The 144,179-nt window shown below is 38.5% G+C and overlaps 1 protein-coding gene and 1 long non-coding RNA gene across 5 annotated transcripts; one reads left to right on the top strand and one right to left on the bottom strand.

Moving 5' to 3' along the window:
* Positions 1 to 51,365: 51,365 nt before the first annotated feature.
* MCHR2 (melanin concentrating hormone receptor 2) lies at positions 51,366 to 97,597 on the top strand. Of its 4 annotated transcripts, XM_070556730.1 has the most exons (7): positions 52,077 to 52,137; positions 72,351 to 72,422; positions 77,563 to 77,770; positions 85,850 to 86,059; positions 90,304 to 90,498; positions 92,677 to 92,796; positions 95,137 to 97,597. In XM_070556730.1, exons 3-7 carry the CDS (start codon positions 77,589 to 77,591, stop codon positions 95,450 to 95,452), a joined length of 1,023 nt encoding a protein of 340 aa, XP_070412831.1. In that variant the 5' UTR covers positions 52,077 to 52,137; positions 72,351 to 72,422; positions 77,563 to 77,588; the 3' UTR covers positions 95,453 to 97,597. The 4 variants fall into 4 exon arrangements, with proteins under 4 accessions (XP_008514839.2, XP_070412829.1, XP_070412830.1 ...); XM_008516617.2 differs by lacking the exons at positions 52,077 to 52,137; positions 72,351 to 72,422 and adding an exon at positions 51,366 to 51,513; XM_070556728.1 differs by lacking the exon at positions 72,351 to 72,422 and having other exon boundaries at positions 51,505 to 52,137.
* Positions 89,411 to 92,585, bottom strand: LOC139073355 (uncharacterized). The gene is made up of 2 exons (XR_011521998.1): positions 92,447 to 92,585; positions 89,411 to 89,638 (listed from the first exon to the last, which is right to left on the bottom strand). It is a non-coding gene; the product is annotated as an uncharacterized lncRNA (long non-coding RNA).
* Positions 97,598 to 144,179: the final 46,582 nt, after the last annotated feature.

The following is a 144,179-nucleotide window of genomic DNA, read 5'->3' as shown; positions in this document are numbered from 1 at the left end:
GAAGGAAGCCTCTAGCCTGAATTTATATTCAGAAATTAAGCACAAAAGCCTTTCTATCAGTATGCAACATGTTACACTCCATCCTTTGTGCATGGCATCGTGCCGTATGACACTTGAAGTTATCATTTCAGCACCTGTGGTGTGGAAGAAGCAGATAAGAATTTTTCCTTTCATTAATCTTATGTTAAAATGCCTAATTCAAGTAAGAAACACTTGCATCTACATGTCAGGATCTGAACATATTAAGAAATTAATTAATCTTTAAATATTGTGATCCTGGACACAAATGGCTATTAAGTAGTGATAAAAAATGCAATTAAAGACTCATAAATCTAGAAGTTTATCATAAAACTCCTGAAGGACTTGAAGTTCTTTGCCCTCTTACACTTCTAAGGGTTAGATATAACACAACTCTTCTTTGCTGTCCATTCACTGACTTTTTGTTATTTCCAATCCAAATCTTCCCTACATTAATCCCATTTCCTTTTATTTGGTCCATTGTAAATACAGCTCATTTTCCATCTCAGAAAATCTCCTCAAATGTTTCGCTAAGGCCCAAATGATAACTTTTCCTCATGATACCTGAGTGTTACTGAGTGAAGCTGGTACAATCTTATCATTATCTACAGTTCCTTTGAATGATAACACCGAATAGATACTTTCATTCTTGTAAGAGATTCTTTAACTGGATGCAAGGCCCAGTTGTGTTGAATATTTCCATCCTCATGCCTCATATAATGGTTAAGAGTCTTTCTTCTGACAGGGAAAAAAAAGGAAGGAATAAACATATTGGGTACATATTGCATGTTAGACTTGTGCTAGGTGTTTTCACAAGTCTTCCTATTTAATTCTCCCAACAAACTACTGAAGTGGATATTATTTTCTTGATTTTGTAAGTGAGGAAACAAAGACTTGGGAAGTTATGTAAGTTGTTGAATATTATACAGCCAGTAAAAGGCAAAGCCTGGATTTTAGGCCTGTATGGCTCCATAACACCAGTGAAATCCAACTCTGGAAATATGAAATTCCAGATGTGGCTAATACTCATTGCAAAATTAGTACCTCCCAAACACCTGTTCAATCTCCCTTGGACTTTCTACATTACGTACCTCTCTACCCTCAGATGACCCTAACCCCTCCCCAGATTAGAAGAAAATTGATCTCACCAAACAGGAATATTGGGAGAAAGATCATCTATAATTGGATTAGTAAAAATATTCAAAGAAAAACAATACTGAATCACAACATAGAAGTGATTGATTCAAATATTTTGCTGCATACTATATCCACAATTTAGAGGATATTTTTAGACAATGAACGCAAGTTGCACGAGATTTCACTGGTAGAGCTAATATTCAAGTGTGAACAATAGAACTGACAGAAAAGACTTTCAGAAAAGATCATTTATTGTAGAAAGAGTAACAAGTGCAGGTGTTTGATCCTAACCTAAACACTTCATGGCTTTAGCAGGGACTTTTGCATAAATAACCCTGATTCCAACATTGTTGGGTTGCACAAAATAATAAACGCTTCCTCCAACCTGGGTTGTGGCTAACTAAAAGGTTTTCTGGGGGAAAAGTATAGATTTAGGATAATAGAGAGTAGCAAAGATGACGTTGGCATAGGGTTGACAAAGGGAAATACTAAGGCTATAGATGAGGATGACCAACTCATGTTAGTGGTTCTCTGAATTATTTGAGGAATAAAGCAAAGAATAAATGAAGGACTTAATTCACTTTTGAAGCCTATATATATATATATAGCATTTACCAGGGGAAAGTAAACATGTGAATTTAGCCTTTCAAGACCTTGATAATGAAAAGAATAGTGAGAATGAAGAGAGAACATATTTGGGGTGAAATCTTTAAACATAGGCTAGTCTATCGCTCTGGGAAAAGTCAATTTCTATCAGTTTTCTCTTAAGTTCCTGAATAGAGGATGGAATTTCACAAGTATTATGAGAATTAATAATAGCTACATGTTTAAAGAATTAATATTAGCAATATTTTTGAATTTCCGATATTTAAAGGTAATAACCAAATGTTGTTGCAAGAGTTTTTTGTTTGAAAAGTAATGTATATTTATTGTAAGAAATTTAAGCAATATGAAAATATATAATGCAAAAAAGTGAAAACATTCTCTGTTCTGCCTCTTAGGACCCACACGCTTAGCCTCAAGAGATAACCACTGTCAGTTCTTTGATAAGTATCTCTCAATACCATGAAATTATAGTTCTGCAAATAGCTATTTTTTCTACTTGAATTTTTTCCTTCCATCTGAATACACATAAATTCTCCTTCTTTTTAACAGTTATATAATATTCTGTAATATGTCCCATAAGTGGATTATAGTATGTACATACCAATCATGTACTCAATATTTTTTAACCTCTTGACCAACTTTTAGATTATCTCTAATTTGGAGTATTTTAAATCTTGCTGTGATAAATCATCATGTGTATACATGGAATTTTGAATTATATCACTAAAAGAAAAGCAAGTTATAAAGTATATTGATGAAAATGATCAATAACCAATCTATGGATAAGAAAGATAGAGTGATATTTATTGATGAGCCAATGCTGAGGACCGGCCCAGAAGTGCTCTCTTCCCCATGCAAGAAAGCATGCTAGGGAAATGTAGTTTACAGCATGGTTATACGCCATCTCAGAACAAGGAAAGTACATCAAGCACCACAGGAATACAACTTTTTCCCCCCAAAGTCACAAGGAGATGTTTTGCTGCAGTTTAGCACATACACAGCAGGTCAACTTGAAGAAAAGCTTATCTTCAAAGAAGCAGTGGTACTGGCATCTGAGAATGGGAGACCTTCATCCCCATCTTCAAAGAGTGCATTCTCTGCTTCGGGAGAATGTTTGAAGCAGATGTGCAGTGCATGTTGGGTGGGCATAAGTCAGGCTGCTCTGGGAAAAACAAGTTTTAGGCTGAAACAGATTTAAACCTTAATATGAGAAAACTTCTTTTTATTCTTATTATTTTTATCAGGTATAATTTGGCAAGTTTTCTTTGGTGCTGTTATTAGGGCTAAGTTCTTTTGTTTTAGCTCCACTTAATAACCTTAATGGTTTAGTAAACTTAATTAACTGTAGGACAGACATTTAGAAAATGTGATTAAGTGTCAACCAAGGGAGACTTTCAACATATGTGCATCTAAATATGAAAATAATTTTCCACATGGGAAACACTGAGAATGAACCAGGTAGAGCTGTGGCTATAGACTAAGGGCCGTTATTGACAGTCGTGTTATACATATCAAAGTCTTCGGCCAAAATTACTTAGGGGTAGCTGAAGAACCGATTGGTGCTGTTTCTTTCATGTCTTGAGTGCAGGGGAAGGTAGAGAGAGATTTTGGTGCTTCTCTCCTACTGACCCAAAATTTATTTTTTAGAATTATGTGTTTCCTAAAAAAAGCACATTAAGGTAATAATGTTTTAGGCTCATTCTCTGAGACACTCAGTTTTTTAGTAGAATGGAATTAATGTTCTTTTTAAAATGAAAGAGCATGAACAAATTTGCTTATGTACATAGATGTCTGTAAAGTGCCTTCTAAGAATCCTTGTACATTAGAACTGGAAGAAACTCTGCAGGTCATTTAGTCCATCTATGACCGGGGAAATGAGGTCCAGAAATGCTAAGTGGCTTGCTCAAGGTTACATAGCCAGTGAGTAGCAGAGATAAGATCAGAATCCAGGCACATATACCCAATCCAATGTCTTAATTAACTGTAGAATCAATAAAAATAAATCAATTAAGCATTGTTAGTTTCTTTGCACCCATAGAGTTAGATGTGTAGGGGAAGTTGGTAAATCTTTGGCTTGTGTGATTAATGATGAGACTCAGGCCCTGGTGTGGGGCCTGATTATCCTGATTTGTAGCTGACTGAAGAGGTGATGTACAAGCCTTGCATTCTGCGTGGACACCCCAGCCCAGGCCAAACGCAGCTGGAAAATGCCAATGCCTTGTAACCATTGGCTGGGTCAGGCAGAATCAGCAGTTGTCCAAACAATAATTAACTATTATTAACAAGCAGGCTGTATGGACGATGACTTGAAGAGAAATAAAGCTTGAGCCATCTATGACCCTTCTCATTGTTGAGGGCGCCTCTGCTCCACTAGATGTTCTGTTTTTAAAGTAAGATTTGGTAGTAAAGAGGAATCCATAGTAACTTTACTTTAATGCAGTGAAAACAGATTATTTAACTATGCCAATAATCCTATAGGCCACCATGATGTCTCCGGGATCCCTTGTTTAATTCCTGGGTCTTTCTTCTCAACCTGAGGTAACAGATTTTCACATTTTTGCAGTGTCCATGCTCATACACAAATGACAGTTGAAGGCAGACCCCAGGGTACTCAGAGTAGTGATTCTTGACTGACATCAGACTCCATTCTCTACTCTCTAATGTCTACTATAAGTCCTGGAAATGAGCAGAGGAGAGAGAAAGGGAGGGACAAAGTACATAAAATCTTCTTCCTGGGAAATGACAGTAAAATTTCTACTTAGCTGGAAAAATCTTATTCATCCTTCAAAGTAGAATTCAGCTGTCACCTCCTCAGTGACAATTCTTTGACTCCCCAGGGGTTATCAATCACCTTTAAAAGTATCATTGTGGGGCTGGCCTGGTGGCGTAGTGGTAAGTTCACACGCTCTGCTTCTGGGGCCTGGGGTTTTCTGATTTGAATCCCGGGCATGGACCTAGCACCACTTATCAAGCCATGCTGTGGCAGGCGTCCCACATATCAAATGGAGGAAGATGGGTACAGATGTTAGCTCAGGGCCAATCTTCCTCAAAAAAAAAAGTATGATTGCCATTGTATGTGGATGTGTTATTACGTTTTTAAAATAACCATATGAATCAATATCTCCTATACATGTGAATTTATTGAGGAGACAAAATTTTATTCATCATTGCTTGCCTCGAGCCTATCACACAGCAGGAAATCAGCTAACATAAGTTAAATTTCTACAATGACCTTTGTGTCATCTGATTTGGTCAGAAAGTACAGTCAACTATTCTGATTAAAAGGAAAAACCATATCTACTATAAATAAATGGCCAATTTTAATAAAAGAGTAAACAACAAAATGCACTTAATACCTGAATTGCATTAACATGATTTCATTTTTCTTTGATAATTCACACAGCATTTGCCAAGCCTTAGGGCCATCATTACAAATGTCAATTGCAGCTGTGTAGAATATGATCAGGCACGCCAGTTAATGCAACTCCCTGGTTGATAGAGTACCAGATAAACCAGCTGTCCCTTTATTTGTCCTGCCCTCTACAAGGCATAACTTAAGTATCCACTTTGACACCTGTTAGGGGTACCCACGAGTTATTTATCTGTGTGCTACTTCAATCTGTCTTTCTAAGAAGCGAGACTGGATGCCTGCAGGATATTCTTATTTCCCTTTCTCACTCTCTATGCAGTCCCTCCAGTAGACACACACCCCCACACTCACACTTACGCACATTCTTCATCACATTATAATATCCATATTCAGATTTGTAGTCACTCATCACGTAGAAATGAAAGTAAAATGAGCCAAGCAAGAGTCTCCCAATAGCACTCAGCTTATGTTGTTTAAAAAATCTAATGTTTTATTCAAGCGCTGGCTCTCTGGTAATTCTCCTCCGAAAATGCTAATGTATACACAATTACTAAGGCCACCTATGCATACAGCAGAGCAACAATCTGATTTTAGGCTCAATAAAGTACAGCAATCATACAAGATTCAAAATTTCAGGTTTCTGTCGTTCTCGATCTAACTTGAAAAAGGAGAAGAGTTAGTAATAATAATACAAAATTATAATTAAAAAATTAGGAACTAGAGGTCTTCTGACTTAAAAAAAAAAAATCTGAACCCTATTTTTCCAGGTATTTAGTAACTACTGAGGATAATTTCTATAATTAAATAAACTCAGATTCTTCAGAAAAAAAGATGATCTGTTTTTGACATCCTATAATTACAGAATATTTGGGCCCCGAAGCACTAAGAATCAACGTTATAAATTCATAAATTGCGACAGTCATCAACTTTTAATATTATTAATTGTTGGTTTAGTAACAGTCTACAAATCTGGAAATACTATTCCTCTTAAAAGACATACGTGTGGTAAATAAGAATATCTTTACAAAGAAATATAAATTAGGATTGCTGAATTTGGAAAATAAAAATACAGAACACGTAGTTAAATTTCAAATAAACAACAAATAATTTCTAGTATAATTATGTTCCATGCAATACTTGGGTGGCCCGTACTTTATCTGGTAACCCTAATATAAATCTACTATAGAAGCAATTTATCCAGCCGGTTTTGTGGCAGAGAAGGTAAAAAAAAAACAAAACCCAAATTTGGCTTTACTCAAATCTATCACTTGTTCCCAAAAATATGGATGGAAATAAAATGGAAGCAAATCTATTCAGAAGTTTTTACTTTTTAAGGTCTTGAGAAGTTCAACCATTTAGTAACATGACTACTTTCCTCAGTCATGGCATTACAAGACTTAATATGACTCCTAAAGAGCCACTGTGGTCATTTTATAACCAAAAGATCTCCAATGACTGAATCTCCTCTTGAAATAGTCGCATAGACTCTTGCTCATTCTTCTCATGAAAAGTCCCGGAAATGAATTTTTAATCCGCCTGGAATTCAGTTCTGGAGTAACTCATGAAAGTTGGCTTGCTTTGGAATTAGGCTGTTTCCTGCTGCAATTTATGCAGATCTCTAGAAAGTATACTGAACTGCCAACTTAGAACTAAAGAGACGCCAGTGGAGAATTGCTCTCCAGGTAAGGAACCTCTTCCTCATCCCCAGGATGAACCTATGCCCATGGACACAGCTGCAGTGTCCTCTGGTGTAAGGGTCAAGTGCTCTACCACCTTCCTCATCCTCTCTCAAAGGTGGGAGCACAAAAAGCACCAAATCCAGCCCCAAGGCCCCCTCATGGACACCTGTTGGATTGCTTGTTTGCTGTCCTAAGCATCAGTGCTCACTGGATACAGGTTATGAATGAACTGATATGTATGTGAAATATCTTGTGAACAATAAATTGACACTTGGTGATGAATGCTCTCCCTTATGAAGTAAGTTTATAATTCATTGATAGCTTCTTTCAGGGTGGGCACTGACCAGCACGTGACTTTTTCTTCCTCCACAAGAGGTGTTCAAATGCTCAGCCTCTCCCAAGCACACCTGAATGGCTCATCCACTAACCAAGACCTGCTGGTATGCTGACAAGTCATTTTCCCATTTTGTTCTCATGACACACAATATCGGGGAAGAGCTGTTCTCTTCCAAAGGATGCCTCAGCAGTGCCCACCTCATGATGTCAGTTATGGGGACTTTGCAGCTGCAAGACCTCCATGGCCTCCACCTATGGCATCACGCGGGACATGGACAACTTGAGACAGTGATCCACCATCTGTCACTGAACTCAATATGCTGTCAATCGTAAGACACACCAATACTTTATGTTCCACTGGGAAAGAAAAATCTAGCTATTAAACTACGACACAATGCTTCCTTGGGATTTAGAATTTTAAACTTACTATAGGAGTTATTATGTGCTTCTCCAGACATAGATTTCTATAATTAGTCATTGTTCTTATGCATACACAAGAAAAAAATAAACAAAATAATTGGATTAAGGTACTCCTAAAATATTTTCATATTCAGAGTTCAACTCATCTGAACAGACCCATCTCTAACATTGGTAGGGCCCAGGAAAATGGAGGCCCACACGCCATATTTCTAGTTAGAAGTTGTAAATTAAACCACACTCACAACCCAGGCCCTGTTCCCGCCTGTGCTCCTGAGAGATGGCTCTCATTATCCAGAGGCTGAAGGAGCACTCCCTGTCCAGACCAGGGTTGCCTCCTGCAAACCAGAGGATTTGCTAAGCTAGGGCTGGGCAAAAACCGGGCCCAGACTTCTGGGTGGTGACTGGATCCATCAGAATCAGGTCACGTCCCCAGAAACTGGGAAGAATAAGGTCCCCTTCCCCAGTTTTACTTTTCTGACTTAAAATTCGAGGTGATCTACACACGGTCCAAAACCATACCGTGCAGTAGAGGGAAGAAGGGCACACATTCTGGGACGCTTCTCTGTCATGGTGCGGAGGGGCCAGCGTGAACCAAAGCAGCCACTCTTTCTCTGTTTTCCCAGAGCAGAGTCCATAATCCTCTCCAACAACACCAGACCCATTTCCTCTGGGAAGTTTGGGGGTACCAGCCATAATCCCCAAATGCTCAATCAGTTGCCATCATTCCAAAAAAAATTCTTACCAAATGTCAAAGAAATAAGACATGGTTGTGGTACAATGTGTGCAAACTATGAAGCCCTCTAAAGGCAGGATGTAGAGCAGGGCCCCTCTGCCTGGGAGGAAAGGCAGTCTTGCTTCTGACCCACCTTTCTACCCAGAGTCGAAGATGTGCTGTTTTCCACCAAATGTCATCTGTGCTCTGAAAATGCTCTGATGATGAGCATTTCTTTAAAAGTGCTCTGCTATTTTCACCAAGGTTTTTCCTAAGCTACTAATCACTAAGAAATGTTTTCAGATGATTGAGCAAAAGATAAAATATTGGCACATTATTTTTAGCATGTTTGCCCATTTTCAAACTGGTAGGTAAATATACCATGTGATTAAATCTTAATATTTGTTTGTATCCATGAAATAAGTGTATAGAAAATTTCTACAAGAAAAATATATTTCTTAATGGTTAAAAAATTCTAGTTATGTATTTTTCATTCTCATATATTCTTCAACTTCCAAAAGTTTTGAGAAATCAAGGAAAATGTATTCACCATATAGTATACTCATCCTCACGTGTACGTTTTTATGCTTTTGAATAACAACTACTAAGAGCAAAAACAAAAAAAACAAGCTCTTTTAGAGAGTGTAAATTGTCTTTATCCAGCAATATAAGAAGTTAGTTTTAAGAATAGCTTACTGTTTGTCCTTGGTTGTGTTTGCTGGGTGGTAAAGATTGCCCAGATTCACTTTTCAAAGTCTCCTCATTCTTTTTCTTCTACCTCCCATAGGTATGAGGAACAGGGCAAACCATCCTTTCAAAACACAAATAGCTTTGCTTAAACTGTCATTTTTGTTTTTAGCACCAAATTATTGGTAGAGATATAGTTATCCATTAAGATAACGAGATTCAAATGAGTTTCCTTGCTATACAATCCATAAAGCCACAATTATTTTCTAGACAGCAAAGAAAGGTAACGAAAGCCACAAAAGATGCTGGGAGGCTGAGGCCAGGTAATGGTAAGATACTCGCCTCTATTTGAAAAGCAAATATCAGGAAATTTGGAAAGTTACGCAAGTAACTGCAGTAAATGCTTCCCTAATCTGCACCAAAAACATCATAGAAGGGCTATTATGTCACTAGAAAATCCTACATGTATATAGGATTGATATTCTCTTATGAAAAATGAGAAGATTAGCAACTAACTCATTTATTCATAGAGCTGCCAGGTTTAGGGGAAAAAAAAGATAGGATACCCAGTTAAATGTTAATTACAATGAATTTTTTTCGTACAAGTATATCTCAAACATTTCATGGGATATACCTATACTAAAAAATTATTCATTCTTTATCTGAAAACCAAATTTAACTGACACCTTGTATTTTATCTGGGAACCCTCTTCACTCATCATCACAACCCTGTGAGGTTGGTTTTTCGTCCCCAATTACATGTTAGGAAGTTGGGTCTCAGAGAATTTAAGCAGATCAAGATCACACAGCAAGGGGTAACAGAATCCAGAGTATAATCTGAAGTCCATGTTTCAGTCCTACATTCTGTGTGTGTACTAACTGGAATTACATTTCACATATTTAACAAACATATGGGCAGAGTTGCACGTTTCATAAAAATTAGCTCAGTTAGTTCTCATTACAAACCTATGAGGTAGGAACTATTATTATTCCTTTTTTATAGATGAGAGATCTGAGGCACAGAGAGGTTAAGCAATTTGCCCAGGTCACATAACTAGGAAGCGGTACAGCCAGGTTTGAAACCCAGGTGGTCAGACTTCAGACACTGTATACTGTCACCTTTAATCACATAGCCTCATTTCTAACTTCTGAGTTGACTAACTTTTCAGAACATGTACAAAAATGGACACTGAAGCCTTAGAACGCGGTTTTCAATTACAATTAGAGAAACTTAGTTATCAGAAAAGTATGCTGCTCCAGGTGCTATGAGACACCAGTGACATGAGTAGAATAGAAGTATTAGGAATTTGAATTTTAAATTTAAAATATTAAGTAATATGAAGCAATTATATCTAGTTATTTAATTAATTAAATTTAAAGACATTGAGCTTCTTTAGAAGTTTTTGAATCTAATCTAATTTAGAAGATGATTGAGTTTCACGTAATTTCTAAGCAAAACTTACTTTAAGGAAAATGTTTTCCATAAGGTAGTGTTTCCTCACCGGCGATAGTGTGAAGTGAGTGAACTAACCTGCAAGACCCAGCCCTTTCCTATTTTTGCTCCAGACACAGTGTCAGCTGCCTTGGGTACCATCATTATTCCTGCCAACCATCTCCGTCACTCTCCGAGTTCTACTCTGAGGCTCTCATAAAGCAAAGCTTACTTAGTTCATCCCTTATGGAACATAAGTATCTTAATAAAAGCATCTAGGAATAATGCTTTAACCCCCAGAAGAACTTAATTTAATGTTGAGAATTTTAGGCATAAGGGTAAGTTGTTAGAGAAGAAAGTTTCGGAATTGTCCACCTTTCTAACCAGTCAAATCATAGCCCTTATGTGATATATCAATTAAAGTTAGATTCAACTGCGTATAACAGAAAGAAAAAATAACAGTAGCTTAGCCAAGAGGGAAATTTATTTCATTTTCATTTAAATGAAGTTCAGAGATAGAAAGTTCAAGGCTGGTTTAGCAGCTCCACTACATCATTGGAAGCCCAGGCTCCAATCTTTATACTCCATTATCTTCTGTGCATGGCTTCCATATTCAAGGGCATCTCCAGGACCAAGACGGTTGATAGAGCTCCAGCCTTTCTTTCTATATGCCAGGCCAATACCTACACTTTCAACCATCATTCCCAAAAGTTCTACATTCTTCCACTTATATCTCCTTGCCTGGAATTTAATCACATAGCCATGTGAGGCTGAAAGAAAATTTGGGAAATGTAGCCTTTTAGCTGGCCACATTCTTCAAGGTTGTGTTACAAATGAAAAGGGAGAAAATGGATATTAGGAGGCAATTACTGGTCCCTGCAGACTAAAACCAGTTATTTCACTTCTCAGTCAAGGTGGCTTTGCTGTAAGAATCAGAAATCTAAGATCAACTGGATGTTTCATGCGACCCTTCAAACCCAGATAGTTTCTAGACTTTCAAGTCCTTAAATCTCCAATGCTGCAAGGTGGTCACTGAACTAAAACATATCCCTTTAGATTCTGTTTTGGGAATATGTGCATGTGTTTGTGTATGTAATAGAAGGTGATCTTATGCTATCCACAGAAGCATTACTTGACAACAACAATAGTTAAACATCAAATGGAATTTCTCAGAGAATTGCTAAGCGACCATTCTTGAGAGATGGTTAAACATAGCACAGACATTCATCATGAAGGAAAAGATTGTGAAGGAAGTATTGGACTAAGTGGGAGAGAGACATGACTTAGCAAAGTTCTTCTTAGTTTTATGATTTTGTATGTAGATTCCAAGTAAATGATTGACATATTTTTAAAAAATAAGCTCTTATTGGAAAGCCTATGTTCCGAATATGACACGAAGACATTTACTATAACTAATTATGGTATTTAAAAACCCAGGCTCTTTGGCTTAGATCTGTTACAACTTGGAGACTTCTGCTCTGACTTATATTGAAAGTCTAGAATTGCAATATAAATCTGTATGCTTAATATGTTTCATGTAAAATGAGCATGGGTTGTCCTTATTTTAAAGGTTTTAAATAATTGTATTTCAACCTTGGTTTTAGTTCCCTATCAACTGTTCCTTCCTCCAACCATACTCTGATGGTGATTGACATCTCAAAGTTCTAGGCCACCTGTGATCAGAGTTTTAAATATCACCTTCTTGAATTAATTATGCATAAAGCTCAAAATAGGTTTGGAAGGCACCCACTGAAGCAGAATTAAATCAGAAGGGAATGTGGTGCCCACAAAAACTGTTTATCTCTTGTATAACAGACAATTATCATTATTTTTGTAACCAACAATAAATTGAAATAAGCACAATTAAAATCACACATTTTGTGCTAAACATATCAGTTCATGAAATGTTAATGTATAAATGTCAAGTCAACTGAATGTATAAAAATGACACTTTTATACTCATGAAGAGCATTATTAGGCAATCTTTCTTTTTTTTTTTTCCTGCCAACACATTATTCTAGTTGATCTTAACTTAGTCCCTCTGAGAAAATGCAAATTAAACAAAATTAAAGTCTTTGACTTCAGGGGATCTGCAACGCTGATGTAGAAACCATAAACATTAAAAAAAAAAACACACACAAACATACAAACCATAAGCTTAATTAATTTAGATCCAGCTCATTCATGGTTTAAGGAACTCCAGATACAATATAATAAAATTTTTGAAAGAATGTGTTCATTTGGATTCATATTTTTGTATGTTATTTTTCATGTCATTGTGAACTTACTTGATATTGAATTTTATTAGTTATAACTTATACTTTTATTATTTTTAAATCAGTCTGCTTTTAAATAGTTTATAACTATAATTTCCACAATTTTAGACAGAATCTTATTTTCTCCAGGTATTCATATTCATTAAACGTACATTTTTTTGAGGTTACTGTGTTCAAGGCACAAAACCTAATTAAAATTAATTAGGTTTTATTTTAAGTCCTGCCCCATATGCAGGGACATATCCAATTGCTGAATCATCAACCATCTTCAAATACTGAGAAATCTTTGTCATTCATTTTCTCACTTCTTTCCGTTCCTCATTCTTTCCTATGGCTTTATATTTTGCCTCTAAGAAAATGACCTCTGATTCTCTTCTTCATTCCTAAGTCCTACCTGAATTTAATTCTCCTATTACCAGAAGCATACAAAAGACTTCCATTTAGATACTCTCCTCTAAGCTGATCCTTCCAGAAAATCCTTGACAGCCTATGGATCCATCCTTGACTCATCACTTTGCCTCTGCCCTCAGGGAAAGCCTTTCCACCAGATTTTATGCACTACTCAATAGGAACACTCTAGTCTACTAAGACAGCATTTGCTCTGTACAGCTTACAAGCCATGTAATAGCTAACATTTATGGAATGTGTGGCTATGTGCCAGGCATTGTGCTAATCATTTTGAATTCAATCCAACAAATATTTATCTAGTACCTCGACTAATATTCCAGAATATTCTAGGTGCTTCAGATATAATAGTGAACAAAACATATTCTATTGGAGAGAGAGACACTAAACAATGGGCAAAACAAATTAGCAATTTATATGTCAGAAGGTGACCACCAGGGGACAAAAAAGAGTAGAACAAGATAAGCTGGAACAGGAGCCTTGGCAATTTTAAATATAATGATCAGGGTAATGCTTATCGAAAAGGTAACATTTAAGCAAGGACATCAAGATGATGAGGAAATTAACTTCATTGATATCTGGAGAAGAGTGTATAAGGAAGAGGGAACAGCCCATAAACGTATACTAAGAAGACAGCATGCCTGTCACAAACTAGAACAGCACGGAAGCTGAAGTGTCTGCTGTAGAGTGAGCAAATGTGGAGAGAGCAGATGAGGTCATAGGGTAAGGGGAGCCTTTTAGGCCAGTGTGAGGATTTTGACTTTGACTCTAAGTGAAATAGGCAACCTTGGAAGGTTTTCAACAAAACTAGGATCTGTCTTAAGATTTAAAAAGATCACTCCTGCTGCAGTGTTGGGAATAGATCATGAGGGGACAAGGATAGAAGGAGACGGATCAGTGAGGAACCTATGGCAAAACTCCAGGAAGAGACAATGACGTGGCAGCAATGTACAGCAGGGGAGGTTTCACAGGATGAAGAAACGGAGTCTTAGAAAGCAGAAGTGACTTGTCTTCCAGGCTGCCTCTGGAAGCTGAGCTCTTAACCATTGCGTCTGATGCCTCTCACCGAGAACCCCTTAAGTTCAAAAAGTATCTAATGAAGTCAGTATGAACTGTGTCTTAAAAACGGTAGATCATTTCATGAAGTGAAGCTTCAAATTCTTAGAGGGAAAACTGCCTTTATAGCCAAATTTCAAGTCCTGCCCATCTTCCAAAGTCTGTATCAAGTTCCAAAACAACTGTGGCTCTTACTTGAAATCCTATTACATTATATTTGATGTTGCATGGTTTCTCTTAAACCTCTGTGCAGGTTTTTATGACTCTTCAATTTTATTGTGAATCCTTGAGAGCAGAAAGCAGAATCATGTCTGTATCCCTAACATTGCCTGGAATAAAAGAGAGGTATCGATATTTTTAAAATTTGATTGATTGATTGATTTTCATTGACATTCCACTTTGAAAGTGGTCTACAAATAATGCAAATGTAAAGTTATTTTAGAATTCTGATACGGAATGGAAAGAAGATAAAAAGCCTATGTTATTTATGTAAACTTTGACAATAATAATAAGTGATACTTAGATCAGAAATTTATTATGAAAGCAAAATTCCTCATGTTTATTACATATATACAGCACATAAACAGCACATTCCTTTCACTCAAACAATTTAATCTGATCATTATAGCGCCCATGATTTTACTCTCATGTTGATACATTTTGAAAAGACCAAAATTATCAAATAATGTTTGATGAAAGATGTGTAATGTATCGGGGGGAAATCAATCCAAAGGTAAATTTAAATTCTGTACACTGCACCTTTAGGATTTCTATTTTCTAAGAACTAGTGAAAAGCGTAAAAAATATTTGAGTACATTTTGCTGACCTCAAAGTAGTGTTAGTTCTATAGTAAATATTCCTACTTTCCTCAAATATATTCCATGCACAGATTCACTCACAGTCCTTCTCACAGGTGAATTAAGCACATCCTTAAAGCTGACCTCTCTGCCTTCTTTCAACACTTCGTCATTTGATGTGGGTTTTAAATGTCATCTACTGGTGTATCCTTTTTTTCTAAACCACACAAAGACCATGAATCATGCTCATCTATATGCAACATTGCACAGAGTCATATTAGCTCCTATTCACGCCTGTAGCTCCCATCACTCTAAGACAGAATTACTAAATCTAGGTTCTCAACCCTTCTTCAGATTTTCACCATGCATTCCTTCCAGGGAACTCTAAATACCTTAATAGAGCTCCCTCTCTATTATCTGTACTAATGGCACACCAGGGTAAGTGAGAGCCACAGAAAACTTGTAACCTCAATTTAGCCTTTGATCCTCCCCTTTACTGCCCTTTACATGAGTTGCTAATGAGCAGTGAAGTTGACAGATTGAAATGTCACCTCTTTCTGCCCTCTGATGTAAGTGTTAATGGAAATGAATATGACAAGGGGCTGACAGGACATTAGGAAAAGAAAAGTAAGGGCCTGCCTGACCTATATGACAGTCAACTCTTCTTCGTAATTGAGTTGATTTTAGTTATTTCTTTTACAAATTATCCCATGAGTTGGGCTTGAATATTGTACTCTTTTTATTTCTGATTTTGTGACCAAGTAAGTCATTGAGTACTTCTGAATCACAGATTCTCCATCTATTCAGATAGGTCAATTAAAATATTCATGGAAATTTTATAACTCAAAACTGTGGGACATAGTTTTACATTTCAGATTTGGTCTCTTTCAATTTCTCACTAATAAACCCATAAAAATGCAGGAAAGGATTGCAAGTCATAACAGAAAATCATGACTGAATGCCATCTTGTTGCCAGGAAATGAGAGAATTTTCTACTATTGGCATGCTCAGTGGTGCTGACTTCAGAATCTCATGTAGTGGCTCATGTATATTTTACTGCCATAAATGGAACACACCTACCAGAATGAAAACAAATAGACGGAAAGTTTATACCCTCATAACTTCCTAAATGCCTCACAGAGACCTAGAGGCCATAGCAACAGGAAACTCAGCAGCTAGCCTTCAGCATAGGATACTTTTGGAAACGACCTCCTCCCCAATGATTATTTTTCTACTTCTCTTCAGAGACTGTAACTTCTGGAAACCAATACAACAGGAAACGAGAAGTGAAGAGAGCCATACATTTTACTTGTTAGAGTCGTAACAACAACAACAGCAAACAGAGAGAGCCTGGCAATGGCATATACTGAGATGGAAAGTTATAGTGCCCCTCTCAGGGAAAAATACCACTAACTCCAAAGAGCCACCCTTAAAAGATGCCCGTTAGAGGGCAGGAACGTGAAGAGATTCTCTAAAACATCAACTTGACTTCCTGTTGAAGATCAGAGAAGGGAATTTTACCAATGCCCAAGTAGTCAGGGAGCCAGGAGAAGCAGAAACCAATTATCCTTCCTATTGGCAAATATGAGGATGAGAGAGAACTCATACCATTCCAGAGTGGGTAAATGAAAAGAAAATAACATGGAATCTTGAAAATTGGAAGCGGCAGGAGAAATGGAAGATCATCTTGAAAGCTTAGAGAAAAAGCATGCTTTTCAAAATAATTAACTATAGTAATCAGAGATTTTTAAAAAGAGAATCAATTATCAATAAGGTATAAGATTTTATGATTTCTCTGAAACAGGAAGAAAGTCATGAAGAAAGAATATGTAGATAAAATGACAGCACAATGTTATAAAAACAATATGCTGAGATGAAAGGGGATCTGAGTGAGATAAAGAAGGATTAAAAGGAATTAAACATGCAAAACGAGAAAGAAGATGATGCTAAGAAAAGTGGACAACAGACCAGTCCCCATGTGATAAATATTTCTAAGGAAGAATTTAGGGTGGCTGCAAACAACATAGCAATAAAAGATATAATTGAAAAAAGAATCCCTAAAACTGAAAAAATATCTAAATGTGTCATTTGAAATGATTCATTTTATCCTTTGAAAAATTATTGAGAATAGATCCATATTTAGATCTATGCATTTCTTTATTTTTAAATAAAACATTTCAAATATAGAGAAAAAACTGAGCTAGTTGCATGTTTTCTTCATTTTCCACTTTTTAGGTGATATAAAATATTTATTTGTATTTTTCAAATTTTACCTGAAGGCCACTTACATCTTTAAATGACAGCTTTCTTTGAAAATTACGTATTCTAACAATAAGTCCATTGACCATGCATAGGAATCCATGTGGTCTTGTCTGCACAAAGGTACATTCATACTCAATAATGGCAATAGCTAAACTGTGTGGCATATTAGATAATGGAAATTGAGTTATTAGGGCATCCTAATTGGGAAAAGTGAAGAAATTCATGGAATAAAAAGACTGATGTAAAGGGAGACAGAATTGAGGGCCCAGGGAGACAGATTCCCAGGATCTCTAAGAATAGGGGTGTTTTTGTTTTCCCCCCAAAATGAGTACATATGTTTATCACAAAGCACAAGCAAGAATGTGTATAGTGCTTTATCCATAATAGCCCAAACTGGAAAATACCCATATACCCATCAGCAATAGAGTAGAGAAATAAAATGTGTTATATTCACGTGATGGAATGCTATACAAAAATGATAAGGAGTAAACTATAACTCCAAGCGACAATATGGATGAATGTTACAAGTATAATTTTGAGCAAAAGAAGCCAGATACAAGAGAATGTGTACTGGATGACAACATAAAGAGATGGAAAGACATTCCATGTACGTGGATTGGAAGAATAAATATAGTTAAAATGTCCACACTACCTAAAGCAATCTACAGATTCAGTGCAATCCCAATCAGAATCCCAATGACATTCTTCATGGAATTAGAACAAAGAATCCTAAAATTCATATGGGACAACAAAAGACCCCGAATAAATAAACTAATCTTAAGAAACAAGAACAAAGCTGGAGGCATCACAATCCCTGACTTCAAAATATACTACAAAGCTACAGTAATCAAAACAGCATGATACTGATACAGAAACAGACACACAGATCAATGGGACTGAATTGAAAGCCTAGAAATAAAACCACACGTCTACAGACACCTAATCTTCAAAAAGGAGTTAAGAACATTCAATGGAGAAAGGAAAGTCTCTTCAGTAAATGGTCTTGGGAAAACTAGACAGTCACATGCAAAAGAATGAAAGTAGACCATTATCTTCCACTATACACAAAAATTAACTCAAAATGGATCAAAGACTTGAAGGTAAGACCTGAAACAACAAAATTCCTAGAAGAAAATATAGGAAGTACACTCTTTGACATCGGTCTTAGAAGGATCTTCTTGAATACCATGTCAGTTGGACAAAGGAAACAAAAGAAAAAATAAACATGTGGGACTTCATCAGACTAAAGAGTTTCTGCAATGCAAAGGAAACCAGAAACAAAACAAAAAGACAACTCACCAACTGGGAGAAAATATTTAAAAATCATATATCCTACAAGGGGTTAATCTCCAAAATATATAAAGAACTCACACAACTGAAGAACAGAAAAACAAACAACTTGATCAAAAAACGGGCAGAGGATATAAACAGACATTTTTCCAAAGAAGATATACAGATGGCCAACAGGCACCTGAAAAGATGTTCGACATCACTAATCATCAGGAAAATGCAAATCAAAACTGTACTGAGATATTACCTTACACCCATTGGAATGGCTATAATCCCCAAGCCAAAAAATAGCAAATGTTAGAGAGAATGTGGAGAAAAGGGAACCCTCACACACTGCCAGAGGGAATGCAAACTGGTGTAGCCAATATGGAAAAAAGTATGGAGATTTCTCAAAAAATTAAAAATAGAACTACCATATGACCCAGATATCCCACTACTGGGTATTTATCTAAAGAATTTGAAATCAACAATTCAAAGAGACTTATGCACCACTGTGTTCACTGCAGTATTATTCACAATAGCCAAGTCATGGAAGCAACCCAAGTGCCCATTGACTGATGAGTGGCTAAAGACGATGTGAGAGATATATATAGAGATAGATAGATAGATACATATATATATACATATACATACATATATGTCTACATGTCTATATGTATGTATATATACATACATATATACATACATACACAATGGAATACTACTCAACCATAAAAAAGACAAATTCGTCCCATTCACAACAACATGGATGGAACTTGAGGGTACTATGTTGAGCAAAATAAGCCCAACAGAGAAAGACAAACACTGTATGATTTCACTCATGTGGAAGACAAACAAACTCAAGGACAAAGAGAACAGTTTAGTGGTTACCAGAGGGGAAGGGGGTTGGGCGGTGGGCACAAGGGGTGAAGGGGCACATTTGCATGGTGACTGACAAATAATAATATAAAACTGAAATTTCACAACGTTATAAACTATTATGACCTCAATAAAAAAAATTGTAAAACTAATTTTGGTGTCAGAAGTCAGGAGAGTGATTATCCTTGGGAGGATTTTGACTAGAAGGGGACATGGGAAGGGAACTCCAGGATGCTGGTAACGTGCTATGTCCTAACCTGGGTGTCAGTCACAACTATAATCAGTGTGTGAAAATTTGTTGTGTTTACAATTACGATTTATGCATTTTTTCCGGGATACGTGTTATACAATAAAAAAGGAAATATAATAGGGATTTTGTGCTGTGGGGAATCCTTTTGTCACCTCAAGAACTTCAGTAAAATTCTACTCCACCTGACCACCTTATGTGAACCACACTGGGAGGAAATCCATTTTTAAAATGGATTTAAAATCAATTTTTAGTCTTCCTTCACTTACTATCTAATTTGTTCTTAAATCCAATTTGGTTTTTGTGAAATATGTTTCTAAAAGAATGCAGTAACTCAATGCTCAGTCTCCAGATTACTGCAGTAAATTGGTTTCTCCTTCTAATCTCTTTCCAGCTTCCAGGACACCATGCATACCATGCCTTGGAGAACTTCCCAAGACCCTGCTTTCATGGTCAGACCCTGATGCCTACCTAAGCTGGTGTCCAGGCCCTGATTCCAGGTAGAAAGCAGTGTCCTGGACTAAAGACACCATCAAAGAGGTTGGGTGGGACAAGAAAATGCAAATATTGCACAAGAAGATGGAAATCTGGGCATCAAATGAAAGCAAGTGACTATTATAGTTTCTTGATTCTTTATTTTAATACATTTATTAAGTTAAAGGCTAACCAAATTCAACATCTAAGGAAGTTTTTAGAATATGCAAATTTGTATGTCCAAAGGGATATGTTTAATGGAAACACTAATAATCTGTTCTTTTATGTTTTTGAGTTTTGGCTTTTATAAAACAGAAACAGGAAACCATTTTCCACGTCAGAAACTTTAAGGATGTCACAAAATTCACCCACAGAAAAGATCAGTCACAAGACAGCGTCAGGAGTAAGCATTGACAGTTCCTGGACAGGAGCAGCCCATGAGGGGAACAGGCTCTAAAATGAGGCAGCATCTTGGAAGAGCAATTACTGAGGAAATGGATGTTCCTGTCATTGCAAGAAAGAAGGAAAATGCTTGTTGCTTCCTCTGAACTAATGTTTACTTTCCAACATGCCTACTTAGCATAATTGGTTTTATCATATCCTATATTTAAAAGAATTTTTTAGGAAGATCATGTGTATTTCAGAAAGTAAAAATCAGCATAAAGTAGATAGAAAGTCTTCTAATTCCTTATTTAATAAAATTTATGGCACATAATTTTTTAAACTGTTTTTAAAAAACCCAAATACATTGCTGGATATTTTATGTAATTCATGATGGCCTTTTATTATCCATGAGCTAATTGTTTTTTCGCTTTTTCTTTTTTGGTGAGGAAGATTGTCCCTGAGCTAACATCTGTGTCAGTTTTCCCTATTTTGTATGTGGGATGCCACCACAGCATGGCTTGATGAGTGGTATGGGTCCACGCCCAGGATCAGAACCTCTAAATGCCAGGCTGCCAAGAGGAGCATGTGTACTTAACCACCATGCCACCAGGCCAGCCCTGATAATTGATTTTATTTTTTGAGGAATATTAGCCCTGAGCTAACATTTGCTGCCATTCCTCCTCTTTTTTCTCAGGAAGCTTGGTCCTGCGCTAACATCTGTGCCCAGCCTCCTCCCCTCACATGTGGAGCACCTGCCACAGCATGGTTCCGCCAGTGGTGCACAGGTCCACATCCAGGCTCTGAACTGGTGAACCCCAGGCCGCCGAAGCAGAATGTGTGAACTTAACTGCTGCACCACCAGGCCGGCCCCGATAATTGATATTTTTAAAAGAAATACTGAAATTCCATGCATTTTGAGGTGCTTTAGGTTTGTTGCTGCACTTATCAGATTTGCTTTCCTGGTATTGACCAATTCTGAATTATTGCCTATAAAAATGCATAGCCCTCACGAGTAAACTGTGCTTAGTTTTATTTTGTATTGTGGTAAAATATACATAACATAAAATACACTGTTTTAACCATTTTTAAGTGTACGGTTTAGTGGAATTAAGTACATTCACTTTGTTCTGCAACCATTACCACCTCCAGCACTTTTTCATCTTCCCCAACTGAAACTCTGTACCCACTAAATGTTAACTGCCCATTCCTCCTCCCGCTAGCACCTGGCAAACACAATTCTGCTTCCTGTCTTTACGAATTTGACTACCCTACATAACTCATATAAGTGGAATCATAGAGTATTTGTTTTTTGTGACTGGCTTATTCACTTAGCATTATGTCTCCCAGGTTCATCCATGTTGTAGCATACATGAGAATTTCTTTCCTTTTTAAGGCTAAATAATATTCCATTGAATGGATATACCACATTTTGTTTATCTATTCATATATTGATGGACATTTGGATTATTTTCACCTTTTGGCTATTGTGAATAACGCTTCTATGAACATGGTTGTACAAATATCTGCTCAAGTTCTTGCTTTCACTCCTTTTGGGTATATATCCAGCAGTGGGATTGCTGGATCATATGGTAATCCTATGTTGTTTGTTCTTTAAGGAATAACTATATTGTTTTCCATAGTTGCTACACCATTTTACCAATTCATAAGGATTCCAATTTCTCTGTGTTCTTGCCAAGACTTAATCTTATGGTTTGTTTTTAATAATCATCTTAATAGGTGTGAAGTGGTTAGTCTTATATTTTAAACAACATTAATTGTCATAAACATGTCTATTCAATGGGTTTGCCTGTTAACCAAATTTCTCACAAGATGGCTGACAAGTTTTTTAATTGATGGAATTTTATAATTAACTTTAATTGAAATTGTCCCACATTTATCTCACCGCAGTTGCTATTCCAGATTTACCAATGAGTTTGCTGAGCCTGAGTAGCCAAAAAAAACATTCTTATGGCTGTCAGATACCAATATCTCTGGGGAATCAGTGCCAAAATTCTCACCTTGTTAACTTGATTCATAGTCAATATATACTTAGGGTAAAATTAAGCCAATAAAATTTAAATGTCTCCCTTTTGTGACAGGAGAGAATTTCCAATGCAATCCTTCTGGTTGCATCTATGATTAGGACGTTTCTCCACTTGCTATCATCATTCATTTTTTATTCCCTTCCTAAACTCTTTCCAAAGACATAGTCTCAAATTTTGCCACACTTTGCCTTGTTTCCAAGTTGAACTCAAATTGCTTTGAACTAGAGGAAGAACACTGTGCCAGAGTTGGATTAAGGGATGGTCTTTAAGGGAAACTAAAACATGACTGTGGTACCAAAAGAAGGTACCACATAACAGTTTTTTCATGCACTTACTTATACAAAACAGACAAATTGTAAATTGGTAAAACTTTTCTACCAAAGTGTATGGCAATGGCACCTGGAGTTAAGGGAGCAGGGAGGTTGGTGGCATTAAACTGTCTCTGCTGAAATTGGGCATGTCACAGGATGCAATCACAAGCTATGACATCAGTGTTAAGACTCTCAATACTCAGCTTGACATTGGCTGAAGTTGACAGCTACAGTTAATTGAATTCTGAAACCAAATAATATGTTACATAAAGCTGTTTACTAGTAATTTATTGTGACTAATTTGTTGTATAAACTAAATTTTAAAATCCTTACTGCTCCTCCTTAGAAGTCGTCTGATTTTCACAAAAGAAACTGAATAGATCAAGAGCTACAGAAATGTAGAAAATGTTTTGCACACATGGACGCCAGAGAAAACAAATTTTAGACGTGAGTGTGATTTGAAAACAACTTCATAACTAAGGTCATGAAACACTATGTCAGTTACAGTCCATCAGGAAAGAGTCGGCACACTTAAACTGGTACAATTTAATAGAGGGACTATCTACACAGGGGTGAGCAGAGTTTCGGGAGGCCAACAAGCTGTTCAGTAAACCCTCACCTCCTCTAGACCTACAGGGGCAATGGAAGAGATTGGTTTCCAGAACCTGGTGGAAGGATAAAGCCCATCTGCAGCAATCCAGCAGGGGGCGACCAAGGGGAAGATACACCCCAATCATTCCCTCTGGCCTCCCATCATCTGCTGATGCTTCCAATGGTCTAAATTCAATTGCAAGCCAGAGGACAAGGGAGCCCGTGGATGCAGCCCGAACAGCCTCCTGTAGCAAAGAGCAAGGTGAAGAGAGTAGCGAGTTGATATGGAGGAGCAAAGGCAGAACACCCACAGAGTTGCCTCCACCTTTAGTGACTGTGTGTGATTAACTATCCAGTTACGAGTAATACTGAGAAGAAAGACTATTCTAATATATATATTATAAAATATGTTTCAAAATATATATATAATATATAAAATATATATTTTATATTCAGTGACTATAATAAATCTTGAATTTTCAACATAAATCTGTAACTTTTATTAACTGAAAATCAGTTTTTCCTCACACCAGTAAACCAGTGTGAAACCAATTTCTAAGAATATCAGTTAGAAGGGGTGCCAGTTATCATTCTGCCTGGGGCTCATGTCTGCCAAGACCCACTTTTGGTTGGGATGATGTAAAAATAATTGGACGGACTACCCAGGATGCACTGTTTTGACCCCTTTGATGGGGTGAAGTGAACATTTCTTATAAATGTTTGTGATCGGTAATTCCATTTTGACTGATAGGCCAGCAACAATATTTTTACATTCTTAGCCTACAGTACATTTTCATTTTAGACACTATAGTTTTCAACTCTAGATGTTTGATTTGGTTCTTTTTTATATCCTCTACGTCTCTACTTAACTTTTAAATACAGGAAATACAAATATAATACTTGGGTTTTTTTGAGGTCATATTGGCTTATAACATTGTATAAATTTCAGATGTACATTATTATATCTGTTTCTATATAGACTTCATCATGTCCACCACTAATAGTCTAGTTTTTATCTGTCACCATACCTATGTGCCCCTCTACCCCTTTGTCCTCCCCAGACCCCTTTCTCCTTTGGTGATCACTAATCTGTTCTCCTCATCTATGTGTTTGTTTGTTTATCTTCCACATATGAGTGAAATCATATGGTATTTGTCTTTGTCTATTTGACTTATTTTGGTTAGCATAATACCCTCAAGGTCCATCCATGTTGTTGCAAATGAGATGATTTTGTCTTTCTTTTATAGCTGAGTAGTATTCCATTGTGTGTGTGTGTATATATATATATACACACACACCACATCTCCTTTATCCATTCATCTGTTGATGGGCACTTGAGTTGCTTCCACATCTTGGCTATTATGAATAATGCTACGATGAACATACGTGAGCATAAATCTTTTTGAATTATTGATTTCATCTTCTTTAGGTAAATACTGAGCAGTGGAATAGCTGGATTATATAGTATTTCTATTTTTAATTTTTTGAGAAATCTCCATATTTGTTTTCCAATTTACATTCCCAGCAGAGTAAGAGGCTTATTGGCTAATTAGAACATCTGTGTCAAGTCTGGTTTGGTTTCAAATTGATCAATTATTCTTCTCAATACGTGTCATTTCTATTTCTATAAATGTCCCTTAGCTTTGTTCTGGGATGTGACTCATTTACTTGGAAAGAGTTTGATCCTTTCAGATCTTGCTTTTCAGTTTTGTTAGGCGGGACCAGAGCAGCCTTTAATTTAGCTCTAATTCTGCCCAACTAGTGAGGAAAAACCATTCTGAGTACTTTACACAATATCCTCTGATTTATGAGCTGTTGCACTCTGGTTGCTGGAAAAGGAATTATTCCTGGCACTGTGTAATCTCCGAGGATTATTCCCCTGATTCCTTTCAGATGGTTCTCTTTCCGGCCTTGAGTGGTTTCCTCACAAGCATGTGCTGATTGGTGCTCAGCTCAAGATTTAAAAAGGACCTTCTGCAGGTCTCCAGAGCTCTCTATCTGTGCCGCGCTCTCCTCTCCAGTACCCTACAAATGCTAGCCACCTTGGCCTCCCCGGCCCCCATCTCCTTGACTCAGCTCCATCTCCCTGACTCAGGGATACAGCCAGACTCCACCTGGTTTCCCCTCTTTTCACCATGGCCTGGAAACTCCCTCCTGGAAGTAATCTGGGGCAACCACGCCTCGTTTGTTCCCTGTCTCTTTGTGATTGATGTTCTTCATTATCTGACATCCAGCATCTTGAAAACTACTGCTTCATATTTTGCCCAGTTTTTTAGTTGTTTCAGGTGTGAAGTTATAGTTCCTGTTACTACATCTTAGTCAGAGGTGGAAGTCCTTGCTAACTGTTAAAAACTCCATTTAAAGCAGTTTTAATCTTAGTTAAAAAGGTTTTTGTTGTTGATTTTGCTGAGGAAGATTAGCCCTGAGTTAACATGTTACCAGTCTTCCCCTTTTTTCTCTTTTTCTCCCCAAATCCCCAGTACATAGTTGTATATCCTAGTTGTAGGTCATTCTAGGTCTTCTATATGGGGCACCACCACAGCATGGCTTGATGAGCAGTGTGTATGTCCGTGCCCAGGATCTGAACCCACGAACCCTGGGCTGCCAAAGCAGAGTACACGAACTTAACCATTCGCCCCGGGGTCAGCTCGCTTCCTCCACTTTATACGTGGGTTGCCAGTACAGCATGGCTTGACTAGTGGTGTAGGTCTGTGTCTGGGATCTGAACCCACAAACCTGGGCCACCAAAGCAGAGCTTGCCAAACCCAACCATTACACCACAGAGCCGACCCCAAAAAGGTTTTTATAAAAATAATTACCAATATTTTTTCCAATTTAATACCTTTAAAATATAATACTATCACCTTTCCCATTTGTATTAAAAATACAGAAAATATGTACCAGTAGTCATTATTTAATTTCAAATTGTTTTTATATAAATGTAATCCAAGGACATTAACTTTCATTCTGATGAGTACAGGAAAATTATGCTTATTTCACACCCAATATTTTAAAATATTCCATTCACATAGTATTTCCAAATCCAATGGAGATAATCAGGGGGTAGTGTCAGAATTTTGAAACAGATGTCTCCAATCCTTGTATCTCGACCACAGCCTTCACCATAGCAATATCACTTTCATTTATCTTGAAGATGTAATTTGGTTCTGGATGCGTGTCCACCACAAGCAAAAATTAGAGCTCTCATGGTATTTTTGAAGGCTGTTAGATTGAACTAGCTATAGCTGTAGGCAAAGGACAGCTTCAAAGTAATGCCAACTGATAACATCATGAATTTGCCAGCAAGTCACACATCCCGTGTATCTCCTCTTCCCTAAGATTCCATGTGTGCTGGACATAGAAAGCCCATATGTGTTCTGTCCCTGGAAATGCCAGATGTGTTTAATAGTAATATGATATTCAAGAACAAAAAATCCTTAACGCAAACACTGGTGCTTAAGGATGCTTGACTACCTGCTCTTTTCAATAAACACAGGATGTGCTGCATGAATATCAGAACTGTGTCCATACCAAAATTCTTCAGTTGTGTCTGTCATGATCTTAAGGACATTACATCTTACTTGAGATGTAGTAGTTCAGAAGTAGTCAGGAATTTCGTAGGAAAATCCATGAATAGTATTAGGGTTAAACTATTGAAGATGCATAAAAATAGAACAGTATAGATTATATATATCTTTTATTCTCATTCTACTAAATTTCTGCTTTCTATATTGGTGGAATCATAGACATTGAAAGAATATTCAGTTTTGCAATAAACACCAGCTACTGAGTGGCTGGGTCTCTTCCTCGGTAACTTTTGAAAGAATGAACAACAAAATTCAAGTTGTCTGATTCCTTAAAACGGAGTCTGCTGAATTTCCTTATCTGCTTACACTCTAACTTAATTCTGTGCATATAATAAAATCTGTATTTTACCTTTGAGTGGAGTAGGTTACTAGCTCACAAAATAAGAAACAAAGAGGCAAGATGAAAATTAATAATGTGTGTTTTGAATTCAAATAAGTGATGTTTGCTGAATGCTTTTACCTAAAGCATATGTAGAAATGAATCATTTTTCCTATAAAAAATAATGGTATTCGAATCTATTAACCAGGGCCTCATCTCTAGTAAATTTCTTCCAGAGCTTCCTCCCCACTGGAGCGCACGAGGCCCTCCTGATACATGATGTGTTCTGCCCCACACTCCCTGTCTCTCTCTGCTCTGTGTCTCCCCAGGAGCTTCCTAGTCTTAAGAGGTCTGAGCTGACCATTCCCACCCCTCCTCGGGGCTGAATGGGTTAGTGCCCATAGATTGTCTTCTCACCCTCCCTCTTCCCTCTCTTCAACACTGTAGTCAAATACAGGATTTTCAAAGTCCTAGCCCAGCACCTCACTGCCTAAACCCTCCACAAGTACATCGACCACTACTGGAGTCAGTTACTGCCTATAAGTAGTTAATCCCTCCACAAGATTTTTCATTGTTCAGTTTCCCATGATAGATGCAGATTTTCCCTTCAGAAAGGATTCTCACCCAAATCCCACCACCACAGTTGGAATAAATTGAGAAGCATACAAGTGAGACCAGAACTCAAGTGTTGGTTAGGCACTGGTTTATGCAACTCATGGTTCATCAGACTGCAGGCCTCTTGAGGATGCAAGTCGGTGCTCAACGTTATCTGCTGAATTATGCAATTAAAGCCAGTAATTTAATGTTTTACTTCCATGTGGTCATTGGTGTCATGTAGACACTGAATCAGATTGATGTAATGAAGATATTTTATAAAATTCTAGTTGAAATTTAGCACCTAAAATAGCCTAAACTAATTAAAGCTTGGTAAGTTTCAAAGTCTCCAAAGACACCTATGCATTGTAGGAAATGACTAGAACAATCGTTTATGGTTAAGTCTGTAATTAGGCCAAAGATTAATTTGTAGTTATTAAATATGGCTTTTTTCGGGTAACATGGAGAGTATATTTTTTGAAGAAATTAATCTTTTCTACCTGAACTCCTTGGCTTTTTAATTACCTGCCATTTCCAGGTTCTAGTGACCATATTCAACAGATTATTAGTTACACTCTGTGAGTATCATATATTCATTTTGTTTCTCACACTAGTATATTTTTTGCAGTCATCAGAATTAATATTCTGCTCCTTTAATCTAACCAAGACAACAATTCTAATTTTAACTTGATCCTATTGGCTTTTATATACTATGGTAGCCATTAATTTCCCACTAAACTTTTCATAAAAGTTGCAATAACACCTTGGCATAGCATATACCTCACTCCAGCCTGATTTGCCTCCCAGGTTATAAATGGTTCATAAATGGAGCTAAGATTGTTTTAGCTCAGCCTAGACTCAGAGTTTCTCTCCCTACATGCTCCCTCTGTTGTGGATACACTGCCTTGTGTTTTCTATATGTTCAATTAATATCCACTGACTGAACTGAAAGGAGATACAAAGGTTTCTCTCATAAAGCAATATGCAGAGCTAGGCAATATGCAGAAATTTATCAAATTAATATGTAAGAATGTGTAATATGTACAATGTGCTTATTTATTAGGATACTAGAAAATACTGCCTTAATATTTAAGGAAGAGGAATGAGTAGCCTTGAGAATATAATTTCTATTATAATGATATTTAAATTCAAGACACTTTCTAGAAAAAAAAAATGGAAATGCAAGTTTATCAATATTGAGCTTTTTACTATATGTTTTCCTGAAACACACAGTGACTCATCTATAAACCATTATTCCGTGTACATAAAATTTTATGCTCTTTGCATATATGAAGGGTTTTCAAATGTACCCAACTTGCTCAAATGGCTTATATACTATTTTTATATACACCTCATTCTGCCTAAATGCTTTCCATGTTATAAATGTTTCAGATCTCAAAAAGTCATTAGTGAAAATAACTTGTTGACATTGTGATTGATATAATAGTCTCTGCCATAAATAATTAACTTATATTGTTAAAGTTAAAACCACAGATCTGATTATTGTGGGTTATACTGGTAAAACTGCCCGCACTACCTAGAGAATAGGTGGCCTGTAACCTCGGCACAGCCCCACACAGGCAGGCAGCGTGACTAGCAGAGCGGTTGGGGCCTTGGGGACACCCCTCCAATCTCCACCATTGACATTTGCAATTCTTTCTCTTCCTCTGGGCCTTTATCCTTCTGCTGGGGTCGTCCTTTCACTCCTGTTCATCTCCTTAGCGCCTCTCTTCCCACAGTGGGTCTTTCTCTGTCACCAGCCACTGATGTTACTGGGATACCTTTCCTAGGCGTAAGGTATATTGGAGTCAACATCCATGTTTCTAATACAAATAGATTTTAAGAAACACTTATTGGGGCTGGCCTGGTGGTGTAGTGGTTAAGTTCACATGCTCTTCTTCGCAGCTCAGGTCCATGGGTTTGGATCCCGGGCATGGACCTACACTCTACTCATTAAGTCATGCTATGGCATCATTGCACATAGAGGAAGATTGGCACAGACGTTAGCTCAGCAACAATCTTCCTCACCAAAAAAAAAAGAGAAAGAAACACTTATTAACACAATAAATTCAGATTATCTAGAGCAGCGACACTCCCTCTGGGGACACTGTCTTCCCAGTTCATATTTCAGCTCAGCACAGAAGAACTCCTTTCCACAGCCCAGCAGAGCTGAGGGAAGTCGCTCTCCTTCATCCCACTCCCTTACCTCGGGTCTCAACTGCTCTTCCTCCTTCTTCACTTGCCTCATATTTTCCCAGAGAAATCACTATTCATTGTACCCCAGACCTGAGTTATGACATCATCAATGGAAAATTTTCAAATTTATTTGCCATCATATAAAATAGTGTGATCACTCCTTGATGTTTTCACACGTTGCTGAATGCCATCTTGGGTTTCTACTCTTTATTCAAAGGTGCCTCCTAACAGAATAATAGGTGAGTAGACCAGAAAGACCTTTGAGATTCCATTAGAACACATCCAGCCCTAAGAAAGCCTTGTGACCTCTTTGCTTGGCTGAAAAATAATTGTGGATTTTTAAAACTTCTCCTAAATTTCAGAATCCTCATTAGAAGGGTGAATATTTCACAAATTCTCTTGGTTGAATATTCTTTTGTTGTAAAAATAAGTACCAAGAATATTTTTAATCACCTTTTTAATGATGTATTATTAACTTTCCCCCCCACACCAATGTGAGGTGAGTATCTATTCTTCCTGAAGACTAATTAAAATGTTAAAAGGATGATATTGTCATCATAATAAAAATCCTATCAGCAAGCCCTCAGACATCCCCACATTATTTTATGCTATCTAGGTCCAATTGAGATATATTTGTGCAACATGAACCTGAGACAAGGTTGAACTGGAACCAGATATTTATGAACAGATTAAAGTCTCAAAGGTCATTTCTACATCTTTTTGTTTAAAAGTGTGCAAGCATCCACTGACTCCACCTGTTGGGCAGAGCTGACAGACTCCTGCTCCGGCAGGCAACTTTCTTCATATTGTGAAAGTTCATAAATTAGAAACTTGTGGGTTTAGGAGACTTCTTATTAAAGAGAAAGCACTTTATCTTGCCTCCTGCCATCACCAAACCCTGAGTTCATCAGAGAAACCCAATCAGCAGTATTCTAAGGACTAATCTGACTTTTAAAACTCCAGTAGTGACTCAGCATGTCACTAAATGTCCAGATTAAATATCCATTCACATTTGACATTTTTAGTAGAGTAGAAGCATTAACACTACCATCTTTTTTCTGAGTTTACTCCCAAAAAGAGCTCCGAATAAAGTTGGAATTATAGAAACAGTTGAGTGTTCTGAGCCATCTTTTGTTTCATAGATGTGTAAACTGAGGCTCAGGGAAACAAGGCTTTGGTGCCAGAGTCACTCAGGAAGCAGGTGGTAAGATTCCCAGCCCAGGCCTCCTACAAGTGGTGATGTCCTTTTCCAATCACGTAAGAGTAATGAGGAGAGTCAGGAAATTTAAGATGATAGTACTTTTTGCTAGCTTCTTGCCCAAACCTTTGATTAATCTACATCATAGTGCTGAAGTCTTGCATGTAAAGGATTTCACTTCTGTTATTTTACAAATCAAAATAAATGGCAGGGATATTTAAAAGGAAAATCCAGACTAAAAGACATTTCTTAGTTCTTTTATCCAAGGAAAGATCTGAGTGTTTGAAATTCTAGATTACAAGTCAATCCACTTTCTCTTGCACAGTGTTACCCCTTTTGCTAAATGATATTTCATCTGATGATTGTAAGCTCTCCTCCCCCAGATTTCTCAGTTACACATTACAGTATAAATTCTCTGAGGTATAACAAACAGCACATTCTGAATTGAGGGCTTCTGTACCACACCTGCTCCCATTAATCTCTGGTCTGCCTCAATTCTATGTGTGAGCAACAATAAAAAGAAAGGCAGGCCTAGGGGCTGAAAGGGAGTACAGCTGAATACTTATGCTGTCTTTCCTTCATGTCCCCGGTAAGAAGAAAATGTAGCGAGGCCACCTCTTGGATTTGCCCCTTTTCACAACTGAAGTGTTCCTTTACTCCATAATCCACTTTCCTAGACTGACTAGTTCTTTATTTTTCTGTCCTCTTTGATGACAACACATCCCAGAGGAGAATGGTCAAGAGCGCTCCAGAATAAAATAGTCAAGAATTCCTCAGAGTTGAAGTGGGAGCAGCTACAAGCCATTCTGACTCCTCCACAACAGAACAGAGGAAAAGAGAAACTACCCAAAAAGATGGAAGCAGCAGGGAGTTTAAGAAGCTCTTGTGTATATTTGGTGTGGTGGGCTGAACGGGAGGCACATTCTGACTTTCTGTAGGCAGATGACAGAGTCCAAGGTGTGCCCATTTAGTGGGTTGAGCAAAGCAGCAAGTCAGTGGCTGTGCTAAGGACAAGCTGGTAGCAGCCTTACAACTTATGATGGTCCAGTGATTTAGCAGTTTGGGTCCATATCCCAGCCGGTGGCTAGGGTGAAGAAGACATTTCCAGCCCAGGAGTGAGAACCAACCAAGTAGTAGGCAGGATCAGACTTGGGTCTGGGCCTTGAAAAACTCCAGGGACACCATTCGAATTCTAGTCTATGCAATTGGGCTCTCAACAGCCAAACTGAGGTTGAACCTAATGAAGAAGGAAAGACCAAGGAACTGGACAGCATCAAAGGGCGTGACTTGGTCTGATTTGCGTTTGAAAAGACCATTCTGTCTATAGTGTGGGGAATGTAGCCATTAGGAAACTTTGTAAGAGACTCAAAAGCGGCTTAGTGGGGATGGATTAGTTCATGTTACTGAAATGTTCAGAGGAAGATGGGTTTTAGGTATGGTTTGACTGGAATTTTTACTCCAATTCTCTGAGATTCCACTGGCTCTGCCTCCTCCTGTGGCATGGCTGTGCACAGTTCTCAAACTGGCTGGGTGAGAGGGCCACCAGTTTGCATACCACCTCATGCTTTCTCCTTCACACCCAGGAGGAGAGAACAGGATGACTTCATCCACCACTTGGCAAATTCCCTAAGCTTTGCACTAACTGGACTACCTTGAACCAGTCCTTTGGCCAGATGGATGTCTGGGGCTGATTGGGTTAGTCCTGGGTTGTCCGATCAATTACTGTTACAATAGAGCTTGGAATTTTCTGATAGGCTTCAAATCATCAGGGCTTGCCCTGGAGAAAGGGGTGAGGCCAATCCCACACAAACCACAGCTACAGCTGCCACAGTAGAGAGATGTGAGCGGATGTTATCAAGACAATCACTATATCTACTTCCGGGGAGGAAAAGACAAAAGAGCAGAACCACATAGAATACTTTCGACACTGTCCTGTTAAGAGATGAGTGGCTTGGCCTAGGATAGGGCAGGGGAGGTGGAAAGCAGTGAATAGAATCAATGTATTTTGGAGGTAGAGTCAAAGGACTTATAGCTTGATTGGGACTGGGGCGTATTTAATTTTTTTTTTTTTTTTTTTGAGGAAGATTAGCCCTGAGCTAACTACTGCCAATCCTCCTCTTTTTGCTGAGGAAGACTGGCCCTGAGCTAACGTCCATGCCCATCTTCCTCTACTTTATACATGGGACACCTACCACAGCATGGTTTTTGCCAAGTGGTGTCATGTCCGCACTGGGATCCGAAATGGCGAAACCCAGGCTGTCGAGAAGCGGAACGTCCGAACTTAACCACTGTGCCATGGGGCTGGCTCCCTATGTTAAATTTTTTAAGTATGAAAAACTGGTTAGAAAACACTGGGTTTCTCCCACTTCTACTCCCAGTTCTCCTCCAGGTGAAAAAGATCAGGAAAGCATTCCGAGTGGCAGGCTCAGCTTCCAGCCAACTTACACAAGAGAACAGGACCCTCTGCTTTTCAATGCAAGTCCCTTCTAAGCAGCAATGTCAACAGGCAAGTCAGACATGAAAATACTTAATGATTGGCACTTGATATTTTTAAACCAAGGGAGAAACCAAATATAGGTGTTGTACCTAGGTGTTATTGATCATGCAGCCTCAATTTAACCCTCTTCCATACAACTCAGATTATTCTCCTCATGAGCTGGGCCTCTGTCTGAGGCACAAACCCCTCCTATTTTCCTCTTAACCCTTCTTACTGTATTACCATCCCAAGGTTGGAGTCTCAATGAATTAATTATCGTCCATGTGCTGGGGCTTACATATATAGCCTCACTAGTTTGAATAGCACCTCTGTAAGATAAACATAATCTGTATTCTAAAAGTGAAGATATTCAGGTTGTGTGGGAAGCAAACTGTACAATTTCTGAAAGCCTGCTGTGTGCTGTTTCACACCTTCTGTGTTACACAACTGTTACAACAATGCTAAGATTGTCACACGGATAAGAATAAGATTCCGGTATTGTGTACGAGGTCACACACTCACTTAGGGGAAGTCAGGATTCCAGCCCTGTTTCTTGTTTTCTGATTCTCAGTCTTTCCACCATACCATAATGTCTTTCTGGGCAGGGATGCCCACCTCAGACTCCAAGGAGGAAGTGCTGAGCTGGGCTTGGATGGATAGAGAGTAAGGAAGCGCCTCTAGGAAGCCATCAGCACAGTCTCCTTTCCTGACTGTAAACAAGGATCCCAGGCCTTTCTTGGGAGCTTTCCGACCCCAGTGAATAAACCTTCATCACCCCCACCAGTCTGTTCTGCTTACCCCAACTCTCCACAGCAGTCTCTGCTTGAACGTGATGCTCTTGAGGACCATACTCCCTCCATGTGTGTAGGTCATATACATATGGGGGTGGGGGTGGGGACACAGTAATAATAATACATGTCGTAGCACTTTCATACACATTCATTCTCTCATCTGATCTTTTAGCAACCCTGAGAGATAAACAGAGTAGATATTTTTATTCCCTTTCTACTTATGAAGAAACTAATCTCAGAGAGGTGGAGGGGCTGATCTAATACTGTTTGGTGCCAGAGGGACGCATTTTATCTAAATGTAAATGTACGCTGCTGGGTGAGACTTCCATGTAAACAAAGAAATTGGATAATTTTAATTTTTTGCATCCTCTAACAACAGCATAATGGGTTAGGTAGTTACTTCATGAGCAATGTTGAAGAGAAGAATGAGCATATAAGTGGCATTATAATTATCATAAAAACCCTCTAAAGATCCCCAGATTTCCCATCTGCAGATGACACCGGAGGAGGCAGCTCTTTGACGTGGGTGGCTCTGAATGCTAATGGAGTTATTGTTTTCTCCCGTGTACATCCTGGGACCCAATGCCCCGTGCGGAGGTGCTGGGGAGGCTGTGTGAGCTGCACACTCCCGCCGTCTTTCAAGGGCAGCTTTAAGGTCACGTTATTCTCCACAAGTCTGGCACCGCTTCTCTTCTCACCCTGCAGGGTCCCACACTGTCATCTGTCAAGAGCTTCCTCCAAATTTCAATGCAGATGAAATTCACCCAGACCATGTGTGACTGCAATTTGAAAATAGCAATATGCACGGAGCAAATTTGAGTTCATTTGTGCAAAAGGGGTTTATTGAGGGCCTACCATCTTCTGCACAAGATGCTGAAAGATGGTTGATTTAAGGCCATGGATAAGCAAGCATTTAAAATAAAATTTAATATCCCAAAAGTTTATACATGTATATAATATATATACATATTATTATTATTATACATATTACGTATTATTATTATACATAATATTATGTATGTGTGTGTATCTACACACACACACACACACACTACAAAAAGTGGAAAGTGGAAAAACATCAGTGTGTTTCTCTTATTTATACTATTAAAAAATAATATCTTCCAAAGCAGGAACCATGCCTGCTATATTCTCTTTATCTTTTCTCATCACCTAATGCAGTAAAACCAAATAAATGCTATTCACTGATTCAATACAACAAGTCAGTCTGTTTAAATGGGAGGAGAATTGATTTGGATTGATGCCTATGCTTGGTTTATTCCTTGCCAAAAAGAAAAAGAATGCACTTAATTCCCTACCAAGAGTAACAAAAAAAATGATATTGTCTAGGAAAATGGAATAAAATTAAAATACCTCTTTATCATCCTATTTGGCTATCTATTAGCATAAATTATAATTAGCACGTGGTGACAGGGCATTTTATTCCAAATGTGCTCACATGTAATGTTTGTTGAAAAAGTAAAACCAACATGCTTTAAATGTATAAAATATTTGTTTTCAGATCTAGTTATTGTGCTTCTGAAATTACTGAATGAGAATTTTACTTAATATTTTTGAAAAGAAGAAATTATCAAAAATTCTGGATGATTACTTCTTCATTGAAATACAGTCATGAATCACTTGATGAAGAGGCTATGTTCTGAGAAATGTTTCGTTAGACGATTTCATCCTTGCATGAACATCATATCATGTACTTACACAAACCTAGATGGTATAGCCTACTACACACCTAGGCTATATGGTACTAATCTTATGGGATCGCCATAGTATGCAGCCCATCCTTGATAGAAACATTGTTATGCGGTGCACGGCTGTAACTATTTTTTTTTTCCTGGACTTTCTGGAAAGGAGACTCTCTTTCCTGTATGTTACATGAAAACTTTCCAATTATGACTGGCATTTATACCTAAAAAGCCCAGTTCCCTAAAACATCTTGTCTAATGAAAGGAATCTTAGCCACATGTTCTTAATCTACTTTATAATATTTTAAAAACTGAAGAGGAGATGAATCCAGAATGTAGAACATTCTGTAAGACTCTTCAAAAAAGTCGGTTATGTGAAAAATGAACAAAAGATGGTGGTGGACTGTTCTAGATTAAAAGAGGTAAAAGCGACACCCACAAATAAAGTGCATGAAGCTCCGTGAGATACAGGATTGGAAAACAAAGGCTATACAATAAGACATTTTAGGAACAATAGCGAAAATTTCAGTGCCTTTTTGATGATACAAAATTATTATTAATTTTCCTAGATGAAAGAAATATGGCATTAATTATAATATTCTTTCAACTTTTTCTGTAGATTTAAAAAACTTCAAAATAACAAATTGGGGAGACAGGAACCCAAGAAGGAGGGAGGAAGTGTGAGAGCGGAGGCGGTCCACCCCGTGCCTGGTTCTCCTCTGTGAGCCGCACGCGTCAAATGTCCAGATACTGCAAACAGGAAAAGCACAGACGTCTAGCTTTGCTACTGCTTACCTTTTCTTAGCGGCAACACCACTGAACATTCCACAGTCCAAAAATGTACATTCCTTCATTTATCTCTTCACCAAACATGTACTAAGTATCCTCATGCTAGAAGCTGGAGATGCAACAATGAACAAGGACCTGGTGCCTGCCTGCAGCCTGCTCAGGGAGCTCTATAATGCTGAGTGACTATAGACTTGATCCACACAAGTGTGTTTGAGAGTGAAAAGGAGTATGCTAACAATAGTTAAAATTTTACCATCTTAAAAATACTTGAGGAACAAATTTTTTGCTATATTAGTAGTTCTACTTTGTTACATTAGCAGTTCTATTCAAAACTGTTTTTTAAAACAAAATTACCTCTAAAAATTAAAAATAACATACATCACTGTACTTTAAAGGACTTCTTTAAAAGATTTTGTTACACTGACTTTACGAATGCTTTAAAAGTAAAATGGAACAGTTGTTTGGAGTACATATTCATGTGTTTCTATCAGTTGCTTAGTTGCATCTGTCTTAAAATGTCACTAGTATTTTCTTGAAGAATGTATTTTTTCAATATGATATTATTTTTAATTTATTTATCAACTGTAATCTTCAAAATTTTACTTTGGTTGTTAATACACTTGAAATTGCTGACACCTGAAATTCACACTTCTCTATACTTTTATCTGATAAAATGCTGTCTCCACTGGTGCTGAGGTACCTGGTAAACTCAGAGCCAATTATTGAGAACATTCTCAATTCCAATCTTTTCTATTTGAAATGTGTAAATATTTCACCCCAAATACTGTCACGGTACTGCTTTTGGCCTCTATTTAGAGTACATCCCTTTGACAAATGATTTTCGCAAGGAAAAAAAAACTTTTGAAAAAAAAGTAGCCTCTATTTATTATTCTTTTGAATATTTTGCCAGATATCTAAGTACTGTGACCTTAAGATTTCTCAGTATCTTTCAGTTCCAGTTGACAATGTAAATTATCCAATTAAAAATAGGAGCTCCAGGCCAATATTGCTAATGAATATAGATGAAAAATCCTCAACAAAATATTGGCAAATCAAACACAGCAATACATTAAAATCATCGTACACCATGATCAAGTGGGATTCATACCAGGGACACAGGGAGGGTTCAACATGCACAAATCAGGCAATGTGATGCACAATATTAACAAAAGGAGGAACAAAAACCAGATGATCATCTCCATAGATGCAGAAAAAGCATTTGTCAAGATCTAACATGTGTTGATGATAAAAACTCTCAATAAAATGGGTATAGAAGGAAAATACCTCAACATAATAAAGGCCAGATATGACAAACCCACTGCCAACATCATACTCAATGGGGAAAAACTGAAAGCCATCCTGCTGAGAACAGGAACAAGACAAGGGTGCCCATTCTCACCACTCATTCAACATAGTACTGGGGGTTTGGGCCAGAGCAATTACGCAAGAAAAAGAAATAAAAAGAGTCCAAATAGACACTGAAGAAGTGAAACTCTTGCTCTTTGCAGACGACATGATTTTATATATAGAAAACCTTAAAGAATCCATCAGAAAACTGTTAGAAATAATGAACAATTACAGCAAAGTTGCAAGGTACAAAGTCAATGTATGAAAATCACTGGCATTTCTATACTCTAACAACCAACTAACAGAAGAGGAACTCAAAAACACAACCCCATTTACAACCACAACAAAAAGAATAAAATATCTAGGAATAAACTTAACCAGGGAGGTGAAGGACCTATACAAGGAAAACTATAAGACGTTACTGAAAGAAATTGATAATGACATAAAGAAATGGAAAGATATTCCATGTACACGGATTGAAAGAATAAACATGGTTAAAATGTCCATACTACCTAAAGCAATCTACAGATTCAATGCAATCCCAATCAGAATCCCAATGACATTCCTCACAGAAACAGAACAAAGAATCTTAAAATTCATATGGGGCAATAAAAGACCCCGAAGAGCCAAAGCAATCCTGAGAAACAAGAACAAAGCTGGTGGCATCACAATCCCTGACTTCAAAACATATTACAAAGCTATAGTAATCAAAACAGCATGGTACTGGTACAAAAACAGGCACACAGATCAATGGAACAGAATTGAAAGCCCAGAAATGAAACCACACGTCTTCAGATAGATAATCTTCAACAAAGGAGCCAAGAACGTACAATGGAGAAAGGAAAGCCTCTTCAATAAATAGTGCTGGGAAAACTGGACAGCCCCATGCAAAAGAATGAAAGTAGATCATTATCTTTCTCCATACACAAAGATAGACTCAAAATGTATCAAAGACTTGAAGGCAACACCTGAAAACATAAAACTTCTGGAAGAAAATATAGGCAGTACAGTCTTTGACATCAGCCTTAAAAGGATCTTTACACATATGATGTCCACTCAGACAAGGGAAACAAAAGAAAAAATAAACAAGTGTGACTTTATCAGACTAAAGAGCTTTTGGAAGGCAAAGGAAACCAAGATCAAAATGAAAAAACAACCTAGAAAATGGCAGAAAATTTTTGAAAATCATGTATCTGATAAGGAGTTAATCTCTGTAATATATAAAAAGCTTACACAACTGAACTACAAAAAAATAAACAACCTAATCACAAAGGGGGTAGAGGATATGAACAGACATTTTTCCAAAAAAGATATACAGATGGCCAATAGGTACATGAAAATATGCTCAACATCACTAGCCATCAGGGAGATGCAAATCAAAACTCCACTTGGATATCATCTTATGCCCATTAGAATGGCTATAATCACCGAGACAAAAAATAATAAATGTTGGAGAGGTTGTGGAGAAAAGAGAACCCTCATCCACTGCTGATGAGAATGCAAACTGGTGCAGCCACTTTGGAAAACAGTATGGAGATTTCTCAAAAAATTAAAAATAGAATTACCATATGACCCAGCTATTCCACTACTGGCTCTTTATCCAAAGAACTTGAAATCAACAACAGAAAGAGACTTATGCACTCCTATGTTCATTGGAGCATTATCTGCCATAGCCAAGATGTGGAAGCAACCCAAGTCCCCAATGATTGATGATTGGATAAAGAAGATGTGGTATATATATACAAAAGAATACTACTCAGTCCTAAAAAAAGACATAATCGTCCCATTTGCAACCACATGGACGGACCTTGAGAGCATCATGTTAAGTGAAATAAGCCAGACAGAGAAAGACAAACACCATATGATTTCATTCATATGTGGAATATGAACAAACTTACGGATAAAGTGAACAATTTAGTGGTTACCAGGAGGAAGGGGTGGGGAGGGTGGGCACAAGGGGTCCAGGGGCACATTTATATTGTGTTTGACAAATATTAATGTGCAACTGGAATTTCACAATGTTATAAACTATTTAGACAATAAAAAATTGTAAAACAATAGGAGCACCATCAAAATATTCTTTCCACAAGTCAAGATTTTCAAAAGTTCAACTACAAATTTCAAAATACACCTGTATATACTATTTGGTTCTCCACAGTTTCTTTAGTTCCTGTGTTTTTATAGGAATGAATTTCAATGTCTTCCATGTTACAGAATCTTTTTTATTTTTATTTATTTATTTATGTTTTACTTATTTATTTTTTTGTGAGGAAGATTTGCCCTGAGATAACATCAGTTGCTACTCCTCCTCTTTTTTTGCTTGAGGAAGATTAGCCCTGAGCTCACATCTGTGCCAATCTTCCACTACTTTGTATGCGGGATGCTCCACAGCATGGCTGATGAGTTGAGTAGGTCCGCATGCAGGATCTGAACCCACAAACCTGGGCCACCGAAGTGGAGTGCACCGAATTTTAACCACTTGGCCACGGGGCCAGCCCCCGGAATCTTTTTTAAATAAACTTTCTCTTTGAGAATAATTTTAGATTACAGAAAATTGCAAAGGTAGTACAGAAGGTTCCTATATACCTTTCATTCAGTTTCCTCTGTTGTTAACATCAGGCATAGCCACGGTATATTTGTCACAACTAAGAAGCTGACATTGGTACATTACTGCCTTAGTCACTTTGGGCTATTATAACAAATGACCATAGACTGGGTAACTTAAACATCAAAACCATTTACTTTTCACAGTTCTGGAGGCTGGAAGTCCAAGATCAGAGTGTCAGCATGGTTGAGTGCTGGTGAGATCCCTCTTCTGGGTTGCAAAGGGCCGACTTCTTATATCCTCACGTGACAGAAAGAGAGCTAGCTAGCTCTCTGTCCTCTTCTAATAAGAGCACTAATCCCAGTCATGAGGGCTCTACTCTCATGACCTAATTACCTCCCAAAGCCCCCAATTCCAAATACCATATCATTGGCATTAGGGTTTCAACATACTAATTTGGGGGGGGACACAAACATTTAGTCCATAACAATTGCTATAAACTCCATCCTTTATTCAGATTTCACTGGTTTTTTCCCTAATGTCCTTTTTCTGTTCCAGGGTCTCATCTAGATTAGCACATTGCATTTTGTTATCGGGTCTCCTTAGTTGTCTCCAGTATATGAGTTTCTCAGTCTGTCATTGTTTTTGATGACCTTGACAGTTTTGAGGAGTACTAGTAAGATGTCTTATAAAATGTCCCTCAATTTGGGTTCTCCTGATGTTTCTCTTATGATTACACTGGGGTTATGGGTTTTAGGGAAGAATATCATAGATGTGAAGTGCCTTTCTCATCACATAGTACAGAGAGCATGTGATAGTAACACAACATCACTAGTGATGTTAATACTGATCACTTGCTTAAGGTAGTGTTTGCCAGATTGCTGTACTGGTTACCAGTTTTTTTTCCTTTCCATACTTTATTCTTTGGAAGAGAGTCACTAAGTCCAGCCCACACTCAAGGAGGAGGGAATTAAGCTCCAATTCCTATGGAAGGGGCCTGGTATTTACGCACATGATTTGGAACTCCTCTGTAAGGAAGATTTTGTCTCTTCTCCTCCATTTGTTTATTTTTAACATATATATTGATAAATTGACACAATTTATATATCTGTATGTCTTTGTGTATAAAATCAGCTGTAAACCTACCGTCAAACTATTTTTTAATGTAGTGCCAAAAAAGTCAGCTTTGGAAGCACTTATTGAGTTGCAATTATTCAAAAGAAAGCCTTCACCCAGCTCCCAGATTTGGCTTTCTAAATAATATTCTCCAAAAAATCAGTATATATAGAAAATATACACAGCCAGTGTAGACAAGACTTTTCAGGAGTGTGACTATGAAAGGAAGAAGATAGGGCATTGATTTGATGGGACCAAAGCAAAGTTTTGTTTTCGGATAGGAGATGGGAAATAGGTATACTTAAATTTTGATTGGAAAGAGTCAACATGGAGGGAGTATTTGATGGTGCAGGAAAGCCAGAGGAAAACTGATGGAGTCAAGTCCCCATGGGGGTAGAAGAGAAGAGGCCCAGGAGATGTAGAAGGATGAGGTTAGGGAAGGGAAGAGAGGCAACTCCATTAGGATAAGAGGTAAAAATGTTAGGACAGCAGCAAGGAATTACATTGATTGGGGCAGGAAGTTGAAGGAGTTACTTCCTGATCTTTCCTATTTTCTTTGTAAAATAGGAGATGGTTTTAGGAAAGAGTTGAAAAATCTACCAGTGAGAATAGGAGAGTCAACTAAGGATGTGAGAAAAGGCCACCAGGCAGTGTGAGGGCCCAACTGGATGGGAAAGCCAGTGTTTGTATGTAACGGAAAGAATCAGTGTATGCTGCTTCTCTCAGGAAGCGCTCAAACTGTAAATATGGAGGAGAAGGTAGAGAGCTGGGTTGGTCTAGGCATGGGGTTTCTCCAGGTGAGCCCTGTATGGTTAGGGTAAAATTTAAGCAGCTGTGACAAAAAGACCCCAACTCACAGTGGCTTCCATAAACTAGAAGTTTATTTCTCTCTCATATACAAGATAAAAAGTCCAGGTTGGTCAGGAGATGTGGACTCATGAGTTTAGTCAGAGACCTAGGTTCCTTCCATCCTGTCCTCATTTGTGCAAAGTTGGTTAGCTGGTTCATCTGTGTTCTAGCCAATGGGGAAGAGAGAAGAGGAAGTCTAGAGCAAGGAATTTTCTTTTTAAAAAGAAAAGTGGAATTTGAAGACATCCCTTCCACTCATATTTGTTGGTAAGAACTTAGTCCTAGAGCCACCTCTAGCTCAGGGATGCTAGGAAACGTAGAAGAGGATCTTACAGGTGCATCTGAGAAGGACAAAGAGGTTAACGGAGGCAGGGGTTACAGGATGGAGTCTGGACTGAATCAAAGAGTAAAGAGAACTCAACAGACGGGTCTTTGAGAGAACACAACCTTTGCAGTTACAGTGAAATTGGGACAGTAGGTGTTTACAGTCAGAGAGCAGAGTTGCAGATTTCAGAGATGGATAAGTTCAAGGTGATAACTAGCTCTGGGATATAGTCCAGAAAGTGTGTGACTGATGTGGAACGGAGTTAAAGATTATTAAAAGACATTGCAGAAATTTTCATTATTCACCTTGCCAGGTGTCAGCTAACTATGGGCCTGTCCTAATGTCATAAACTAGAGTAAGAAATTTACTAAAAACTTTACTATAGCCTCTTTTTTAACTAGAAAAGTTGATCCTAACCCCTGGGATTGACCAAACACCTCTTGCAGGTCCTAAAATTTGAATGGATAAGGAGAAATTAGGGATCACACATCTGTGTGGACCCTGACCTCTTGAGTTGGGACTTAGTTGGTAATGCCACCAAGTGGCCAGTGCTGAGAACTGCATTTGGTGCTAGACTCAAATTTTCAATGAGCCACTTGCCTCTCTTTTCAAGACCCAACTTTCAAGCTGTGCAGGTCTACCAACTCTTTAGCATAATATTTATGTGACAGCTTCCCAGTGAAATGTGCAATATGTCAATCCATTAAGTGAGAAATTACATGAAAGGTGTAGCCTGATAGGTGATCTACTCTAATACACTCATAATTTTCTCTTTGGCAACTTGGGAAAAGGTTGTTTTCAGAAGAACTGTACACTCATGAAAAAGAGAAACTCCAAAACATTGAAAAACAGAAAAAGGAAGAATTTTTGGTGATGCCATCTTTATAGTTAGACTCGAGTCTTCAGATCCTCACAAACTTCTCGATGTGGATGGACATTGCAACATAGTGGATGGTATGGATATACACAAGGGCAGTGTCATGAACATAGCCTGCTCATATACCTTTCACATTTTTCCTGTATAAAGGAAACATTTTTACTCAATACATAAGGACACAGTGTACCTTTAGAAGTATGCATTTGGAAGACAAAGAGATGAAACTGGTTAGAATTGAGAAGCACGTAGTAACCCAGTGGGGCCTCTCTAGTCTTTCCTTGACATTATTGTGACTTTTCCACTAAAATTAGGGGGAAAGTAAAGATTGGAAGCTGAATAGCCACCTTCATTTATTCAAAAACTTCAGCAATTATTTATCGAGCACTTACTAGGGGCCAAGTAAATGCTTACCATGTTCTGAGTGATGGAGATACAGTAACGAACAAGAGGCCAAAATTCATGTCCTCAGAGAGCTCACATTCCAGTGGACTGAGGCAGGTATTATCACCCCTTTGTGATAGATAAAGACACTGAAGCTCAGAAATACAGAAAATAATTGACACAATGAGATTTTAGGCACAGGTCTTACAACAAAACCTGTGCTTGTTGTTTGTATACTACAAGCAGGGAAGTATTTATTTGTATATGTCATTTGTATATTTTACAAATGTATATTTGTACATATACATTTACAAATGTAACCTCTGTCCCATTTGTAAATCCTGAAAATTCTGCCATAATCATCTTTGTGACACACACAATATCCTTAGCACCTAAAATATCCCTTAAAACTTACCTGATGAGAGTCAGACTTAGCTAAGTGCCTCCACATTCCTCTATGACTGTTTCTTTTTTATTATGCTATTTACTGCATTATATTGAAACTAACCTATGTATGTGTCTGTCCACTTTAGTGGATTGTGAGCTCCTCAGGGAAGGAACTGTCTTACTTATCTTTATGCCCAACAAGATGCTCAGGTATGGCAAGTGCAGGGGCCAGTGGTGTAGAATCTACAAAGACTGCTATCTTTGAAGTGCCCATTGACTAGCACCCTCTGCCCCCTTATCCCCACTGCGATATCCTGACAGATTCTCCATATGTTCTTGTTCACCTGAACTTGTTTGACTTTAGTCTGCAAAGAGAGACTGGAGTCAGCAAAAGAAAGAGACAGAAAAAGAAACCCAGCGTTGCAGGTGGATATATGTTATTTCTTCCGTGAGTATACCTCAAAACAGGCTGAAGGTCCAAGCCCCCTACCACCACTTGATAACATACGTTCCTGTATTTAATCACACTCGTTTACCTTGTAAAGTGAGCAGGGCAACTTTCACTTCCTCATTTTGTCCATGATGAAGTTGAGACTCAGAAACATTAACTGACTTTCCACAAAGCATGCAACTTATAAAAGGGGTCCTTGGACTTGATTCTAATTCGTACCTAGACTCATACCTTGATCTATCTTCTTAACATGCTGCTCCCCTAAATTTTTTAAAGATTATATCTATTAAGACTGATTTTAGATGAGCCTCTAAATTTTAATCTCAGTTCTGCTATAAACATGTTTTGAAATTTGGAATATGTCAAATACCGTATGCCTTTTTTACTGTATAGTAATTTTTGCTCAATACACAAGGACATGTGCACCTTTAAAATGAAAAGAGATGAAATTCACCAGGATTGAGAGGCAAATAGCAAAGCAGTGAGATCTCTTCAATCTCCCCCTTGGCTTTATGGTGACTCTTTACTAAAACTTGGATAAATTAAATCATTTGCTGAGTATCTGTGTCAATAAAATGAATGGCTTTTAAAAATTACTAAAACAATACTATGAAAATATAAATGCTGTAAATATAAAAACGTGAGCTTTTAACCATTTCATAATTTCTCTTAAAAATGAGTCATATAGGTTACTACAATATAATTGACAATTGGACCTTTCTAAGAGTAGAATCATGAAAAACCTAAGACTGGAGAGGTATTACTCAATGGAGCACATTCATTCTCCTGTTGTCTACCCGAAGCCTGGACAGAGTGAGGTTGGTCCTGCTGATGATGGACTTATGGGGGTGGATCCCTTTGCAGAAGATCCTTTTGGGGATCCACGCTGCTAACTTTACCATCAGATGCATGTCAGCTAGCACATTTCCACATAACCAGCTGTAAGTTGGCATGTTTATGATTCATAAGCAGTAACATATATGCGAAGACCTGTGTGCTAAGGAGATACAACCAAATGGTCGCCTTGCATACATTCATACCATGGGATGACATGTTTTTTTCTACCCTCTTCTCTGCTTATCCTCCAAAACCCAGCTCAAACCACCACTGTGAAGTCTTATCAGCACCCTCCCACACAGTCATGCCTTCTGTGCTCTCAGAAAATGTGCATGTGTGTGTATGTTCATGAAGCTCATTTAATGTGGAAATGAAATGGTAAAACCTTAGAATTCTGAGCTAGTAGCCACAAGGAAGATTTAATGGTATCCCACAGGAAGTATCATGGTACCCACATTTCTGCTCTGTTTCCAGGTCATACCTAATCTTGAAGGCAAAAGGAGTAGACTAACACTCCTACCCCTTCCCCATCGGGTGAGTGGGACACATAGGTGGCAGCTCCAGGGGCTCACGTCACTGGCATTAGGCATTATTAATAATCACACTGGGACAAAAGCATGAACTGGAATTGTCCCAGGCAAACTGAGATATATGGTAACCTGAGTAGTAAGTAGCATGCACTGCTCAGGGCACTTTGGAAGACAATTATCCATATAAACTCTGAACTCATTGTGAAACTTGTGCAAGTGTATTAGCTGAGGCTGAAAACAAGGTCCTGGCATTTCTATCTTAGCCCAGGAAGCAATGGAGACACAGCAGAGGGTTACTGAACCTGATGCAACAGGAGAAATAGCAACTGGATTAAACAAGAATTAGTTCACTTGAATTTACTTGGTCAAAGTTTTTCAAAAATTCTTGATGATGGATTTGGATATTAAATTCTATCTTCTTTCCAAATTACATATGGTTTATTATGTGCAATTACGCTTAGGGTAACTGGTTAGGACACAGTATGTAATTCTCATTCCAAAGATTAAAGGCAGTAGTTCACAGTGAGTTTTTGTGGTTGTCTTTCTTAAAACTCAAATTAAAGCACCTCTCTTGTATTTTCAAAGAACGAAAGCTAGGCTGAGTGTTCTCCATCTCACTAACCAGTCAAAATTCTGGTCCCTAAAATGAACAAACCCATTAAAGTAGACCTCCGTCAAGAATACTGAATTAACATGTTTCATTTCTATCTGGAAATGCATATTATACCTCTGTTTCATGCTTTACTATAATTATTTACGTGTTTATTTTCCCCCACAAGATTGCAAACATCCCTTCTCATTGGCAGGGATGATATCTTGTTGATCTTTATACCCCGCAGTGCTTAGAATAATTACTAGTGTGTAGTAGATGGGTTGGCTCCTTGGTTGGCTGGCTGATTGGCTAATCGGTTTGTTTTCTAGTTAGTTCGTTGGCTGGTTGTTTGATTGGTTTCCAATTAGTCAGCTGATTACTTGGTTGGCTGATTGGCTGATTAGTTGGTTAGTTGATTGCTTGGTTGGCTGACTGATTGGTGGGTAGGTTGGTTGGCTGAGTGGCTAAATGGTAGGTTGATTGATGTCTACCTGGCTGACTGGTTGTTTGATCAAATGAATGAGTGAATTTGTTCTGACAGTTAAACAAAGTCTTCAAGGTAAATTGAAAGCATTCAATCCATTAGCCTCTGGATGAATTATTCTAGGGAATGATTTTTATGTTATGGACAGAATTTCAAATTAAAACAAAAATCTTCTTTAATAAGATTTGTTAAATTCATAAATAGTTGAAACTAACTTTTGCAAATGCCCATTCTAAAAATTTCTAAAACTTTATATTGGCACAACTTTATTATACCACAAGATTGCAAGCAATTTAGACTTAAGCAGCTATCTCTAACCCCTTAAGCAGGAAATTATAACACCTTTAAGGTGTGAAATCCCAACTTTAGCACAGGCCTATCCCCAAGAGTATTTGCCAGGGCTTGCTAACTGCACACAAGATATGATTGAGAGATTATTGAGCAGAATATTGTCAATATTGTCAAGTTCATCACTTGTCTTTCTACCCTTATAGACTACTTTCTTCAAGTCTCTGAGCATTTTCTCATTGGAAATGGATGTCTTTAAGTGTGCCCTTAAAAAGTACCACTTAATTACCACTTACAAAGAATAATGAAGCTTTACTAACTCTGCAGTTAACACATAACACTTTCCCGTAGACCAACCAGCTATGGGCAAATGGATGTAAAGAAAGAAGTTTGCCTAAGAAAAGAAAAAGGCATAAAAAGGTCGACTAATTTTTCACTTGATTTTAACACATTTTAGGTTTTATAGATTTATGGTTGCTAAGACAGCATACATGAGAATTTATGAGAATTCTTCAAAAAGCTAGGAAAAAAGTATAAATTGCTGCACAGACTTCATTGCCAATGGTGAATTTTGAACATAAGCATATGTGAGTTTTTGAAACGAATGAAATGCTGAGGCCCCTTAAAGAATATATAAACAGATATCAACAATGACTCAGTTACCCAAAATAAATAAAAAGGGACTTATTTCCTGAAACCCCTGTGTTTTCTTTGGTGCTTGGCATTGCAACTAAGCTTGAAAAAGGAGTTCTCCTATATGAGCTCCATATTTCTCAAAAGTGAGGAGAAAATGGATTAACCAGTATTTCAGCCTATTCATTCTCATTTTTGACACCAATGTGGTTTCAGAATAACTTTAATAGTAAATATTAGATATGTGATTTTTGGAAAAAACCAATGAAAGTAATTAAAATTGATCAATTTAATTCATTGGTCATTTATTTAAAATAAATGTTCTTATACTGATTACAAAATCACTCTGAAATATGGCTGGCATCAGCAGTGGAAAATAAACTTTAGTCATTTAGAAATTAGGTGCCATACAAGTCATTGATGTGAAATTCAGCAGCCATGAGAAGGTAAATGGGGACTGACTAATAAGCAGGTTTTAGGGAGTCTGACTGGCAAGGCTTGAAAATCATTGTCCATTGTTCTAAGAGTTCATCTCAGGTTTCTTAATGTATATACATGGGTGGAGCACAATGAAACTCATTTGCATCAGCATGTGTGGTCAGTTCTCTCATTCATTCCTTTTGCTACATTTATAAGGCCAAATCAATCAACCCCACTAAAAATTCTTGAACCAGATGAAAGTTTATCAGATAAGCATAGTCAGAAGCCTGTGTCCAGAGTGGGACAAAACCAGGTCAGCAGCAGCTTCCCCCACACACCCCGCCACCAACACTGAAGGGGTTTGTCTCAATCCCCCAGCACAGTGTCTAGACAAGAAAAAACAGCACAGATATTTCAAAGGAGGGTTTTAACTCTGAGTTCTGGCTCCCCTAGTGCTCTCTGAAGCAGGTGACATCGTCAAAAGAACTCACGGTTCAGGGTAAGAACTGGATGGGATCCTCTTCCTGGCTCAGCCTCTCCTTCACTGCCTATCATTCACTTTAACTTTTACCTGTTTCTCTATTAGTAAAATGAGATAACACCCATCCTGTGTACTTTCCAGAGTTGTTATAAAAATAAATAATATATGTAATGACACTTTTTAAAGTATATGTGCCACCGCAATAAAAGATAAGGTCACATATCCTCCATCAACATCTATGAAAATTGTCAAACATAAGCAAGGATGCAATTAAATTTCATATGATGATATTTTCCTGAATAGTGGCCCCTAGCACAGGCCTTTTAGCTATTGGTACCTAGTAACACACAATGCAACATACTGGGCTAGAAAAAAACCGGTTTCTTCACTTTTCCAATATGACAACAACAACAAAAAGATTTATTTATCCCTTATTCAGTGTAAATAATTAGATAAAATTTGATTGTCATCATCATTATCAGTCACTGAAACAAAGGATTGAAGTGGCAAAAAATTATTATCGCAGAGACACTGCCTTTTTAAGATAGATGCCTCCCGGGGGAATGCAAGACAAGCCACCCTTGAATTTACTTGGGAAAGACTCAAAATCTAGTCAGGGACAAAAAAGTTGAGCAGGGAAATAAACTTCAAGAATTTAACTTGGAGAAAATGTAAGGTGTAGGAACTCACAGTGGACTGTGCTTCTATATTATCAGAGAAATAGAAAATGCCTTTCAATAAGGGTATTGCAGTGGAAGTTTCAATAACAGGTAAGAATCAGCCTAAGAGATGGATCCGGTAGTTGTTTTTTCTTTCCTCAAAGGCACTGTGATGCAATTTACTTGTCCAACTTACTAACAATCCCCACATCTTTCTAGGATCTTGGCCACTAAGTCTCCCACTTTGAATTCTCTTTAAATTCAATTTTCTGTACTCATTCCCTTGGTTTTTCTTTAGAGATTGTAGAGCACATACTCATTTAGAGGCAATATCTTTTTGCATAAAACACTAACTCTAAAGTAACTTTCAGTTCTAAAATGTATGATCAATGGCACTACACTTGTTTTTGAAAATTCTGATCTGTTGAATTTCGGAGGCAGTTTCTTCAACCTTGCAAGTTCTTCTGGTTTTTCTAATGTAATGTGTAAACACATGACATTTCACCATGCCACTCTGACGACTCAGATTATAGAAGGAGGAAGGATTCTGAGAGATGCTATAATCACCATTAACTATCAAAAGGACCATTTACTGAGCCCTTTCTACGTGCCAGGCCTGGTTTAAGTTCTTTTGCATATGTCATCCCAGTGAAACTTCCCAGCATCCCTATGAGGGAAATATCACACTCCTCATTTTACAGAAGGAACAACGGAGAATCAGAGACATTAAAGAATCCGCCTAAGGTCATATACCTGATAGTAAATGACGACACTGAGATGGAACCAGGAACCCTATGTGTCTCCCTTGGGGAAGAAGAAACGATCCAGCTCCAGCTTTATAAATGCCACCTTATTTGCTAAGCAGCAACTGAGGCCAGCAGGTTTGATCAAGGGGAAAACATGAAGCTCAAAGTCATTATCAAGAAATTTTGCTGGGTTAATAGTTTGGGGGATACCTAAGAGATTTAATCAGGGTAAGCCAAAGTGCCTAAAAACAAACTAGTTCCTTGGTGGTAGTATAGGTTTCTTCCTCCCTCCCTCCCTCCCTTTGGAACATCAATAAACAATTGTTGAAATAAAAAGAAGGTCAGATGTGGAACCTATGTGACTATCAGAGTCATTTAAAAAAAAGCACTGTTGCCAGAGCAGAGATGTTTTAACATATTATTCACTACCGCCTCCCAAGCTCCTAGAAGAGCGCCAGGCACACAGCAGGCGCTCAATAAAGATGTGCTGATTGGATGCAGAGCGCTTCAAGTGGAAAAAGGGTAAGCTCGCTGTTTGGGGCTGCGGCCGTTTCTTTCTGCTGCCCCTCCCTTTGGAAATGGAGATAGGGTTAGCTCCGGACCTGTCTTAGATCGCGGTTCCAGCCCAGACCTCCCACCCCTCCCCACCTTCCCGCAGCTGGAATCAGCTGCGCGAGGTTTTGCAAGGAGGGCTCGGTTGCTAGGTCTGCAATCCCAAGAGAAGAAGGGCGTTCGGGCCGCTTGCCGCCGTGTCACTCTACGGGGGGAGGACAGTGAGCACTCAGGTGACGTTTCCGCGGGCCTGGGGGCACCGAGAGTGGCCGCGCCCGGGGGTTGGCGGGGCTCCGTGGCGGGACCGCCTGGCGCGGGCTCCATCCGCCGCTCCTCCCAAGGGGCGGGCTCACCTGCAGGTGTGGGATCTCTGGGAGCATCTTCTCCCCAGCCCGGCCAGGTAGAGAGTGTGCTTCTGTAGAGGCTCGGAGTGGGGCGGGGGGCCGGCTGCTTTCATGTTCAGTAGAGAAAATGGAAACACAGGTGGGAGGAGAAAGGCAGAATGGCTTTCAGGAAAGCAGCAGCCTCGGCTCAGACAGCTGGAGCGCACCGAGCTCGTGCATCCCACGTCTCTCCGGGAGTAAGCAGACTGAAGTAAGTGGCAAATGCAAGGCATTGATCACTGCCTTGTGTTTTCCTAACCAAGAGTTCAGGATGCCTTCTCTGAACTAGAAAAGCCACATACAGTTCTTCTCCCCAGTAAATCCCTGTGTGCCATGTTTGCTCCTTTGGGCGGCCTTCTGTGAAGCCCCCTCCCCGCTTGGTTAACTTCACATTACTCCTATGCCACATGAAGCTTGCAAGGTCATCTGAACTCCTCCGGTGCCCTTAGGCGGTCAGCGGCTGTCAGGGGACTGGAGGGAGTGGGAAGGAGGAAGTGTGGGCTTTAGCACATCAGTCTCGGGCTTCTTAGAGCCTTTGAGAAATTTCTAAAAGTTCTTTCTTTAGCAACAAGACAGAAATGTACTTTCTCATGCTTCTTAATCAGGTTTTGCCCCAAAGTCTGGTCTCTTTACTTGTAGTGGAATCTTATTAAAATGCCCCTGAAGCCACTACTAAATAAATAGGCATAAATGTGAAATTGTGTCCATTTGAGGCTGCACAGAAATTTCCCAGAACTTAGCTCAGTGCAAATTTGGGGGTTTTCAGTGAATGTTTGATAACTTTTTAATATTGCATTTTCAACTTAAATCACCTGTTAGTACAACTCAGTGGGTAGAGATGTGGAGAGAGGGTGCTGACTGGCTGGATATGCATGGGTTGGGTTGGTAGCTCATTCTTCGTATTTCCTTTGGATCATGACATCTGTTTACTGTCACAATTGAATTGGCCTTTTGCAGAGCAGCCATGCCCTCATCTATTGTCTCGTGGCTATGACAAGATAATTACGAGGGCAATACTGTTTGACTCTTAGCCTAGCACAGGTTGTTAAACTGCACAAAGCAATCCAATTCCCAGAAAAGAGCTTTTCTAGCCTGGGGAATAAAATACTGTCAATGCACAGGCCACCTCAGTTTCTGAAATATTAATGTAGATGGTTAAAGAGAGATTGAGTAGGGAAGGAAAACCACTGGGCACTTTAAAGAGGAGCCAGGAATAGTCCTGTAGGTCCAAGTTGAGACCACCAATTTCATTGGTTCATACTCTGTAAGAGAACCGATTTCATTTTTAGTATCAGCCTGGCTTTCCTTAAACACAGAAATGGATTTGGGGGGAGGTCTACTGCAGCATAGTGATACGTCCAAGATCTATTTTGAGAGGTGAGCCTGTGGCACTTAACACAGTGATGGGCTAAAGGGATAAGGTGCAGCAATTGTCCTACCAGATGTCCCAAAGTCCCCAGGTTGCTAGGTTAGTCCCAGAGTGGGGTGTGGGGCTTTAGCTCCAGAGGACATTTAGAAGCCCATTAGACCTCATGGCTGGGGCAGTGTCTGGTCAGAGGCCCTAGGTGCCCTGGGAAGGACAGTCACAGCTCCCACTCCACAGAGGACAAAGGATGGGAAATGCTCCTGTGCCCTGAAGACACCGGGATGCCTCTGCCTTTAACCATGACACCCCTCCCCACCGTGACATTCCCTCCTGCAACCCACCTGGAAGGAATCAAAAGCTGTCACTTAACCTTCTGTCTCAAACTTACTTACCCCCAATCCCTTGTGCATTTATTTTTAACATTCTGACCCTCAGAAGTGCAATGACATAAGTATAGGTGGGGGATAGAGGGAAGCTGGAGATGGGGAAAGCAAAGGGAAACCCCTCTTCGTGCCTCAAGGGTGAAGGAAAGAAAGAATTTTGTCAGGAGTCTACTCTGTTTTAAGCAATGTTTGGGTGCTCCATTTCATTAAATTTATATCCTCACAAGAACTATGTAAGGCGGAGAGTATCATTCCCACTTCACCAATGGGGAAACCATCAGTGGGAAACATGAGGCTCGGAGAGGTTGGGGACTACTTGAAGTCACACAGCTCAAAGGACAGGGCTAAAATTAGGCCTGTCCTGACTGAATCTGATTCCTCCAGGAAGGTGAGCAGGCTGTGCCTTGTGAGGGCTGGTGAGACAAGCCTGAGTGGCTCGTTCTCCCTCTCTGTCTATCTCCTAGCTTTCCTGAGGAGGAGGAGCTTGGGCTAACACTGCCAAGAGCTATGCCCCAGGGGTGTATATAGACACCCAGGATCTCTAACAGAAGTGTCTACCCCCACAGGATGCTCTGCTCCACTCCTTTCCCCACCGTTTACCTCCAGACCTGAACACTCTCATCCCTCTGACCCCAAACGGTCAAATGCTAGGGTTCCAGATCCACTGGCATGTTTCCTTTCTCTCCCTGGGGTACCAGGCTTTTACCGCATGCCTGGTTTCTTCTTTCTATCCCACACCAATAATTGGGGATGTTATAATGACCCCTCCCAATAAAGCAGGAGACATACATCCAAGGGCCCAAAGTAGGCATGACTTCAAGGTCTGCAGAATCCAGGGCCTGGTGCTCCCAAGCAGCTGGATCTCCTGTTGAGAGTGGGAAGGGGGAGAGGATGTATGAGTGGGAATGCTTGGCAGAACTGAAGATCCCTCTTTCTCAGGAAATGGCAGGAGGGAAAGGAAAAGGAGGAGAGAGAGAGAGAGAAGACAGAATGGTTCTTATCCAGGTAAAACTTTGTGATTCCACAAAAGCTTTTAAAAGTTAGATTTGACTGTGTAAAATTAATGCTGACAAAATGATAGTCTTTTGTAAATTTCTTATGGCACAGCTAATTACCATGCAGCACAGTAACAATTTGTGTATTTCATTAAACACAAGTCAGAATAACTTTGTGGTACATTTTAGTTAATTAAAATAATAAAATTCTTAATTTTTTCTATATACTCAAGCCTTGTAGAGTTGTTCATGGATCCCAGTGCTTGGCATCATTAGCAGATCACCCATTGCAATAAACACACACACACACACACGTAAATGGTGTGTTTATCCTGTGACCATAATATTCTGAAAGACCCAGATGGAAACCATGCTTCATGAGAAGGAGTTTTATATTAAGTATGTAAAACATTAGCAAAGCTTTTGCCACACTGAACTCAAGTCTCATACACTTAGCAGTTCATTACCCCGATTTTTCAGAAGTAAGCTAAGTACCACTGGATTGTTGAGCATTGAATATGTTGAGGTCTCATCAGCTGGGTCCCACCATGCCCTAAACATAGCTGACATCTCAAAATTTCTAAATGACTGGGCTACTCATTTAACATTGCTAAGATCAAATTCATTAAGACGGAACTTACCTTTTGTTTTGAAACCCTATTAACTTGCAAATATAGGTGCATGAAAGATGCCTTTTAATCTTGAAAATGGGAAAAAATCATGTATTGCCACTCTTTTTAATAGTCTAGGTGAATTTTTACTCTGACTAAAATTCTTCAGAAATTTGAAAGAGAAGTTGCTCTCTTTGGGAGAGATTCACAAAATACATATAAAAACATCTTTTCAAATAGAATTGGTATAAACTTGTATACCATTAAACATTTCATTGCATAAATTCTACCTAAAATATTTTATATGTTCAAAATGTAGATGGGGAATTTATACAATTTGTTCTTTATGAAGAGCTTCTATATCTGAGATGTGGTTTTCTCAAAATATTTCTTGACTCTTTTCACACAGCAATGATAATCTATTAATACAACATCCAAGCAGCTTTTAGGAGCAGTTTGGACCCCTAAAGTGAGAGGAAACATTTAGGGAGGGACTATGTGTGATTGTTTCCACTATCTTTTCAGGGTAGAGGTCAAAGATCAATCACACAGCCTTGGAGGAAGGAAGAACTGGATTCAATTTTTGGCGCTACCAGTCACTAACAGGGTGACCTGAGCAATGTCCTTGTCCTCTTAGCTTCAGTATCCCCATTTGCAAAATGAAGATAATAGTAACTCTGCCTGTGAACGTCACTGTGAGAATTAAATGAGATAATGTACACAAGTAGCTGAGAACACAATCTGGCTCATTACAAGCATTCTATAAATTCGCTTATTATTCTAATCGACACTTGTCTGTGTTTATGTCCTCCCTTTCTTCCTGAAAATCTGGTCAGTAATTTTAAATTCGAGGTGTATTTCTGTACGTATGATCTCAGACTCTCTTCAACCATTGGAAATGCTTGTTTTTAACGTGTGCTTTATATTTATTTTCCTCAGTAGAATCAAAGGTGTGTTTGTGAGTGTGATTGTATATGCGTAAATATCCACCTAGCTCATGGAGACATTAAGCCTGGTCTCTTCATTGATTCATAAATACTTTAAGAATTTAACATTAGTCATGGGTAAATATTCCATTATTGCCATTCTTGAAGAGAAATCTGGTGTGTCATTCATTATATAAAAAAAGTTATATACCTAATGGTAGCAACCTGTGCCCAATAACAATCAGCTGTTACAAGATATACACAAAAAAGATGGAGTTGTGTGTCTTACCCAGCCCACCCTGACCCTCACTAGTGTGTGAGTCAGAAGAAAGAGGCAGACTGGTCGAGTGTAAAGGGTGAAGTCTTTCTGTTCTGTCTCCATCTATGACAAATGCTGTGGGTTGATTATTCCCTCCTCTTTGATTTGGGTTTGGATGGCTGTGTGCTTTAGGCAAGTCTGTGTCCATCCCTAGCCCGGGGTAGACGGGAGAGAATCTAGATTATGTTAGACCAGTCACTGTAATTGCACTCCTTCTACTGTTAATTAGTTTAGAAGTGTGCCTGTGGCACAATTCCAGTCATTGATGCTTTGGGGAAATCTGCAGGAGAGGCTGCTTGGAGAGGATTGCACATTCTTTAAAGTGTCCACAAAGAAGGGATCGTTTCTTTTCTGGCCTTTATTGTGGTTATGTGAGGATGTGTTATTTGGACCTGCTGCACCCATCTTGTATCTCTGAGGGGACCAGCCTTGGAAAAAAGCTAACCTGATGAGGGTGGCTGCAGTAGAGAAAAATGGAAAGGACCTGGAACTTGATGTCCATATTAGGCCACTGAAATAAGCAACCTTGGATCTACCATTCTATCTCTGGACTTTCTTGTTATGTTTAAGCTACTTAGGGTTGGATCTTCTGAAACTGACAGTTGAAGTCGTCTCAAATGATTTACATACCAGCCAAAGAAAACCAAACCAGAAATCTCTTGCAAGAAATCTATCCCTTGGGACATCAAATGGGTTAAATATTCTGCTAGAGTCTATAGCTGCTTGTGTTCAAGGAATGCAGATTATCTCTAATGATTTTTAATCTAACCTGCAGTCTATTTTAATGCCTTTTTGGGAAAAAAAGGACTAATGCTCTATAGGCTTGTTAATCTCTTGCCTTTATTTTACTTTATTATTGGCTTGCAAATGTCTTATCAAGAAATATGCAATCTTATGCACCCACAGAAAATTTTTTAAATCATACTTATTTTTGAATGTTTTATGCTGAAGTGACTTTGTCTCTTTCATACATTTATCCATTTATTTCTATTTTATTGTTTCCTTTCTACCTCCTTTTTTATTTTGTTTACTTTTTCCATATACTTTGATCTCTTTTGTTTTCAGTATAGTTTAACTTTTAAATGTGTGTATATGTGTATTTCTACTTTTAAAAGAGGCACGATGTAGTGGAAAACACATGAAGTTTTGTGTGAAACTTTAAATACTAGCTCTGCCACCTACTTTCTGTGTAGCTTTTGGCAAATTACTTAACCTAAGCAAAAGGAATGGGTAGTGAGCATGGGGTATATTTAACTGTAGAAACAATCCTGAAGCAAGTATAGGGATTAAATGGCATTCCATATGCCCTGAAGTTTTTTAATTACATACCTATGAAAAACTGGAAGAGGAAGTGGGAAAGAAGGTGGGAGGTAGAGTAAATTCACTTATGGTCTCAAGTGTAATAAATGTGAGTCAAAGGATATATTATTCAAGCTGACAAAACTAGTGTTTAAATATAAGAACATTAAAATGTACAAAGCTAAAAACTAAAAGTGTAATATGTTGACCAAAATTGAGTGGGGAGGGCCAGAAGGAAAGGAGCAAAGAAGAGGAAATATGCTAATGTTATCATTGCCCATATTAAAGAACTGAGATAATGTCTAAAGAATTAAAATCTAAAAGTAGTGTATAAAATTAAACAAAGGTAACATATAGAACAAAAATACACATCTTCCTAAATGCAGGGAAAAAACCAAAACAAATAAGAAGATAAAAAAGTAAAAAACTTAGATAAGTAGATGTTTCATGTACATATATATATATATATATACACACATACACACGTGCGTGTGCATTTCTAACAGAAAACAAAATATGAAAGACTTCTAGACTTTTTTGTTATGTAAGATAATAAATCCCCTTCATATTTAAGCCATTCTTTTTTTTTTTTTTGAGGAAGGTTAGCCCTGAGCTAACTACTGCCAATCCTCCTCTTTTTGCTGAGGAAGACTGGCCCTGAGCTAACATCCATGCCCATCTTCCTCTACTTTATATGTGGGACGCCTACCACAGCATGGCTTTTGCCAAATGGTGCCATGTCCACACCCGGCATCCAAACCAGCGAACCCCGGGCCACCAAGAAGCCGAACATGCAAACTTAACCGCTGTACCATGGGGCCAGCCCCTAAGCCGTTCTAATGGATCTTTTGAAAGTAGCTGTCAAAGGCATCCCAACTGATTCATCTGCCAACTAAAGGATACCTAACTAAAGCCCCTTGCAAGAAACCCAAATCTTTATCCCAGAGCAAAAACCCAACATATCTGCCACATCGATAAATGTAAAAGAATTAAACTCCACATCTATTACAAGAGAAGCATTTCAGAGTGGCTTATAAAACAATATCAAATTCTATGCTGTAGACAAGAGACATATCTTGAAGTAGTTCAAGAAAGTGGTTCATAAAGGTTGGAAAATAAAAGTATGGACAGAAGTATATCAGATAAATGTAAACAAGAATAAAGCACTATAAATAGAGATCTTAGGTGAAATTCAGGCCAAAATTGTTAAAGAAAAAATACTTTATAATGCTAAAAAGTGTAATATATAATAGAGTTATAACAGTTATGAATATCTATGCACCAAATAATGTAGCATCAACACTAAAAATAAAAATTTCAGGAGAGTCAGGGAGAAATAGAAACATACATATCATAGAAGACTAACTTATTTCTTTCATTTCATAGTATATCAAGGGCACAAAACATAAAATGGAGTACAGAAGACCTCAATAACATAATTATGAAGTAGATATAGTTGATATCTATGTAACTCTGAACTTAAATATAGTAAATATATCTTCTTTGCATGAAATATTTTTTAAATAATAAAGAAAATGACTATAAATGGGCCATAAAGAAAACTTCAGTAAATTCCAAAAAATAGAAATAACACAGACAACATGCAACAAAACTAGAAATAAGTGACAAAATTAGAAAATAAAAAGGGGCCAGCCCCATGGCCAAATGGTTAAGTTAGTGCGCTCTGCTTCGGTGTCCTGGGGTTTCACTGGTTCAGATCTCAGGCACCGGCATGGAACCACTCGACAGGCCATGTTGAGGTGACGTCCCACATAGCACAACCAGAGGCACTCACAACTAGAATGTACAACTATGTACTGGGGGTCTTTGGGGACAAGAAAAAGAAACAAAAAGAAGATTGGCAACAGTTGTTAGCTCAGGTGCCAATCTTTAAGAAAAAAAAATCACAATAAAAAAGAAAATAAAAAGACCTGCCACCTAGAAATTTTTTTAATAAAGGGAAAAAAACTTACACAACTCTTGATTCATAAACAAGCTATAAAATGACCTTTCACTGCACACTTTTTAAATAATTGATTGTTGAATCATTCAAAAATAAATTTTTTAAATAAAAAGAATGAGGAATATCTACTCACTCATTTTCTTAATTTGTTATATTGTATATTTATATACAATTATACAATTATAAATTATAATTTGTTATATTGATATATATTAATATATCATTTTCTTAATGTTATATATTTGTAAGATATGCATTCCTATAGTGAATTCAACAAATATTAACTGAGTACTTTCTAGGTGCCAGCCAATGGGCTGCTTGGTGAGAATACAAGAAAGGACAAACAGACATATCATTTAGACCAGCAGTTCTCAACGAGGGGTGGTTTTGCCCCCATCTCCCACTCTAGGTCCTATGGCAATGTCTGAAGGTGTTTTGGGTTGTCACCACTGGAGAGGTGTTACTGGTGTCTACTGGGTAGAAGACAGGGATACTGCTGAAGATCCTACAATGCACAGGACATGCCCCCAAATGAAGAAGTATCTGGCTCAAAATGTCGGTAGTGTCAAGACCGAGAAGCCCTGATTTAGACACAAAACAGGAGGTGCAATATGGAAGGATAAATGTTGTGATGGGCAGTTCAGGGTGCCATCGGGTGCACGGTAGAACCATCTAGTCTCAGGGAGTCAGGGAAGGCTTGTAGAATGAAATGATAGCTAAACTGAGATCAGAGTTATTCAGTTAAAGAAGAGAGGCCAGTAAAGGCAAAGAGAACAGCAAATGTGAAGATTCAAAGCTGAAGAAGTTTGTGGCAAGTTCCAGAAACTGAAAGAAAACTAGAGCTCTGGGGCATAGTGTATGAGGAGCACCTATGCAAGTTGAGACAGAAGGGAGAAGCAGAAGTCTGGTCATCTAGCCACACTGAGGGGGTTAGGCTTTAGCCTGGGGACAATAGGGAGGCATTAATGGGTGTTTAAGCAGAGAAATGATGTCGTCTGTTTAGTATTGACTGCAGAGGGGAGGAAGACACAAAGCAGGGAACCCGGTTATGTAGTTATTACAGTAACAGAGACTGAAGGGTACTTACAGTGTCCAAAATCAGGGCAGTAGCAGTGAGGTTAGAGAAAGTGGTTGGATCTGGCAGAAAGGAGACAATGGACAGGATCTGGTACCTAATTAAATAAAGAATGAGAATGAAGGCAAAGACAATGCCAAGTGTGCAGTTTGTCCCACTGGGTGGGAGTTGTGCCATCCTTGAGACAGGGAACACAGCAGAAAGGGCAGTATATGGAGAGGGTAAGTTTAGTTCTTAATATATTATTTGAGGTGGCTGTGGGAAATCCAAGGGTAACATTCGGGAATGAGGATAGAATTGTAATTTGAAAGAGGCAGTGCAGGGTCAGATCCAGGGCTAGACTGGTGATGTCCTTGCTCTGCACTTATCTATAAAATAGGATTAATAATAGTTCTACCTTATAGGCTTACTGTGAAGATTAAATGAGTCAACACAAATGACATTCTTAAAGCTCTTGGCATATAATAAGAGTTCAGTGCGTATCATCTTCATCAACATCATGATTATCATTTTATCAGCAATACATACTCACATGAACACTCGCTGAAATCAGGCATGGATGAGACCTTGCAGAGGATGGGGAGCGGGTAAGAAATAGTGGCTTAGGACCAAACATTAAGGAGTGTCAACACTTTAAGGACCGGCAAGGGAGGAGAGAGCAGCAAAGGAGTCTGAGCAGACATCCAGATATTAAGAAGAAAATTAGGAGAAAATGGTGAGGAAGTCAAGCAAAAAGAGTGTTTTAAGGAGAAAATACGCATTGATGTTAGATGTTGCCAGGAAACCAACTAAAATAAGGACAGAGAAGAATTCACTAGGTTTAGCCAACCAGAAGATTGTGTAAGCTTGACAAGAAAGGTTTCATTGAAGTGGTGAGGCAAAAGCTAGACTGTGATGCTCTCAAGTTCTTTTCTTGGAACAATTAGGAGAAGGCCTGCTTCTTAAAGTTCAGAGTAGGGGACAGAGCTATAATAAAATGAGATAGGGCTCTAGACACAGGAAGGCTGGCTGCCATACATATTCTGATAGCTCAGTTGGCACTTTGAGACCTAGTTCTACTCATGACATCCTCTATGAGCAAACATCTAAGCATGAGGACTCAGGTACAAGAAAAGTCCTTTTCCAGGAGGGGTCACTAACAGCAGGGCTGGCACCAACCACATACACTTTGAGGAAGACCACTCTTCACCACAAGAGTGCCCTGCCTTAAGTCCAGAAGGGGGACAATGGGGTGATGAGAGCATCAAGTACCACTTTCTTCTTGTCTCAGCATGCTGGTCTTCCTTCCCTAGCATCTAGTGTTTGGGTACTCAATTTGATCAGCCTGCACTGGGGATTTAGGGAGGAGTGTAAAAAGTCACTTCCCCATCAAGAGTTCATCCATCGATTCAGATGGTACCCATAATGGTGCCCCAATTAAGATTGTTTTTATGCCATAGGTGTCACATTTATGAACAATCATCCTGAGTGGAGTTGAGAAAGATGAGTTGAGTGAGTCATTAACTGAGGCTTAATTTAGGAGGCAGCTTTGAAATGGACTATGAAAGACTGAGGAGGAATTTTGTTGCGGTGGGAGAGGAGGCTGCCATAACTGAAGGAAGCAGTGGAACTATAAGGAGGAGAGCCCAAAGAGGCTCATCGGGATAGAACATAAAGATGGGTGAGGAGCAAAGGGACTCAGGGGCCATGAAATCAGAGTCTAGAATACGAACTTAGATGCAAGATATATGGGGAGTTGTCAGGAGGGATAAGGATTGGAGAGAGAAGCTGTTTGTTAATTCAGTCAACAAGCATGAGCTGAACTTGTGCCACGTGTTGACAGTAGCTTACAGTTTGGGGAAAGGGGAATGTGAACACAGAACTAAAAATCATGAGATAAGTACAAAACCTGAGAACACAGAGGCAAGTGGGACTCACAGTGCTGGAAAAACCAGGGGATATTTCTCCAAGAATGTGAGCCATTCCTAAAAATGAGCGGAGTTCTCCACATCAACAAGGAGGGAAAGAAACTTTCATGCAGAGAGAACATGAGCAAAGACACAGATATGAAGTTAATAGTGACAAGAGCAATAACCAACACTTATTTAATGGTTACTCTCTGCCAGGGGCTCTCCCTACACCATCTCATTTCCTTACAATGACCTTATGAGATGAGTTGTATTATTCTCATTCAATGGGTAGGACACTGAAGTTAAAGGAGGTTAAGTATTTTGCCCACACTCACTCCTGGTAGGGTAGAACCTGGATTCAGTCCCAGCATCCCCAGGCTTAACCACACACACCGTTTCCCGGATCCTCAGAGAGGACATGGATTTTCCCAGAGGCTAGGCCTCAGTTTTGAGGAAAACAGCTCCAGTCACAAGCCAATGCCCAGCAGTAGAACTTTTTTCTTTATGGCTACTCTCTTCTTTGTTCTTGAAACTCTTACCCCTGCAGGGAAGTGTTCAACAGAAAAGTACCAACCAATTTTATCTCAACTCTGTTAAAGAAAACAGCCATCAAACCTCTTAGAGGTGGTCACCTTTCTGTTCCACAGCAATCTTGTAGATACACAAGAGAAGACGGAATTGTGGCACACTGTGGTGGGGCAAGGCAAGTGCCCCTTCCATCTGCGAACACTTCTTTAATTGACTACTTTCTTCTGACCCTCTGAAATCTTAAAGCAACACAGGGTACTTGTGTAAGGGCAAGTCTGACTGAGTGGGCGAGGAGGCAGAGATGGTGCCAACAAGTGGGTATTGGAAAAGGAAGGTAGAACCATGAAGTCTGGGGGAAAGAGCTAGGCCCTTGCAACAACAGATATTCTCGTATTATTGGAAACTCAATAGGCTCAGAGAATGTTAAGGAAATGTATTGAAGAAACTAATAGTTGTCCATTTCATTTGCTCCACAAATACTTTTAAGACTTTGGGCATAGAACTGTGAGGCACTCTAGGAGAATTGAGTAAGAGCTAATATTCATGAGCACTTACTCTATGTCTGGCATGGTGCTTACAGGTATTATTTCATTCAATCTTCAAGACAACCCTTATGAGTGGGTACTGTTATTATAGCCCATTTTACCGATGAAGATTCTAAGGCATAGAAGAGTGAGGTGACCTGTCTGAGGTCACAGCTACTGTGAGGCTCAGGTGCCTGTGACTTTTTATTAAAGAAAATCTGTTTCTTGTCTTCAATATAGAATGGTAAGGGATAGATATATGAATTGCTAAATTTTTTATTTGGACCATAGCTTAGAACAATCTGTACTTTTAAAATTAAAAATAATAATGGGGGGGGGTGGCCCAGTGGAGTAGTGATTAAGTTCGAGAGTGGTCTGCTTCGGCGGCCTGGGGTTTGCAGTTTCCAATCCCGGGTGCAGACCGCTCATCATGCCATACTGTGGTAGCATCTCACATACAAAATAGAGGAAGATTGGCACAGATGTTAGCTCAGGGATAATCTTCCTCATAAAAAAATTAATAATAATGATGATGATGATAATAATAAACAAGTAAATCTATTATTACATTTAATGACCAACTTAAAGATTAGCAGCTAGGAAGGCCCTTGTTTTTACTGTAGTAGATTTCTGACTGTCAAACTAAAATGTCCCTTATTTTATAACATTTGACTTATTTGAAAGAAGTGCAAATTATCTAAGGGTTTCCTTTGTTAAATTCACAACCCCATCTTGACATCCACTCAAATACGTAATAACTTTTTATCATAAAACCTGCAGCAGAAATGAATACTAAATATTTCATGCATTCCTTCTGGGCCTGTACCATCTGAGGAATATACGTTTTCTTTGGTGTTTTGGAAATTAGTTTTATGGAATCAATACCTGTCTATGGGACACTGAATATTGACAGAATAAAGAATCTTTCCACGTTCTCATTGCTATTGTATTCCTCACTCCCAATTTTTAAAACAGCTAGAGTTTGATTCAACAGTGAAAATCCCAAAATAGATGGTATTTTATTGGCAGTAGTGTCTAGCCTTTGGAAAGGTTATATTAGAAAATTCTCTTTCTCTCTCTGCCTCTCTCTCTCTCACACACACACACACACACACACAGAGGCACACACTTCCATACGAAAGCAGCTTCGGTCTCAGCCTGCCTTGACATAACCTGGCAACCAGATGCTCCCAGGGAGGTGAGCCCCACTGAGCGTGAGAACAGTCCAGATTCAGGGGAGGACACTGACTTTCCTTTGGTCCATCTCACTCATCCCCATAGGAGAGTCTGTGATGCTGAGGAAAGTCACATACTTGGAAATTAGTACTTAACAAAGGTCTATATTTGGTTGAGTAAAGCCTGCTAGTGTGCTCTTAGAATGCTTACTTTCTCATTAATTTATAGATAAACTACAAAACAGAATAGTCAGCATATAAATTGAAACTATCAGATTCAACAAAAATCTGTACCAAGCATAAGTAGCTATGTTCATATGAGACTACTTAAATAACGCTAGCAGATTTTCAGCAACAAACAACTCTCTTCTCCAAATAAAAGCATACGGATCCGCTGGGCAAAGTACCAAGCCAATAAAAAAATATATTTTTTCTTTTTAACTTAACTGTCTTTGCCAAGAAGGAACATAAATTTTTCAGAAATTTTCTTCTCCCTTATTTGTGATTATATCTCATGTAATTCTTAAAAGGATATGAAGTGAATCAGAATTATATTAATTAAAGGGTATTAAATTAGCAATGTCAATAGTTATTATATAAATTGTTATCAAGGATATTTTCTCTAATCAGCCTTCTAAGGCAGCTCTAACAGAAATATGAGCTACCAATCCAAGCTGCATATTAATTTTAAGTATTCTAGTAGCCACATTCAAAAAGTAAGAAGGAACATGTGAAATTAACTTTTTTTTTTTACTGAGGAAGATTCACCCTGAGCTAGCATCTGTGCCAGTCCTCCTCTATTTTGTATGTGGGTCATGGCTGACAAGTAGTGTAGGTCCATACCTGAAATCTGAACCCGTGAACTGGGCTGCCAAAGTGGAGCTCACCAAACTTAACCACTATGCCATGGGGCCGGCCCCTGAAATTAACTTTAATAATACATTTTAATCCATTATATAAAAAATTATCATTTCTATATATAATCAATATAAACCAGTTATTAAGGAGCTATTTTATACTTAGTCTTCAAAATCTGATACGTATTTTATACCTACAGCATCTCAATTCAGACAAGCCATATTTCAAGTGCTCAGTAGCCACATTGGCTAGTGACTACCATGGTTCTGGGGAAAGTTCAATTTCACATGCATGCTGTGCCACTACATTAGGAGACAGCAAAAGATGATGACTAAAACATGGTTCCTGCCCTCGATGAGGGCAAAGTGCAGGAATTCTTTTGAGCTGGAGACAGGACTACTAGCCTAAATGTACTTTTTTGCAAACTAGAGACTCTCTTCCCCAAATCACTTGACTCCCATCTGTCAGAAAATGGACATAATATACCAGTTATATTAAAACAAGACACCCTACCACCATCAGCCAGAAAACAGTTTTAATAAGTATATAAACCTATGATATCTACAAAGTAAATGATCCACCCTCCCTTAGATGTGGCAACTTTGAGCAGTACACAACCTGCACAACTGTATCAAATGCCCTGCTGGTTCCCTTGGCCTGATCCCGGCCATGGCACCTTCTCCTCTCCCCAGTTCCCTCCCTGCCCACACCCCAACCAACATCAGAACAAGACTCTGTAATACAGTTTCAGAAATTCCACTGCCCCCTCACCCTGAATTATAGCACAAAGTGTGAAGAGGGGTATATTTTCAGTATCCCAGCCTCTTTTATCTGTATCCTGCCTCACCCAACATGCTATCTTCCTCCTTCAAGGAAGGTCAATGGATAACCTATTCTTCTGAAGAACTGCCTTGACCTCCCATAGCCTCTTCAAGACTCTAAAAGCTAGGAAAAACCAGAACCTGCCCGCTTAACACAACCTGCGTTCAGAGGTTCAGATGGCAGTCCTTAATTCCGCATCATGCATTTAGTACAATACTTCATTTTCTCAGGGGTTTTTACATCGTAAGCACCATTGCACTATGAGGATGAAAGTACCTTCTCAGTTAAATTAATTTCAAGCATCATCGAGCAAGTAAGAGGAGGGGCATCTTCCTGGAGCTGCTGAAATGTTGCTAATTAAGTGGAATCCTACTTTGCCTTTGGTTGTGGCTCTGCCCAGACAGGCCCATCAGTTGGACTTTGTTCCTTCACAGTCACCCGTCCCTTTGCCACATAATTTGGAATCTCTGATAAGTTGATGCTTAAAGTGTTTTTTTCCTGCCTACTCAATTTGTGGGTATAATTACTGAGTTTACCACGTATTAGAAATATTTACATGCGGTTTATATTTATTTCCAGAAAAGTCATGATATGGCCCAAGACTGAATGTTCGCATTATAAATTATACTTACCTAGTAAACTTAGCTATGGTTGGATGAGCTGGTAATAGCCTTGTTGTTAAGTCAGTAAGTCTTCTTCATTCACAGTTGAGGGAATAGTATGATATTTTGGGTTTCTAATTCAATACTTTGCTGTATTTTTTTTAATGTAGGGATAATTGAAATGACTTATTTGATAGGCACAAAAGCCACAGTGCCCAGGGCCCACGATACTTTTAGGGGCCAATGAAAACGTTTTAATTTCTTTTAAATTCAAAGGGAAAAAATAAATAGAATCTAACCTAGATTATATTTGTCTTTATATCAATGCAATTATAGAATATAAGTCTTAGTATTTTTTTACGGAGGAAGGGGCTCGTTACAGCTAAAGTGTCGTCTAGGGCCCATGAAAGTAATAACAGCCCTGTCTGACTGAGACCAAAACTCCCATCAACAGTCTCACAGACACTCTGTTCTTCCTAAGGAAAGAGTCTATTTCCTCCAAAATGTATTTCCAACTATTGTAAAAAACAAAAACTCTCTAGAAAAATGATAAGCTTCAGTTTTCCTAAGAATCTGAAGAGTTGAGAGAAATAAGGCCTAGAATGTGCGAGTCTGGATCCTCTAACCTATTTTCAAACCTTCAAAAAACATTCCCTTCCAGCTAATACAGTTCAAGGTCAAACGAGATCTTGAACGTGCTAATGAGAAGGTTAGATATTGTTTGAGCAGAAGAAAACTAATTTTTATTCACATATTTTGAGAGATTCATGAATGAGTGGGATAACATGTCAGACTCTATCCCAGATCTGAATCATTTATCAAAAGTTAAGCGTTTACTTACCTCAAACCAAATTCACACAATATAACTTTATAAGAAAAGTGAACTTAAAGTTAAAAGAAAATCAGTAAGTCAGGTAAGTATTAGCATTACAGCCTCTCTAAGACTAAGATGGCTTTTGATGTTGTGGAATGTGTGAGTTGCTGACAAAGAAAGCATGTGGCAAGGGGCCAGCAAGCGTGAGAGGCGAGAGCAAAAGATGAAAATCCCTTAAATTAAAGGCAAAACGAATTTCAGCAGCAGGCCCTGGGTCCTAGCCAGCACCCCTTACCTTAGCAAGGCTTGAGAAGTCTGTGTGCAGAGAGTGGAAACTGCTGGTACAAATGAAGCTGCCAGAACGTGAGCTGAAGTAGGACAGAGGGGCTTGAAGACACCTGGAGGTCAGGTGGGTGGATCCGCAAACCTGAGGTAGCTGGGGTGCGCTGTCAAAAAGCCACGGGTGATGCATCATGAAAGTTGAAAGACTTGACTAGCTTGCAGCAGCCACACCTGGGGTAGGCGCTGGTTTGAAAAATGGAGCTGCAGAGCAGCTGTGGCTGCACAAGCAGAGCCTACCGCAGCCCTGCTCCTCCACACCGTCAATCACCATCAAGTGGCTTCTTCTCTGAGGGAGCTAAGGCCAGCCTGGGATGCCCCAAATCTGCACAAAGTTGTCCGGCAGATTATAACTGGTTTCTATACAGGCTGAAAAATCTCGGACATAAAAAGTTTGAGACTTGTACAAAATCACAGTTTCCTAAGGCTGTAGATTCTGAACAATGAGACAGCTGATATTTTACAATCATTGTCATTTGAAGAGATAAAGATTATGCAACCAAAACATATACGAGAAAAGTATTATAGAGATTTGTTAGGCAATTTGTAAAAATACTATGGTATTTTCCTGGATTTTGTGTTTGAAGTATTTTTAGCTTTTTAAAATTTGTAATGTGCTGTCATGTCTTTTCTCATTCTAAAAAAAATTTGCACTTAAATTTGTATTTGTAAATTTGTTTTTTCTTAAAGAGCACCCCTCCTCATTGTATTAGCTAAAGAACCCACAAACCTCCTGGACCTGACTGTCCGCATACCCACAACTACATGTGAAATCCAATTCCTTCATCATTCCAGTGGAGAGAGACTTCTCTCTGGTTAGTTAGAAAAAGAATTCAAATGAAGGATACTATAAATGTTTGGGATAAAAAGTGAAATGCCTTTATCAATTAAGTGTGAGCATAAAGTGCAGCTGTTTGGGCTACCTTGATTTCAGGGTTTAGCTACTACTTGTCCTAAGGAGACAGATGTGAGGCAGAATGAATTGGTGAGTATGTTTAAAACATACTTCCAGCCAATTTGACCATGTTTTTACATCCTCATCACCTATTCATGGTGTATTCATCATTAGGATAAATTCCATTAGTTTCTTCTCTCCAGCTTCTCCTTGTCACTTAGAGATATATTGGAAACAAGTGAGAGGTGGTGTGGCCCTAGAAGGTTTTCTTTTAGCTGTGACAGGTGACCAAGCCTGGTTTTCCCAGGTCTGGATCAGGTCATTGCAGCTGCTGTCTAGACGATCAGAAGGTAGAGACAAGGCCATGGGATTGATCCTTTCCTCTGTCTGAAGTGTTTTTGGGCTAAAAACTGATAATATGTTTTGTTAAAGTAATTAAACAAGGAGGCCATTAGACTGAGGTGGCCCTAATGCCCCGGTAGCTGATGTAAGCAAACCAAAACCTAAGCCAAAATGTAGGCACTTGATTCTGAGAAAATGACACTTAGGAACAACCAATCACAAATAGCCAATGAGGCTTTCCCTAAATAAGGCAACCTTAAGCTATAGCCAATCAAATCATTTCCTCACTTTGCTTCTGCATCTTCTCTGTAAAAACCTTTACCTGAGGTTCCCGTCAGTGGCGTGCTCCTAACCACTTTCAGTTTGGTGCTGCCTAATTCAAATCGATTTTTGCTCAAATAAACTCTGGAAAATTTTCATGTGCCTCAGTTTGTCTTTTGACCATCTCTAAATCGATTCACTATAGATTAAAGATTAAAAAGTGGCAGCCTTAACCTCAGCCGTGTTTTAGTTCACAACTCTTATTCCTAGAACTCTTCCACTCCGTCCCCATCCCCAGGTTCTATACCCTACCCAGTAAGGAAACTCTGTGGCATAGTGGTGGGGATGAGGAGGAGGATAATGACTGATATTAACTGAACACTTACTAGAACACATGCTCAGCACTTTTTCATATTACCACGTTAATTATCACAATCATACTTTGAGATAGGTACTGTTATTATTACTGTTTTATGATGGGGAAACTAAGATTACTTAAGCAAAGTTACAGAGTGCAAGTGGCAGAACACAGTACATTTATATAAACCATAAACCCTTATAACAACATATACAGCCATAAACCCTTATATATTAGAATGTGTTGCCAGGAGGTGGAAATCTTGTTGACTTTGTTCTTTGCTCTAGACATTGTAATGTTTGTTGAACGGATGAGTGACATAAAATAGAGCATACCTGAAGAAAATTAAAATAGAGATTCCCCAAAGAGAGTTTCAATGGAATGGAAGAAGACAGCTGGATCAGGTGAAAAATACTGAGCCCCCAGGTAGTTGGACCACAACTTGGAGAACAAATCTATACAACATGGACCCGTGCATGTGTGTGGGGGCAGGAGTATAGCAGGTAAATGTAATTGTTATAGTATGTGTTTCGTGGCTATCAAAACGTCCTTATCGATTTTGCTAGTTATTAGCAGCAGGCTTTTTTCCCATATGATTTTTTCTTCTGATATTTAACTTGAAAATAGTCACAAGACAAGCAGCCATAAAGCTGGCTCATTAGATTCAGTTAATCGCATCATCATGACTATGTTTCCTAAAAAATAGTTGAGGATTATTATTATAGGATTTATTTTAAAAAGAATCAAAATTGTGTGAAATTATCACCGCAGTGTAAGTAAACTCATCATCTGTTAGTTCTTTTGATTTATTTTCTGCATCATGCTCTTCTTTGTCATATACGTTTTCTTATCACTTTTCAGACTTCTTAACACTTTCTTTTTTCTTTAAAAGAAATCTAACTTCCTCTGAATTCATTCCTCCTTTTGCTTGTCCTGGTCGTCGTGAATAAATTGTCTATGTATGCAGATGTCAGTGTATATAGATAAATGACGTGAGTCAGAATACATTAGACTGACGCTGTCAGTTTTCTAGCAACACCAACCTAACAAGCATAAATTGCCTCTTTTTTTTTAAGGAAAAAATCTTCCTACAAAAAAGGCATCTTCAACTATTTAAGACCAGTTTTCTAGGTTATATTCCAAATAAGTGTCAAAATTTGCAATTTAATAAATGAGAAGGAGTTTTATACTTGGAAAAGTTTCAAAAGGAAAGTGCTTTACTTTCCTATCTGGGTGGATGGGTTCACCCCAGAGATACCACATGGAGACAGAATTCAGGGAATTTTCTGCAAAGGAGTATTTATTAAGTTAATCTTATTTAAGTATTGGCTTTCATTATAAAATTAGAAGGAGCTGTCCTGGATGAAAATGACCCTTGGATATAATGAAATCACACCTAAGAATTGAAAGATTCTTTGTATAAAAGATTATAAAAAGTAACCTTCTGAGTAAATATTAACAATATTTAAAATATGAACATAATTTAAATAATAATGCTTAAAACTTTTTCAACAGCTAATATTTAACAACCACCAGTGAATTAATATTTTGTTTCTGTATATTTAACTAATGATCAGTGCCTGTTAAGGACAGAAACATAATATTGTACCTGCTGAGCCTTATGAAGCACCAAATATTGTTGGACACCACCTTTTCCTGTTTAGCAGTCACAGACCTGGAGGGAAAGCAGGTCACTACCTGCCATGGCTAACAAGACAAGATGAAGGACAAGGAAGTTATTTTCCTTGACATGGACTTATTATTTGATTGATGAATTTCTCAAATTTGAAATTAAGTGAATTGGTAAACCAAGAAATTTCTTATAAATATGACAGAAGGATTCCCAAAATTTTAATTACATAGAATTTTCACAGATACACCAATTTACCCTTACTTCAAATTCCAGCATTTACAGGAGATGCTAAACATGAGGTTTTAACTGACACCCAGCAAAAATAGTAAGTGTCAAGGTAACAGGGCTCTTAACTTAATCAGGTTTTTAGTGACATGAGTAAAGGTTTTAGATCAGAGGTTACAGTTTACTTTGAGAGTTCTTTCCACGTATTGTATTATTTTACAGATAACTTCCTTTCCCACACTCTGAAGTTCCCATCTTCCTCAAAGAACTTGAGAGCTGGAGACACGTACAGCGGTAGGTGCAGAGAGGTGGAAGGGTAAGGCTGAAGATATTGGGGTTGAGATTTCAATAGCTAGAAGTTGTCAATAACAGGTGAGCCCTCTGACTTTGCAAAATTTTTTTGTTAAACATTAAAAAAAATTTAACACATCACCATATAGATTATCCTCCCACATCTTAGATGTGAGGCCATTAGTCTTAAAAACACACTTATTAGCATGACTGTTGGCTAAAACCGGTGGAGTCATATTCCTGTAGATTATATCTGGAGAAAAGATATTGAAATACATAAATGATTTGGGAGATAATGGGTATTGCTATACATAATTCATTGGAAAAAGTTTGCCTATGTCTTAAACTTAAACCATCATTTCCAAAAATATGTGTGTTCCTCAAACCTATTAATTTGAATGTATAATCCATATTTTCTTCTTAAACTTGTGAAATGCTTAAAAAACAGTTTCATAACAGTTAATTTTTACCTCTTATCTTTAACACTAGATTTTTGGGTATCCCCCAAAATCTCTCCTAAATATTTTTTAATTATCTAAATAATAGAATGAAAATTGAAATAAATTAATCATCTTGACTTTTTCAAATAGCCACCTTTGTTGTTTTTAAAACATGAGGTGACAGACTGTGAACATGTTTCTCCATACGAAATTCTTCAGTGAGTTCAGCCCGTCAGTCATATATAGCTGTTTTGCCTGAAAATGGCCCTCGTGATAAATTTTTGCATACTTTTGGCATCAAATTTCAGCATTACAGAAACACAATCAAAGTTAACACTTATATTAGCCCATTTTTAGTGTTTGAAATAAGTGAACAGCAAAGTTAAAAAGAACAGAGAAGGAAGATTAAGAGTAAGATAAGTCGTAATAAAGAAGAAAGAATAAGATTTAGATTATTGCCTTGAAATCATATGGTCAGATGTTAGACTGCTTCTTAAAAACTATTTTTACTCTTAATATAACCTGCAAAGCCACACAGAAAACCCTGTTTAGACGTGACCATCAATCTGAACTTTCTAGTTATCACTTCTTTGCCTTTTTTTTGTATTTTTACCATTATTATATATATCCCTAATGATATAGATTAGTTTTGCTTATGTTTTTAAGTTCTGTATATGCGGAATCATGCTGTATGAATTTTTGCTTTTTGCCCAACATTAAGTTACTAGATTCATCCATGTTATTGTGTGTACTATAGTCTGTTCCCTTCTAGTGCTGTGCAGTATTTCATTGTGTGAATATATCACAGTTTATTCAACCCATTGTTAACAGGCTATTTTCAGTTTAAAATATTTAAAATAAATATTTCTGTGAACATTCTGGGGCACTCATCCTGGTACATTAAACATATGTATCTCTAGGTATATCCCACCTAGGCGGGAAGTTTCTGGGTCATAGGATAATATGTATTTATTCAATTTTAACAAAGAATACCTCCCTGTTTTCCACAGTGATATATCAATTTATACTCCCACCAGTGGTGGGAGTTTCTGTGGCTCCATATCCTCACCAACACTTGGAACTCTCAGACTTGAAATTTTTCCCCAATCTGATATGCATGTATAGGTATCACATATCCCATGATAGTTTTAATTTGCCTTTTTCTTATCACCAGTGATATTGAATACCTTATGAAATGTTGATTGACTATTGGATATCTGTTTTTTAAATGCCAGTTGAAGTCTCTGGCCATTTTTCTGTTGAGTTGTCTATATTTTTCCTATTGGTTTGTAAACATATTTTATATATCCTGAACAAGAGCCTTTTCTTGGTTACATGTCTTAGAAATATCCTGTAGGGCTTGCCTTTTCTCTATCTTAATGATAACTTTTTTTCAATTTCCATGTTACTTTTTGTTTTTTGTGAACATATTTTTCCAATAGGCTACTGACTGGAATGTTCCATCTAGAATATAAAACATTCACTCTGCCCCATTTCTCAAGCATTCATTTTGTCCTCACGTACATTATTTTATTCTAGTAAAAATACACATAACTCGAGATCAGTCCTCTTAACAAATTTTTAAGTGAACAGTAAATGTTGGGTGTTGAATAAGCATAATGTTGTACAGCCGATCTCTAGAACTTTTTCATCTTACGTGACTAAAACTTTCTATCCGTTGAACAGCAATCCCCATTTCCCTTTACTTTTGACAACCACCATTCTACTCTTGATGAGTTTGACTACATAGGATACCTCATATAAGTGTAATCACGCGGTATTTATCTTGTGTGACTGGATTATTTCACTTAGCATGATGTCCTGGAGGTTCATCCACATCCAGCTTTATTGAGATATTATTGACATATATGTAAGTTTAAGGCGTACAATGTGATGATTTGATACACGTATATATTGTGTACATGTTAGTTAATACCTTCGGGTTAGTTAATAATAAGGTTAGTTAACACCTTCATCTATTTACATAATTCTCTTTTCTTATGGTGACAACATTTAAGATCTACTCTCTTAACAAATCTCAAGTATACAATACAATACTGTTAACTATAGTCACCACGCTGTGCACGAGATCCCCAAAACTTATTCATCTTATAGCTGGAAGTTTATATCCTTAGATCAGCATCTCCCCATTTCTCCGCCCACACCCTAGCCGCTGGCAACTACCATTCTACTCTCTATTTCTATGAGTTCAGCTTTTTCAGATTACGTGTGTAAGAGAGAACATACAGTATTTGTCTTGCTCTGTCTGACTTATTTCACTTGACATAATGCCCTCAAGGTCCATCCTTGTCGTTGCACAAAGCAGGATTTCTTTATTATTTTGTGGCTGAACAGTATTCCATCATGTATATGTGTGTGTGTGTGTGTGTGTGTGTGTGTGTGTCACACATTTTCTTTATCCTTTCATCCATCGATGAACACTTAGGTTGTTCCCATGTATTGGCAATTGTCAATAATGCTACAATGAGCATGGGAGTACATAGATCTCTTCAAGATACTGATTTCATTTCCTTCAGATATATACCCAGGAGTGGGATTGCTGGATCATACGGCATTTAAATTTTTCGAGGACCCTCCATGCTGTTTTCCTTAGTAGCTATACTAATTTACATTCCCATCAACAGTACAAAAGTGTTTCCTTTTCTCCACATCCTCACCAACACTTGTTATTTTCTGCTTTTTTGATGATGGCTGTTCTAACACGTGTGAGGTGATAGCTCATTGTGGTTTGATTTGCATTTCCCTGATGATTAGGGATGTTGAGCATCTTTTCATGTATCTGTTGGCCATTTGTATTTCTTCTTTGGAAAAATGTCTGTTCAAGTCCCTTGCTCATTTTTTAATCAGACTATTTGTATTTTTCTATTGATTTGTATGAGTTCCTTATATATTTTGGATATATATCACTTCTCAGATGGATGGTTTGCAAATATTTTCTCCCATTCTGTAGGTTGCCTTTTTGTTTGGCTGATTGTGTCTTTTGCTGTGCAGAAGCTTGCTAGTTTCATGTAGTCTCACTTGCTTATTTTAGCTTTTGTTCCTGAGCTTTTGGTGTCATATCCAAAAAATTGTTATCAAGACCAGTGTCAAGGAGCTTTTTCCCAATGTTTTCTTCTAAGAAACATGTCTTTCCCTACGTTTTACAGTTCAGGGTCTTACATTTAAATCTTTAATCCATTTTGAGCAGTATATAAGCAATGCTTGTATCTTTGACTGCTTGCTCGTCATTACCCTCAAAAAGTATTTTAAGGATTCTCTGAGGCCTTAGGATAGCTATTTTTCCCTTCGAAAAGGATTTGCATTTGTATTTGCATTTGCCTGGTACCTAGGGTGCTTCATAGTTCCGGACCACCTCAGACTAAGTTCAAGCCTTGAGAGTCCCTGGCCTAACTAGGCTTTGCCTGCTCAGGGCACAAATCTGAGAGGATTCTTCTGGACCCTCCCAGGGAAGGGACTCTGGGAGCCAGAACTTCCCAGAGAAGTCTGCATTTTTTCCTCTCATTTTCTTCTCCATTCCAAAGGTACCAAGGCAACTCACTCAGCAGTTCCCAATGGTTAGGGAGGTAGGAGAGGAAAATCTGAATCTTGTCCATCCATACCTGAGGTTGTAGCCCCTGGGCCTCCAGCTCAGAGGAAGAGCTCTCCTGCAAAATTTCCCACCCTCAGCAGGCTGTGGGCCTTGACTTCCCTTAGGACATGATACAGACATGGGAGCAGAGCTCAAATGGCTGTGGCATCAGTAAATGCCTTCTAGATAAAGATAGCCTTTGTACTTCTATGTCGTGCTTACCTCCCAGTTATAGGATCTTATCCAAAAACTGGCCATGGAGGGCTCACTAACTTTTCAGATCTTGAATATTTTTAAATTGCTATATACACACACACACACATATTCATACATATACATATATATTTTGCCCAGCATATTTTATTGTTTTCACTGTGAGGGTTAATCCGAGTTCCCCAGTTTACCATACCAGAAACAAGACTTAGCATTTTTAAAACGTCTTTAATCAAGATGGTTAGTGAAGCAAATAATTTTCCAGTTCAATTAGGTTTTGTTTGTTTACGAGTTTATTTGTAGGTTGATTGGTAGGCATTTTTTCCTGTGCCATGATTCTTCTTTGTTTGTGGTACCCCTACTGATACAACACTTCTTCCTCCCCACACTGTCCTTTACTAAGCTAACTCTTCCTCATCCTTCAAGATGGTCCAGGAGTCCTCTCGGGAAGTCTTATCCCATTCCATTCCTAAATAATCAGTTTGCGTCCTCAGGCACTTTATAACAGTGAAGATACATGAACAACATGAGTATTGCAGGGGTACTAGTCAATATGACTAGACACACAGGCCAGTAAGAACAGGCGCCAGCTGTAAACAACCAGTCCCTGTGTGTACTGAGTCAATATCAGCTATGCTCAAAGCATGTACCACAAGAAGATGTGATAAAATGTGCACACTTTCATAGTACACTGTTCTGTAATTTGATATTTACATATTTCCTCTGGTAATCTGTGAGATCGTTATGGACATGGAGTAATCAAACACACCCTGGAATATTATGTTGCATGGATTCTTGGTGCAAAGAAGACCCCAATAAATATTTTTTGAAGTTAAAGAAAATCTATTGAGGGAACTGCCTCAAAAATTTATTAAATAAGTCACTTCCTATTCCTTCACAGCTTTAACCACTGGAAGTTCATGAACAATGAATTCACTCCACTCATCCTGTTGGAACACCTCTGCTGAACTTTTGAACAAGTCCTGGAATAAAGAGTTTGCTTATCAAGCCCTCAGCGTTGTGGATACAGTCATCCTCCCTTCCATGATTGGGATTATCTGTTCCACGGGGCTGGTTGGCAACATCCTCATTGTATTCACTATAATAAGGTAAGGGCTTCTTATTCTTTTCCATAATTTAGGGACACCCTATGTTTCCTAAGTGAATCCTTTCCCTCCGGTAGGATTTTTATTGATTAAATCAGGTTTTGGAAATATTTGCTTAAGATAATTAAAGGAAATTCTACAATATTTTCATCATTTACAGGTCTCAAAATGAAAAGACCTCGACCAATGCTTACTGCTGGGTTAGTGAATTTTTAGAACAGTGATTCTCAACCTTGGGCATATATTAGAATCACTTGGGGAGCTTTTAAAACTCCTAATACACGGTTTCACCCCAGACCAATCAACTCAGCATCTCTGGAGGTAGAGCCCAGGCAGGATTGAAACTACAATACAACCATCTTATTTTCCGGCAATAAGAGACATCCTAAGAAGTTGACCTGGTTTGGCTGGTGAAAGAGACTTTTTTTTACTCACTTGGGCAAGAGAGAGAGATTACTTGATCACCCAAAGATTCAGGGTGTCGTAAATGATGGGCTGTTCCCTTTGATACAAACCACCCCCATGTAGGCCAAACCGAGGGACAGCTGCTCCCTAGTACCTCCTGCCTTTGCTTCACCTCTGTCACCTCATTCAGGTAATTTTCTCCTTCTTCTCCAACCTAGAGCATAAGCTTTAACCTGGAGAATAAGAACGGACTGCTTGTTTTCTATGGGGTTGACAAAATGGATACAGAGTTAGGGTACATGTGCCCCATCATTACTTTGTGTCTTTGCTATCCTAATTTATTTTTACATTTAAGTTTTACTTGTTTTAATCAATGAAAGAGGTTAAACTTTTCTGTCCTGGTCCCTGAGCATACTTATAACCACCATTTAAAAGAATTTTTGTTCATATTTATATATTATAAAACACATTCTAGAGTACAACCTAATAGGTGTTTTCAATCTTATATTAACATATAGCTACTACAAACTTTTGTGTAGCGTATTACACTTAAAAGCACTGTTGTAAACTCACTTAATCCTCAAAACAACAATACTGTCATTATCATACCCATTTGAGGAAAGAGGCTCAGGAGAGAAAATAACTTGCCCAGCATCCCACAGCTAGTAAGTGACAGTCCTGGCACTTGACTCAGATCCCATGATTCCAAATTTCAGGCTACTTCTTCCACATTAATGAGAACAAAGAAATCATCAAAACTAGAAAGATGGTTGGATTTGCCATGTGGATGGAAGAATCCTCCTAGGATCAGTTAAGAGCAAGAGCAGCCCTTAGGATGGAGATGGGGATGACACTCACCATCCCTGAGAAAGCTCATAACTGGTCGCTTTCTCTAGGTGGTTTCTCATCAGCCAGCCCATTTTCAAATTTTTATTATCATTATCTCTGAAGTTAATGGTAGCATATCAACGGTATTTTTTTACACCGTCCATAATTGAAGACTTATTTGATACATTGGAATTCTACTCTTAATGAATTCAGGCATTTTTTATTGAGTCCCATAAAGCCATTTGTGAATATCAAGCATTTTAAATTAATTTTTTTTAAGTGCTGGAAGTAGTTCAACTCAATATATATTACTAAATACCTATTCCATGCCCAGCGGTGTCCTAAGAGTTATGTAAAAGCCAAAGAAATATGGTAGCATCTGACTCTAAAAAGTTCGTAGTCTAGTGGAGAAGTTAAGATTTAAACACATGAAATAATATGAAAAATAATACATTAAAAACTGTCAAGTGAAAAAAGAAGAAAGATGGTTCAAATAATAAGTTCCAGGAAGGGAAATGGAAGTAATTAAATATCCTCAGGGAGCCTCAAGGAGGCAATACTGCCAAGTCAAAAGTTAATAAAAGCATAGGAATGTTTCTAGCTCACTCTTGTTTGCTGATTGCAACTGACCATTTCTTCCATCTTGCCTCATGCCCCTCAGTATTTTGCTGTCCTTTCCTGAAGATATGTATAGTGTATCTCACACACACAGAGCCTTGGTTCCAATGTTGAGAAATAGAGTCCTTATAAAGTGCTAGCCCTTCAGAAATGGTTGCATTTTTACAGACAACTTTTAAATGCAAAGACTCTTCAGTGTTGGATTTCAGGCCCTGTGACAAGCTGTTTAAGAGATATTTGGGGCCAGAGAAACTTCTTCATTCCCCTCAAATTACACCAATAAACCATGTCCTGACCCATCTACTTATATGGAGACAAAGCTGGAAAAAAGAAGAAATGTGGAATATGAACTCTTCCAAAAGTCAATACTGAGCTATAATTTGTGGAAACAGATTCTGAACATAAAGCAAATAATCATTTAACTGGAAAAAAAGAAAAGCTGAGCCATCATGTTGAGCAATTTATGTGCAATAACTGTGAAAAATCTGTCATTTCTTTATATCATTACCATTTTATAGATAACATGTGAGCAGATATATGTTAATGGAGCTTTTAAGATGAATCTTTTCGTCTTTCAAAAAACATTTGGAAGCAACTTAATTTTAATTTTTATCGCTAGGACTTTAATATTTTTCTCTGTAAATGGCTCTCTAAAAATTTATTAATCTTTCAAAAGTTATTTGAAAGCAAAATTAATTTTAATTCTTTTGCCTTGGAATTTATCTAACACTTTTTTTTAAATTGCCCTCCAAAAATTTTAATGCAATTTATGTTAATATATTCATCATGACTTGTCATGATCTTTTGTTTGTTACCTTCTTAACAGACAGGTGGCTCAATTAAAATATTAAGACTACACTAAAAATAAGAAGAAATGGATGCATTTAAAGAAGATTTAGTAACTTTCCCATTTGTGATAAATATTTGTATCAGAAGAGAATGAATAGAACTAAAAGTCAGTAGGATCATTAATGATGCCGGGAAGCTAGCAAAGAACTAAATTCTAACTTTGCCAAAAGAAGCCTAGAAACATGTATGAAAAAATAGATTTAAGGAAGATAGAGCTTCCAGAATAAGATATTCTATGTGGCTTTTTTAGAAAGTGAGAAGCAATTTGTGCATTAAGAGGGTGACTATAAAGTGTAAGGCCAGATCATTACTAGTCTGTCATGCTTTAAATTTATAGCAGGTCAAAAGGAAGCCAGATTAGAAAATGTGGGAGGAAAATTGGGCAAATTATAACATCACATTTTTCCCCTCTCCTCTTTGGAGTGAGACTAATGAACTCAACCCCGTTACTCAACTATTCTCCACAGCCACAGTGGGCCCTGGGAAACTTCTTCAATAAAGGAAACAACATTTTTCCCCATCAGCCCCCTCCTCTTCCTCCTGGACACATCTTTCTCCTGTCTACTGACAGACAGCTTTGAGTGGGCAGGGACTCTCTTAAGGGATGCCCTGTCTCCCAATAAATAAAAAGTTCATTTCTGTCATTCCCTGCCCTCAACTCCCTGTCATGTCAACTAATTCACACTAAGTCATAAATTACTGAAACATCTTACTTTTTAACTCTCCCAATGGTGTCTACATTTTTATAGAGATCGCAAGAGGGACAGTGTGTTAACCTAAAGGAACACTAATGATCTAAGGGTGGAATACCAGCTGCTAAGACAGACAGGGAGGAAAAATGCTTATAACAAAGACTCCTCCTTTTTCCCACCCAGCTTAAATCATAACAAGTGGCTCCCTCTGACGTAGCCCTTTATCATTCCCAGAGTGTCAGTCACATGTAAGCTCTTGCTGAGGTTGACCCATATCCTTTCTGCACACATAACCTGCATTTTAGAAGCTGCTGAACCTTGCAGCCACATCTATTCAAATGAACTGGAAAGTTGGTGAGAGACACTCATTGCTATGGTCCAATGCACCAAGACAACTCTGGAATCTAAAGGGGTTGAATATCTAGCCCAAGGACACATGACGGCATAGAAATAAAATGGAATTCCCAGTTAGGTTCTCTTTCCCCTTTATAACACTATGTATCTAAAGCAGCATTGGCAAATATGTCACTCTACTCTAACTCTCCTATCCTTGGCAGTCATCTCTAATCACACAGGTCTGTCCTTTTGTAGTACCTGTGTGAGGACTCAGAATTCTTCTCAACACACTGCTTCATGAAATCACTATTAATCCATTAGGGTTGGCTGGCAATAGGAATTTAATTCAACTAGAGTTAAATGCCAAACAGAAACTGGTGAGACAACCCAGAAAAAAACAAAAGCAGGAAGCTACTACAGCATCCTACCACCATGCCCCACCCCAAACCACCACCACCCTTGTCCTGGCCCTGAGCTGGATGGAGAAAAGGAGGTGGTTTTACAACCCCAAGAGATTGGGCTGCCTGCTGGAAGCTATAGCCACAGAGGGATCGGGGAACATGGAATGCTCCCCTTCCTGCAAGAGGAAGGTAGAGCCATGGAAGGGATATGGCCACTGCCAATAGCAGAGATGGGAAGGAAATACCCTGGCCTCTCCTCTCCTCCTTTCCTCCAATTTCCCTCTAATAGTGCTTCCTATGGACCAAAACTAAGCAAAAGCCAGTTGGCAAGGAGACCTAGGAACAAAGCTGGTGAAGGGTATGAAATGGATTTGAGAGTGAGCTGATCAGCAAAGCAGACTCCTGAATGTGTGGTTATATGTTTTGTTAGTTTTATTTAATCTATAGCATATATTGTTATTTCCAATTGCATAAAGTAAACATGTTTTTAACAGAATTTTTTTAAACATAAAAAATAAAGAATAAAGTAAAAATCAGTCATACCACTATTACCAAATAGGTAATCTTTGTGATCACTTAACATATTATTCCAGCATTTTTTTTAATTTATTTTTTTATTGCAGTTCCAGCATATTTTTAAACAAACCTTTAAATAAAGTTGAGGTCATGCCACATACATCGTTGGGACTTTTTTACTTAAGAATTTTTCCCATTTTATTAAATATTCTTGCAAACTGTGATTTGTAACAACTATATCATTTATTGTATGGTATTGTAGAATACCATATTTATTTTATCATTCTTCAAATTAGTGAGCATTTGATTTGGCTATGTTAACCATATGGAAAACATGTTAGCTGAAATGACCACTAATCTACATTTTTTATTTTAGTTGTTTGAGTTATGAGAGACAGAAATCTAATGAAGTCTGGCAACAGGAAATCTGGAGATAAATTAGACCTAATAAAAGAATGGAGGTTGTATAGTTAGCAATTTTACAATTTCTGTTTAATTATTTTTAATTTCTATGCTGTCACTTTCAGTAAAGAAAACAATAATAAAAATTGTGTTATTTTTATTGCCCGAGTACCTTATGCCCAGATAAATACATCATTGGCTTCAGAATCTCTTTTGCTATACCAAATATCATCTAGAAACTTCTATTTAATTATTTTTAATTGCCAGTTAATGGCCTGCACTGTCCTCAACAATGGAATTACCATAATTCATTATCGGTAAATGATGGGTGCCTGTCAGGGCCATGAATCTAATGGCTTCAATTAGGACCTAAGCAACCACTTATGGTTTATATTCCAATTCAAATGGAAATAACATCTATTTATAGGCTAAGATTTATGGGGGTTTTTTGTTGTGTTTTTGCTTTTGTTTTTGTTTTTTTAGTGTGGAACTCCTTCTTTCTGATCTCTAGTGGCTGTTCTTCAACCTTGTCCCCTCTCCATCTCCCACTCTCAATGGCCTGGAGAGAACAGAGGATGAGAGACCAAGGAGTCACTTGGTGGCTCTTTTGGTTGACATGATCTTTTCCTCAATTATCTTCTCCTCTTGGTCTTTTCTGAGATGAGTCACCAACCTTCTGGGGACAAGGAACCAACTTGCTTTATCAGTGGCATCAACAATGCCCGCAGTGTGGTGGCTATGTAAGGATTAGTGGGGGATCAGAATTGGCCACCTCAAAATATATGTCTTTGGCTCAATTATTTTTAAGAACGAAAGACTTAAAGAAACTTTGACCTTCCCCCTAACTTTCTAAAAGAATTTAAGGTAAAAGGCCCATCCCCAGGACAGGCCATCACCATAGATAACTCTGGGTATTGGTAAACTGTGAGGGTCCTTGCTAAGCCCATCCTTATCAAAGTTCTGTCTACTAAACCTTTGCTTTTCCATTTCCATGTGAATTGACTTCCTCCCCTTTGAAGCCCCAAACCACTACCCTCAACATCCTCCTTTGTCTTTAGCTGAAGATGGTATTTAAGATGAGAGCCTCTGCCATTTTGGTGAGTCACTCAGTTTTCCTGAGTGTCTCTCATGTTTACATGTTATAAAGTTTCGTTTGATTTTCTCCTATTATTCTGTGTCATGTCAATTTAATTTGTAGCCCAGCCAGATGGACCTAGAGTGGGTAGAGGAAATTGTCTTCCTCCCCTACAGATTCAATGGCAGTAACTTCCCCACAGGGTGTGTGTTGCCAGGGCCTAGCTAAAATATCCTTGCCCGGACTGATGTCTCACACAAGAATTTGATAGCTTAGATATAAAGTTCACAGGCTGTAGAATTTGAAGCCCATGTGTTATAAAGACACACACTAGCTTCCAAACCACTGAGCAATAGCCCTGGATCGAGAGTGAACTAGCAATTGTGGCATAATCTTATGGCTAATTCTTGTGTGCTCTTTAAATTCTATTCGTCCTCAGTTCAGATGCCACTTCTGCCAAGAAATCTGCCTTGACTGTCCCCACGGGAGAGGGTAGAGGCCCCTTTTATGTGTTCCTTGTGCTTGCTTTAGTTTTCTCTCATCACGTTATAATGTGCTTGTTTATTTATACATGTCTCCTTGATGTTAGGGTTTTGGGGTTGTTTAGTACTGTGGCACCAGAACACAATATTATGCCTGACGTGTAATTGGTGCTCAATAAAATGTTTGTTGAATTAATGAATACCGTCTCCCAGTAAAGATGATTCCTGTTTATTATTGAATGTCCCAACTCCTTGAAGATAGGGCACCAACTGAATTTTAAATTTAAGTTTCTGCTCTCAGAAAATTCTTTTGCCTACAAAGGAGAGTGCCACATCTAGATAGTATCTAATTCACTTCCCCTGGCAGGGCCAAGAGATCCTTCCCAATGCCCTCTCCCAGTTTACTCATCTCAGATTTCTTCTTCACGCTGTCTGGGGTTCAGGATCTTAATTAATAGTCTTTGCTGTTGGGTTAGATTTTATTGGAATATTTCAAAGTAATGGTTGAAATTTTTTAAACAATGGCCTCAGTTAGGATTTGAACTTACAGCTTTGGTAGGGAAAAATGCATTGCACAATGAAAACCATTTATTTTCCCTGTTCAGCTGTTTTTTACGCTAGGGATAAGTAAAGACTAAGCCTTTTGCCTGAGTGAGCTTAGAGTTGGTGTAATTTGTTGCTATGTAGAAATTACCCCAAAACTTAGGGGCTTAAAACAACAATCATTTATTACCTTACATAGTTTTGAGGGTCAAGAATCCAGGAGCAGCTTAGCTGGTTGGTTCTGGCTCAGGGTATCTCACAAAGTTTCAGTCAAGCTATCTGCCTTTAGATGACTATCTAAAGGTTTGGCTGGGGCTGGAGCATCTACTGAAAGGTAGCTCACTCACATACCTGGCATGTTGTTGTGTTCCTCTCCAGATGGCTCTCTCCATAGTGTTGCTTGAGCATCCTCACAAGATGGCAGCTGGCTCCCCCCAGACAAAGTGATCTGAGAGAGAGGAGAAAACGCCACCATGCCATTACATCTGAATTTCGAATATCACACTGTCAATTCCACCACATCTCTTCATTAAAACTGGGTTGCTAAGTTCGACCCACACTCAAAGGGAGGGAATTAGGCTCCACTTTTTAAAAGCAATATCAAAGAACTGTGGACATATTTCTAAAACACCACAGTTAGTTATCAGATAAATTGTTCAAAATGTTTAATTATACACAAGACTAGGCATTTGAATGTGCATTTGTGTAGGTTTTCCTTTAACTTGCAAAATTAATTGTGGCGATTAAAAATGTGTAACACAAAGGGTGAAGTGGTGCACCTACAACAGGAGTGACAAACATTAACGTACAAGTGAAATTTCACAAGATTGTAACCTATCATTAACTCAATAAAAAAAAATGTGTAACAGATGGCATAAATTGAAGAAGGTGCGTCCTTTCAATGTCAATCCTCGGTTTCCCTCCATTCCTTTCAGGTCCAGGAAAAAAACAATTCCTGACATTTATATTTGCAACCTGGCTGTGGCTGATCTGGTCCACATCATTGGAATGCCTTTTCTTATTCACCAGTGGGCCCGAGGAGGAGAATGGGTGTTTGGGGGGCCTCTCTGCACAATCATCACATCACTGGACACCTGCAACCAGTTTGCCTGCAGTGCCATCATGACTGTAATGAGTGTGGACAGGTAAGTGAAGAGACGATGAAATATCCTAACATAATTCAGAGGTTACCCAAGGTCACCCCAATTTAAGCAACATCAGTATTGGTTTGTAATAGCAAATCTCTTCTTCCTTTGCTTGTTTCATTGTAGGACTGATTACTTAATATTTTTCCAACCTTCACAGAGGTCTATTTTATTTAATGGAAAACTTAAAACACTAAATTCTCCTTTTTTCTAATCATTCTTTTTGACTTCAGTTTTATTTGCATGAAAAAAAGATCATAAAATCTTGAGATATTGGGACGAGAATGAATGCCCCCTGTCATTCTTGCAATAAGGAAGCTGAAACCCTGAGAGGTGAGAGAATTTGCTGAAGGCACATAGAGAGCCAGTGGCAGAGCTGAGAAGTGAAGTAGGTCTCCTCACACCCTGTCCAGGGCTGCTTCTGGTATGTTCACTGTCTCACACACTCTTATTATTACCCAGCAGCTCGAGGAATCAGTGGAGTAGATATGGGCTCCTCTACAGGTAGGAAGAGATGTCCCAGTACTAGGAAGACCATCTTTTACACGCATCGTTGTGATTGGTTAGTGCAAATGCTGCCATTTTACATCATTAGAAATTTATTAGACTCTGTCCTGGAATGTGCCATAGCCATATTCACCAACCATGTAAGCCAATGTTATTCGAGGAGGTGAGGGTGAGGGTGAGGATGAGTACTTATGAACCAGTGAGTGGTGGACCCCAGTTCAGACCTAGGCTGTCCAACTCTAGAGATGGCAGGTAGCTGGCAACTACCTCACTGTCTGGCCTCTTTAAGAAGCATGCAAGCCGGTATGTGCCCTGCATCAGCCAGACGCCAGGACCTCAACACCAGTCATGGCAGCATTCCCCAAACAGAAACAAGCCCTAAAGACAGTAGTAATATGCACAACAGTAATATGCTGTCTCAGAGAACAACTCACTTCAAATCTCCACTCACCTCCTTCGTCCCACCCCAACACGGCACACTTGGTCTCCCTTGCTCTAATCTTTTTCTTTCTCCCTTGCTTCATATATATTACATAGTTTAATTAACTTTGTGTGTGGATGTGTGTGTTGTTTATTTTCTAGGTTCCTCTATCCTTCAAACGTAAATTACACAAAGCCAGGGTCTTTGATCACCAATACATCCCAAGTGTCTGTGTAACAGCGCCTGGCACAAGGGTGCTCAAAAAATATTGATGAATGAATGAATGAATGTTAGTCTCGAGGGCTGTGTTAAATTTCCCCAGGTCCACCCCGGACTTCTTCCTGAGCTCTGCCTCTTTTACTCTTCCTAGTGGCCTTTGGGGTGGGGAAGTGATGAGTGATTCTTCAGATGAATAAACAAAGGAATAGCAAGGTTCATATAAATCACTCACTGGACTATTACTATTCAGACATGAATAATGATGCATATGTTTAATGCATTTTTTATATCCTGCTGCTTTCCTGCAAAAGAATTCTCGAAACATAGAGTGTGCTTTTCAGTTTATAATTAACATCACATTTTTTAACCATTGCACTGTGCAGGTCTGGTTAGTTCCGCTGATGCCAGCCAACGCAGACTGTGTCTTGAGTAAAGGCTGGTCAGCTTGCCAGGGTTCCAACACTGGGGGAGGGCCCTGCACAGCGCAGGTCCACTGCAGAAAAGCAACCCAAAGTACAGGCTTTGCCAAAAATCACAATCCCATTCTCAGACATAATAAAAGCTTCTCCATATCCTGTACCCTGAAAGCAGGAGAGTATTGGCTTTTTTTTAAAGAGGGGAAATTTTACCTCTTCTGTAAACTTCTCACTGTAAATAAGGGGATGGACATTGTCTGCCTTGGAACAGACCAACTGTATATATTTTCTGACGATCACAGGTTTTTTCTGAGTGTATGTGTGAGTGCGTGTGTGTCTTGTACATCTGAATAGCATCTGTTTGTTTTAATCTGATGGACGCGGTAGGCTAAGCTTTTACTTAGGACACTCAGGACCTTTGCTTCTCCCTTTCCTCACTCTAGAGGATCACGTGGCCAGAAACAAATGAAGACTCTATAAAACTGAAACTTTTCCTCCCTGGCAATTCGTAAAAATTCAACCAAATCTGCCATTTTGTAAAACAGAAATGGAGTTTTCTGTGTAAGTCCATAACCAAATGTTAGTGCCATAAGTATGCCTTATTGTTTATACATTTAAGTCATTTTAATTGTCAATTTAATGGATCATAAATTTCAAGTGTTTCCCATAACTCTTTCATTTTCCTTTCTCGGATTAATAAATAACTGCAAGTGTGTAGAATATTGTGAGTTCTGACCTCCAAAGCAATACAAAAGTAATTTGTAAAATTCCAAAATATTAAAAATTTTTGCCTCCAGATGAAAGCTACCTAAGACTTTTATTAGTGGTTACTTTTGTAAATAAATTCTCTACAACATCAAAAGTCAGAAAGTAGGATCCAAAACTCCCTATTCATTCATTCATTCAATTCATTCATTCAACAAATATTTATTGAGCATGGACCATAGGCCAGGGACTGTGCCAGACACAGGAGATACAGTAGCATTAAACTCATAAGAAAGGCTCCTGCCCTCATGAGGCTTCCATTCCAGAGGCGTAGACAGACATTTAGTGAAGAGTCACATGGGTAAATGTGTATTTCCACACAGTGATACATACTAAGAAGGAAAAGTAGAGTCCTCCAATGACCCACATTTAGGCATGGGCCCTTGTATAGAGCAAGTGGTCAGGGGAGGCTTCACAGAGAGGGAGACAGTTAAATGGGGACTTGAAGGAAGAGCAGGAGGAAGCAGAGACAGATCCTGCCAGGCAGGTAGAATAGCATGTGCCTGGCTCTGAAAGGGGAAAGAACTTGAAGGAAGGCCAGAGAGACTGGCACATGCTTCGGCCCAAGTTGCAGGCAGGGCCAGGTGGAGAAAGACCTTGTGGGTCATGATAAAAGTTTAAGTTTTACCTGAAAGATGTTGGAAAGCCATTGAAGGGATTTTAGCTGGGGAGAATATGATTAGAGAAAATTCCCTAATGGATCAATGCTATTACTCATCATCCTTTATTCCCAGACAGATGATGCCTGGCCTGCTGTACAATCACTACCTCATCCCCTTCACCAGCAGGGCGGGCAGGGGGCCTTCTCTCCTTAGAGCAGGTAATGCAGGTGCATGTGCAGAAGGAGGGGTGCTGAGGCACCCTGGGCCACAATCTCTCCCTACAAGCTGAGGGATCCCTTAGCTGATGGCAAAACATCCTGCCTCTTGTGCAAAACTGAAAGAGGACAGGGAGTTTTTCATTTTGTAAATCTTCATTAAGTAGCTCTACAAAAGCTTGGAGAAAATGAAATGACCATCAAAACCATATTTTACATTTATTTAATTTCTACGAATACCACCTTCCACCACCCCCACCCCTGGCAAAAATGTTTTCTCAAATACCCTTCCCTCTAAATTTGAGCTCTCTTTTTCATGCTTTAGCTTTCAGTTGGCTCTGAAAAATTCTTCTTGGATTTGCCAGAGGACAAAATATATTTGGTATGTCAGGATTTCGAGTTTGATTAATGATTATCCTTTTTTCTTCCGGGATCTAAAATGGAAAAAAAGATGTGAAAAAAGAAAAACTCTTCCCCATGAAATTAGCCCATATCCCCCCTCCGGCCTCCAGCCTAAGTTCCCCAAGGACTTTGCATTGTCTGTAAGAATCATGTTTGTCTATCTTCACTGTGATTCTGAGAACTGAAACTCCAAGAGTCCGGGGACCCTCCAGCAAAGGCATCTGAGCGAAATGTCTGTCCCATGGGCCTCCACCTCATCCTTCTGGGGGATTCTCCTACCAGCCAGTGCACTTTCCTCCTTCCTGCCTCCACGTCAGTAAATCCTACTGGGACTTACCGAGGGCCTCTTCCTCCTGGAGGAAATCCCTGTTCAGAGACCAGGTTTTCCAGAGCCTCATCTACAAGGGAAGCGCCTTTGTAAAGAATGAGTCTGCCTAGCAGAATTGTGCCATTATCAGTGTGTTCGTGGAGTGACAGCTATTTCAGTGAGTGGTTTATTCAGACCTGCAAGGTCAAGAGTTGTTTTCTCTACAGGTACCAGCCAGCTCTTAAAAAATAGAACTTTCTTTTACCCTGATAGAGGTGTGCTTCAGGGAGGATAATAATACTAATAATTTACTCTTGTCATGAACCTTTCATCCTTGGAGCTCAGTGCTTTTATTGATTGTTCCCAAATCCTTCTTAACTGGCTTTGCAGGTACTTGGCTCTCGTCCAACCATTTCGACTGACAAGTTGGAGAACGAGGTGCAAGACCATCCGCATCAATTTGGGCCTTTGGGCAGCTTCCTTTATTCTGGCGTTGCCTGTCTGGGTCTACTCAAAGGTCATCAAATTTAAAGACGGCGTCGAGAGTTGTGCTTTTGATTTAACATCCCCTGACGATGTACTCTGGTAGGTTCTTAAAACATAAGAAAAATAGAGTTGAATTAAGTTGTGAAGTGCTTCATCCTCCTTGTCAACACATGAGCAGCCGTGCAGAGTGTCCTCGGGGATCCTCTTCGGGCCAGGCTCCCTGCTTAGCTTTCTGCTTTCCACAATCAAGTTGATAGTTTGATTTTAAGGAGAGGGTCACCTTTAGAGAAGGATTTTGAGTTTAATCATGTAACCCCAGTGGACACAAATATATTTAAATATGTATTTTAAAGATCCGTGGCAGCCAGACACAGGAGGGGCAGAATTTCCAAAAGGGTCTAGGAGTTCCCCAGACTCCAACCTTATCCATATGCAACTGGAGTTTGGTTGAATTGTGTCCCCTAGAAGATATGTTAACCTAACACTTGGTACCTGTGAATGTGACCTTATGGAGAAATAGGGTCTTTGCAGATATAATCAAATTAAGTTGAGGTCATACTAGATTAGGGTAGGCCCTAAATCCAATGATTGGCTCCTGATGAGGAGAAGGAGATTTGAAGAGACAAAGAGAGGAGAAGGCATGTGAAGACAGAGATTGGAGTGATGTGTCCACAAACCAAGGAACACCAAGGATTGCTAGAAATCACCAGTGGCTAGGAGAGAGGTGTGGAGCACATTCTCCCTCAAAACTCCCAAAAGGAACCAACTCTGCCAACACCTTGATTTCAGCTTCTGGCTTCCAGAACCGTGAGACAATACATTTCTGTTGTTTGAAGCCCCCCAGTTTGTGGTAATTGGTTACAGCAGCCCTAGAAACTAATACAGCAACCAACACAGGCACTCCTTACATTTTAACTTGAAAAATTAAGTCAAAAATTTTCTTAGATTTTTAACATAGCATTGGAGTCTATGACTAAAATTTTTTGATCACCTACTAAGGGCCAGGTACTGTGCTAGGTGATTTTTGCACACGTTACGGCAAGTCGATCTGGCACATTCCTTTTTCCTGTGTACCACTTGTCAATTAGATGAGTCATTTCTGCATTATATAGACACAACCCAAGAGGGATGGAGGCAGAGGCCCTGCAAGGCCACGAATCGAGTAACAAAACTCTCCAGAGGAGTGCAACATCGATAGGATTGATTGTTTATTTCTTACTCCTCCCACCAGCACTGGCTGCACTTACAGACAAAAGCCATCAGCCAATTTAAAGGTGAAATGGTACTTAATCACTGGAGGCTGGGAGACTGATAGGGCCCCAACCTGTCTAAAAGAACACAACCTGAGGCTCACTATAGGACTGTATGACTTTGGCCTGGGTCAAAGAAACAAAGATTAAGTATTTTGCACTGACAGCTGCTTCCGCTGGTTTTGGTTGCTTATCATAAGCGATATTCTGAGGTTTTGGCCTCTGCTGTTCTTCCTAGAATTAAGTCCTTACTGTAAACTGGGACTGGAACTACTGTGCTGCGTTCAGGGTCGCTCTCGTCCCAGATGCTCTCTCTCTGCTGCTCTGTCCATACCCACGAAGTCTGGGCTGACTTCTTTCACTGATGCCGGGGTTCTGCCAGGAAGGAGGACACCTGGCATCTGTGCAGAAATGGAGTTGGCTCACCTGAGAAATCCCCCCGGAGGAGCACTGAGGAAAAGACTGGCTGATTTTACAACAGGCCCTTTGACAGGCTGTCTGGAGTCTTGGTTACAAGTGTGGGCTGTGCAGCTCGACTGTCTGTCTGAGTTCAAATCTCATCTCTGCCACTTACTAGCTGGACAACCTTGGGGAAGCCACTTAACCCCTCTGTGCCTTAGTTTCTTCTTCTGTAACGTAAGGATGCTAATGGCATTGTACTCATGAGACTGCTGAGATTCAATGGGTTAAAATATGTGAAGCACTGAGAACGGTGCCTGCTAGATAATAAATGTTACCTGCTGTTGCCTGTTGTTGTTAATAACACTAAAGATAGTGATAATAATAAGTATCCTCACCTGTTGAGTACTCAGCAGTGTTGGGCTTGGCTAGAGAAGCGACAAGCATCCTCGTCAGTGAACCCACGAAGAGCAGGACTTCCCCAGTGACAGCACCCAAAGATCCTTAACTTTTTCCAAGTACTTTTATCCTGGGCTCTGAAAAATCAGAAAAGCATCACTCATTAACTGTAAAAGCCAGTTTCTAGCAATGTGAACGCAACAGTCATGTCTTCTCTCTCCGTTTACAGGTATACACTTTATTTGACGATAACAACTTTTTTTTTCCCTTTGCCCTTGATTTTGGTGTGCTACATTTTAATTTTATGCTATACTTGGGAGATGTATCAGCAGAATAAGGATGCCAGATGGTAAGTGTTTTCTTTTGCTTTGTTTGTTAAAAGAACAATTCAGAGATCCTAAGACGTCTACAATAGAAAATGAAGCAACAATAACTTGAAACATCCCACACTTAGATATATGGGCAGTAATGTCTGTATAAGGCGGTTTCTGAAAATAAGACATGTTCTGAAGCAGCTATTTGAGGATCTTCAGTGATAAATGTTGAAGTCAGTGATGTAATTGTTTCATCATCATTAAATCATCATTAAAAATATAAACAGAACTCAAGATTCTATTTGCAGAAGAATTTTATATTTGTCATCAACAATAACAATCTTATTTAAATATTTTATTTATACATTTTGCACAGCTATGCACATTTGTAAATATCCCAGGTGTTGTGTATGACCTTTTAATTTTTGTGTTTTAATTTTTTTTAATTTAGAGGAGCAGGATCTCATTAATATTTGAATACTTTAGGACAAGTTAATTAGAACTAATTAAAACAAAGACTTACCTAAAGACAGTAAACTTAGGAAAGACCCTTAAACTTGTCTCTAAAACTGAATAAATAAATCTAAATTATTTTTTACTTGAAGTTGTATTACGAAGTTGTTCAAATGAGTAAGTCAGTGATAATATAACATGTTGGGTTAAAAAATGTTTATTAAAATTTGTCTTTACAATAGATTATTGTATTTCTTTTGGAAAGACATAATTGCTTGGTTTCACCACACACCATACATAACACTGTGAAGATTTTTAAAAAAAGAATGTGTGAACAATTTAACCATCATTAGTCAAAGTTTGTGGCTACCCTGGTACCAAAGGTTTAGGTGGTCTCTCGGCCCATGACATTTTTTCTCACTTAGCTTCTTGAAATTCTTTGGAAATATTACATTCTTAAAGGGTGGTCTATTTTGAATGGGAAAGGGAAGCAGCCACAGTTCTAGAAAAAAATACGCTTCTAAATGTATCACAGGGAGCTGAGTTGGTGAGAAAGTTGAAATGGAATTATATGGAATATCAAGACACCGACAGCTGGAGAGGGTGGGTGCTTGAGCCCTTTTAAAACAGTTCTCCAAATCAGATCACTTTGCTCCCAACACTTCCCTCAGAAATACTAAGAGCATATGAAACAAAACTCGTACTGTCCAGCTGTCCCTCAAAATACAAGAAGTTAGAGGAATTATGGTGCCTACTCTGATAAACTGTGGAGGAATCATTATCTTAGAATGATTTTCAGCTGCTGTACTTTTTTTCCTATCATTCCCCAGGCTCGCTCATCTGCTTCAACCATGTCCCAGGGAAATTTCTATTAAATGTCTAGATATGACATAACATGCTAAAATTGGGGGATTTTAAAATATTTTTTATTTTATAATAATTTTAAATTTGCGGAAAAGCTGCATAAATAGTACAGAGAGCCTCCATATACTCCTTACCCAGTTTTCCCATTATCTTACCTTACTATGATGTATTTACCAAAACAAAGAAAAGGGCATTGGTACATTATTATGAAGTAAACTCTACCCTTTTATTAGATTTCAGTTGTTCCATTAAAATACTCCGTCTGTCCCAGAATTCAATCCAGAGCACCACATTGCATTTAGTTGTCATGTCTCCCCAGTCTCCTCTGGTCTGTGACAGTTTCTCAGTCTTTCCTTGTTTTTCATGTCCTTGATAGTCTTGAGGAGTCCTGGTCAGGTATCCTGTAGAATGTCGCCCCGATCTGGGTTTGTCTGATCTGGGTTTGGTATCAGAATTAGACTGCGGTTATGTGTTTTTGGAAAAAATCAGCTCTTCTCATCACAACATATCAGGAGGCACATGATAGCTACATGACATCTCTGCTGATGTTAACCATGATCACTTGGTTACGGTAGTCTTTGGCAGGTTTCTCCACTGTAAAGTTACTGTTTATCCCTTTCTCTACACTATTCTTTGGAAGCAAGTCCCTAAGCATAGCCCACCTTCAAGGGGGCAAGGGGCGGGTGGGAATTAAGATTCGTCTCCTAGAAAAGGGAGTATCTACATATTTTATTTGGAATTCTTCTGTAAAGAAGGTATGTCTCTTCTCTCCCCTTTATGCATCATTTATCTATAAGAGCATAGACTCATGTATATTTCTTTGATATTTTGGATTTTAATTCAATACTATATCACTTATTTTGTTTCTCAGAGTGTTCCAGCTTTGGGAAGTTTTTAACAGGAATGAAAAAGAATCTTTTCACAATGCCCTGAATAAGTAGGAATAAAAATGAGCTTTATAGTCCAAAGCATAGTCATTATGAAAAGGTTATAGGAGATAATGGCCCCATAATTTCTATGGTTGTTTACTTTCTGTCGCCCTCTTGTTTCTTTTGTAGTTACAATCCCAGTGTTCCAAGGCAGAGAGTGATGAAGCTGACAAAGATGGTGCTGGTGCTGGTAGCAGTCTTTATCTTGAGTGCTGCCCCCTATCACGTGATCCAGCTGGTGAACTTGCAGATGGAGCAGCCCACACTGGCTTTCTATGTGGGCTATTACCTCTCCATCTGTCTCAGCTATGCCAGCAGCAGCATTAACCCTTTTCTCTACATCCTTCTGAGTGGAAATTTCCGGAAACGCCTGCCTCAAGTGCAGAAAAGAGTGACTGAGAAGGAAATCAACAACATGGAGAACACCTTGAAATCAAGCTTCTAGGAGAGTACATGGATCATCAAAAGTCTAGACAGGCTTGCCTATGTTATTGGCATTACTAGAAAGGACAGGTGAAGTGATGTACTTGTGCCCATTCTTTGTACTTGTGATCCATAGTAGCATGGAACAGAAGTATAACCATTGACATGCAACGAGTTTAATATGTTAACTTTAGTAAAATGCAAAATACTTATCTATACTGAGATGGAGTGGGATAGTCTAAGACACTCAAACTCCGTGCTTGTGGATGTCATTTCAGCATGTTATAGACTAGTCACTGATAAAAATGGCCATCCATGATCATCAACTGAAAAGTCACCAAGGAATCTGATTTTGCAGTCTCCACTGAGGCCTCATGCCCTTGAGGTTCCCAAGAGGGGACCACTTCACAACGAGATCTGAAATTTGGCCGTTTTTTATCTTCAAAAATGTCAATTTCACAGGGTCCAATCTAATGCCTTCAATAATCAGCTCCCTCCATTAGCATAATAGTTACCATGTATTGAACACGTGCAACATGGAAGATTACATGTAACAAGCTGCGAGGTAACTATTACCTCGGTTTACTAAGGCTCAGAAAGGTTAAGCGCTGGCCTAATACTGCACAGCTACATAAGAGCTGGGTTGAAATCCAGGTCTGTCTGTTTCTGTTATTTTACTGCAATGCCTTGGCAACCTGTACCTATCATACTGGAGAGAGCCAATAATTTGGAGATTTTTTTTTTTTGGTTTCTCCTACAGCCCCACAAGGAAAGAACTAAAGTCTGGAAGAATTGAGTTGATGGTTTAAGCATATTCTTTTATATTTAGCTTTGTTCTCATGCCTATGAATTGTGGAAACCAGCATCCACATTTTAACGATAGTATTCTACAGGATGTTAAACACACACTTAGACACATTCTGTTTAGGTTACAGTATATGTTTGTTCAAAGGTACAAAAAGGAATTTGCCCTAAAATTCATAGTTGTTCATTATATCTATCTTCTCCTCTTTTGACTTGTATAAATCACGCACTTCAATATAGTAAAGAGAGAAAAAAATTTTAAAGCCTGTATTCTCAAAAAAGGTAAATATTCTTATTTTGTTTGTGAGTAAAATCTGTAAACCCACCTCCTTTATCGAAATACATAACACTACTTACTCCATGGACGTCTGAAACTGATTTTTAATCATCCCTTTATATAAAAGAGTCATGGAGACCAACTTTTTTAACAACTTGATCTCCGTTTTTATATCTCAATTGTCAAGACACGTGACTTTTCACCTGATGTATTTGGTTCTAGATCTTTAAAGAGACCATTTTGGAAGAAGCTGATATCTAATGCAGATCTGGATGAGAGGTCATGTAAACAATGTGAGAACTACAAACTGAGACAGGTCACATCTGAGATATTTTAGTTCTGTAACTGAGCTCTGGACAGCTACACACAGAGACTGGATGCTTCTTTATCATTTTGATCAAAAGCTGGGTCGTGGCTACAGTTTCCCAGGTCTTCATTCTCATTTCTCCAAGGTGCAACAGTCAGGGTTCAATGAGGAACCCTGACGTCTGAGGACCCGACACAATGGGTCATAAACAGATGTTATCATTTGATAATTTAAGAGCAATGGAAGAATTTACCTCCATTGTCTTTTTTAATAGAGAAAATATTATGATTTTAAAGATTTAAATGGTTTTAAGCCAACAGACTTTTTCTAATAGCATTTCCAATAGGCCTCAAATATTTCCAATATATAAATTGGTCAGTGAATTATTTTAATTTATATTTATTAAGAGTTGTAAAGACCTTTAGCATCTAATCAAAATACAAAATAAAAAGGGTGACTATTAAATTCATTTTTTGTGCCTTTGTATAGCTTTTCTATGCATAAGCATATATATATGCAGATTCGCAGAGGTGGTTTGATGGAGATTCTCCTTGTGTTTTGTCTTTTTGCCCATGATCTGATACACGTTTACTTGCAAGAGAAGTTAATGATCAGTTTCACATATCTAATTGATACTTGAGTATTAGTGATTATGTAAAATCATAAATTCATCATAATCCTGTCTCTCTCCTCTATGCTTATTCAATTTTAGGTGCCTCATTTAAATTTTGATTGATTGATATAAATCAATGAATAAAAATTGGTTGTATATTCATTTACTTCTGGCCTGTAGCTTCTATTCTTTTTGTGTGTGTGTGAGGAAGATTGGCCCTGAGCTAACATCCACTGCAAATCTTCCTCTTTTTGCTTAGGGAAGATTGTCCCTGAGCTAATATCTGTGCCAATCTTCCTCTAGTTTGTATGTGGGATGCCACCACAGCAAGCCTTGATGAGCGGTGTGTAGGTCTGCACCCGGGATCCAAACTGGTGAATCCTGGGCCACCAAAGTGGAGCACATGAACTTAACCACTAAGCCACTGGGCTGACCCTGGTAGCTTCTATTCTTAAGGTTTTATTATGTAAAATATTTCATATTTCCTTAATATAGTTTCTCCTGAAGAATAAAGATTTAAGAATTAGTAAAATGTGTCCTAAATATGGCTAATAGTCTGAAGATACTCCTCACATCAGATTCCTAGGCACTTGTATTACACCTGAAATCCCAGAAATTACTGCTTTCCGTGGATTATGATATCACAGGGATCATGGAATCTTGGACCTGAAAGATACTTTAGAAATTATCAAATGCTACAGATGAGAAAAATGAACCTCAGATCAAATTATTTTTAACACAGTCCAGTGTGTGTCCAGAGATCCACGCCTAGTGGGCAGCTGGAAAACAGGCCTGAGTTCTTTCCATTGAACTTCTCTCAGTTGTGGGGCAGTGGAAAACAACTAGTAAGAAAATTAAATTTGACACTTAATGGCTATAGCACATTCTTGAGAGTTTAGTGAGTAAATCAAGATTGTATAATTATGTTTTTAAAGTTATAGAATTAAAAAAACTGATTCTTCATAATTTGCTTGGACTCGTCAGCATGGCAGAGATTAATTTTCCATTCACTTCACAGAGTTCTGTGGAATGAGCCCAAAGCAAAATATAGAAATTAGTAATATTTTCTTTTACTATCCCTATTTTTTTGTTGATATCTCTCTATACCAAGATGTTATTTCACTGTACGGGTAGCCTCCTCCCTCACCTAAGGTTAGAAACAGCTTTGACTACAGCCATGACTCCTTCGTGCCTTCACCCCACAGGGATAGCATCAAATTGTTTCATTTGTTCTTTTAGCCATTGGCTCAGATACGGCTATAGTCCATTCAAAAGACTGTGCTAAACTGGTATCTTGATTTCTGGTGTTTGTAAATTTATCATTTAACACGTGGCTCCACTGAATTTTTTTTTTTCAAATGCCCAAGGCATTACCCAATCTCAAGAACTGAAAATCCAATGTCTCCTGTGTTTCCTGCACATCAACTCTATCTACGAGTGAACCAGAGAACAATCTCCAGTGATTTCTCAATTCTAAAACACAACTCATCGTAAAACGCACCATTGATTCAATAATTGCCTTTGGGAAAGAAAAATATAACATTAAACATTCGCATTAATAGTAAAATGTACCCTAATTTCAGAAACACTAACGTGGGAAAATGCACATCATGAAACTGAGGGGAAAAAAAACAATATTGACAATTCCTCGATGCATTTTCTTCTAAGATCAAATATACTCATCTCTGTCACTCAGTGAAAGAATTCTCCACCCAGTGATTCCCTCACTATCAGCAAATGCCCAAATCCAAACACATCCGTGAATCACATAAAAGGATCAAAATTGATTAAACATCTCACAAAATGTTTTACTTTTTTTCAGGCACAGGATTGATAAAAATGTGAATAATTTTCAAATAAATTGTATTTCTATAGCAACAAAGCCACAAGTACTTGCTGCCTTAACAACTGGAAAACTTAACATTGCATCCAGAAAGTAAAGCTTTGAGGTTCTTGAGCATTAAAAGCTATCTTGGGCTTCATCACACCATTATTGGGAACATAATTCTGGGGTACTGATTCAAAGGTATTCTCTTCTATCAGAAATTTATTTAAAAGTATAAAGTCACCCCCTAATCAAAAGCAAAAAACATTTCTAAAATATTACATCATTTTACTGAGAATACAGCTGTTTCTGTAGCACATTTAGCAAAATGTGTTGCTCTTCTTAACTTACAGAACTGAATACATTTGATATTTCTCTAAAAACATTCAAGGTGAATATCCTTCTTTTGCTAATAGATTTAAGTAATAATAGGCACTTCTTAATAATAGCTATCTAAAACATTATCTATAGATTTGTTCCAAACAATTGACAAAATTATTTCCAGGAATAAGAAATAAGGAATGAGGTTCCTGTCCGTTTTCAACATTGCATAGAAAGCTTTGGAATTCCTGGTGTGTCATTAGACTTGGTTTAAGTTCCAGCCTCATCAATTACTAAGTGTAAAAGACCTGGGTAAACTATTAACCAAACTGCTTAATCATATGGGTGAGGAAAGTGGAGCCCAAAGAGGGTAAACAAAGTGAACCAGCTTTTTATTGTCAAAACCAGGGCAAAATTTGAAGCTCCTGACTCGGGCCTTCCCTGTTTCCCCCATATCATTCTCTGTCAAATAGGCTGCACTCAGAGTAGGAGGCTGTGGATTTCATGCCAAGAAGCTTGGTTTATAAACGCAGTGAGATACTTATAAATGCAATGAGATGCCTTGAAGTTTTTTTTGAGGAGAGCCATGTCACGATCAGATCTTTGCTACTGGAAATAACTGGCAGTGGAGTATATAACGGGATAAATGGGAAGAGCCTAGGACTGGAGAAGCAGGCAGGAATTTATCACAATGGTCCAGATGAGAGGAAAGAATGCTTCCAACTAGGCAATGACAATAAAGCTATATATGTTTAGCTACCATTTGTTGAGTGCATACAGTGTGCCTGACATTGAGCATAATCTCATATAATCCTTACACCAACCTCCAGAACTACATACTACTATTGTCACCATTTTATAGCCGAGGAGTTGAGAACTTGGAGTTAAGTAACCTGCCTAAGCTTACAGAGCTAGCAAGGGGGCGACCCAGGATTCAAACCCCTGTCTGATGATCTTAGGCACGATGCCAATGCTTCTCAAACTTTACAGTGCATGCATATCATTTGGGGATATTGTTAAAATACAGATTCTCTTTGGTTTATGTTTTGAAAAAGAAGGATTTTTTTCAGCTATGTTGAAGTATAATTTATAAATAGGATTGAATATAGTTAAGGTGTAACAACTTGATGTTTTGATATATGTAGACATTGTGAAATGATCATCACAGGCAAGTTAATTAACTCATCCATCACCTTACATAGTTACCACTAATTTATTTATTGTGGTGAGAATGTTACTGCACAAATATGGGGTTCTCCTACCTGATGCACATTTAAAAAAAAAAAAAAGCCAATTATTATGGCATCAACTTTTGAGAAGAGAAAACAGCTTTATTTGGAGATCGATCTACAAGAAGCCAGGAAGTATATGTTCTCAAATCTATCTCCTCAATCCAGGGCTTGGGGCAAAATTTATGGGATGAAGGGCAGGGTGGTCTGATGTTTGGAGACAGATGATTGGAGGTAAGGAGAAGGGAGGTAACTGATCATCTTCGTAAGCATAGTCAAGCTTCATGGCTTTTCATTGGACTCATGTTCACAAAGTGTCAGTGTTACCATGATCTGAGGGTGGAGTTTTTAGCTCCTTGACATCAGTCACCTACCGGTGATTCACACAGGCCCAGTTGATGAGTCAGTGGTCTTAACCAGCCTGAAGTGGACAAGGAGTTGTCTCTCAGTTCCCGAAAAACCACTGTTAATTACTCTGTTGATAAGATGGAGTTAGTTAAATTAGTCCTGGAGGGCCTGTGGTTACCAGCACTCTTAAGATTTACCCTCTTAGCCAACTTCAAATATACAATGTTGTTAACTATAATCACAATGCTGTACATTAGGTCTCCAGAACCTACTCACCTTACAACCTGAAACTTTGTATTCTTTGACCAACATCTTCCCATTTTCCCCTTCTCCTATCCCCTGCCAACCACCATTCTACTCATTGTTTCTACGAGTTTGACTACTTTAGAGTCCATAAAAGTGAGATCATGCAGTATTTTTCCTTCTGTGTCTGGCTTATTTCACTTGGCATAATGTGCTTCAGGTTCATCCAAGTTGTCACAAATGGCAGGATTTCCCTGTTTTTAAAGGCCGAATAATATTCCACTGTGGGGTGTGTATTGATACATATACATATATGTGTATATGTCACATTGTCTTTATGCATTCAACCATTGATGGACATTTAGGTTGTTTCCATATCTTGGCTATTGTGAATAATGCTGCAATGAACATGGAAGTGCAGATATCTCTTCGACATAGTGATTTCATTTCTTTTGGATATATACTCAGAGGTGGGATTGCTGGATCAAACGTCAGTTCTATTTTTACTCTTTTGAGGAACTATACTCTTTTCCATAACAGCTGTGCCAATTTACCTTCCCACCAACAGTGTACAAGGGTTCCCTTTTCTCCACTCCTCACCAACACTTACCTTTTGTCTTTTTCATAATAGCTATTCTAACAAGTGTGAGGTGATATCTCATTGTGATTTTGATTTTCTTTTCCTTGATGACTGGTGATGTTGAGCAGCTTTTCCTCTACCTGTTGGCCACTTGTATATCTTTTTTGGTGAAGTGTCTATTTAGATCCTTTGGCCATTTTTTAATTGGGTTATTTGTTTTCTTCCTATTGAGTTGTTTGAGTTCCTTATATATTTTGGATGTTAACCCCTTCTCGGATACATGATTTGAAAATATTTTCTCCCAATCTATAGGCTGTTTCTTCAACCTGTTGATTGTTTTATTTGCTGTGCAGAAGCATTCGAGTTTGATGCAATTTGACTTGTCTATTTTTGCTTTGGTTGCATGTGTTTTTGGTGTCATATCTGTGGGGGAACAGAATTTGCTATTCCAAAATGTGTCTCTTAGGCTTAATTATTTTTAAGAAAAAAAGACTCAGGAAGAAACGCTGATCTGCTTCCCAATTGCCTAAACAATTTAAGGTAGAAGGCCTGTTTCAGGAAGGAGCTAATACCATAGATAACTATGGTATAATATGAACTAGTTGTGGTTCACAGGGAGGAACCTAGCAAGGCCCATTTGATCAAAGTCCTCTCCATGTTTCATTGTCTTTGCAAGGCATTGCAAACATTTGTTTACCAAATATTTGCTTTTCCACCTCCATGTGAATTTCCTTCCTCCTCTTTGTGGTCCTAAACCACTACCCCCAACATCCTCCTTTGTCTTTAGCTGAAGATGGTATTTAAGATGGTGGCTTCAGCCATTTTGGTGAGTTACCCAGTTTTCCTGGGTTTCTCCTATGTATACACCCTATTAAATTTGTCTGATTTTCTCCTTTATTCTGTCTCATGTCACTTTAATTCTAAGACCAGCCAGAAGAACCTAGAAGGGTAAAGGGATATTTCAGCCTGCATATTATTTCTCCCCTACAGATCTATGAAATCAGTGTCAAGACTAATATCAAGAAGATTTTTCCCTATGTTTTCTTCTTGTAGTTTTACAGTTTCAGGTCTTACATTTAAGTTTTCAATCCATTTTGAGTTGATTTTTGTATATGACGTGAGAAAAGAGTCCAATTTCATTCTTCCACATGTGGCTATCTAGTTTTTCCAACACTATTTATTGAAGAGATTCTCCTTTCTCCATTGTGTGTCCTTGGCACCCTTGTCAAAAATCAGTTGACTATAATAATGCATGGATTTGTTTAGGGGATCTTTAGACTCATTCCATTAGTCTATATGTCTGCCTGTATGCAAGTACAGTACTGTTTTGGTTACTTTAGCTTTTTAATATATTTTGAAATCAGAAAGTATAATGCCTCTAGCTTTGTTCTTCTTGCTCAAGATTGCCTTGGCTATTTGGGGTCCTTTGTATTTACATATGAATTTTAGGATTGTTTTTCTATTTCTGTAAAGAATGACATTGGGATTTTGATAGGGTTTGCATTGAATGTATAGATCACTTTGGGTAGTACAGACATTTTAACCATATTAATATTTTCAACGCATATACACAGAAAGTGTTTCTACTTATCTGTGTTTTCTTTAATATCCTTCATCAATGTTTTATAATTTTCAGTGTACAAGCATTTCACCTCTTTGGTTAAGTTTATTGCTATTTAATTCTTTTACTTGGTATTGTAAATGGGATTGTTTTATTAATTTTCTTTTCAGATAGTTTGTTGTTACTATATAGAAACACCACTAATTTTTGTATTTGATTATGTATCCTACAACTTTACCAAATTCATTTATTAGTTCTAACAGTTTTTGTTGAGTCTTTAGGGTTTTCTACATATATGATCTTGTCATCTGCAAACAGGAATAATTTTACTTCTTCCTTTCCAATTTGGTTGTCTTTTATTTATTTTTCTTGCCTAATTGCTCTGGCTAGGACTTTCAGTACTGTGTTGAGTAGAAGTGGCGAGAGTGGGCATCCTTGCCTTGTACTGAATCTTAGAGGAAAAGCTTTCAGTTTTTCACCATTGAGTATGATGTTAGCTGTGGGCTTTTCATATATGGCCTTTACTGTGTTGAGGTAAGTTCCTTCTATACCTATTTTGTTGACAGTTTTTATTTTGAATGGATGCTGAATTTTGTCAAATGCTTTTTCCACATCTATTGTGATGATCAGGTGGTTTTTATCTTTCATTCTGTTATTGTAGTATATCACATTAATCTATTTCTTGTATGTTGAACCATCCTTTCATCTCAAGGATAAATTCCACTTGATCATGGTATACGATCCTTTTAATGTGCTGTTAGACTAGTTTGTTAGCATTTTATTGAGGATTTTTGCATCTAAGTTCATTAGAAATATTGGCCTATAGTTTTATTTTCTTGTGGTATCTTTTTTTGGTATCTGGGTGATGCTGGTTTCATAAAGCGAGTTTGGAAGTGTTCCTTTCTCTTCTATTTTTTGGAAGAGTTTAAAGAGGATTGATACTAATTCTTTGAATGTTTGGTAGAATTCACCATGAAGCCATCTGGTTTTGGGTTTTTCTTTGTTGGGGTTTTTTAATTACTGATTCAATCTCCTTACTTGTCATTGGTCTGTTCAGGCTTTCTATTTCTTTTTGAATCAGTCTTGGTAGGTTGTATGCTTCTAGGAATTTATCCATTTCTTCTAGGTTATCCCACTTTTTGACATATAATTGTTCATAGCAATGTCTTATAATCCTTTGTTCTTCTGTGGTATCAGTTGTAATGTTTCCTCTTTCATTTATGATTTTATTTCTTTGTCTTCCCTCTTTTTTAAAATGCAAATTCTGATTTAATAGGTCTAGCTGCAGTCTTAGATTCTGAATTTCTAACAAGCTCCCAGTTGATGACAATGCTGTTCGTCCATAGACCACACTTTGAGCTATAAGGAGTTACGTCCAATGGAAATGCAAAGGAGGAGAGAGACAGGATAAATCTCCCAAAAATAAAGTTGGTTATGTAGATTAGGAAATAGAGAGCAAGAGGAAATGATTTTGAGATTTCTAGCCTATTGGAAAATTGCCAGTTGACATGGGAACCAAAGAGGAGGACCAGCTGCAATCTGTATTCATTAAATGGTGTTTCTGTCTGTCTCTTCTTAAATCAATTTTAAAAAGAAAAAGAGCCAAACCCACTCTCTTAGCAATTACCAAAATCAGGCTACCAGCAGTAAACTGTACGTACATGTCTACTTACTTATTGAACTCTATTGTTTATTAGCAGCCCAGCCACAACAATAATCTCTGGTTTCATAAAATCACCAACCCATTATAGTTTTATATAATTACTTAAATCAGGATTGACGTTGAGATAGAAAAGCATAATACAGACAGCAGGGATTAATTACTGCATAAAGAGTTCAGAGAAGGCGGAGGGGTACTACAGGCTATTATGTTAGTCAACCTGTGTTGGCATCCCTAAATTGCTACTTACTGGCTTCAAGACTTTGAGCAACTTCTTTAACTGTTCTAACCCTCAGTTCCACATCTATAAACTGACATGATGATATTACCCACTTCATACACTTTTTTTGAGATGTAAACTCTTCAAGCACTTAGAACACTGCTTAGACAGTGTAAATACTTAGTACCTTTAGTATTACCACTATCCTCATCATCTTCATTATCATCATCACTTAAAAATACTTGATACATTGAAAAACATAGGTATAATATTTTCCAATCCCTCCTATTGAGAAGTAGAGTCTATTTCCCCAAACCTTTAAAGTAGGCTGACTTTTTTACTTCTTTTGACCAATAGATTGTGGCAGAAGTGATATTATGTGAATTTCAAAGTCTAACCTTCAAGAAGCTTTACAGCTTCCACCTTTGCCCTCTTGAAATCCTGCACTGCATCACCATGTAAAAAAGCCAGTCTAGCCTACTGGAGGATGAAAGGTCACATGGAAAAGAATAGAGGAACCCCAGCTGGTAACCAACACCACCTGCCAGACATGTGAGTGAGACCATCTTGGACCTTACAGCCCAGCTGACTGTCCAGTATTTACAGTCGTGTGAGTGACCCAGGTGAAAGCAACAGAGGAACCATCCAACCAATCCACAGGGTAAAAAATAACAAATTGTTGTTTTAAGCCATAAGCTTTGGGATGATTGTTTCACAGCAATAGATAACTGAAACAGCATCCACGAAAGTGACAATTAATAAAATGGTTCTTGGTGATAAAAAAAAAAAAGTTGTGAGCCTCTAAAGTATTGCAGTTATTATGAATCTTGATTCCTTCCTCTCTTCCTTCCTTCCACAAATATTTATGAAGCCCCTAGCATATTCCAAATAAAATACTAAGTTTCAGATATAGATTGATTGACAAAACATTTTCCTGCCCTTACAGAGTTTACAGTCCGATTAGCATTAAAAATGCTAACACATAAACAAGTATACAATTGTAAATTGTGATAGGTGCCTAGAGGAGAGAATAACAGACATACCTTAGCTGTATTGGACAGTTTTTCATCAGCACTTAGACACAGAGCAACTGTGAAATAAATTCTCTCCCTCTGATTTTATTCTAAAAGAAATGGCTATTGCATTGAACTCAAAATGTTTAAAGAATGAAGAAACTGTTGTTCTATCTCTTTTTTATTCAAAAGAGTAGATATAAATAAACTGTCTACAGTGATGGAGAAAACAGATGGATTTGAAAATGCAAGCTCACACTGAATATAATTAACTTGGAAAGGGAGAGAAGCAAATGACGCCTGAGATCATAAGGTGCCCAGGAGACAGGCAAAGAGCTACCTTATTTTTAACACCACAGTAGTTTCAACAGTAAGGAAAATTCAAACTCAATTAAAGTCTCTGAAGAAGCGAAAGAGCAAATGAAGAAAGAAAAAAAATGTGGCTATTGGAGAGTAATTAACATTTTAACTCTGTAGCCAGCCTGAGTAGGTGTTCACTGCTTATTAACAGAGCTTGGGTTTCCAGGATCATTGCAAATGAGAAGTCTTGTGAAAGCACTCTGGGTGTTGTTTCCTCTTCGATTCTGAAGGAGCTCCACCTGAAGAGACAAATGGCTTAGGCAAAGCACTTCTCCAACAGGAATGGAGAGTTGCCTTCTGCACAGAGGGCGTCTTGTTTGCATACCCAAATATTGGTCACTTGGATGTTAGTTATTGGTTAATTGGATCAGATAGAAAACAAGGTGACGCTTGAGCTTGACATGGTCATGGGCTTGATAATGGTCATGTCCTAGGCCACTGTGATTGAGACTCAGCTATAGCCTGGTGTATACAGCCCTTCACCACTAAACCCCAGCCGCCAATCCCCTCTGCTCACCCTACAATTTGGTCAGTCCTATGCATGGGGCATACTTTCACAAATCCATGCTTTTTCTTGTGCCCTTCCTGCTACCTAGAATACCCTTATCTCTTCCACCTAACAAACTCCTACTCATTAGACCCAATTTAAATATTATTTTCTTCCACTCCCACTGCCCAAGCAAGCCAAATTAATCACCCCTTGTTAATACTTCCATACTACTGTGCGGCTCCCTCTATTATAGGGTAACAGTAATAGCATTTTATGCTTGTCTTACTCACTACGTTGTAAGCTCCTCAAACCCAGAACGTACCTGACTCATCTTGGTATCAATTGTGCCTAAATATCTATCACATAATGGGTGTTCAAAAAGGAAACATTCAATTAATGAAATAAATTAATTAATTAATGAGAAAGGAAAGGAGACAAAGAATACTCCAAGGGATGTTGGGGGGTGCATGTATGCCTGTGCATGTATTATGTATATATATTCATATTTATATCCACAGTTGTAATTATACATGGATTTGGAAAGATATATATCTAGATGATAACAACTAGGAAGATTTCTCATATGCTTAAACTACAAAAACCTTTTTGTGATCAAGATGCTGTACAAATCTCTTCGAACATTTTCATCTCTTTATTCTGAGTGTAGTAATAAGGCACTGGCGTATCACCTGTGTATTAAAATACTTGAAGGCATTGCCTTTATTTAGGTTTCAGGTAGGATTTTCTAAAAGGTGACTGATGTGCATCCCTCAAGATTTAAAGTGAAAAAGTGTAAATAAATGAGATAAAAATACTTGAAGAAGTTTGAAATGCCTTGCTGCAAATCTATGGGAAAGATATTTAAGAAATGATGCAAGTGCTTGACCGAAAGCTTACACCTCGGTAAACCAACTTCTAAACTTCCAAAATGCCTAGTACATGTTTAGAACACTTGAAAAGTCAAAGAATAACCTTTTTGAAATTATATAAGTACATTAAGTATCAAGCGGAAAAGACTCGGTGCTGTCTTCTTTTTCAATGAATCATAATCCCATAAATGTTATCAAGCAAATAACCACAGGTTCTAAACACAGATGGTTCTACAGATGTCTTCTCTATATGCATAAGTTCTATCTTGCTTCCATAGAATTATTAAAATTTTATAGGCATTTGAAAAAGTGATTTAAATATATTCCCGCAGTCAAGTTTTTTTAATAATTCTTACTTTTTTTCTCTGAACTTATAAAAGATGTAAAAATTTTCACTATAGAGAATTTTGAGAACAAACAAGTCATTTTCTTTAGAAGAAAATAAAGTCATCCCTGATTCAGCAGCCCGACATAATTATTGCTAATACCTTTTATAACAACTTTTCATTAGAAAAGTAATATAACTAGAAAATTTAGAAATACAAAAGCAAAAAATAAAATGAAAATTTCAATGTTTTCTATATCAGTTTTTTCTAAGTGTATGTGTTATTTTAATACAATTTAGACGACAGTATATATTTTTAAATAGAATTTAAGTTACTCTCAGTTTTTCGAGGTTATAGCTAATACTCCAGTGAATTTTGTATGTAAGTATTTGTCTGAGTTTTAACTACCCTTTGGAACAGATTCATAGAAGAGAAATAAATAGATCAAACAGTACTCACTTCTTAAAACTCAATACGAATATATGTTGCCAAGATACTTTGCAAAATGTTGACGCTATGGAATCTCCTACCTGCAATAAATAAGAATATCTGTTTCCCATCTTCTCCATAGTATTTAGTATTTTTATTTTTCATCTCTACTAATATGACGGGTCAAAACTTTTTCTCAAATTTTGTGCATTTCTTTGATTATGAAGGGAAGTTAGGCATTTTTCATATGTTAATTGGCCATTTGTATTCCATTTACTGTGAGTTAAGCTCCCTGAGGACAGAAGTGTTGTCTGTCCCCAGACGCTCCATGTCTGCCGTATTGTGATCACTCAATAACTGCTCTAAAAAGAATAGTATTTCATATATTTCAGCCATTTTTCACATGGGTTTATAATGTTTTTATTGTTGGTTTCTAAAAACCATTTATATACTACATGTTTATTGCAATTATTTTCCCCCAACTTCTCGTTTTCCTTTTAATCTTGTTTATGGTGTTCTTTGATGAACAGTCTTTCTTTTTTAGGTAGTCAGATCCATTGCCCTTTTTACTATGCGATTCCTTCTATTGCCTTTGTGCTTTACGAACTCCTTTTCAATTCTGAGATGATTTTCAGTGTAAACATAATTCACAGTTATTATTGGGTGGGGCAGGGCATTTATTACTTCTGTTAATGTGTAAAATTTGCACAAAGAGATTTAGTACCTCATAAGAATAACTCGAGGACTAACTGGTGTGTTCTGGCAGCCTGTATGAAGTGTAAATGTGAGAATTTGGAGAGGATACATTTTTCCTTAACAAGGATTCTTAAACTGGGGTGAATCCTCCGAGCCTATGAAATTCAATGTGTGCTTTTCTCGGTAGGGTCTCAAAGGATTTGTGATTCCAAAATGATTAAGAACTGTTAGAAGTTCTTCAAATATTTTTCATGTCTGACACCATCTGGATTCTCCAATCTTTAAACTTTAACAACTATTCTGCAAATCCCGAGTTTGACATCCCATGAAAAGGAAGAATAAGGCTGAAGAATAGTGACTGAAGTTTTTAAGCTGAAGACAGAATTGAGCACAAGCCTCTCTGAAGTTGCTGTCATGCTGAACCTAAACATTGAGTGCCAGCCTTATGTGGGTACCAGCCCATGGTGATGTCATTGAAAATTCAAGAGATCCTAAGACTAATACGTCAATCTTTTCACATAATCTAGACTCATGGAATCTCCCAATTGCATAAGACCTTACAAGCCTATAAGCCTTACAATCCTACACTACCATCCTCTCCAAAATGCCTCCAACAACCAGTCACCAAGTCTATGATTAAACATTTCTAGGGATGGGGAACTCTTTGCTTCTTAAGACAATTCATTGCAGAATTTCTCCCTCCACTCTTATTTCATGAAGATCTAAGGTTTCCATTTATCTTACTGAAACAATGGAGCCTAGGTAATCAGACACACCTGCAGGAAATCTGCTGAAACAACTTTTCAGCCTTCTTAAATGGATGAGCTGAGACCTAATCAAAACAGCACGTCACCACTCTGTACAGACTCTTGCTGAAAGGTTTACGAAACAGCATGAGATTGTGAATACAGAGTGCGTCTTAAAAATGAAGGTAGAATTTGAGTTATGGAAAGCATGGAGTAAAGTATGAGCTATCCTGGTGTTTAGACCTCCTAACTTAGGGAAAGAGGGATAGTAGTTAATTTCTGTTTAGGTGATCATTAAGGTGTAAGGTCAGGCTATTTCCACAAAACTGGCCTGTCATTTTGACAAAGCTAAGCAACTAGGCAAAGATATTTTCTATTTTGACTTGGGGAAATGTCCGACGCCAACACAGGCGAATGTCTGAACGCTCTGCAGTAGCCTAACACCAGTTTGTGACTGAGAAGATGACTGTCATCTAGATTCCTATAGAACAATGGCGGGGGGTTGGGGGGCAGAACAGAGTGCACTGTAGTCTTCTAATACAAATGTGCATATGGATGCAAAAACAAATAAGAAATAACTTCAGTTCCTTTAAATACTTATTTAAAAAAAAAACTTATTGTTTTGTAAAAAAATTGCATATATACTAGATGTAGGAATTAGTCTGATTTCTTCATCACTCACATCAACAGAGGGGAAAGTTCAACCAGAAACCCCATGGCGCAGTCAGCACTCAATTAGGGTGAACTCAGAGGCAATGTGCTCTAGGTTCACACCACTGCCTCTAGGTTCCTGCAGAAAAGAACTCTGCTCTAGTTAAACACTTTTCTGAGTCTTGTGCTCTGCTTTAAATTATTTTTATAAAGGGTTTTGACATATAGATTTGTTCATGTTTTTCTGCTTATTTAGGATACCTGCTAATACTGTTTTCCAAGCTACAGGTCACAACCAAAGAGCCATGGAACCAGTATAATGACTCTCAAGCAGCTGTTTTTCCTCTTTTTTCCCCTTAATTAATATAACATAGCAGAGTTGTGTATATACATCTGTGTGTGTGGTGTGCCCACATGCATGCACTAGCCTGTGATATAAAATGTATTTCTTACTCTAGGTCGAAATCAAATACATTTGAAAGACATTCTTTTGTAGATTGGATTAAAAAGGTAGACAGATGATGATACACTCTCATTTATTTAAGAAAAGCTTATGTCCCTATCACCAAAACCCAGACATGATAATACTTTTCTTGAAAGCTTTTTTTCTACCATATGCTATAGAAAAAATTTTTTTGGAATGTCTTCATTAATCTTCAGAACTCTCCTGTGTGGAAGAATTGGACTTATATTAAATGGTCCTGTCAACTTTCCCTCAAGGGAATGGATTTCACAGAGAGTAGGAGCCAATTTTTATTTGCCAAACCAAAGGTTTTTCAAGAACATAGAATAAGATTTCAGAGTTGTGACTAAGAATGAAATGTCAGCGGTAATTTATTTCTGATGATAACAATTTAGACCAGGTCAAAGCACAGACTCAGAAAGCACAAAATACCGTCTATGTAGCATGCCTTCTTAACCTTCTCTCTACCGCCAAGTCTCAGTTATCTAGAAATAGACTATCTGCAGTGTGAATTATTCACGTAAAACTCACAGATAAAACCAGGGAATGCACATATATTCTCCATCACCATGCTCCTCTTGCCTCTTCGGCTTGGACCTTATGTGCCAAATGCTTGCCTAAACCACGGCTGGGAATCCAAGCTCCCAGATTATCATCCTGGACTTGCCTGATTGAGCCTCTGATATTTGCCAACCCCACTTCGCACCCTACCCCAAGCCTGTCCATTCCTAGTAAATAGATTTCTGCCAAGCCTTACACCCCATTTCCTGGCTATCTTCTTTGTTTATATCACACTGTGACCCAACAATAAATCCCAATGCATCAAGGTCAAGCATTTGGTTGTGGGGTCTCATAGTAAGTTATAAACTTCATGAGACTCATCAAGTACAGTAAACTCCATCTTGTGTACTGGTCCAGATGCAGTTGGAATTTTTCCTCAGATCATGTAGACACTTTGACAATCTCTAAGAGACTTAGTGGTGAGGGGGGATGTGCTGGGATCATTTGACTGTATGGTGGTATGCTTAGGGAACATAATTGAACACACTCAGCATTTTTCTATTATTCCCTTAATTGCAATGGACCTGCAAGGCTACAACCAACCCTGCTGACTGCACAAAACAAAGAGCCTCTTAATTGGGAGTCATGAGAATGTGATAGCTCCTATTTTCTCTAGTGGTTGAACAAAAGTGCTACTCCCACACCACTAAAGTGTTGCAGAACAGATCCAGGTGTTCATAGATAGGCACTAGAGTTACCCAATAGAACTGTAGAGCAAGGCAAAAATAGAGGGAAAACACAGATATTGTGGGAGACAGATACTTGCAAAATATTTGACTTGGAAGAGTTGATAAGAGGTGACAGATAAGTGAAGGGTATGAAGAAAATGTAGATGCCAATGACCTGCATTTCAAGCCGGTATCTATACCTTGGATGACTCTGGAAAAATATTAAGCTCTAGTCGCTATTTTGTCACACAAAGCAACTTGTTTACAAACTGGTCTTCAGTAATTCAGTGATTAAAATAAAAATACTTCTCGACTAACAAATGGGTAGAATGAAGTTATGTGCTGAAGCGGCCATTTTTAATGAATCACTCAGTTCTGTCAAAGATCTATGAAGGAGATAGTGAAGGAGAAAATAGACAAGTAATTATTTGACAACTAATTAGGAGAGCCAGTTTAAATGGTTGATTCCTTTGTTCTACATAGAGCCACCTCCAAAAAATGAGAAAGCAAGGATTCAATTTCATAGCATTTGTTTCTGATGTCAATGAATTAGGTCCACTTCTACCATAATGTGAGCAGGGATGTGTGGTGTCCACTCTAGTTTTTCAGGACCAATGCATGAGATCAAACAGAAAAAGGAATAGTTCAAAAGGAGAGATTTCCATAGAAAGGATACAGGAAGCAGAAGGACTGCCCAGCCAGTTATGTGGACTTCAAGGATGTGTTGGTCCCCAAGGACATGTCGGAGTTCCTTCTCTCCTGAACAGTTGCAGCAGATGAAGAACAAGGACTATTTATAAGCCAGTAAGTTGCACTTTGAATTACATAAAGAGAGAAACTCCTAGAAAAGGTTAGACTTTGGGCATATGAGCAGTCTTGCATCTTGTAACTAAAGGAAATATAATTACCTCATGCTGGTGAAAGAGAACATCCTGATTATGGTATCAAAATCAATTAATTTCTCAAATTGTTGAAGTGGGCTGCAACATCCTTAATTCAACAATTTTCTGTAAAAATGTATTATGTCTCAGTCATCACTGAGACTACTTCCTTCAATGCTTTTCATCTACAAGAAATACAGAGCCATCATTCTCCATCCAGTTCATCATCAGAGTACTCTTCCAACCCTCTCGGCACAAGTCTCACCTACAGATCTTCAGTAGCTCCACTAGAACATCTCAGCTCTTCTTACCTCCTGGTGGTACCTCTGCAGCAGCAGCAGAAATGTTGGCGGCAATTCCAGCAGCATCAGCAGCAGTCCAGCAGCATGGTTCCAATAGCAGTGGCTGCAGTGGCAGTAACAGGGGCAGCAGCTGACCTCTGGGCAACCTTGCCTTTTCCTCCATCCTTCCAACAAGTTATCAACTAACTCCCTGCATTAATTCCTCTCTGCTTGAAATATCTAAAGTGGTTTCCATTTTCCTGACTGGACTCTGACTAATACAGATAGTATTTATCCTCATTGCTCAGCTTCCTCTATTTATTCCTTATATTTTATTAATTTATGAATTTAAATGTTTAGCTCAAATTTATAAGACTCCTATGAAATGTATAGAATCAGGAATAGGCACATTCTCTTTACCCTGCACTTCTTATATCATTTCCCAATGTTTCCTCCAAGGAAAATTTGGTATCTGAGTACAAAAGTGTTCATATTTTCCATTATATGTAATAGTATGACTAGAAGAACTTGTTGGAAGCAAGTTGATGAATTATTCTCATGGTGACTTTTTTCCACTAGAAGAAAGTTATCCTGTCACTTCACAGGGGCCAGTTAGAACACAATTAAGATCTTAAACAATTTTTCCACATGACATAGCATGGTAGTTCTTACTAAAGAAAGAGAAAAGAGAAGAGAAGGATTCCCATGCTGAATGCTTAATGCTGAACATATTCTACTCATGATAATTTGGAAGTATTCTTTTTCCAACTGAGCAAAACTTCATTTTTACAAACGCATCTAAAAATATCGTCCTGATTACATAGCCTAACTCTTAAATACCACAATAAGAAACACTCATTTTTACAAGTAAAGAAACTTCAATGAAATAAATTATTCCGTAGTTTTATATCTCCCAAATAGCTATCATATTGCCCATTTGTACCCAAGGAGATTCAATTGATTGGTCTGAAAATTGACTAGTCTTTTTGGATCTTCTGATGATAGGATAAGCACTTAAGAAAGTAAGACCTTTATTTTTTACCAGTCCAATATCTTCTAAAGAACCTACAAAGGGACCAGCTGGCAGAAGGAGGCGAGAGTGTTTGAAGATTAATTCTTCAGAATCAATTTAGAACGCTAACTTAGAAGTGTGGTAAAAGCAGACCGTGTAAGTGAAGATTAAATGAAATATGGTATTAAATTATCTCTGAGACACATGTGGGCCCAAAACTATCGAAACCAAGTCCAAACCTGTTTGGAGTTGAGCACAAAACCTTCATTTTAGTAAATATAATCCCCCCCAAATTTTTTTCAAGTTTGATAAAATAACAATACTACATTTTCCAAGGGCAATTGTTTGCCCACTGCGGTTTAAAATAACTAGCAACTAAAAGTATTACTGCCTGAGGAATCAGAGACTATGCTAAGAATCTCGAGAACCAATTATTGCCTTTCTTTGAACTGTCAGATATATTTGAAAGCAATCAGTTAGAGCATGGTGACAGGATCATGGTCTCATTCTCGGTAAGCACCAATTAGTTCCACTCAGTTTTAGCTCAGTGGGCTGCACTCAAATCCCATACAAGCATCTTGCAAATATATTTTACCAGTCCCAAGAAAATGAAAGAATCAAAGAATTATGGCATTTTAGAACTTCATCAGACTTAGAAATATTTTCAAGATATTAAAATATTTATCCAATGTTTTATCCCAAGTTTCTTCAAATATCTATCCACGTTGATGAGTTGGGCAGTCAGGGCACGAACCCAAAAGTCTCAACTCAGTTCATTCTGCCTCAAGCACGTGATTGAAAGATCTTGGGAACATGTCCCCACATGCAGAAACTCTCTTGGAACGTGTCCTGCTCACAGTCAGTTAATCACACACCCTATTCATTCACCCTTCCTAGGTCTTTGGAATCCTTTCCACCCTGACAACAAACTCTGAGTTGTGGCTGAAAAGTCAGTCTGTAAGACACTGTATGTTACTTGTGAATTCATTTTCGAGGAGGAAATATGCCTTCAGCTATCTGACTATTCTTAAGAAAATTTTCACAGAGCTTTAATCCAGGCTGAGTTTATCAAAGCTAGTAATACCATAGTAAATTAATAAACACCAAAGTTGATGGGTGAAACCAAATATAGGTTACAACTTGAAGCAAACACAATTTTATATAACAACGTTCTAGTAAATGTAGCTTGTTATAACTGTCTAGTACAGACGTTATTTGTCAACAGTTTGGAGAACTATTCAAAAATCTTTCTTTGTTACTGGAAAGCTCTTTCCTCTGATTAAGAAAGAGTTTTAGAGAGAAATATAACTTTATAGTGATGGGATACTGGAAATATTGATTAAACAAACTTTTTAGTGACAAGTACGCAAATACTCACTAATACTGTTCTTGTCTAAGATTAAATAGTGGTTAGCAGTGCATGCCTGTCCTCCCAAGGCATCTGTGTCCATAGTCCCCATTTTTCCAATGTTTTTCACTTACAGCCATTAAACTAAGGATAGTAGTTTCTGCTCTAACGTGTTTGCTTGACAAGGCTAAGGTAAAGCATATGAGGCTTATGATTTTATATTTCCACAACCTCTGTTGTTCCATTTTCACTATTCCAAGTCGTCATCAGCCCATGATGTCCAGATGGAAGGAGACAGTAGGGAAAATTCCCTCAGGCACCTCCCCACTCACCTGCTCCAGGAGGAAAAACCTATACTCCTACCGAAGTCAGGTTAATCCTCAAAAACTACGTCACTCTTGTCTTTGCTCTTGTTCAAATCCTGCCTTTCCCTCTGGGCAGGGTCAATGAAGTCTGTCCTTACTCCTCAGCCATAACTTTCTTCTACGACTTTTGCTGTCATTTATGGTCTTTACTGTTTGCATGGCTTTTGTATGCCACTTTGGGCTGTTATTTGTCATCATTCATATTCGTATTCATAGTCACAGGATCTTACTTTATACTTTGACACCTGAAACAGTGCACTGTTTATAGTGGGAGATTAATAAATTACTTGCTGATTTTGGCAGTCAGTTGGTGAGAAGCATGAGCTTTGGGGTGAGGCTAACTGTTACAAACCCTAGCTCTATCCTTCTGAGACACAGTTGTCCTCTGTAAAACGGAGGTAATAATACTTACCCTGACAGTTGCGGTGAAAAAAAGAAATATCAAAGTGACCAGTACAAGAACTGATGTGTACTTAATGCTCAATTATAATAGCTCTTATGAGTAACAAAAACATGAGTAACATTATTAATAACCATATTCTCATGGAAACTATTGATCAGTCATTACTAATAATAAACCAGAGCTTGAATCTCTCTAATTCTATTTCTACTATCCGATAGTCATGTTGTTATCAAGATGTTGAACTTTTCCAGCTTGATCAGTCAATATCTGTATTATGTACTGTATCTATGAAATCTATAAAGCAAGGATTTTCTTCAAAATTTTTATTTGCCATACTACATTTGCATTATTACTCCTTCCATTTATCATGAGCTTACTTTTTTCTGCAGCAAAGTGACATGTGACTATAGCTGACTTTATTCTACCTTTGATCTGCCAAGTTGTTGTAAGGGCGTTTTTAATCTTGGTCTTAACACCTACATGACATTTCAGTATGGCACAGAGAAAACCATCAATTTTTCATGATGGAATTTTATTTTCCTTCAAAAGTTGGAAGAGCAAGTGATCTATTGCCAATGACCTTTATAAATAAAAAATAAAAATTAGACAACTTCTGGGACCTTTTGATCCAGTAAAATGGCAAGTGGACCTTAAGACAACTGAGGCGTTTAAAAAATGGTTGGTGTATCATCAGAAGCCTCCAGCTCCCTGTTCCAAGCATATGTCTCCTGTTGGGACAAAAATGCATCTTAAAGACAGGTCCATTCAGCAGATTCCAAGCATCTCAATCAGTCTCAGTGACTGTGGAAATGTTAGAAAAATCCACTGGCTTACATACAGGAACTTACTAGCCCTTAATCACTCTCCTTGACTGCCTACAAGCCATTCCCAGCGTCACATCTCTCCACGCAGGAGGTCCTCCCTGACCTTGCTGCTATCTCCTAACACTCATCCCAAAGAGGCCATCATTCAGCCTCCACTCTTTCCCAATCTGGTAGGTCTACACTTGATTACATATATATTTCAGGGTCTCCCAAGATTTCCCAATCAAAAAAGTATCATCTGAGTAGTACCTAAATAAATGGTAGATCAATAGATAAATAGACAGATTCCCAGGACCTTCTCCTGAGGATTCTGGTTTAGACGTTCTGGAGATAGCCCTGGGATTCTTACTTTTAACCAGACCTCCAGTAATACTTATGTCATATGCCTGATTTGATAGCATCATCTTAGTTTGGAAGTTCCAAATTCCCAGAGTGTGGGATATTGCCCGCAAGGTGCTTTTGAAAAGGTTGAATTGAATGTCTTTGTCTCAGAGCCCACCCCTTGCTAGTATTCTTCCTCGGGGCCTCACCCTTTTAAGCCACATGTCTGCCATCCGAGTTTGTAAATTCTACTTTAGTTTCTATCTATATTCATGTTTTCTATTTTGCATAAAATTTTAATTCCTTAAGAATAAGTAGAATAGATAAAGTAGAATCTTCTGTTTTTGCAATACACTCAACATTCAAGGAGGTGTTTCTTTGCTTTGTTTTGTTTTATTTTGGTGGGTTTTTTTTTAAGAGTGGCCCTCTCTAAAGTATTCTCTGACAGGTTACGTGAGGCTTTGGGGAACACGGAGGGCAGGCTGACAGGTGCAGGATGCTAATTTCACTGTGACTCAGGCTACAGCAAGCTGAGTTTTAGCTCTACAATATTAAGTCCCTCTGGCTTGCACTATCTGGCGTTGTTCTCTGAAATCAAAGAAGATGACATAGCAGGTATGCTGAAGCTGTCGGCACCCTGCTGAGACAATGTCCTCTCTGCACTCATTTGGAGTATTTGCTCTGGGGAAAAAGCGTCATCCACTATTCTCTACTCTAGTGGAGAGACTGGGTAATCCCCTTACTCTGCATAAAGCTCAGAGGATTGACCTCAGTGTTACACATAGCCATTTCTCCAACAGAGTTAGAGGATCAAGCTTGCTTTCTTTTTTCTGTCACTTTAAAAATGCTATTTTATTGGATTCAGAAAAGAACAGTGAGAGAAGGAGGAGGAGGAAAGGAGGAGCAGGAGGAGGAGGAGGGAAAATGTGCTCCAGGAGGAACATATTGGGGTTGGACTATATGTCTTTCTTTCAGAGGAAAGAGGTTTAAACTGCAGCAGAAGAGATTTTACTTAATTATGGAAAAGTGGTCAGCTGAGAGTAAAGGGCCTCTAATGATGATCATAATTTCTTCTTCCCCAGGACTCCTCAAAAGAAGGGCAGAGAGCTCCAGGTTCTGAATGTTTCAGACTTTTTCTACCCAAAAATAGCAGGAGAATGGAGAAAATGCATCCTGAGTATTTTCAACAAACACGTCTGGAGTGCTTACCATGGGTCAAGGGCAGTTCCAAGTGCTAAGATCCAAAGACAAATAAGTCACTGCCCTCAAAGCCAAAACATATCAGTAAAAATCAATCAATCAATTGATCAATCAATGCTATATATTGGAGATAAATGCAAGGTGATTTGGGGCACAGAAGGTCAATTCTACCTCTACCTAAGGATGAGAGCAGGAAAGTCATCAGCAAAGACTGAAAAGAAGTGGGACTACTTGGGTTAGTCTTGAAAGCTGAGTAAACTCTCACCAGGGGAACAAAATAGGGCAAGACATGCTGAGCAGGAGGAATATCATGCACACAGAAGTTTTAGAAAGTATCCTGTGCTCAGATATACCAGGACATGGGCCAGGAGGGGTGGCAGGGGTGGAGGGAACTTAGATAGGTGTTTCACCAATAGGCATTTGTTGAGTGATACAGGGCTCATAAGCTAAGCCATTACCCTCAGCAGGATGGCCTTCCACACAGACACAACTGATTGTTAAGAGGCATGTACCTTCAGGCATTGGGATTTGTCCAAGACCTGAAAGTTATCATAAGGGTCAATAATAAGTATGTCCTTAAGAAGCCACAAAGAAGTCCCATCTGAAACCAAAAATGGTAACCTTAGTACTGAAAATTAAAGCAAACTTCCAGATAAATATGGTTAATTGAGCATACATTTTTGTGATCTCTCTCTCTTTTTCACTTTCATTAATCTGTAAAGGGTAAAAAAAAAGTATAAGTCCACAAGGGCAAAGAGACTCAAAGAGAAGACAATAGCAAATGAGCAATATCCAAAAAAAAAAAAAAGAAAGTGGAAAGCAGCTAGAAAAGTCATAACTAACTTAGAAGAGCAGAAGAGGTTGAAACCTAAGTGCTCACAAAGATAGATGACAAAAGGACACAACCCCAGCAGAGCACAGTCAAGGCCAGGAATTGGGGATGGTGCAGTGTGGCGTAAGTTGAATAGGAGAGGTGATACAAGTCTTTAAGCTGAGTACGCACCCTTAAACTTCTTTGCCACCTTTGTGCCAGGAGAAGATCCCTCACCAATTCCTCCTCACTGTTGCTGTCAAATGCTGACAACTAAGCATATTCTCAGGCAGGGAAGTAGGTAATTATTTTCTGGAGAGACTGGGCCTTTATTAGTCAGGAAAGGATAGGCCTTGCTGCAATAACTAATGAATCCTTTAAAAAGTGTATTTCTTACTCTCATCACAGTCTGGAGTAGGTCTGGTTGTCTTTCTCTATTGTGTCTAAACATCTGGAACATGTGGCATCTGAGAGCACCATAGAAGGAAAAGAGAAAGCTCAGGATCATGTAAGATATGTACAAATTAGCCCGTATCCCATTGGCCAGAATCAAGTCAAATAGCCTCAACCTGACTAAACAGGAGATGGCGAATGTAAATAAACTCATGGGTACTAGATCAACATTAACAATCTTTGCCACACAACCTGGAAAAAAGACAAAAAATACTAATATTTTATGTTTTCCCCCAAAAAAGCAATTGCCCCATAATCATTCTCTGAATGAATCTCACTTAATAAATCCAATCCATGCCCACAGAGATTCAATTTAGCTGTTTAGTGCCAAAGAGTACTAGATGTCTGTATTAATCATGTTTTTTATGTTCTATATTTTAGGATGCTTTGACATCTTGACACCTTGTGGACCCAGAGATAGGCTGCTCCTTCTAGGGTTATCTAATTCCAAGAGGTAAAAAAAGAACTTGCCTGTGAGCACACCTTTGATATGCAAACCAACCAATCGTGAGTCCATGTCCCCACCTGCCTCCTTTTTTCAGGCTCCTTCAGTCTGGGACACTATCCTCCTGCCTTAAATCACCCCAGGGCCAGGTACCAGTCAACCAGAGATAACTCCTAAGTCCCAGAGCCTGCCGAAATTATGCAAACCATCCAATCCTAAACCTGCTTGACTGCTTACCCTGCCTCGCCCATTCCTTCCTATGAAAACACTTTCCCCTCACTCCTTCTGCCTCCTGACTGACCCCCATGCTTCCTCATGTGGCCCTGTATGCTATGGCATGCCTCCTTCTCTTGGAAACTCTAACAAACTATCTTTTTCAATGGCAATCATCTCCTGATCTGTTAGAACTCACCATACCTGAATAAAAACAAAATCATGAATATATTCTAAAACAATGTCCAAGAAAGACTTCCAACATGGAAAATAAAGACAACATGAATCAACAAGAACAAAAATTGACCGAAAGGAAATACAGACAATACAAGGAAAAGGAGAAAATTATTTTTTAAAAACCCTAAAAATAATAGCCTCAGATAAAAGTGAAAATGTTACATCCTTTATACAAGCATAGACTATTCAAAATAAAAACAGATCAACAAATAAGAAATATCTCTTAGCTATTAAAATTACAATGCTTCAGCTAAAAAATCCAAAAGAAGAGTTGAATGATAAAGTCAACAAGTCTCTAAGAAAAAAGTTTTTTTAATGTAAAATAGGGAAAAAGTAAGAGCCAGAGGATCAATTCAGGAGGTCCCATATCTGAGAAATAATAGTTCCAGAAAAAGAAAATAAAGGAAGCAAATTATCAAAGTTACACAACACATTTCTCAGAACTGAAACACATGAGTTTCCAAACTGAAAGGGCCTCCAAGTGCCTAGTACAATAAACAATAAAGACCCACACCCGGGCACATCATCTTGAATTTTTACAGTAGCAGAGAGAAAGAAAAATCCCCACGGATTCCAAGTTAGAGGGAAAAAAGATGAGGAATCAGGTTAGTATCAAAATTTTTGAAGTGATGAATGTGTGGCAAAGTCTTCAAAATGCTAAGGGAAAATTATTTCCAATGCATCATTCTGTAGCTAATCACCAATCATGAATAACAGAGGAGTAAAATAAAAAATATTTTAAAACATGCGATGACCCAGAAAATTTACCTTGCATGTGCCTTTTCTCAGGAAGATTCTAGAGACTCTGCTCTACCAAAATTCAGAGTAAATCAGAAAAAAGTAAGACACAGGAGACAAAAGAAAAGCATCTAATGAAGGATAGAGGTGAAAGAAATCCCTGGGACAGTGGTGAAGGCCGTACCTGGACAACAAGACTGCAGGGGACCTGAGAGCAACCATTCCAGTCTGGATGAGGAGGGATTCTAGGAAGGATGTCCCCAGAAAAAATAATAATAATAATAATAAATAAACATAATTGATGGATTACCAGATATATTTGAACACATGGAAAATAGTAGTGCAAGACATTCTGTGATTTCCATTTTCAGCTGTGACATGTAAAGAGCTTGGAAGTCACCACTCCCACCTTTACTTCAAGAAAAAGCCTAAAAAAATGAAAATAGATTACTTTTCTTAGATCTTTCAGAGAATTGAAATCACATGACAAACCATCACTCCGAAAACTGGACAGATAGGTGAATATAGAGAATACAAAGCAACTTGCCTACAGCAGGAGCCACTGATGCCAGTAGCCATTTGAATACTGAAATGGTAACTTCAATGAATTTCTGGGGGTTGAGGGTGGACTAGCTTGAGAGTTTAAAATTCCTGGGGGCCTAGTGTTGGGGGCAATCACATTTACGTGGGTTTTACCTCCAGGAGCCTCACCAGGTTCCTGTAGTGAACAGTAGAGAAAAATCTCATGTTTGGCCAGGAAGAATGTAAAAGTAACCATTTTGAAACAAACCTGGAGTATTCTCTACAATAAAGGCCTGCCCAGCAGGGGAAAAGATCATCAGTGCCTTATCAGACTTGGAGAAGGAAAATTACCCAACTCTAGACCCTTCTAGCTTTTCTGTCTCACTCTAAGGTGGAGGGAGGTAGTGGAAGCTGAAAAATACCTGTGAAGGTCACGTCCCAGAGCCATAGGCTCACTAAAAACCTAAGACCTAATCATGGGAATATAGACTGCTTCCCCTCCCCCTATGCCTTACCGCTATATCAATCAGGCTCTTGTATAGTGACCATGGATTACAGTTGAAAGAACTGCATGGCTCAGATTTGATTTAAGAAGGAATCTCTAGGGAAACCCAAAGACAAGCAAGGAGATCAAAACTAGGACACTAGAGGAAACTAAAGCCTCTGTTACTTACAGCTAGAGCAAACCATAAACTTAGCCTAACTCCTAGCCAGACAAACATAGAACCTTGTACCAAAGGCCTATCATCTAGCTCCTATCAGCTCCCATCATTTAGTACAACATGGCCAGTTTTCAACTAAAAAAATGCAAGTCACAGTCAAATGCAAAAAGTGCAAGGCATGTAAAATGCAAGAAAAAATATAATCTGATGAAACAAGTAAGCATCAGAACCAGACTCAGATATGTCAGAGGTTTTGGAATTATCAGACCAGGAATTTAAAATAACTATAATTATATACCAAGAGATCTAATAGTGAAACATGCAAGAGCAGATGAGTAATGTAAGCAGAGAAATAGAAACTCTAAGAACGAATCAAAAGGAAATGCCAGAAATCCACAGCAACAGAAATGAAAAATGCCCCATGGGAACCACAAAGCTGTTTTCTCATCATACCAGGTGACACAGTCCTTAGAGATTAGCTTCCCAGGGCTCAAAGAAGGCAAGAGAAAGGTGGAAAATGGGCCTAGCCACCAACCTCCAAACTTTTTATGATCCAACACAAATAAGTTCCCATTTCTTAAAACCAATGTTAGATTTCCAAATACATCCTAAGTGCTAAATCCATCAATGACAGGCCAATAAAAGGCCTTTGCCTGGTGGAGGATGGCCTGGAGTTGAGACTAGTATGGAGTTCTGCTGGAATACTGTAGATAGGAATGGAAAATAATGATAGAGGCAAAGTCTCGAAGATAACAATCCTCGTTATCAATCAAATGGGATGTTAGGGGGAGGAGTAGACATTAACATGGTCTCATGAAGCTGCACACATGAGTTTTTCTGCTGAGTTTAAGGTGGCAAGCAGAGGTCAGCTGTGTTTTAAATTAGAGACATTGAAGAGGGCTCTCCAGGAACTGACCCCCAGGACCATCTGGAGTCCAATATGACCTCATCTGGGAGGCTGCAAATTCTGAAGATTCCACAGAGGAAGGGAGCTGCTAGATAGCTGTAGTCACAGATCCAGGCCATCTTGAGGAGTATATTCACCAGAACCAGATGGGTCCCTCGACCAGGTGCCCTAGAAACCGCTCTAGGCCTTCAGGTTAAAGGTGTCAGTATTAACTTATACTGAGCTAGGTCACATGGTAGCTCAGCTGTAGAAAGCAGACCCAGGGCCCCCACAGGATGGTTAGAAGCAAGGATATATGTTCAGAAGGTTTGAAATAAGGTTTCTAGGATATAGATGACATAGAAATTGAACCATGTGAATGACAATGGTTTCTGCAGCTGTCACCAGCTAAGTTGCTTGGGAGGATATGTTGGGATTTAAGGGCCCAATTAAATAAAACACCCCTTTGTCAAGTTTGGAATGCGTTGAGAGGTAAGAACCAAGAGACAGACAGATGGAGAATCAAATGTGAGTTGTACTTCTGGTAAAGTTGATTGCAGAATATGGCTTTAAATCAGTGGTCTTCATGGGCTTCCCGATACCAAGTTCAGAAGTATTCTTACCCACCCCATCATAGGTTGAACTGTAAACCACCGCCCTCCTCTTTAAAACAAAGCCTTCCCAGTAATCTTTCCACATCCCCAGGGCAAGTCCAAATACACCCTCTATACAGGCTGGTAGTTTTGAGAGAGTTTAGGAGGTCTGAAGGGACCAATTTCCATTTCTTTCCCTAGACTCCCCAATCAGATAAGTCAATCGCCCTGCTTCAGAAAGGAGCAGGCAAGCAAGCTGTAGAGGAAGTTCCTTGTGGCAATGGTGTCTAAGTGAACACTCCTCTTTTGACTGTTGTGATGGGGGAAAGGGAAGGGAGGGCATTTTCCCTACAATATGGAAAAGTTCAAAGTCAGATCTTCTCAGGAATAGTACCAGGCCTTCAACAGCCAGTATTTTGTTCTCTCAACATAATCAGCTGGATTTCATTTTACCCAGAATTAGCACAAGCAAGTGCTTGGCCAACTGAGAAAGCTTCTTAAGTCAAGGAGGAACCTATGGTTATATCAATGCTTTAGTCTGTATCATAAATGGATAGTTGGCCTAGAGAACACCAAAAGTGGAGCTGAAGGGAAGTGGTATTTGTGATATAAAAGGCCTCCTAGACACCACAGGACATTAGCACAGCTGATACTTCAGCAATAGGTCCACAGGGAGAACAGTTGAAAAGAGAATGAAGGAACCACAAGAAGCACCAAACATCCTGCATGTCCCCTACTACGTCTACCCCAGCATACCACCAACTAGGCATTAACTGGCAGGCTTTTTCACAGGGGGCTGAACTGCCCTCCAAACTCTCTCACTCACTACATTGTCATTATGGGACAGTGGGCTAGTGTGAGTGCCTGATGAGGGTGACAGTTTCGGCATGTGCTTGGAAAGATGCCTGTCCCCTCTGTGGGAGCAGTCTTTGTGCTAAAAGTTAGTCACAAATCTCGACAAAGCAAGAAAATTAATAGGTGAACAATGCTAACAAAGTCCTTATCAGAAAGAAAATGTTAAAAGCTTGAGCCAATTCTTACTGATGAAATGTTTCTTCACTTCTCCTACTCATCCACTCACCTATCAGCTCCCAGAAGGAATTAAATCATGGTGAAAAATGAACTGGATGCAGGAGATTGTCCTCTATGGATAATGCCAGCCAGGGCCTGCCACTGCTCTGTTCACTGTTGAAGCCAGTGAGATATCCACAGAAGTGTCACTTGGAGGGGACTCACCCAGCCCAGGTCCTGGGCCAATGTGGAACTAGGCTCAGCTAACAAAGTTGTGGTTTGTCTTCTCCGATATCACTTGACTGACAATAATTTGCTTTTTCTCTCCCAAGGAAGTTCTCATCTTTCCCCAACAGGGGATTCTGTGTTGCACATATGAGGCCATTTTTTACTTCCCCAGCATCAGTTAATCCTGAGCACGCTCCCAGCCAGATCTGGACTTCCCATCAGCCTGGGCCAGGGCTTATGTCCACAAGGGTCTAATTTTCAATCTTTGGGGAGGATTCCCAGCATATATGCTGAACTGAGTTGCCACCAGCTCTTTCTTGTCCAAGGCTAATATGGTTGGTCAAAACATTTCTTTTAAAGAATAACCAGTTTTTATTTTGCAACTGCTTACTTTGGGATCAGGAATAGTCTTTGCCACTCTTATTACAGTAGTTTCCATTGGTTCTCATGGCCCAGAACACAAATAAACAAAAAAGCAACTTCCATAGGATTTCCAACATTTTATTTTGTTAAACAAGAACATTTTTTAAAATAGCTACATTCTCCTATCACTGTATTTTGTGAAAGAAAGAATACTTAACCAAAATCACAGAATGAAGGATACCCCTTTAAACTGACTAAATTTAGCCTTATGGGAAAAAATCAACATTAACCTACATTTGCTAAATTGTACTGTGAGGCCGTGAATATTTTGTTGTAGTCTGGTCTTTGAGAAGCTCTTCTTTTCAACATTTGGTTGCAGGTACACAGATAACACAGGATACAAATCATTATTTAAACATAGGAGGAAGCAGGACTAATAATGTACGTTTTTATTCAGACAAGTTATTTACAAAACCTAGATTCATATCAAAATACTTACAAAGTAGCTTCTCTCCCACTAGTGGCTTTCTCAGATTTTTTTAAATATGATTTAAAACAAAAAAGAAATTACATTTGTACAACAGTACAAATTCAAATAAAAGCTAAAAGCCAATTTCAATGCTGAGCATCAAAATGAACAGCGTGCATAAAATTCAAAGGGCACAGTTGGCAATAACTGTTCTTCATTATAAAGGCAATGTTTTTCCAGTGGGTGGAAGAAGGTTTTGGCCGGCAAAATTTTCAATAAATTAAAATACAGAAGCTGGAAACAAATAGAGGGACAATGCCAGAGAGGTCTTTTTCAGAAAACATGTTTGGAGAGCCTGTAAAATTTGATGTTTACTTATCTTGATGAATATATTCTCTTCTGAACCTCCCCCCCGCACCTCCTCCTCTCTCCCCGGCAGCAAACACCCACCCATCATCTCCTCAAAGAAATTAATCTCTGGTGAAGGATAAATCACAGTTGTATCATTAAGACTACAGCCTCATCTCTAGAATATGAGTACTGAAGAACAATAAATGGTGCCTGGTTCAAAAGAATTTACTGGAAGTTCCTCTTAAGTGTTGAAAGACAGAGAGTTTTATTTTAAACTCAGAAGCAAACTATTCAGAATGAATGATGCTGTGTATATCACTCAGTCAATAAATATTGTTAATAGGCATTGTGAGGCATTCGAAAATGAACTGGGCATAGTCTCCGCCCTCCAAGAACCCAAATATAGGACTTAAACGATACACGGTCCTCCTCAAAGGCCATTCAAATAGGTCTAGTGCTGGGCAACCAGTAGACAGATTACACCCAGCGGAAGACAGTGACAAAGAAGGGCCACTAATAAAATGCATTTTTTAAATGTAATCTTTCATTTTATCTAGAGTTTTACTCTCAGAAAATCTGGAAGGAAGTTATTTTAATTTCAGCATGAAATCTTGCATCATGGTAAAAAGAATCTACAATTTTTAAAAAATTATATTTGGGCGTGGCACCATAGTCTTGAGACTCTTAGGGACTCTGAGCCTCAAATGTGTCCACAGGCAATTGTGGCTTTTCATTCTGAGACTTGTGTGGCATTCTGAAGAATTAAAACTTTGTTTTAATAAAAATATATTTAGAATAAGGATTGACTGTGTATCCATAGAGATTATGAATCATTACTTTCATAGTTGAGGGTGTTGTCTGTATCACGCATCTTTACACTGATTTATAAACTATCTTACACTATCTGTTCATTTGTGGGTCTTGGATTTCCAGCTTTCCTGCTTGATGATAAACAATGGAAGGCAGTGACTGTACCTTATACAGGACGTCTGTGTTATGTCAGTCCTTCATGTGTTAATTTCCATTGATGTTACTTGCTTTTACGACACATTCAGTCATGAGCCATCATATTGACAATCACGTCAATGATAAGTCAAACAGCCACTTTGGCTTCAACTTTGGCATGTTACCATGTGATTCTTGTATAATCATCTTAAGGGAAAGAGATACTTTGTTTCTTTCTTACTGTCACAAGACAGGACAGAGAGGAGAGAAATCCTTTAAGTATTACATAAAAAAAACAACCATAAGACAAACACATAGATACAGAGATTAGATTGGTGGTTATCAGAGAGAAAGGGGGAGGGAGGAGGGCAAAAGGGGTCAAAGGGCACATGTGTATGGTGATGGATGGTAATTAGTCTTTGGGTGGTGAACATGATGTAATCTACACAGAAATCGAAATATAATGATGTACACCTGAAATTTACATAATGTTATAAACCAATGAGACCTCAAAAAAAGAACAGCTTCTCTCCTTCCTTCAGCAGCTAGCATCCTAGGTGTGGATGTGGAATTGATGGAGCTGTATACAAGACCTGATGTCAGGTCCCATCCTGGGACCAGCTAAGTCAAGGTCTCTAGGAGTGGGCCCAGGCATCACTATTTTTCAAAGCTCCCCAGGTGATTATAATGTGCAGTCAAGGTTGAGAATGACAGTGATGGTTCCTCTACCCCACCTACCCCTTTGGTCAAGTCCACTCTGATTCAGCAATAGGTTGTTATGTCTTGGCCTTTGATACAATTGCCTCCAAATCCACAAAGTCCAGTGTCAAAATTTTTAAGGTTAAGAATGATCACACAAATATTGTGTTGCTTTACTATTCATGTAATATATTTATAGTGAATGTAATGTCCATGGGACAATACTAATGGGAAAGTATCTAGACTTCTTACATTACGTTTCACATGTAATGTAATTTGTCTTAATAAAAATTTTCACTCTAAGTGGCACTTCCCTGGAATAAAATCTCAACCAAACCCCTCCACCACTTTTGTTTCATTCCTCCTTCCTATTGCTGTGCATAGGCCAGTGCTGAGACCACAACTGATACTTGATATTGAACAAAATGGTATTTTTCACTCATTTCTCAAGTCATAAAAAGTTGAAATAAAGGTATGAGACTTGATGTCTCCAATCTGGTTCTCTCATTGTCCCATAAGTGCCTCACACTAGATTCTTCATCTTCGTGTATCCTTTATTCCTTATTTTTTATTCATTGACTCACTCAACAGGCCAAGATCACCCAGCAGTGTGCCAGTATTTTACATGCCTGTGAGCTAGCTAAAGAAACAGAGAGATGGGGGGCCGGCTCCGTGGCCGAGTGGTCAAGTTCGTGCGCTCTGCTGCGGCGGCCCAGGGTTCGGATCCTGGGCGGGGACATGGCATTGCTTGTCAGGCCACGTTGAGGCGGCGTCCCACATCCCACAACTAAAAGGACCTGCAACTAAGATATACAACTATGTACAGGGGGGGTTTGGGGAGATAAGGCAGAAAAAAAAAGATTGGCAACAGTCGTTAGCCCAGGTGCCAATCTTTAAAAAAAAAAAAAAAAAGAAAGAAACAGAGAGATGGGGAAACAGCTAATTCCAACATTCCCCATCTTATCCAAGTGGGCTGATGAAAATGGACTCACAACATTGACTTTAAAAAAAAGCCAGAGCAGGAGGGAGACCTGCATATTTGGTTCAGTGGACAAAGAAAGAGATGACACTAACATGCATCCTCCTCCTTCTTCCCCCCACCCATGCTCCTGGGTTCAAGCATCCTCTTCAGGAAATTCATAGCTGGCCAAGAGACATGGTATTAGTCACTCCTCTAGGACCTTGCTCTCACCCAGGCTCCAACCCCCCACCCACCCAGGCTCCAACCCAGAGAGCATCAAAGGAATAGAAGAGCCATTTGTGTCTTCCAGCATCACTCAAGCAGAAAGGATGTACCTGACACCACAATGCTGCTTCATAGCCTGGAGCTTTATCCTATGGGGCGCCTTTCCCCCTGGTATTTGTCAGAAGCATGATCCCTTCCCATTGGGCTACCTCTTCCAGATTGTTACACCAAAAGAAAGTGATTGTTTTTATTGTATATTTTTTTCTAATATCTGTTTATTAGAAGCAGAAGTCTACTGTCTCAACTGTTTTACCTTGCTTAGGCAGAGAAAGCTTAGTAATAGTAAAATTTAAAACATTTTAATTGTAACATAAATAGTAAAAATTAAAACTAAAAGACAAAGCTTAGTAACACTAAAAAAATACTACAAAAACTTAGTAATACTAAAAATGAAAACACTTGTTGTCAGGTCTTGGGATTAACTGTTGTTCCGTTTTTGTAGCACACAACAGTTTGGCACTTGTTCTACTTTTTTTGCCCCTCAAGCTGAGATAATCACAGACAGAAACTAAGAAATCTTTTATCCAGACAGAGGCTAGGCACAAGTAGACATCAGCGAACAGGACAGACGTACATCTCTTCATGGAGTCTGGAAACTAAAAGTTCCCAACCTCTCCTTCTTCCTTGCTCTCACATCACACAGGGAGGAGGTTCCTGAGTCTGCCACCCAGATCCGCTCTCCTTCATCCCCTGCCCTTGACTCACTTTAGGCATCATCTCCAGGCCGGACTGTGGTAAGGACCTCTTTTCTGATCCCACTATATGGGTAAGCATGGATGGGATGAGAAAGAAAAGCCAACAAAGAAGAGAGTACAAAATTTACTAAAGCCATGGAGGCAAAACAGACTCAAGTACTGACATGGAGGCAGAGAGAGGGAGAGTTATAGAAGAAGCAGGGGTTCTACAATGCTCCATGCTGAAGGGAAGTCAGCAACAGACGACTAGGAAAGGTCATTGCTATAACATCAACCCCCTTGGTAACCACAGCCCAGGGGCAAAGTAAGATTGCAGAGGGCTGAAAAGTGAGCAATGGCATAAACAGGGGCTCTTAATATAGCAAAGTGTATATGAAGGAGAAAAACTACAGGGTACTTCAGAGATTTTGAGAGTTCGGTTCCAGACCACTACATTAGGCGAATATTGCAATAAGACAAGTCACACGAAGTTTTTGGTTTCCCAGTGCATGCAAAAGTTATATTTACAGTATACTGTAGTCTATTGTGTGCAATAGCATTATGTCTAAAAACAATGGACATACCTTAACTAAAAAATTCTCTGGGGCCGGCACCGTGGCCAAGTGGTTAAGTTATCACGCTCCGCTTTAGTGGCCCAGGGTTTCTCTGGTTCAGATCCTGGGCACGGACATGGCACCGCTCATCAGGCCACACTGAGGCAGCATCCCACATGCCATAGCTAGAATGACCCACCACTAAAAATACACAACTCTGCGCTGGGGGGATTTGGGGAGAAAAAAGCAGGAAAAAAAGAAGAAGAAGATTGGCAACAGTTGTTAGCTCAGGTGTCAATCTTTAAAAACAAAAAAAAAAACCCAAAACAATTCTTTATGCTAAAAAATGCTAACCATCATCTGAGCCTTTGGCAAGTCATAATCTTTCCACATTGTCTCAACGTTGATGGTTGCTGGCTGACTGATCAGAGTGGTGGTTGCCGAAGGTTGAGGTGGCTGTGGCAATTTCCTAAAATAAGACAATAACGAAGTTTGCCACGCTGACTGACTCTTTCAGGAACAATAGCATTTTGATATTTTGACCTCTTCCCATGAATTATGAATGTTCTTAATGGCATCTAGAATGGTGAATACTTTCCAGAAGGTTTCCAATTTGATTTGCCCCAATCCATGAGAGGAATCACTATCTATGGCAGCTATAGACTTAAGAAATAGATTTCTTAAATAATAACACTTGAAAGTCAAAATTACTCTTGACCCATGTGCTGCTGAATGGTGGTTGTGCTAACAGGCATGAAAACAACGTTAATTTCATTGGACATCTCCATCAGAGCTCTTGGGTGACCAAGAGCATTGGTCAATGAGCAGCAACATTTTGAAAAGCAGCTTTTTTTCTGAGCAGTAGTTCTCAACAATGGGCTTAACACATTCAGTAAACCATGTTGTAAACAGATGTGCTGTCATCCAGGCTTTGTTGTTCCATTTACAGAACACAAGCAGAGAAGATACAACATAATTCTTAAGGGCCCTAGGACTTTTGGAATGGTAAATGAGCATTGGCTTCAACTTAAAGTCACCAGCTGTATTAGCCCATAACAAGTGAGTCAGCCTGTCCTTTGAAGCTTTGAAGCCAGGTGTTGACTTCTCCCCTCTAGCTGTGAAGGTCCTCAATGGCATCATCTCCCAGTATAACACTGTTTCATCTACATTAAAAATCCATTGTTTAGTGTAGCCATCTTCATTAGTAATCTTAGCTAGGTCTTCTGGATAACTTTTTGCAACTTCTGCATCAGCACTTACTGCTTCACCTTGCCCTTTGATGTTATGGACATGGTTTCTTTCCTTAAACCTCATGAACTACTAGCTTTAAACTTTTCTTCTGCAGCTTCCTCATCTCTCTCAGCCTTCATAGAACTGAAGAGAGTTAGGGCCTTGCTCTTGACTAGGCTTTGGCTGAAGGGAATGTTGTGGCTAGTTTGATCTTCTATCCAGACCACTAAAACTTTCTCCATATCAGCAACAAGGGTGTTTTGCTTTTTTATCATCCATGGGATCACTGGAGTAGAATTTTTAATTTCCGTCAAGAGCTTTTCCTTTTCATTCACAACTTGGCTAATTGTTTGGCACAAGAGGCATAGCTTTCGGCCTGCCTTGGCTTTCAACATGCCTTCCCCACTAAGCTTAATCATTTCTAGCTTTTAATTTAAAGTGAGAGACATGTGACTTTTCCTTCCACTTAAGTGCTTAGAGGCCATTGCAGGGTTGTTAATTGGCCTAATTTCAATATTATTGTGCCTCAGGGAATAGGGAGGGCCGAGGAGATGTAGACAGATGGGGGAATGGCTGGTCAATGGAGTAGTCAGAACATACACAATATTTATTGTTTAAGTTCACTGTCTTATATGGATGCAGTCCATGATGCCCCAAAACAATGACAATAATAACATCAAAGACCACTGATCACAGATCACTATAACGAATATAATAATAATGAAAACATTTGAAATATTGTGAGAATTACCAAAAACATGACACAGAGATATGACATGAGCAAATGCTGTTGCAAATATGGCGCCAAAAGTCTTGCTCAATGCAGAATTGCCATAGACCTTCAATTTGTAAAAAACGCAATATCTGTGAAGTGCAATAAAATGAGGTGTGCCTATACAGCTATTTTACAGAAACCCCTCTCAACTTATGGGAACATTGATGTATCTCTGAAATTTAATGAGGCAGGACTGATTATGGTCTCTCTCAAACACAGTAGAAAATGCAGCAGTCCTTCATGCCATGTCTATGTGTTTACAACTCTTCTGTGCCCTTCGCTGTCTTAGATTACCAGCCTACCCATCCCCAACCTTGGAAAGTAGGGAACTGTTAATCTATGTGAATACTCTCTATTCAAGACAGCTCTATCTATGCTTACTTTGGTGTAATTAGTCTGCTCTATTCCTGTTTAGACCACAGGTTTCTTAAATTTGGAGAGAACAAGACCATAAAACTGGTATAGTTTCATGCACAAAGTTGACATTTGATAGAAGCTAATTGTTCTAATCACAATTCTGAATTATTACCATTTGAATACCTTTTTCATTATAAAAGAGATACATCAAGAATTTTGTTTGGATATATGGAGTACCATATTACTGAAAAAGGAAGGAAGATAATGGATGAATGTGCTAGTAGAAAAGTGGCTTAGTAAGTGGCTCGTTAGTTGTTGAAACCTTTGCTCTATAGCCACATCTCTAAATCTAGTAGATAGAAGGAAAGACATAGAAAAACAGTATGTTTCAATGAGAAACAGAAATAATTCAAAGCTCAGAATCCAGTTAGGTGCTCCACATACAATGCTGTTTAGTGACTATTGTCTGACATCCAGCAGCTCACAATCTTACCCTGCTCAGGAGAACTCAGACAACTAGACAGTTCTGATTTTTTTTACAAGCTTAGAATGACTGCAAGTAAAAATATGTTAGAAATATTAGTTGAAAACAGAAAAATATAATCAAAATACTTTTATCTTTAATTTTCACAGAATGAATTTGTTCTCATATACAAAAGCCTAAATCATCAATAGGAATGAAGTTCTCCAATGGAAGGAGAATTCATCAAAGAACTTGAAGCACTAACTAATGCAATAAGACAATAAAAGAGAATAAAAGGTACACAGGTTGGGAAAGAAGAAATAAACTGTCTTTGTTCACAGATAACATGATTGTCTATGTAGAAAATCCGTAGAACCAAAAAGCAAATTTCCTCAAACCAGTAAGGAATTATAACAAGTTGGCAGGACACAAATTTAATATACAAAAGTCCACTGCTTTCCTGTATACCAGCACTTAACAATTGGAATTTGAAATTGAAAACAGAATATCATTTAAATTAGTGCCAAAAACATGAAATACTTAAGTATAAATCTAACAAAAATATGTATGGGATCTATATGAGGAAAAGTACAAAATTCTGATGAAAGAAATCAAAGAAGATACGGAGAGATACTCCACGTTCATTGACAGGAAGTCTCAATATTGTTAAGATACAAGTTCTTCCTAACTTGATCTATAAGTTCATGTAATCCTAATCAAAATCCAAGCAAGTTATGTTGTGGATATTGACAAACTGATTCTAAAGTTTATACGGGAAGGCAAAAGACTCAAAATACCCAACACAATACTGAAGATAAAGAACTAGGTTGGAGGACTGACACTACACAACTTCAGTGATGGCTATAAAGCTACAGTAATCGAGACAACATGGTACCGGCAAAAGAATAGACAAACAAATCAATGGTATATAATAGAAAATCCAGACATAGACCCATACAAATGTAGTCAACTGGCATTTGACAAAGGAGAAAACGCAATTCAAGAGAGAAAGAACAGTCTTTCAACAAATGGTGCTGGAACAATTCAACTTCCATGAGTAAAAAGATGAATCTAGACACAGATGTTACACCTTTCACAAAAATTAACTCAAAAGGGATCATAGAGCCAAATGTAAAATTAAAAACTTCTGGATGATAACATAGCAGAAAATCCATGTGACATTGGGTTTGGCAATGAGTTTTTCAATACAACACCAAAAGAGTAATTCATGAAAGAAAAAATTGATAAGTTGCACTGGATTAAAATTTAAAATTTTTTCCCGGTGAAGGACACTATTAAGAGAAGGAAAAGACAAGCCACAAAATGGAAGGAAACATTTGAAAAATATACCTGATAAAGGACCTGTATCTAAAATAAACAAAGAACTCTTGAAACTTGACAACAAGAGCCCACTCTGACAGCCTGGCAGTTAAGTTTGGTGCACTCTGCTTCAGCAGCCCGGGTTAGGTCCTGGGTGTGGAACCACAGCACTCATCTGTCAATAGCCTTCCTGTGGTGGCAGCTCACATAGAATAACTGGAAGAACTTACAACTATACACAACTATGTACTGAGGCTTGAGGTGGAGGGGAAAGGAAGCAAAAAGCAGAAACATTGGCAACAGATATTAGCTTAGGGCAAATCTTCTCCTGCAAAAAAAGGGAAAAACTTAACAACAAGAAGACAAACAATCTTAATTTAAAAGTAAGCAAAAGATATGAACAGATATCTCACCAAAGAAAACATACAGATGGCAAATAAGCATATGGGAAGAGTTCAACATCGTATGTCATTAGGGAATTGCAAATTAAAACAATGATATACTACCATACACCTATTAGAATGGCCAAAATCCAAAAATGTCACAGATATCAAATGCTGGTAAGGATGTGGAACAAGGGGAACTCTCATTCACTGCTGGTGGGAATAAAAAAGGGTGCAGCCACTTTGGAAGACAGTTAGCAATTTCCTACAAAGCTAAACATAGTCTTATTCACAATTCAACAATCATATTCTCGGGTATTTACTCAATTTAGTTGAAGATGTATGTTCACAGAAAAACTTGCATACAAATACTTATAGCAGCATTATTCATAATCACCACAACCTGGAAGCAAGCAAGTATGTCTTTCAATAGGTATACGAATAACAAACTGTAGTACATCCATGCAACCAAATATTACTCAACAATAAGAAAAAACGAGTTATCAAGCCATGAAAAAGCATGGAGGAAACTTAAATAGATATTGTTGAGTGAAAAAAGCCAGTCTGAAAAGGCTATATACCATACCATTCCAATTATGTGACATTCTGGAAAAGGCAATGTTATAGAGACAGTAAAAAGAAAAGTGGTTTCCAGGGGTTATGAGAAGAGGGTGGAGGGTAGAATGGGTGGAGCACAGGGAATTTTTAGAGTGCTGTGGGTATTCTGTATAACACTGTAACAGTGTGTACACGACATTATGCATTTGTCAAAACCCACAGAACTCTACAACACAAAGAGTGAAGCTTAATGTATGCAAATTTTTAAAAACACATTTAGGAGGTTGAGGGATCCCAGGAAAGAATTCAGACTGTGAGAAGATAATCTAACTGTATTACAAATGCATGAAACAACCTCCCTGAAGAGGGTGGGGAAAAAGTTACTGACCCAAGTAACTTTGGAAATGAAGGGAGTCTGTAAGCTAAAGGCAAAGGGAACTGCAAATAAGCACTACACTCCAGCTGGTAAAGTTGTTTCTCATGTACAGCACTAACAATTCTGATGCTGTAACACATGTATACTGGAATTTAACAATTAAGTAAATAAATGGTTTAAGGTGGCAAACAAGTTTCTCATTATTGAAGTAGGAATTTACAGATAAGCAAGGGAAGGAGACTAGAATGATCCATGTGGTGAAGGAATAGAGTCAAAACACCAGTAATAACTCATGTTTAACTTAATATAAACACAAATAGCTACACATAGAAATATTTATAGATGCATACCTGAGTTAGTCTATACATAAAAATTTCTTTGCTCATCAGCTGAGAGGGCCTAAAAGACAAGACACCCTAGTAGCAAAGAACTCACCTAATTGCCAGATCTTGGTTTTTAGTCCCATTCGCAAAGAAAAGGAACCAGGGCTCCCTGGAGAAATGGCTGATTCTAGGCAGAAAACATACAAGATGAGCCTGTAATATCTTGTGGTGCCATAAAGCGAGGAAGTATTCAAACACACACACACACACACACACAAAATCATGGGATTAAGTCAAAAGGAGAAAGGAGCCAACTGAAAAAGCTCCCAATGGCCAAAGCTGGGACAATTTGAGCAAAAATAAAGTTGTATTGGATTATAACCCAAATTACAAAATAAATATCCATGCATCCATACCAACATAAATAAACGACTGAATAAATTTAAAATGAAAGGAAGAGAGAAATAAATTTCCTATGTAAAAGAATTCCAAATAAATTATGTAGATACTTCACCGTAAGGGAAGGGAAGCATAATTCTGAGTATGGGCTGCGCATAATGACTTCCTTCCACAGAATACCGTATGGAAAAGAGAGGAAAGAGACTAACTTGATAGTGGAGAAACCTGGTAAACCAGGTAGTCAAGGACAACACCAACAGTCATAAATCACGTTTACAGTATGTCTCCTTGATATGAGGTGATGAAACTGGCACTTTACCGCTGTGATCTTCCTCCCCCAAACTCACTAACCCCAGTTTAATCATGAGAAGAAGATTAGATTCCAATTGAGAGGCATCCTACAGTATAAATGACCAGTATTCCTCAAAACTGTGGATGTCATAAAAAGTAAGGAAAATATGGGAAACTATCACAACAGAAAGAAGCCTAGGGAGACATAACAAGTAAATGTAATGTGGTATCCTGGACGGGACCCCAGAACAGGAAAAAGGACATTAGGTAACAACTATCGAAATCTGAGTAAACTATGGACAATATATCACTGTATCAGTATTATTCAATGTATCAATATTGGTTCAATGTAACTGTATTTGTTCATTAATTGTAATGTAATGATGTATTAATGCTGGTTTAATGTATCTATTTGGCTCATTGCTTACAACAGTGTATCAATGTTTGGTTCGATGTGTCAATATTGTAATGATGTATTAATGTTGGTTCATTAACTGAGACCAGCATAATGTAAGGTATTAATAGGGAAACTCTGTGCAGGAAGGGAGATATATGGGAACTCTCTCTACTATCTGCTCAACTTTTATGTAAATCTAAAAAGTTTTTTTTTTTATTTTTTACTAAGATTATGATAGTTTACAACCTTGTGGAATTTCAGTTGTACATTATTGTTTGTCAGTCATGTTGTAGGTGCACCCCTTCACCCTTTGTGCCCATCCCCCACCCCTCCTTTCCCCTGGTAACCACTAATCTGTTCTCTTTGTCTACATGTTTAACTTCCACATATGAGTGGAGTCATATAGAGATTGTCTTTCTCTATCTGGCTTATTTCACTTAACATAATACCCTCAAGGTCCATCCATGTTGTTGTGAATGTGACGATTTTATCCTTTTTTATAGCTGAGTAATATTCCATTGTATATATATACCATATCTTCTTTATCCAATCATCAGTTGATGGGCAATTAGGTTGCTTCCACGTCTTGGCTATTGTAAATAATGCTGCAATGAACACAAGGGTGCATGGGACTTTTGGAATTGCAGATTTCAAGTTTAAAGAGATTTTTTAACATAAATGCTATTAATTTTTTTAAGTGGTACAGTACCTCTTTCTGGCTTTATTGACCATAAACACTTCAGTATGAAATTACTTTCTCACTTGTGTGCCACCTGCCAGGGCAAGCCTCCATGGGAATTGGTCACTAAATCTATACCTCTCTATGAGTGGAGAAAATAATTTATGGCACAAAAGAGGATTCAGCTGGGGGCTGGGCAGTGTGAAAGTTCCAAAGGAACTGTGGACATACAGGAGAGAGAGAAAACACAAGAAAAGTAGGCAAACATCCCAAAACTGCACTGGGGCAACCAATGTGAGATTTCTCTAATTTTAAAGGTACTTAAAATAATTAATAAAAGCTAAGGCAAACATACAAATAATCATTTTAAAAGAGCAAATAGTCTCCTTCTTGTGTAATTGGCCAGGCAAAACCTTCATTCACCACCACTTACCTAGTACTTCAGGCCTGCTCACACTTTCCTCTCCCCTCTCCATCCTGATTGAGAGGGAGTCACCTGTGCTGTCCCTAATGTGATTTCCTGGCTGCTACTTTTTGTAGCAACTGCACAGTTTTGCAATCTTACAACAATCAAGTGAAAAATAAAACCCCCCAGGGTTACAGTTATTTTACTTAGCAATAAACTCTAACCAAGTTAAGTCAGGAAATGTCAATGAATGTATCTTAGACACTATTTGCAAACACTGCTCAAGGCTGTGGAAAATACAAAGGCAGGTAAAGCACAGTTTGTGCCCTCAAGGTCACCATTTAGGGAAAGGAATGAGTTGACCTCAAAGAATACTTTGGTGTTATGAACATAAGGGACTGTGAAAATTCAGATTCCGTTAAAAGAAACAAGAAGACTGTAAACAGGGTTAGTTTCAGGAGGAAGATATTTTGGGTCCCTTGATTTCAAGCTAAGGAAAGAGGTTAGGGCTAGAATCATAGATGTGGGAGTTTTGCCAGATACCTCATTTGCCCCTCCAAATCCACTCTCTGCCCTTTTACACCCTGCTATCTGCTCCAGGAACCTGAGCCGGGCAGAAATCCACTCTCTGCCCTTTTACACCCTGCTATCTGCTCCAGGAACCTGAGCCGGGCAGAAATCCACTCTCTGCCCTTTTACACCCTGCTATCTGCTCCAGGAACCTGAGCCGGGCAGATGAGCATGGATCACGGTGCCCGCTGGCTTCCGCTTGGGTTCTGTCAGCAGGAGATTGGAGGGAAGTTAGGAGAGTGAGGTCAGGGTGTTTATTCTCCAGGTTTCCTCCCTGAGAGGTTGCCTCAGGCCAGCCATGTCGTGCCTCTCACAGAAAGTCAGCACTCCTCCATCTACACCCTTCTCTCCTCTGGGTTCCAGTAATCTCTCTCGTCCCTGTCCCTTCAGGCTTGAGGGGTTATAGCTCCACTTACACTAGCCCCATAGTCCTATACCATCCCTTGAGGTTCTGCTAGACCCCTCTCACATCGTTCTTTCACAAGTTCTTCTTTCAAAAGTAAACTCTTCTAGGATTATCCTAATTCGAGTATGCCTTCAGTTTTCTCTTGGGACTCTCACAGAATCAGGAGTCCCTGAGTAAATAATATGTTCCCCCAGAAGGGGGGAATGCAGAAAGAGAGGAATCACCAGAGAAAACACCACTTGGGAATCCTTTGTATTCAAGAGGAAAAAGAAGCCACAACAAAGACAACCAACCATGAGAGAGAGCTAGAGAGCAAAGGATAAGACAAGTGGCGTGTAGACTTAGGCCGGTCTCCATCCTGGCCCAGTCATTGAAAAATATGTGATGATAATAGTCATTAAAAAGTGAATGAAGATGAAGATGGCTATTTTGAGGCTGGATGCATGGTTCTATATCCTTAAAAATCACACCTACTCTAATTTCTAAGTTAGCACTGAGCAGAGACTTACTGGCTGAATGCACCTCTCCCATTATCCACCACCAGCCCCTGCCAGTCACCACCCACCTACCAGACACCCCAGTCACCTACCCTCTATCTTGCCATCCTACCTCCTATAGTGCCCCAGACTCTGCTGTTGGATTGAAGGGCTTATTCCCCAGCTGCTGAGAGTCCTGCAAGCTGAAAGTCCTCAGCTGACAGCCCTCTGTGGAATTTTCTAGACAATTATCATTACTGAAAGATTGCTAGATGAGTTAGAGAATGCCTCAACATTCTACGTGATGGTCCTGTCTATGAATTGATTTTTCAGTCCAAGAGCATGGGATTTAGTGAATAGAAGTTGATGCCCCAAAGTTGCATTAAAACACATATTTTCCAGTTGTTGCTAAGCTCTACAACAGGAATCTGGGCTTTCATTGCTAGTAAGTTGTTTAACTAGAAATGTAAAATGATTCATTTACAAAATATTTGATGTCAATCTATGTCTTCATAAAAGAAGCATTTCTATTTCTAATCCTGATCATTTCTGCACCTGCCAAAGACCAAATATCCCTAAAAACTCTCCCTGGTGTTTCGAGATAAATACTGTTCTAATGATAACACATGTAAAAGTTTTGGCTTCTGTGACATTGGCATATGACTGAATGATATCTGACAAAAGGTAATCAGAAGTTTTAAAAGTCTTTAATTTATATGCTTACCCTTAAATAATTCATGCATGATTTAACCTAAAATCCATAACCACTTTTTAAGTGTCCACTCTGAGCCAGGGAGCATCTGAGCATTTTATATTTATGCATGCATTCATTCAAAAATAGTTATTACTTCTTAATCCTTATAAGAACCCTTTCAGGTGAATAATTTTCCATTTTTCACTTGTTTGCACCCTCAGTAAATGTTTCTTTTCTTTCTTTCTTTTTTTTTTTTTTGAGGAAGACTAGCCCTGAGCTAACCACTGCCAGTCTTCCTCTTTTTGCTGAGGAAGACTGGCCCTGAGCTAACATCCGTGCCCATCTTCCTCTACTTTATATGTGGGACATCTACCACAGCATGGTGTGCCAAGTGGTGCTATGTCCGCAACCGGGATCCAAACCAGCAAACCCTGGGCCGCCAAGAAGTGGAACGTGCACACTTAACCACTGTGCCGTTGGGCTGGCCCCATGTTTCTTATTTTTATTTGTTTTATTTTGTGTGTGTGAGGAAGATTGGCCCTGAGCTAACATCTATGCTAATCTTCCTCTATTTTATGTGGGATGCTGCCAGTGTGGCTTGATGAGCAGTGCTAGGTCCATGCCCAGGATCCCAACCTGTGAACCCCAGGCTGCTGAAGCAGGGTGGATGAATTCAACCACTATACCACCAGGCCAGCCCCTGTAAATATTTCTTGACCACCTACTCTAGGTAAGGTTCTGTGCTAGGGACTAGGACACACAAAGTGAACAAAAATACACACAACCCCTGTGCATGTGAGCTTACGGCTTAGTGAAAACAACCAAAAGTATTAAATAGCACACAATTAAATGCAGAGCTGTGATAAGTGACATGAAGGAAAAGTATATCTTGCTGGGAGATGAAGAAAATGAGCATCTGAGAGACTAAGCAATGTCCTTAACACCCACCTTAGAGTTGCTCTGCACACACTGGGACTCAAGCAGCTAGTTTGTCAGCCTTACGTCTGAACATGACTAAGTTGGTGGGAGCGTTATATAACTCTGATGGCAGGAAATCTGGCACCAGGACAATAATTTAAATAGCATTGGTTTGGAGCTTACTTTAAAACAACCCTGCCACAGTGAGAATCCCAGAAACATTAAATTAACCCTCTGCAAGCATTCATCATTTCATGGCTTACATTACAGCAGTCTGCATCCATGTCAGCTTATTCATATTGTAGCCCCACCCAGAAGAACTTGTCCAAATAAATCTCTGTTGGTAGAAAGAAAGAGAGAGCGAAAAGAAAGAGAGAAAGGGGAGGAGGGAAGAAGGACGATATGAAAGAAAGAAGGGAGGAAGGAAAGAGGAGGAGGGAAGGAAATGCCAAATAGGCCTTATTTCCTAAAATTATGGGCAAATAAGAAAAAAATGTATTATAACAACAGGAAGGGCAATTTTCAAGGAAAAAATCAGCAAAAATCAAACAATATCAATATTTCTACTTTGAAGCAAAAGTCATAAACCTAATTAAAAAATAATGTGCTATAGGTGGTATAAGTACTAACTATATATACACAGATATCTTTCTTTATTGTATAACAACGTCTTTGTAACCGGTATGTGTGAAAAATGCAATAATCAGGTTGATTATATAAATGTTCCAACATTTCTCAAAAATAAAACAATGTGTCAGCTTTGCCACGTAAGTTACCTATCTTACTTAATACAAATGTTTAGTCTAGAAACAATCTTTTCTGCAGCATGTTGCCTTGCTTGACCATGACACTGAGCAGATACGTGGTCAGGGCTGAATTATTCACTGTAGAAAGCACGTGTGCTTCACCAGGCACCTGTTGTGAAGCACGCTGCCACTCCCAAACTGGGGAAACCTGTATAAAGCACTGGCAGACTGGGAATCGGGCAAATCAGGAATTTGGGGAGCATGGAAATGTACCTGCATATCATTAGAATCTTAGATTATAGGGAACATTACTTTGGTCCCAATATATAAAAATATTAAACTACGAATTCTGCCAAGAATAGAAAAAATGATCAGCACTTCCTCTGAGCTTGCCCAAGTTGCTGATTTGTTCATGTGAACATTTCCTGATGTATAAACTGGGGAATAATAGCTACAAGCTCCTTTAGAGTGACCTTAAAGACTTAAAAATGAAGACTCTAAACAATTAGCAAGAGTTTCTCTCACTTTCTGGTTTTATAGAATTTCTGGGTGTTGCCTGTGAGGGACAGTAGAATAACAATCATTAAATTATTTTGACCCACATCCATTTGAAACTGCAGGTTATAAATCTGTGTCAGGCTGTGAAGACTTTGCCATCTGCTCTAATCACTCATGGAAGAATAAAAAATGCAATTATAAGATTGCTACCTTCAGGAATAGTTCAATAGGAAAGAAAACGGGATCTCGGTTTATGAAATTTTCTTCTGACAAAAAATGATTGGCAGTGTGATACCAACTTTGTAACTTTTCATAATTTCCTTACATTTGTTTGAGCCTTCATTTGCAAATTAGATTTTGACTTAGAAAGAAGCAGAAAAACTAGGCTTCAGAATATTAAAAAAAAAAAACACAACAACTACAACAAAAAATTACTGTTACATACTACAACTCTTCTTTAACTGCTCCGGCTATTGATCTGATCAAGGT

The sequence above is a fragment of the Equus przewalskii genome, chromosome 9 (genome assembly GCF_037783145.1).
Source record: "Equus przewalskii isolate Varuska chromosome 9, EquPr2, whole genome shotgun sequence".
Classification (NCBI taxonomy): domain Eukaryota; kingdom Metazoa; phylum Chordata; class Mammalia; order Perissodactyla; family Equidae; genus Equus; species Equus przewalskii.
The sequence above is the reverse complement of the archived record's forward strand: the minus strand, read 5'-3'. Positions and strand labels throughout refer to the sequence as shown.

Excerpts from the sequence above, each read along its gene's own strand:
- MCHR2 (XM_008516617.2), top strand. The coding sequence starts at position 77,589 with ATGAATTCACTCCACTCATCCTGTTGGAACACCTCTGCTGAACTTTTG. Across the intron at positions 86,060-90,303 it reads ACTGTAATGAGTGTGGACAG|GTACTTGGCTCTCGTCCAAC; the intron begins GTAAGTGAAGAG and ends CTGGCTTTGCAG. Across the intron at positions 90,499-92,676 it reads TCCCCTGACGATGTACTCTG|GTATACACTTTATTTGACGA; the intron begins GTAGGTTCTTAA and ends CTCCGTTTACAG.